The sequence below is a fragment of the Balearica regulorum genome, chromosome 1, assembly GCF_011004875.1.
Source record: "Balearica regulorum gibbericeps isolate bBalReg1 chromosome 1, bBalReg1.pri, whole genome shotgun sequence".
In the NCBI taxonomy this organism is placed as follows: Eukaryota; Metazoa; Chordata; class Aves; order Gruiformes; family Gruidae; genus Balearica; species Balearica regulorum.
The window spans coordinates 171,066,828-171,211,006 of NC_046184.1; the positions used below are offsets into that span (position 1 = coordinate 171,066,828).

General features: G+C 39.6%; 2 protein-coding genes and 1 long non-coding RNA gene across 8 annotated transcripts; 1 reads left to right on the forward strand and 2 right to left on the reverse strand.

Annotated features, from left to right (window-relative positions):
• Positions 1-15,025: 15,025 nt before the first annotated feature.
• Positions 15,026-17,094, reverse strand: LOC142600154 (T-cell activation Rho GTPase-activating protein-like). The gene is made up of 7 exons (XM_075742955.1): positions 17,037-17,094; positions 16,751-16,860; positions 16,436-16,631; positions 16,080-16,205; positions 15,741-15,796; positions 15,495-15,654; positions 15,026-15,145 (listed from the first exon to the last, which is right to left on the reverse strand). Exons 2-6 carry the CDS (start codon positions 16,801-16,803, stop codon positions 15,621-15,623), a joined length of 465 nt encoding a protein of 154 aa, XP_075599070.1. The 5' UTR covers positions 16,804-16,860; positions 17,037-17,094; the 3' UTR covers positions 15,026-15,145; positions 15,495-15,620.
• A 3,649-nt stretch (positions 17,095-20,743) lies between these two features.
• LOC142599874 (uncharacterized) lies at positions 20,744-32,507 on the reverse strand. The gene is made up of 3 exons (XR_012833277.1): positions 31,397-32,507; positions 27,675-27,861; positions 20,744-21,315 (listed from the first exon to the last, which is right to left on the reverse strand). It is a non-coding gene; the product is annotated as an uncharacterized LOC142599874 (long non-coding RNA).
• Positions 32,508-33,567: 1,060 nt separating this feature from the next.
• On the forward strand, positions 33,568-93,967 carry RBM26 (RNA binding motif protein 26). Of its 6 annotated transcripts, none has more exons than XM_075741592.1 (22): positions 33,568-34,030; positions 48,214-48,332; positions 48,895-49,031; positions 49,884-49,972; positions 50,580-50,818; positions 52,698-52,958; positions 55,066-55,305; positions 56,760-56,927; positions 57,275-57,415; positions 58,409-58,520; positions 59,328-59,487; positions 60,893-61,057; positions 63,554-63,685; positions 64,700-64,771; positions 67,915-68,043; positions 70,242-70,316; positions 70,955-71,125; positions 78,334-78,438; positions 80,979-81,188; positions 83,287-83,373; positions 86,749-86,862; positions 93,661-93,967. In XM_075741592.1, the coding sequence occupies exons 1-22, from the start codon at positions 33,960-33,962 to the stop codon at positions 93,748-93,750; spliced, it is 3,087 nt and encodes a 1,028-aa protein (XP_075597707.1). In that variant the 5' UTR covers positions 33,568-33,959; the 3' UTR covers positions 93,751-93,967. The 6 variants fall into 6 exon arrangements, with proteins under 6 accessions (XP_075597707.1, XP_075597724.1, XP_075597716.1 ...); XM_075741609.1 differs by having other exon boundaries at positions 56,760-56,900; XM_075741601.1 differs by having other exon boundaries at positions 50,580-50,791.
• The last annotated feature ends 50,212 nt before the right edge of the window (positions 93,968-144,179 follow it).

Consider the following 144,179-nt stretch of genomic DNA (forward strand, 5'->3'; position numbering starts at 1 on the left):
AGCCCCCCCGCTACCAAAACCTTGCCACGCAAAACCAACACAAGGGTAAAATCCATCCTTTTATTATGTTAGCGAAGTACAGAGAACTGAACCGGAGATTATTTTTCCCAAAGCATATAAATGTTTAATGTTCATACTGAAAAATTCCATGGTCAGTCAGACTAATGAGGATATTTCATGTATATAAGAACTACTGGAATCTTGATTCTCATTTTTTCATCTGGAAGTCTTCAAATTCAGGCTGTGCAAAGTGCTGCACATATTGATTTTGAAACTCCGAACTCCATTTGAAACTCTAATATTCAAAATGCTTGTGTGACATCAGTACCATAATCACAAAAGGATTACCTGGCAAAATAGAGAGGCATTACAAATAGGTGCATGGAATGGGTACACATTCTCATATACCCACAATATTCATTTTCTTAAATTTTTTATTTGTGCGACATCAAAAAACCAAAATTGAATATGTTGTTATAACATTATAATGGAAATTAGAAGCAACAATCACAGTCATTACCAAAATACTGTTTTTTTCTAAAAAAACTGAAACAAACAAGAATCTAGCATGATTTTTTTATTATTCATAGCCATAAAAAAAAATCTGGCTAGGCACTCCAGCTTACTGTCTAGTGAGCCTTTCCATATAAATCAGGACTGAAATCCATGTTTCTAAACATCCCTCATCTCTCAAATAGTCATAGGACTTAAAGTGATAGTGTCCTGATCAACAGTCACTTGCTATTTTATCATAGCATGTATTTTGCAGGGGAGGGATAAGCAACTGAATAGGAGTAATTGCTTCCATATTTGAGCAATGTGTGCTTTAATAGTTAAGGACATGAATCAGTTTTACTGATTCAACTTTTAATGAAAAATATAGAAGGCTTGTATGAGAGCACATTTTAATACTATTTATTTTCATTTTTGCCATTCAAGTAGGTGATTTTTCTGCATATATCCACAGAAGTACTGACTGGTTCAATTTAGTGGAAAGAGAAGCTGCAGAGTTCCATATCTAGAGATAGCTCAAATTAATCCTTGGACTGAGTTCAGTAAAAATCATGAATAAAGACAACAAAAGACTGAGCATGGGGTATTTGCTGTAAATCGTGACAGTTTTTTCCATGAACGTCTACCGGAAATACATTCAGTTATTTAACCTACTACAGTTGTAAGAAAAAATGTGAAAGAGGAAGAGAAGTCTTTGAATCCTAAATGAGTAATTGGAACGATACCAGCATGAAAAAAAGTAAACCTAGGCTAGCAAGATCTGTCCTAGGCCACGCATGGTCAAGAGTCAATATTTGAAAGAAAAAGTCTGGAGACATTACAGCAATTAATTTTGCTGAGTGATAAATATGGTTCCTGCAAAGAAAATGTGACTCTTCTGCAGAGATCTTCAGGCAAATGACTAAAGCATGTTAGTGTAGAAAGACTCCTGTGTATGGCAGATGTTCCAGTGGAGACCTTGCAACAGTGAAAGCATTAATGTTGCCAGGTAACAATAATAAAAAAGATAATTTTGAACAGTATTTACTTTCTATGACAGATCTATGATATAATACAGAAGAAGATCTTCTGACATGTAATAAAGCATGAGTATTGAGTGAAGCAGGTAGGAGGAAAATTTATACAATATAGCTCGAATGTTCTTTCAAGCAATCCTTCCTCAAGACTGATCCTGCATACATTTTCCCAAGTGTAAAATTTACATGGGAACAGTACTGTTTATGCCAGTTGTATTGAGATGTCTGAAATGTAAGCACATAGATAAGCGTTTTCAAGATTGAAGACCACAAAATAGGAAAATTCGACTTTTGAAGGAGCACGTTTTCACAAAGTGAAAAAGGAAAACAACGTTCGTGGGATGAGTATCTGAGACATAATTTTATCTACTCAGATGTTAAAGATTTGGAGGGGTTTTTATGTTTACACTTGTGTTTTAAAACAACTCTCTCCTAGCTTTATCTTTCTGTTTGTTTTCTTAATGATAAAAAGAATGGGTTCAAGCAAAAAAACCTCTGATCCCTTGCAACCTAATCCAGGATAAAATACATTCTCATTCTAGAGTTGTACACATCTGAATCCAAGTAGCATCCTAACCCTAAAGAGAGCTGAATGTGTCTTGAAAGGTACTGAGGGTTCTCAGTTCCCATTGGCAGTAGGAATGTGTATGTAAGTAGATGTTTAAAGCTAGGCAAGTACTGAAGCTGGCTGAATCTGAGACATGTAGTAGAACCACTTGTATTCTTGAAGTTAAGCACCCACTTAATTTCTGTGACATTACAGGAGTCACATCTTTTCATCCAATATTTTTCATTTAATGTATATTGTATGTACCAACAAACATGTTATTTCAGTGGATATTGTTATTTAGGAAGTTTTTTCCTTATAATAGGTTAGCAAAATAGATGCAAATTAGTCTGTAAGTTAGAGTTTTCTGTAATCGTCTAGTACAAGATTAATCTGTCAATATGTACAAAGTCTACAGTTTACAATAATCATCGAAACAAAATGTACATGTCTATGGATGAGATGCTGAAAATAAGATGGTAATCAGTCCTTATTTCTGTGCTCAGAAATCTTAACTTTGAACCCTGTTGTGAATTAGCAATGCAAACAAACTTCAAAAGAACACAGACATTCCCAAGGCTCAATCACACATGTGCCTTGGCGTGCTAATGTTTGAAGACAAAATGCACCATGTAGAAGCAAGAGTTGTGTCAGGAACACCTACACTTTCAAATGCAGTATCGCATTCTTGCTTTGAATTAGTATGAGCAAAGATGTTGTTGCTTGAATCACAAAGGAGAAGGGTACTAACATGCAAAGTGATAGAAGAAAGTGAGTCATAAGCACAGAACACTAACAAGGCATGAAAAGCCGTGGTTATAATTAAGCTAAAGACATAGTTTTGAAAAATCTAGAAATCAGAGTTGTACCGACACACTGTGGAATTTATAGACTATTTGTAATAAAAATAGCCAAGAACAGCAAGGGTGGTTCTAGCAAGCTTAACTTTGGGATATTTTTTCTGCTGTATAGGAGATCCACACATTGAAATGGCTTGAAAACTGCTGAACTTTTTCACACATATAACCTGAAGAGAGTATTCAAGGGAAAAATCAACAGTACTATCCCTATGGTAATTTATTGATGTACTTAATTGCATTGTTTGTTGCCAACATGTTATTAGTAACATAAATAAACACGGCAATGTTTTTCATGTCTACAGCTACAAAATGTATGTATAAGGAGAGTACGTCGGAGTTAATGTTGCACTGTTAAAAGGGGCAAGATTCTGTGGTAGCATGAATGTTATTTCTGTAGCCTATTTACAAATTACATGAAGAAAGGTAGTTTTAAACAATTCAATTTAGAAATCCAAATGTGTCCCTTTGCCACAAATCAGAGTCCCAGCAGAAGCATCTAAATGAGCTATTTATAATTTTGCGTGTGTCGACACAAGCCTAGAGCAGCTGGACCATTTCCTGAGGAACAGGGAGAACTGGCCCTGCGGTTTGTTCAGGAAGAAGCCACGGCTCCGTCACTGGAAGAGAGAGCCCAGGGCACAGGGCACAGCCCCATGCGAGGTGTAAGGGGACGGAGAGGGAATCAGGAAACAACATGGAGAGGATGAACAGAGAGGTGAAAAAATCCATACTCTACATGTTTATTAGTTTTACATCAATGAGGTCTTCAATAAAAAGATAAGAATTTGGGGAATACAGTCCAGATATCAGATACCTTTCTCTTGGGGCAAGTGTTGTAGCTGCTATGACGCTGTTCAAAAATAACTTCTTCCTTTCCCTCCTGGTATCCAACTAGACCCTTCAGGGAGCGCAAACACTCAGGATGAGATCCACCTGACCTAGTTTTGGACACTTAACATGTTGATAATTAGATCTGAGTTAGCTGTCTGGATTATCTTCATAGTGAAGAAACAGCAGTTTTATGGCACCACTTCTCTCAGTTAAAATAAATAGGTCAAATTAAGCACATCTTAGAAATGTTGTTAATTATAAAGGGAGCCCAAGGTGACTAACAGAGATGTAGATGATAAATGCACAGGATAATTCAGGCTGGAAGGGACCTCAGTAAGTCTCCAGTCCAACCTCCTGCTCACTGAGGTCAGACCAGGTTGCTCAGTGTTGTGTCCAGTCAAGTCTTGAACAACCCCAAGGACAGATATGGCACAACCTCTCTCGGCAGCCTGCTCCTCTGCATGAGGAAAAAAAAATCTTCCTTATATCCAGTCAGCTTCACTTTGTACCTGTTGTCTCTGGTCGTCCCACTGTGCACCACTGTGAAGAGTGTGGCTCCATCTCCTTGCTGACCTCCCTGCAGGCACTGGAGGCTGCTCTTAAGTGTCCCTGAAGCTGTCACTGCTCCAAGCTGAACAAGCCCTGGTCTGTCAGCTTCTCCTCACAGGCCAAGTGCTTCAGCCCCAGCCACCCTGGTGGCCCTCCACTGAACTCACCCCAGTTTCCTGTACTGGGGAGTCCAAAAGTGGATACAGTATTTATAGAATGATAGAATGGTTTGTGTTGGAAGGGACCTTTAAAGATCATCTAGTCCAACTCCCCCTGACGTAGGCAGGGACGTCTTCTACTAGATCAGGTTGCTCAAAGCCCCATCCAACCTGGCCTTAAACACTTCCAAGGAGGGGGCATCCACAGCTTCTCTGGGCAACCTGTTCCAGTGCCTCACCACCCTCATCATAAAAAATTTCTCCCTTCTCTTCAATCTTAATCTACCCCTCTTCAGTTTAAAACTATTGTGTCTTGTCCTGGCACTACAGACCTTGGTAAAAAGTGTCTCTCCATCTTATAAGCCCCCTTGAAGTACTGACAGGCCACAATAAGGCCTCCCTGGGGCCTTCTCTTCTCCAGGCTGAACAACCCCAACTCTCTCAGCCTGTCCTCTTAAGAGAGGTGCTCCAGCCCTCTGATTACTTTCATGCCCCTCCTCCCTCCTCATGTCGCTTAAGGGACATCATGAGCTTATCTGTGTCTGCGGCCACTGAAATCATCCGCTGCCCTCAGCAAGAGGCCCACATTTTCCTTGTTACAGTCCCAGAGTTTTCTTGTTGACCCTATAGGCCTAAAGCTAAGTATACTGAATCATAACTCTTCTTAATGACACGCGCTTTTAGGTCAAAGGCAAGTTAGGAGTTAACCATGGTATGCAGAAAAGTAGTATTGTGGATGCCTACATTACTGTAGCTTTAGTTAAGTAAGTATTTCATTACGAAGTGGAGCGCCTTTGGTGAAGTACTAAAGATATTAAAAAGAAAAAAAGAAAAAAAATACTTAGGTGTCTAAAGTCTGTCTAAAGTGAAAAAATATGTAGGTTCTGAAGTCCGGTCTTGTGATGTACTTATGAGTACTATGCACTCAGGGCCTGATGGTTTTTGGGCCTAATGTCCTGTAAAATACATGGTGCCAGTGCCAGCTCTGGTGTTTCTACATCTGCAGAGTAGATAACCTTGCACTTTCTTTAACTAAGTCAAAACAGTTATTCCATCCCTTGAACCCTTTCAACACTTAGTGAGGAGAAGCAGCAGCGGATCCTTTCCTTACAATGAGAGGGGCATAACCTGATGGTCCTTGAGGTGGGACACAAAATTGTGCGTATTTTTGCTTAATCTCATGAAAGGTAAAGATGCCATGAGAGTTCCATGGGCGTAGGAGGTTATGCAGAGCACTGGTCAGCCATCCTGCTCTGAGGGGTCTGGAACCTGTTACCTGCAGGACAGGAAGAGCTCAAGTTTACTGACCTCAGTTGGACTTAAAAATGTGTTTGAATTGAGCATGAGCTGAAGAGGCTAGCTAAGTCCAGGATAAAGGATGCATTGTAATTGCATGGCTATTTCATTTGTCTAACACATTTTGACCAACAAAGTCTAGATTTTAGGCAAACCGCTATTTCTACTGTCTTTTTTTTTTTTCTTATCTTTTTTTCTGTTTGCCCTTTACAGCCTTAATAGCATGAACCGTCACATACAATATATTTGTTCAGAGCCCATTGACATTTGGGATCTCTAGACACTTTAAAATTATAACAGTGATCAATAATATATAATGTGTATACATTTAATAAACTATTATCACTTATACTATTTGTTGTACTTTATATTACAGTTTTACAATATCCTTAAAAAAATATAAAATATTATGTCTAATTTATACCACACGTACATACCAACCTCCACAGGCTAATTTGAGATGCAAGGTTAGTCTGTTACAGCTTTTATAGGTTATAAAACATTCCAAAATGAGCTTACTTTTGAACATTTGCAGGGCAGCACTAATGCACAAAACAGACTATGAGAACCAGAAATATTCTGCATCATGTCAGCATCTGTTCTCACATCTTCAATTTTAGCATATAATGTTAAGATGAAAAGTATGCAAATCTTCACCTCTTGGAGGGCTTGGTTACACACAGTTATTAAACAAAACAGCTAGCTAATTTGCATTTAATTGAAAGTCCACTGTGTATGCTTAAAATAAAACGAGACTACAAAGCAATGCGGTTTTTCAAGCTAAAGCTGTGACCACTTGAGATTTTGCTCCTCTTGCATGATGCACAGTGATGGCTCTCGCATTGGTCAAGATCAGGTCACTTCAAAAATCACTGTAACATTTTCTCACATAAATTTGAGGAAAAAGACTGGGTGGAAATAACAATCCAGATGCTCTGCATTGCCCACCAATCAGTGTGTGCAGCAGGAAGGGGCTAAATTGTAGTGGGAAAAACAAGGGACTTGAGGGTTAAATGATGACAGGAAATGCCTCAATTCAAAAGTGTTTCTGTTCAGGATAGGACTTCAGCAGCCATTGAAGTCTTTGTGTCTATGTCCGGGCTGACCTGCTGGAGTCATGCTGTGGGATCCTGAACCCCTGATAGAACAGGCATGGAGGCAGCTGTGGCTCCCTGGTTTCTGTCTAGCCTCAGTATCTCTTTCTTTCCCTCAGAAATGAGGGTCCAGGGGTAGACAGGGATGCCAGCATGTGCCTGTGTCTCGTAGGTGCCTGTGCATCCACCCTGAGGAACGTGAAAATATCCCTGGGTTTGATAAAGTAAACATTACTGTTGCAGTCACACACTGCTCACGTAGCAAAAATGCTTTACCCAGTTTGGTCAGAGCACAGAAACTCTCCAGTACTGACACCAGTTCTGTGTGACGGGCACTTCCAGCTGGGAATGCACAACCACTGGTTGCTACCAGGGAACCTGGACCACTCAACAGCCAAGTGATGGAGAGAAGGCTGGTCTTGCAAAGCAATTGGGAAACTGAGTTCAGGTCGTCTTGTCTAACTTTGACCAAGTTCTGCTCCTCATTTGAAAAATGAGACTAATAATATTTGTATTTTTTGTTCAGCCTCTAAACTTTTCCATGGCAATCTTTCAGTATGCACTGGCATTCTGACTGACAAAGGTCTCAACGTCAGCTGGAATTTGTAGGTATTTTTTAAAAAAAATTGAAACAATCAAGGAGAAAACCAGCAATGTAGCATTTATCTATGTTGCTGGCAACAGCAGCACTGTTCCAATACTTGAGATGAAACTTTGACTAATAAAAAATAAAACCCCCTGCAATATACCATTATTATGGATGGCCTCAAGAATCCTTTCCTGATCTATTTGTCTGTCATACCATGACCCTGACCTTGGAGTTGCCTTACCACTATGGGTTTGCCTGGAGATTGCTGTACAGTGGCTGACCTTGGTTGCTGTCACAGACATGATCCCCACCCACTGATCTGACTTCCCTTGACCCCAGACCTGCCTCATCCTCATGAACATGTCCAGTGACCCAAACTACTGGCTGGCCTGGTCACTATCACCAGCTCTCCTCTTTTCTTCTTGTTTGGGAGCTGTATATTGAGCACCAGGAGATGCATATGGGTACTTTTATTATAGGTGGTGCTACAGATTTTTTTGGAAATGCTTATAAATTGTTTTGAACCAAGTAATTCTCCCTCCCCATTCAACTCTCTTCTTAAAATACATTTTATATATATATATATATTTCCCCCCCCCCCCCAATATGGCCTTGTACTTTAGTGCTTTGTGTATGCCTCGAACTATTATAAGTAGCTAATGTTTTGGATAATGTTTGAGCAGGAACATGGCTACTTTCTATGTATTTGTACAAAACCAAACACACATTTGAGGATCAATAAATAACAGAAGTATGACCTCTACCAGCTAGAAAATGCCAAAATTACAGTGAAAGACAGTATATCTGGCCAACAACTTTTTTATTGTCTAGTTACAAGAAAGCTCTTTATCTTCTCTTTGGGCTCATTATCCTTTAGAAGAACACTTTTCCAACATATATTGGATTATTTTGGCTACATATACATTGAGTTATATATAGCCCAACATAATCTTGGGCTATACCCTTGAGAAAATCACTAGAAAATTTCTGCAGGTTCTTGTAGTGTGTTTAATCCTAAAATACCACTTGTAGTGTGTTTAATCCTAAAATACTTTAATTTCACTTATTAAAATGGTTGGGGAGGGGGAGGATATTAACTGTACTCTACTTAAGTTACAGTTTAGTTAGCTTTATAGCTTTTGCCAAAGAACAATTAGGTTATCGCTTCCAAAGTTATTCTGTGCCCTTAGCTAAGACTGCCCACTGACTCCAAACACAAACTGACTTTAATGGGACCATACAAGAACTAATTTAACCCAATTAAATCTGGCTGGGCTTCAGAGCCAGCTGGTGTTTTCCTTGCATGGCACAGCTGAGAACTCCTCAGTCAGCGAAGCTGGATCTTCCTCTTGCTCCCTGTGACTGTAAATTGCATTATTATCAGTATTTTCATCCATACTATTATCCTCATCAATATTTTTTCCGATATTATTTTTATGCGTGAGTTTTGCCAAAATTCTCTGAATATCAAACTCATTTCTAGCCATCATTTTCTGATTACAGATAAATATGGAAACATATAAAGGGTCATAGCAGGCAAATAAATTATTCTTTATAGAATGTTTTCGTGTCTCTAAGTCCATGGCCTAAATTTTAAAATGTCATCAATTATTTTGAATGAGTTTTTGGGACCCTCACCTGAGTTATAAATGTGCCTGGTTTTGACAAAACACTACAATCAGAAAATACTAAGCAATCACCCTCTGAAAATCTGCCCCTTTTCAGGGATCTCTGGCAGAAAATTGAAATTTAGATACTTGAAACCACAGGTTGATATTTGAAAATGTGAGAAAAGTATAGAAGAAATCCTGTTCCTGTTGAAATTCTTCCTAAAATTGATTGACTTCTTTGGGGATAGTATTTTACAAGTTCTTAATGTAATAGTTGTTCAACAAACAAGAAACTTTGTTGCTGGTTTATTTTTTTTTTTTAAACAAGGCATAACATTAAGAATTTTAACTAGCAGAGAAGTTTCCCTTGAACATTTTCTATGCATCCTACTTCCTCCATTCAAAGCTCTGTCCTTTAGTCTGTTTACATCTTCTTCATTAGATTAAACTAATCCACATGTGTCTTAGTATGTTTATAGGAAATATCATTCCCTCATGGATACCCTTTGCTGATGACAGTAATTTCTATTTTTAGTTGAATGACATATTTACTGAGCTCTGGTACAAGTGTTTAGTTTCAGATTTGTATCACGGTCAAGGTTTCGTGGGCCAACAGATTTATGGACATATTACGATGGGCGATAACGAAGATGTCAAATACTTGTATACAAATTCAGTTTATTCGTATGTTTCCAAGATTTATATATCTAAAATCCTGCCAGCTTCACTCCTCAGAATGTGCATAGGTTTGTTTTGGTGTGTTGGTTTTTTTTTTAGTTAATCACCCTATCAAATATATGTCTATATTAAAAGAACTCAAGCAAATACCAATATTCAATTCTTTTTGCAAAACCTGACAGAGATTTAATTTAATTTCATTTGATAGCAGGCCAGCCATTACTGTGCCCAAAATATTACTAAAAATGCCTATCTAGAGTAGAAGACTGCGTGTCAGTGGATGTCCCATGTGTATCTTGGGAGAGCCCTCTAGTGGGAAAAGAGGAGGGTTCTTGGAAGAGATTTTTTTCTGTCACACCACTTAACTGAAATACACGATGGACCTATGCTGCAATATAGGGAGAGGAAAGAAAAAAGGGGCATTTTGCTAGAATAATCAAAACTTAGATGCAAAAAACAACTGCAGATGAGGCCAGGTCAGAGTGCTTTATAGAACTGTATAAAATGTGATTGTCATCTTCTCTCTGTGTGTGTCTTCATTCATCTTTTCCTAGAGGGGAAAAAAAAAACAAAACCAAAACCCAAACAAACCAAAATAGGTTTCTTAGATATGCTGCATCATTTTGGGTTTTGTTGTGGTTTCTTTTAATATCAAAATCCTGCATATGTTTAAATAAACAAGAGGTAGAAAATCCTTGTATAGTTATTGATTCTTCTAGGAAGTATTTCAGTTTCAGATTAGCCTCTGAGAAAGTTCTGTGTTCTTGCTGTATCAGCATTTAACACGAACCTTACTAAAATCCAGAAAAACTACATCCACCGCCTTCCCTTCATCCACTATGATTCATCCATTCTGATAAGCTTCACCTTCCTCAGTGGCTGCAGAAGAAAATGTAAAAATACTCTGTAAAAGATGTTAAAAGTGGGAAACCTTAATTTACTTTGTATTACTATACCAGCCATTCAGCCCTTTGAGCTCTGCTATTCAGCCAGTTCTTCACCCAGCCCACCATGTACCTGCTCATCCCACAGTTGGACAACTTGACCAGAAGGATGCTGGGAGGGACAGTGTCAAAAGCCTTACTAAAATCCAGATGAACTACATCTACTCCCTTCCCCTCATCTACTCGGCAGGTGACCTTACCATAGAAGGGTATCAAATTAATTGAACAGGAACCCATGTTGACTGTGCCTGATGATTGCATTATTCTTTAAATGCTTATCAATCGTACTCAGTATAATCTTCTCCATCATTTTTGCAGGAACTGAGGTTAGACTGAGGTGCCTAGGTGTCCCCTTACACCCTTTCTGGAAAGTCGAATAACATTTGGTAGCTTCCAGTCAGCAGGGACCTCTCCAGACTCCCAAGACCTTTGGTAGATGATTGAAAGGGCTCCTGCCATAACATCCACTAGCTCCTTCAGTACTCTGGGATGAATCCCATCAGACCCCATGGAACTGTGAACACTCAGCTGATAAAGCTGGTCCCTTACAATCTCAGTGTCCATAAATGGAGAGTTACTGTTCCTGAACTCATGGTCCTCCGACTCAGGGGATGAGGCACCCCAAAGTTTATCATAAATATGAAAGACTGAGGAAAAAAACACATTAAATGCCTCTGCCTTCATCACCATTTGTAAGGTGACCATCTTCATCAAGTACCACTCCAGTATTTTCCTTAGACATCCTCTTGTTATGAATATACTTTAAAAAGCCCTTTTTATTGTCTGACACAACACTCGCCAGTTGAAACTCTAGTTGAGCTTTGGCCTTTCATGTTTTCAACTTACACATGCAGACTACAGCTCTGAGATCTTCCTGCAAAGCCTTCCAGAGATCATACAATTTCTTCTTCCTCCTGAGCTGCAAAAGGAGTTCCTTGTTCAACCAAGCTGGTCTTCTGCCCATCTTGTTTGACTTAGGACACCATGGGATTGCCTGCTCCTGTGCTTGTAGAAGATGGTTCCTAAAAACTGACCAGATCTCAGGGACCCCTAAGCCCTCGCAGGTTCCCAGAAGACACTGCAAACTAGTTTCATCTCCATGAGTAGCTTAGCGTTTCTTCTCTTGAAATCCAGGGTAGCAACCCTGATCTTTATCTCAGTACACCAAAAATTTTAAAATCAACCATTTTGTGATCACTGTGGCCAAGAGAGCCTCCTACCATTCGCATCTCCTACGAGTCCTTCTCCATACACAAACAATAGATAAGAAGATACCTGCTGCGCCCATAAGCAATCATGGTGAGAAACAGCGGGTTAAGGAGTGACCTGCTGTGTTGGCTATGTGTTATCTGGGTGAGAAGCCAGCCTCGTGCTCCATAAGCACACGGGAAAGGGAATGTATAGCCATGAATGAGAGAGTCGGACATGAGGACAGCTGGCAGCCTTAACTCTGGCAATGGCTGCCTTGTGAGTGGTTGTCCTCATGGTGGAGTTCACGCTCTTTGGACGCAGATCTGTTGTGTTGTATTATATTGTGGCTCAGGCTGCCAAAAGCGGTGCCCTGTCTGTCCCATTGCAACTCAAGGGGCATTTTCCTCAAGCACAGCAGCTAGGCTCTGGACAGCCTCACCTCACGGTGCTTTTCACTTTGCCAGCCAGGAACAAGTTTCTATCCCTGGATTTTCATTTAGAAACCTCTTACTGAACAAGTCCTGTTGTAATGGAGTGGTGTCTCAAACAATGTGACATTGGTAGAAAGCCTTCAGAAGAAGTCTGGTGTCCTCCGGACCGCAGAGTGTGGTAGCCAGCAGCTCTGGAACTGCTGTAGCTACAAACGTCCGCAACTGAAAACCACCGCGGCTTTTAGTGTGGTTACAGAGCCTTACACTGTTCTTAGCAGGCACAAAACATACCTTTGTTTTTAATTTTCATTCATCTGGAAAAATGATCATTAGTATAATAGAATGTGTATTAGATGTTGGTGAGAAGGAAATAAATTAACACCGATATGGAAAGGATCTTTTCCTCATCACAAACCACACTAAAAGGATGAGGAACTCTGCAAAGAAAGGTAAATAAGGCCCTCCTGCAGGAAACCCCAAGGAGAAAGGTGAAAGAGCTGTAGGTCCTTATGTCACAGGACAACCGGTGACTAAGCCAAGCTATGGACACTGTCACATCACAGGCAGTCAGAGCCAGTTCAGATCAGCAACCCTCTGGATCCATGTTCTTGATGACCCGGATGTTTCAACTCTTACAAAGCTGTGGACTCAACGAGAATTAAATACCGACATGACTGTATTGGCTACAGAATGACTAGAAGGAATATGGAAGTGGAAGATACATCGAGGTCTTAGTGAGTCCTTCGAGAGGCAACGATTGTGACCCAGAGACAAGTCTGGAGCTTCTTGTCACTCAAGAGCTGAGCTCAGGGCCAATGGGAAGGTAAGGGAGATCAAAGGCATAGCAATGTAATAGAAACATTGACCAGTGGTGGCCTTCTGGACAAAAAGCAGTGCTTTTCTTTCCCTGATCTGAAGAAGTAGTAACATGCTCAGTTCTTTCCTTGTCAAGAGCTTTTCTTGGATGCAAGTGTCTCCTCAGGTCTCCTCTGAGAACAAACAAAGCTGCTGGGAGAAAAGCAAGGCTTCTACAAGTGCAGCCCTTGCATGACCTTGGTGTCTTCTTGGGCAGGTAAATATCAGAGAGAGAGAGAGCTGAAACACAGGGAAGGAGAAGGGAAGGAAAGAGGGAAGGGGAAGGGGAAGAAGGGGAAGGGAACGGAAGAGGACTCATCCAAATACTGAGACTGGCCAGATATACATTTGAGACTTTATTTCTGTAAAGAAATAGTAAGCCATTTGAGAAAGGACATAGGAAGAAGTGCTAGGAACTGCAGTTCAGTACAGTCAGAACTGCAGTTCAGACAGTCCGTACAATGTATTCCAGCAAAGGCAAGGGGAATAGGCACATAGCGGTCACTTGGTGGGATTACAACCCAATCACTCTGTCAGTACTCAGGTTTGTGTGTACAATAGCACCATCGACTCTGGTTAGTAACTGCGGACCAAATGCTGATCTGCAGTTTTCAATTAACCATCAAGGCAGGTAAATGAATGGCAGGGACATGGTAAGAAAGATGCCCACAGTAAGGTCTCAACATCTGACATTTCTCCCTTTTGAGTGCACAGGGTCTTGTGGTTTTGATTAATTTTTTTTTCCCCCCAGAAATGACTTAGGGATTTTTTTTTATTTTTTTTTCTAAAACCCCTCAGTTTTACCATAGAGCAGAGGTGCTGGCAATTTGGAGTGTAATTACTTAGGGCAGCGATTGCTGAGGCCATCAAGCAAGCCTTTGCCCGTGAAGAAAAGATGGCATTGCTTCCAAAACACTTGAGGTGCCAGCCCGGAGAGTTGCTCGCACCTGAATTTCCATGCTTTGCTGCCTCCTGCACAACCACTGCAAGACCTGCAGATCAGCCGTGCAATTCCATTCCCTGTTGTGGCTGGCACTTGCATTTTTCCTTCTGAAAGGAGCTCGACCCCAGTGGACATCAGACAGGGCTCAAGCATCAAACCAAGAGAGGCTCTTTCAGTATTTGGAGCTTTGGGAAAAGCTGGTTTCAAAACTTCGGCTATGACTGACAGAAAGGGGGGTGTTTGCCTCAGTTCAGAGAGAGCTGATCTGCTGGAGAAGCCTCAAGAAAGGAATGTTTTATGCAGCTGATCTGGAGTTATTAACCTCATGGAAACTGCCAGCTAGCCATGTTTGAGCAAGAACTGTAAGGGTACTCTGCTGTGCGCTGCAGACAAGAACTTGCCCTGACCCAAGAGCAGGAATTTTTTAAAGGTGCAGTGGCAAGGTAGGGGGATATGACCACTGTCATTCCTTCTGCTTTCTTACTACTACTGCTGAAAAGTCACTCTAACACTAGTCTTGTGAAAGAAGACACAACTCCTAGAAGCATGTGCTCAAAAAGTGTGAAATGACTACTTTCTAAATGACAAAAGCACTAAAGCAGAACACTTCTCAATGTACCTATATTGGCTTAAGGGGAGGAAAGGGAGCTAAGATGCTACATTTGGAGGTTTTACTGTAACATGTATCCAAAAAACTATAACGTGTATCCAAAAATTTGTTTCTAAAAGACACAGTAATAGAGGACTGCCAGAATCCCAGGTTATGGACTTATCAAAAGATGCGAACTCCCAAGGAAAAGGCCAGTTTTGACCTTCAATGGCTCACTGAGTGAGCCAGCAAGGCCTCCTGCGCAGGCTGGGGGGGGGGGCGGTGTCTGAGGGCGGTGCGGGGCCCTCCGGCTGAGCGGGGCACAAGCAGAAGGGCATGGGTGCCGGTCTCCTCGCCTCCGCCGAGGGGGTGCTGGGGCTGCATCGTGCCCCTCCAAGCCCAGGCGTCGCAGCTCATCCGGGGAATCCAAGCAGCAAAACCACATCGGCACCTACAAGGACAGAGTCAGAAAGCGCTGATGGAACCAGGAAGGCAGGAACGGGTGTGACTTTGCCCCCCCTTCTTTGGGAAGTCCTCTGGCACGGCAAAGAGACCCCTTCCTGGCTGTGACTCGTGTTGCTTTGGCCCCTTCTCCACATGGGCCATACCCTCAGAGCAGGGCAAGTTGAGAGAGATGTGCAGGGGCCCCTGGCCAGGCAGCGGGGCTCAGCAGGGAGCCCCCAGGGAGCCGTGATGCGGTCCTTGCCAAAAGCCGAGCAGCAGCAGCGTCTCTGTGCACCACGGAAATATTTCCTTGACTCAGAGCATTTGAAAGAGGGATGGCAGGGTCTGCTACACACCTGGGCTCCTCGTTCTTCTCGCCCTGCCTGGATTTCATCTCAGTCGCCCATCCCCGAGAGCTCCCTCTCCAACCTTCTCCTCTTCCTGCCTGGGTGCCCGTCGCTCCCCTCTTCACAGCTCAGTTTTCACTTTCTGCTGGCTTGTGAAGAGCCTGGCAACCTTTCCATTCAATAGTATTGTTAGACAGGGAAAGCTGTGAGAAACTTGCACCACTCCTGCTCTTAATCAAAGCGAGCTCATTTTACCTTCTCTCCCCAGAGGAGCTCTTCAGGTGCTGGCTTTCTGCAGCAACTGGAGGCACCTGCAGTGGAAATGTGGAAGTTACCAGCTGGCAAGGACCCACCTGCCCAGTTGCTCCCTTAGCTCTCAAAGGCAGATCCCTTGGGTGGGTTTGCTCAGCTCAGCCCAGACAGTTCTGGCGGGATCAGCGCGCAAAGCGTGACGGCCAGCCTGCACCAGCCTCACCCTGCGCTTTTGCAGGGCTGCAGGCTGGGGGATGACCTTGCTTGTCCCTGCAGCGGCGGCAGTCCCACCTTCTGAGGGGGGAGGCTTCTGTTGTCACGTTGCTTGTGGTCCTGACGTACCTCTGCTGTCTCTGCTTCCAGCCCTGGTGCCGGCGACTCCTCGGCCGATGTGCCGCCAAGCCCGGCCACCTCCTCCCCAAAGAGTTCCCCGTGGTGCTCAATGAGGAACTCCACCAGCTGTGTCACCTGCACACAGCAAACCAGTGGTTTGCACCTGGGTGGCTGAAAAGGGGACAAACAGGAGCCTTTCCCACTCCCGACCCTCGCTTCTGCGCAGAAAGCTGCAGCTGTGGGGATGCTCTTCCCGGCAGCTCCCCCACCAGCGTTTGCTGAAGAGAGGAGGCAGCCAGGCACCTCTGAACACCAAAGCTCGGCTGGACCCGCAAGGCTGGAGCCAGCTGGTAAACACGGCGTACCTGCCCCGTCACCCGCACCAGGGCGTCCAGGGGCAGCGTCTGCTCCTCGGGTGGGCTGAGCAGGTTCGGCCCCACGCAGATGGCCAGGTTGCTGGCAGTCATCCTGCTGCTGGCCGCGTTTCTGCTGATCCTCTGCAGCAGGGACAGCAGGCTCTTGAGGAGCAGGAGGTTGGCCTGGGGCAACTTGCCGGCCACCCTGAGGCAGCAGGAAGGCAACATGAAGAAAGCAGACCTTGTCATCACCGCTCTCCGGGGCTGATCTCACCCAAGCCCAGCCCAGGGAAGGCTCCCTGGCCACGCCTGGTCTCCACTTACTCCCTGAGTGCTGCCAGCTTCTCCTGCCTGCTGGTCTTCTGCAGAGCACTCATCCACTCCTCGTAGAGCTCTGCCCCAAGGAGCTTAGAGGGGATGTTCCGCAGGAAGAACTGCAACGTCAAGGGCTCCGCGTGAGGCTTGGAGCACTGCCGCCGCCAGCACAGGCAGCATCCCCGGCACTCGGGCTCCTGAGCAGGCAGCTGGCTTTCGGCTCCGCTCTCGCAGGTGCCCAGCAGCAGCATCCCCAGAGCCGGGAGCTGCCGGGCTCCAGGTCAGCAGCGTTCACCTTCAGGAGGACGGCCAGCAGGTGTGCAGGCTGGCTTGCGAGGTGGACCTCTGCTCCGCTGTCGAGGGCCTCCCTCAGCTCCCGGGAGACATGCTCCTTGACCGCCAGCCGGAAGATCCCCTCCGTGGATGGCCCGTGCTCGGCCAGGAGAGCCAGCAGGTCCTGCAGGAGGGGACAGAGGAGGACAGTGGCCGGGCTGGAGACAGGCCCTGGGCCAGGTGAACCAACCTTCCTTCCTTCCTTCCTTCCTGGGCAGGAGCCAGTGTGGCCGGCTCTGCTTTCCCCAGGGCGGGACAGAGGGGTGGCCGGAGGTGGGGGACCCCCGTGGGGAGGAGCCGGCTTTGTCCCCGAGCCCCAGCCGGGCTTCCTCTGCCGGGGACAGCGCCTCTCCGCAGGAGCCAGCGGGATGGGCACCCCCTGGCCAGGCTTGCTTACCTGGATGGGCTGGGGCAGCGTGCCGTCCTGGCTGCAGAGAGCTGCCAGGGGCCGGCCGAAGAGAGCCCCCCTGCCGCCAGAGCCCGACTGCCCGGCTGCCTCTGCAGCGGCCGAGCTCCCTCGCCGCCGTGCGAAGGGCCAGGGCAGCCCCCTCCTCCTCCTGCGGGTCCTGCCTGCTGCCAAGGACAAGAGAGCAAAGAGCCGTGGAGGAGAAGCGCCGGGCGAGCGCTCCCGGGGCCTCTGGGCGCTGTCCCCCCGCCGCTGAAAGCAAGGCAGGGGCAGAGGCAGAGGGAGGCAGGGAGAGAGGCGCCGTTTGGGAGCGAGGGGCCCCGGGGCTCAGCTCTGTCCCGCCGCAGAGCGATGGGGACGGCCGTGCCCTGCGGGAAGCGCGGCAGCAGCGCCAGTGCAGCACGAGTGGCCGCCGGGCAGAGGAGGGGAGAAGGGCCGGCCTGCCCCCGTCTTCTCCATCAGCACTCACCAGCCGAGGGGCCAAGGCCACCTTCGCTGCTGCCGGAGGGGACGGGAGGTGGCCGCTGCTCTGCACCAGCCTGCAAGAAAGGCGCTGCGCTCACCGAGCGGCCCCGCAGCAGAAAGGGCCCCCCCGGCGGGGCCTCCCCGGCCAGCTGCCTCGGCCCCCGGCCCTGCGTGCGAGGTGGGGACGGCCGAGCTGGCACCCCGAGCCGTGCGATCCGCGCGATCCGCACCTCTGCCTGGCCCTGGACCAGCCTCTGCGGGCTGCTGGCGTGCAGCGTCGTGGCCTGGGCAAGGGGAAGAGAGCAGCAGGTGAGAAGCAGCCATGCCCCTGATGCTGGGCTGGAGCAGCCTCGGGGCTGGGCAGAGCGGAGGCAGGAGGGACACTCACGGCATTGCGGCCGCTCAGCTCCTGCAGCAGGAGCTTGAGGGAGGGCAGCTGGGTCACCCGGGCTCCCTCCACTCCTTCTGGTGGCCTGTGCCAGGGGAAGGGGCAGAGAAAGAGCCCTGTGAGCGAGACCCCAGCTACCTCTCCCCAGCGCCGGAGGGGGATTTCCGTGCGCGTGGTCGGGCCACTATGCCTCGAGCATCCCTCCACCCTCCCTGGTGTGAGCATGGACCCCCAGGCCTGGGCTTACCCAAGGAGCGCGCGGAGCCAGAGGGGGACAGCCACAGAGGCAGGACGAAGGCCCGTGGGGCAGGACAGAGGCGCTGCCCAGCCCTGCCGCGGGACGGGGCAGCCAGACGCACGGGAAAGTGACGGCGCAGAAGCCGCAGGGCCAGACGAGGACGAGGGAGTTGGTGTGCCGGCCCTCCTCCTCCTCCTCCTCCTCCTCCTGGGCGGCATCCCCGGCTGCCCCCTTGCCGCCGCTCAACACCTGCAGCTGGCCCAGGGCCAGGCAGAGCTGCGGGCGCGGGGCGCTGCCCCGTCTGCAGAGAGAGAGGAGCGGCAGGGAGTGACCTGGAGGTGGCCCAGCCCGGTGGCTCCCCTCCAGCGTCCGCCTGCCACGGGCATGGCCACGGGTGCGTGCGGCGGCAGCAGGGCGCCGGGGGCCTGGGGCTGCTGCTTGGGTGTCCCTGCCCTGGGGCCAGGGCCAGGGCTTGGGAGGCAAGGCAGCCGGGCTGCGCGAGTCTTACCTGGGCTTGGCGATGACCAAGGCGTCGCCGAAGAGGAGGAGGTCCCTCTTCCTCGTCGCACGGCCCTGGCTCAGCTGCACGCGCTGGCGGAGCAGCGGCTGGGGTGATGCTGGGACAGGCGTGCACTGCTGCATGGGGTTGGGGTCGTCCCTGCAGAGCAGACGGCGTCGGGCATGAGAAAGGCGGCTGCTGCGGGGCCCGGCTGTGCCGGCGTGTCCCCGAGCCGCGGGGGGAGCCTACCTGGGGCCGCGGCAGCAGTTCACCTGGCCCATCCCGCCGAGGCCAGGAGAAGTCTTGCCTGGGACGCGCTGGTGGGGCTCAGGGCGGTGCCCAGCCGGCCCGAGCGAGGACACCAAGGGGGTCGCGGTGCCAATTGGTGCTGCCGGGCAAGAGCTGGACTGTCACCAGTGCTGCTCCGTGCACCGTCCCTGCAGGCACTGGGGCCGTTGCCGGGCCAGCGTTGGGACAACACAGCTTGGCATTCTAACCCCAACGGTTGCACTGTGGGGGGGGGAAGGGGCCCTGGGGGGCTCTCCCCAGGATGTCCGTGTCCCTCGTACCAGGGAGCCCAGAGCTGGGCACAGCGCTGCAGGCTTGGCCTCCCCGGGGCTGAGCAGAGGGGAAGGGTCACCTCCCTCCAGCTGCTGGCCATGCTTTGCCCAGCGCAGCCCAGGGCACCGCTCGCAGCCACCTTTGGGCAAGGGCACCTTGCTGGCTCCTGGTCGACTTGGTGTCCACCAGGACCCCCGGGGCCTTTTCTGCCACGCTGCTTTCCAACAGCTTTGCCAAGCTGCTTTTGGTCATGAGTAGGTTTCCACAGAACTCTATCGTTCGCTTTCTTTGTAACTCCTCGTTTTTCTCACCAACTTTGCTCTTCACAGAATGTCTGGGTAAAAGGTGGTGGTTGGCACTCTCGTTTTTACCCCAGCCTCTAAAACTTTGGGGAGTTTTGCGGGAAAATCCAAGGAGCAGAGCAGACCAGCATAGTTTATCCCAGGGGGTTTCAGGCACGTCCTGCCCACTTCCCACTCTTCCAGGGATGGTTAAGGCAGTCGGCAGAGGGAAGAAAGCCGTCCTGCTCATGCAATGCATATTTGCAAAGATGAGTGTCTCAAGAAGGACATATTGGGTGACTGAAAGGTGAGATGAAGGAGCACACATTTTACCTTTGCATCTGCCACTGGCATGTTACAGAGGTTTCTGGGCAGTGTTTAACATGGCTTTTCTATTTCGACCCCCTCCTTCCCGTCCATCCCTTGGCATGGATTATGGCTCAAAGCCAAGCATTGCCAGTGTACGCTGCAAGAGCAAGGCACCATCATGGTCAGGACGCAGACACAAGTCCAGAGCTTCTTGTCACTCAAGAGCTGAGTACAGGGCCAAAGGGAAGGTAGACGAGATGAAAGGATGATCAGGGCCTGTCTCTATGCAGGATGCCTCTTCCCTCATAGCCGGTGTGTGCCGTCGTTGACAGCTGCCCTTCTGAGGAAGACAAGACCTTGAAAGGACTTTATCTAAAGTTCCCAGGTGCCATTTAGAAAGAGGAATGTACTTTTGGTCACTCCTACAGTAATTAGATGTAGGTATACGTAGGAGAAAGCATTGTTTGAGTATGATCACAGCTTTTGCAAGCGATCAAGGGTGGCTGCTGACAGCAGAAAAGCCAGCAAGCCCTCTTCTACGGGATGCCAGTGAGGGTCAAGCTCCATTCTTTACACACAAGCTAATTTATGGGTTGGTGGCCACCTGTCCGAGTGACTTTGGACTTTTGGAAGGTCTGCTGCTGTCTTGACACTGCAGAGAAACCAAAGCACGTGCCAAAAAGCAGCCAGAGGTATTGCCAGCTTCTCAGGAGACCTTCTGGCTGAGGTGGGAAGGGCTGCTCTTGCCCTCTTAAGAGCTTCACAAGCCAACACGTGCGCTGACATTTGTCCTGCCTCCAGCCACAGCAGCAACCGACGGGTTCTGCGGCTTGAGGGGCTCCCCGTGACATCACTGCTTACGGTGACCTGAGGCAGAGAAGCGTTCTTTAACAGCCATTAAAGCTGCCTTGAGAAAATGGTTTCTCGTGCTGCCTGGCAGTTGATTTTGAAGCCTTTCCAGAGGACAGCTAGGATGAGTTCCTCACAAATTGTTGCTGTAGTAGAGGGGACAGCCTTAGCTCCTGTCGCTCTTGTGCTGTTTGCTGCTAGAAGTGCAGTGGCTGACCTGCCTGTAGTCAGTGCGATCATCTCCGCTTCAGAAGGAACAAAGCATAAACAAAAAATGGAAAAAGCAAAGTTAAGGGCTAAGCATTTATTGTACTAGAAGAACCTCGGGCTGAGCTCCATCCCCATGAATGCCTTAGCTAAGTACCCTCAAAACCTCTAACTGAAAATCCGTAAACGTATTGCTGGTGAAATGCAGCTTTTTTATGATTTGTCAGGAGGAGATGGTATGGAAAGTAGAAATTAGTGAAGGAAGGATACTTTAGTCTGCCCATCACCTAAAATTGTAGCATTGGTTCAATTTACTAATATTTTATATTGTTCTCTGGGTTGAAAATCTGTAATTGCTGGGATAGAATAGACTATTTCATTTGGAAGGGACCTACAATGATCATCTAGTCCAACTGCCTGACCAATTCAGGGCTGACCAAAAGCCAAAGCATGTTATTAAGGGCACTGTCCAAATGTCTCTTAAACATAGACAGGCTTGGAGCATCAACCACCCCTCTACAAAGACTGCTCCAGTGCTCGTCTACCCTCTTGGTAAAGAAATGGTTCCTAATGTCAAGTGTGAACCTCCCCTGATGCAGCTTTGGACCATTGCCAGCCATCCTATCACCAGATCCCAGGGAGAAGAGCTCAGCACCTCCCTCACCACGTCCCCTCCTCAGGAAGCTGCAGAGAGCAATGAGGTCGCCCCTCAGCCTCCTTTTCTCCAAACTAGACAAACGCAGAGTCCTCAGCTGCTCCTCACAGGACATGCCTTCCAGCCCTGTCACCAGCTTTGTTGCCGTCCTCTGGGCACATTCAAGGACCTTCACATCCTTCTTAAATTGTGAGGCCCAGAACTGCACACAGTACTCCAGGTGAGGCCACACCAACACTGAGTACAGTGGGATAATCCTCTCTTTTGACCAGCTGATGTTGTGTTTGATGCACCCCAGGAAGCGGTTTTCTGTCTTGACTGCCAGGGCACACTGATGGCTCACACTGAGCTGCTGTTGACCGCCACCCCCAGATCCCTTTCTGCAGGGCTGCTCTCCAGCCACCTCTCCCTCAATTTATACTTGTGTCCAGTAGTACTCCATCCCAGGTGCAGAAGCCGGCATTTGGACTTGTTAAATTTCATGCCATTGATGTTTGCCCAATGCTCCAATCTATCCAGATCCCTCTGCAAGGCCTCTTGTTCTTTGAGAGAGTTAACAGCATCTCCCAGTTTAGTATCATCAGCAAACTTAGTAGGGGTGCATTCAACTCCTGTGACCAGATCGTTGATAAAAATATTGGACAGAACTGGCCCTAGTATTGAGGAACACTGCTGGTGACTGGCCACCAGCCAGATACAGTTCCATTCACTGCAACCCTTTGTATATAAGAAGCTGGATTGTTAGTCATGGCCATCACTGTGAGACTCCGTGCTGCCTAGACCTGGGCTACTGACAATCTGTAGAGAAAAATGAACTCTGGAATAGGATCTGTTAGTCTACAGATAACGACAGACTGCTGGAGTTGGTGTCCTAAGTCCATGGCATTGGCTGGTGCTGTGCAAAGAGGGAAGGACCAGGGTTTGGTCTGTTGCAACCCATTGTGCTCCTAGGATGTTATGTCTCCATCGCATCTTTGATGACAATGACTTCCGTGCTGGCTGCCAGAATATGCACTGCCATGATCTGTTATGTTTTGAATAAAGATTGTGGCTTTCTCTCTGGTATGTTTTCTCTACAATGGCAAATTACAGGAGAATTACTGCCTGGGAGCTCAGCAGAGTATCCAGTACTTCTCAAATGGGGACCACTATTGGTGGGAGTCTTCTACCAAAGGACTGTACTGTGAGCACAGGAGTCTCAAAATGCTCACTTCTGGCCACCCAAAAAGCCTCCATCTTCCTGAGATTTAACATATTATTCTCCATATACACAGCGGCTAATGTAAACGTTCTTTGGTTACAGGGCATACCTTCACCCTTACAATTCTTAACAGGCATTTACAAATCCTTTCCCCTACTGTGGGGTTCTATGTGCTTTATTTCTGTTTGGTTTTCTTTCCTTTTTTTTTTTTCCCCTCCTTCTTCTCTGTTTCCTCTTTTTTGGTAATTGTTTAATTTTAAAATTTGGGAATTTTCCACCAAATTCAATCACTATAGCAGTAGGGCTACCCTAGGGATGAATATGCCAAATGAAAAGACTGTGGGCTGCAGTTCCATTGGCTTCAGCAGAACTATGCTAAGGTATAAACTTTTGGATTTGTGACTGTGACCGTTCTGCAGTCTCAGCTCAGGAATATGTGCTTAAAATATAATACATTCAGTAGCATATCTAGAATACAGTATCAGTAATATTTTTCCTATCTTATTTTGATGCCAAACAAAATAATTCTATTTGTGGGGTTTTCCTGAGTTAATGTCTTTGTGACCTTGAAGTTCAAACCTAGTCAATAGGATCTATAAGATTAATTTCAAATACAAATAAACATCATTAACAATCTGACCACCCACAAGCAGCTCTGCCAAGAACACTGAGTTTAGGAAGAAATTTGAAGGAACATGTATAGCATCATTAAAAAAACAGATGTTGGCATGAAAGAAAATAAGAAAAAAAGCTAGTTCCATTTAAATCTATTGCAAAATCTGCTTACACTTCTGTGAGGCCAAAACTCGCTGGTTAAGCTTCTATTCATTTACTTGGGCTGTAATATATCTCACAGGGAGTAGCACAAGGACTAAGGTTTGAAGAGTAAGTGCAGTATTTAACTATGCTTATCCAAGAGGACAAGACAAGATCATAATGCCCCATTCCCTTGCAATGTCCACTTTTGGAAAGAGTAATCCATAGATGATCTTCGGTCCTGCTCTCACAAATCTCACACAGAAGCCAGCTTAGGCAAAACCAAAGTTGGAAGAGTGAATCTTTTTTCAATATCACAAAGCCATCATACAGTTTATACCTTTGAGTTTTATTCAGGGAATTCTTAAAAAAGCTTCACAGAAGTCCTGCTACAGGAAAGCTGTGTGACTCTCCTATATCAACAGATTGAGTAATAGAAATTATTATCAGGGTGCAATAAAGCACTTTCTGATGACTTTCTCTACAAAGTCAGGAACATGTGAGTGGTATGAGAAATTGTAACAACTGAGAAATAGAAGAAATTATGACAGACGTGAGATATGAAAAGTTCTAACTGACTATTAAAAAGTTGGAGAGAATTTATGTATCCTTTGTGTCTTTAAAATAACGTTTTTAATACAAATAGATCTGAAAATTGCTGAGTAAATATATGATCTGAAGTTAGAATACAAATATAATAACATGCTTAAAGACACTTTCTAATATTAGACTGAAGCGAATCAAGCTTTTCTACAGTATTTGGATTCTGGTAAGTTTCACCTTCTTCAGTAGCTGCAGAAGAAACTGTAAAAATACTCTGAAAAGGTGTTTAAAGTTTTAAAATACTATATCAGCCATTCATAAAATTACAAACAGATTTTTTTTTTTTGCTTGATAAGAATTGATGAAAATATCCAGTTCTTAATTTTCCCTTAATTAAATCTTATTAAAAAAATCTTTAAAAAACCAGAAGGAAAAAAGTATTCTACAATACCTCCTCTAAAAATAGATTTAATGATTTTCCTCTGCGAAATAATCCACGTTGCGTCTACAGCACAACCAAGAAAAAAAACAATATCTGTGCTCCCTCTTCTGGCTCTGCAGCAGCATTGATCTAAGCAAATCCGAACCATGCTGACACCAGGGTGGAGGCTTGTGCACAACAGAGAGAACAAATATGTAAAGCACCATACTGTTTCAGCTTCCTTAAAGAGAAGAACTAAAAGTTGCTTCAAATGAAAATTACAATGGTTAAAATATATATATTTCCAAACTTCCTGAAAGTTTTTTCCAAGATTTGACAGCTGAAAAATAGAAAAATGCCTTGCACAATGGACAACACCACTTTTTCAATATTTATAACGCTGCAGTAATTTTTAATAATCCAATCAGTTATAGAAATCTTGATCTCTGTGGTGGGAAGTATGAAAACTTTAATAGTTTATCTAATAAATTGCCCACAAAGAAGATTTAAATAATCTTTTTGATGCTAAAGTGAGATCCTTTGAAATTGTCTAATTGTATACCAAATAACTCCCCCAAAACAAAGAGTAACAGGTAGTTAAAAAATAGGTAGTCTTATCCTCTCAGGAGCAATTTATTTGTGTATTTCTGTAGGAAGAACTTACACAACCAAAGTTTCGTGGCTCCACCATACATGGTTCTGTATATAGTAGTCTTTTGTGAAGAAGAAAAGATAGTGTGAACAATACAACTTTCGCCTCAAATATAACAGAAGGTATCCTTTAAAATTCTTTGACAGTGTTTCTAATATGGTCAACATGGAGCTCTTAACATCTGTAGTGCAAAGCCACCCTTGCTGGGTTAGTCACGTGGCTTGTCAGAGCAGTCTTTAATGATGGCTGGCATTCAGTTTTAAGTGGAGAGATTATTTATTTGTAATTAAAACTAAATCAGTGGTTTCAAGATAAATGGATAAAGTACATTCTGCCACTTGTGATTATTCTTTCAATTTACTACAAGTTCGATTCTGATCTTAGATAGCTGAGCCATCTCAGAAGCAAAGGAGGTTCATACTGTGACTCAGGAATGCCTTAGGTCCAGCGTGGTGTGTCCTGCAAAAACGCCGGCTCAGAAAAATAATTTCTACGCTTGTTCAATTTAATGGGAAGGTGGGCTGGGCATAAGGGGTAGCAGGAGGGGCAAATTCCTCCTATGGTTTGTGTACAACTGACATCTGAAATGGAAAGGATACTGTGTCTTCTATTTCTGCATAGGATTGGCATAGCAAAATACACTAGACAGTGCCAATTCAAAATCTGCCACTCCAGGAGTCAACAGTGCACGTGCTGTGTAATGTGGCCCAAAACTGTAGGCTTATGGCCAAAAATGGGGCAGAGCATTAGCTGGTGTATAAGACATGTAGTAGACAGAAGTTTGGAAATCACGTTTTGGATGGACCTACTTAATTACTCAGAAGCCAGCCTCTCTTCACTAGCAGTAAATCCCCCACACAGAGCACGTGCTTCATGACAACGACAGCTGAGACTGCAGCGCCGTCATCAGCGTCACAGCTACCTCCAGCCTCAGCCAGGCTCGTGGAGGCCTTGGGGCCATGGGGGTGTTGCGGCAGCCTCTGTCACAGCGGTTTGCCCAAGGGAACTGGGGAATGTGGGTGGCTGCTTACCCCATGTGCAGGCACAAATCCAGGTGCGGCTCTGCCCCATAATCATTTGCTCGCGCAGGCCAGAATGACACAGTTGGTACTCGCTGACTGCACTAAGATTTCTGGAAGATGAAGCTCTTCTGGTTGGTGTCACAGGGGCAGAGTTATGAGCTGTGTCTTTTCTTGCTCCACTGCATTTTGGGAAGGAGGTATAATTACGCCCTAGGCCCTTCCCCAGTCATCCTTTCCATAGGCACAAGCAGGGGCTAAGCTTAATTTTGCTGCCATTAGCAAAGTAGAGTTAACACAAGCTAATGAGCACGTACACAATAAGCTGTGCCACGTTAGTACAAGCTAATGAGGTTCCACAACACGAACATCTTGTAATACAAAACTGACCCATTTTATATTTTAAACTACAAGGCCATTTAGAGATACGCAGTATAGACAGCATAACGTGACTTCAGAAGTGTGATGTATGTGGTTAAATATCCACTACTGGTAACATCTCTATATTTAACAATAATAAAAACCACAGAGTTTGTAGATTTGACTTTCGACTCTTAACAACTTGCTCTGACCTTGGCTTTCAAGAAAACCTGTTAAACAGCTGTTACGTCAGTTCAAAAAAGCAATGCTCAATTCTATCACTTGCAATCTCAGGGTAAATGCTACATGCACCAGCTACAAATACTTCAAACACCTGTGGCTTTGGGACACTCTGCCAAGCTTTTCACACAATCATGGGATGGTTGAGGTCAGAAGGGACCTCTGGAAACCATCTGCTCCAACCCCCCTGCTCAAGCAGGGCCACCTACAGCGCTATTCTCCAGCTATATCACCTATCTTCTTCTGGCAGCAACAGAAGCAGAAGAGATAACACAATGTCATGGCTTAGGTCTGTTGCATAGAAAGACCGTGGTCACAGAAAGTCGTCTAATGTCCACAGCATATTTCATGATTACATTTTTGTGGTTTCAAGAGCTTAAAGACCATCTGCTCCAAGAGCTTTTACAGGCCCCAGTTTTTAAGTGGCAATGGCTCAGTTTGATTCAATTCACTATGTAGGAGTCAACAGTAAAAAAGCAAGGGACTAAACATTCAAATAAACATTGATCTTTTTGAGGCACGGTTAAGTTAAGAGTAATACGAAGCTGACCTGCTGCTCTGTTGAAGCACTAGTAGGTGTACTTATGGGGCAAGGCTGAAGTGCTTCAGCCTTCAGATGCTCAGAATTGACAGATATTTGCTGTTTGTGAAGGACAGAAGGGCAAGTCTTCACGTCTTGATCCATTCCACGACATTATCCTCAAAGCTCATATTGATGCTTCCTAAGATAAAACTCGCTGTAGAATAGACAAGAGTATCAGGAGGAATACCATTTCACCCCTTCTACACAGAGTAAAGGCAGTACATCTACAGCTGTACAGATGTTCATCTATACATATCTAAATAGCAATTAACAGCAAACCAAAACTAAATGAAAGTACAAACTAAAAATCTGAACAACATACAAAAACGTTTTTGTTCCATCAAGCCATCCTGATGCCATCCAGTTTCATCAGCCCTGCTGTTTTAGCCTGTGTTCTGATGCTAGGGGCCATGGTACACTTGACGTGGTTTCGGCCCAGCCGGCAGCTGAGCGCCACGCGCCGCTCACTCACCCCTCCCCCGGCGGGATGTGGAGGAGAACGGGAAAAACCAACGGCAAAGCCTCGAGGGTTGGGATAAGGGCAGTTTACTGGGACAGCAAGGGAGAGGGAAACAGTCAACAACAGTGCTGATAACAGATAGTAACAATGGGTGATAACAGAGAACGATTTACCGAACCAACGACCGACCGGACACTCAGCCCGTCCAGGAACCGCGCCGAAACTGCGCCGCCCCTCCCCTACCCGACTAGCCCCCTTTTGTGGTGAGCATGACGTCACATGGTATGGAATAGCCCCCGGCCAGCTTGGCTCACCTGTCCTGGCTCCTTGGGAAATTAACTCTATCCTTGCCAGAACCAGGACAACACTGCAAGGACATAGAACCCGTGATCTCCAGATCACCCGCTCAGGTACATCTGAGGCCTGCAATGCTTAAACGCTGTTTCTGGAAGATGCTAGGGGCCCCAAGTCTGGAACTGGTGGATTACATCTGCTAGGCAAAACCGGAATCACATTTAACGCTAGTAGAAAACCTACGATCAGAGATGAATGTTTAAATCCAATTGCAAATGCAATGCCATTTTCCTAAATAAAAAGATGAAACGTTAGGAGGATAGATTGAAGAACTTCGTAACGCCATAGACTAGTCTGGTAGCTTCAAAAAAATTAAACTCACTTCAAACAAACAAACAAACCAAAAAAGCCCCCACACAAACAAATAAAAAAGAATAATAATTAACCTTTTTTCTGTATGACATGAACACTGACTGCTGAAGGTAGGATAGGTTTTGCAAAAAGATAAATGTGCCCAAAAGTAATTCTCTTCTACAACTACTTTTTGTATTAAAAAAATAAAGGGACAAATCTGAGTTAAAAAGAGATTTATGGACATTTAAGAAAATGTCAGCTTTCAGGTAAAAATCTTTAACACTTAAAAATTGCAGCTTTATACATTGACAAAGATTGTTTATGAGCGCAAGTCCAATGGCTTTGGAGAGTAGTCAGCAGAAATAAAATCTCACAAATGGCAGGAAGGATTGATATCTCTGTCTTGGCTGGCAACATTCAGCTCTCACGTCAGTAGGTGAAACAATAAAAACGTGAATAAATACAACCCATTATTTTTAGACATCAAAGGTCACTAAATTGAGTTAGATAAGACTACCGCAAACTAAGCACACACCAAACCTATGAACTTCCGCAGCTGTTAGATATGAAAACATCTATACTACTCTGAAGAACTTAAGAAAGTTTTTGTAAGCCAAAAGGGCTGTTAGGAATCTGTAATTCTGATGAACGAATAAATAAGGGAATTAGATTTATATTACTTTATTAACATGAAAATTTATTTATATTTTAAGATTACTGATGTTAAAATAGAGTTTTCATATTAATCCTGATAATATTTATGTCTATTTTCAAATTTTTGAGATTTCTATTATGTAGTTACTATTAAGCGTTTGGTATCCATAGATCATATACATAATAGAGAGTATCACTATCACTTAGCAACAGAAACTGATTTTTTAAATGAGGGTGTGCAATTGTTGAAATCTAAGGATAGTGTGTTTAATTCCTCTTTTGCTGCTTTCCAATCTTTTCAAAGATTCATTTTCCTTGGTATCTTCTTCAGGGCTTTAATTCTACAGGTAGGGATGAAATTTAGGGTGTGTTTTATTTTCCCTTGGACAGTGTATTAATTTTATGTTGAATAGAAGAAACAGAAACTTATTTGTCTCATGGAAATATGACATTGTAGAAGTTAATTATTACTTTGACCCTTTGCACAGATTCTCTATTATGTTGCTTTAAATGAAACGATCTTCAGGATTTTTTAAAGTTAAACTACTGATTTCACGTGTGACTGAAGTCTGATTTAAGTAAAGACTATTCCTTATTTTGTGTTTTTAAAATTGTTATTAAGAACCTAAAGATGTTGTGTTTTAAATAGAAACCACCTTATGTATAGAAGCCATTTTATATTTCAGACAAAATTGTTTCCTCAGATCTAATAGATAGTTTTACTTCATACTCCTCTAATCCCTGCCGTGAAATGAAAATTGCATCAAAGATGCTGCAGAATACTGCAGTCACTTATGAAGGCATGGGATCTAAATCTTTATAAGGCCTTAAGATTTCAAGTCTGCAAACCCTAGAACTGGGAATGTCAGCAGCTTGTGTGTATGTATGTATGTGTGTATGTCTGCATGTATGTATTTATTTTAGTTACTCTGAATATCACCACAGAAGGGTGATAGTAGCATACTTCTATCAACACAGTACTGTTGAAAAATTACCACATTGTGCTGGTTTTGGCTGGGATAGAGTTAGTTTTCTTCATAGCAGTTCGTATGGGGCTATGTTTTGGATTTGTGCTGAAAACAGCGTTGATAACACAGGGATGTTTTAGTTACTGCTGAGCAGTGCTTACACAGAGCCAAGGCCTTTTCTGCTTCTCACACCAGGCTGGGGGTGCACAAGGAGTTGGCAGGGGACACAGCTGGGACAGCTAACCCCAACTGACCAAAGGGATATTCATAGTGTTACGCGTGATGGAGCCCTGCTTTCCTGGAGATGGCTGAACACCTGCCTGCCCATGGGAAGCAGAGAATGAATTCCTTGTTTTGCTTCGCTTGTGCATGGCGACTTTTGCTTTACCTATTGAACCGTCTTTATCTCAGCCCACGAGTTTTCTCACTTTTACTTTTCCAATTCTCTCCCTCATCCCCCCATGGGGGAGTAAGCAAATAGCTGTGTGCTGCTCAGTTGCCGGCTGGGGTTAAACTATGACACACACGCAGACAAGGCTTACCCAGTACATAAAATATATCTCTGAAAAACTTTTGCTGATCACAAATTTCATTTACTTACAGCACTGTGCTTCTGAATGGCTGGAAAGGAGGGTAGAAAATGAAATGTCAAACAGAGAAGTCGCTACCATGATTATATCCATATTTTTTATGTTGGGAAGCCTTAGAGGCTGTGTTTTCTTGCTGCCTGTTGTATACTGAAGGATCAAAGGTGGTTACAAAGATGAGTGGACTGACACAGTGCTTGCCTGAATTATTTCCACTAGACATTGGCTTTTGCAAAGGATTAAGGGCAAGATCCAAAACCAAATTTAGATTCTTAGCAGAACACCTTATTTCTATGTGCCCATCCCTTCAACGACCCATCAGAATCTCAAGCTTAGTGACCCTTTTTACATGTTCAGGGGGAGTTAACTTACAAGTTGGTGACTGTGAGCCAAAGACTTTTTTAGATGTCTACAGAACGGTCTCCAGAGAATTTGAGGCTGTGGTGATTTTCTGTCTGCAAATGGACATGCTGTTCACTCTCCACTATGCAAGGAAACCAAAGTGTATCTTGTAATTGGGAAGTCCTCACTGAAATACCACTAAGCTGGCAGTTTATTTGGTTGGCCTGCTAGACTCTCCAGTTTTCAACCAACTTTCAAGGATGATAATCAAGCCACAAATAATCATGTGCAGACAGCCATAGCCTCCTCCAGCTCTTATTTAGCTGTCTCAGATACTGGATTTCTTGGCAGTCTCTTTGCTGAGGTCAAGTGCTTCTCGGTGGCATGGAAAATTGTAAATAAGGGTCATAATTGCCAATGACCCTTGCTATGATACAGATGCAACGAAGTAAAGTTGAGCTGTTTCAAACGGGGCATCCGTGGTGGGTTCCCATGGGCAGAATGAAGCTGGATCTTGAAGGAGTTTCTATGCCAGGAGGACAGGCAGGCATCCATCCCACCTTATATCCAAACATATCTTCTTGCCTTCATCCCTGCTCTCTGGGACTCCCTCTGCTGCTATCCCGACTCCACATGACAAAGATAGGACTTCAGGATGCTCATAAATTGACAAGTCAGCCAAGACCACGGTTGCTGTCTAATCTAAGTCAATTACCTGAAGTTCCTCTCTATCTAGAGAAAACCAGGTAGGCAGCTCGAGAGTCATCCACTCTGCCCCGAGAAATGCAGAGCGAACAATTTCCTTGAAATACTTGCCTTTGTTCATCAACTGTGTAAAACACCTCACTCAGGAGCTCAGGTGAGATGCTGGTCTTTTGCAAGCCCGCCAAACTGACTGAAGTACATTCACTGTGGACATTTTCTTTCAGCGCTCAGGGCACCAGCGAAAGCAGCGGTGTACGTTAACTTTCCATGGGAAGACCCTGCACTGGTGGCACTGGTTTTCGGGGGGGGGGGGGGGGCAGTCCGTGTGCTTGCACTGTTGTTGCCTCTGGGTGTGACCGAGCAGCCATGTGGGCTCAGCTCCTCTCAGGTTCACCTTGCGGGGCCTGAACGGCCCAGGGAGCCGCCATGCGCAGGTCACTGTGTCACCGAAATCCGGGAATAAACCTCGTAACACCAATGTAGTGTTAAAAGGCAGGCATTCTTTATTGCAGCGCTGGATGCACGGGGGATAATTCCACCTAACGTGCATACCTAGCCTACGAACACGCACATATTTATATTCTCAATACACACATGGTCACAATTACATCACATAGTTACATAGTTACTTCATTATGATTGGTGTAAAACTTTCTCGCTTTGCTTTTAAAGCTATATACTTAAAGAAATTCAGAGAGCATGCCCAGTGAGGGGTGGTCATACCTTGGAGGTGGGTAGTTTTTAGCATGGAGGTGTGTTTTGGTATTATAATGAGATTATAATGAACAAAGTTCACTCAAAGGACATGATTTTGACAGAAAATGAAATATTATTTGGCTCATGTACCAACCATGCAGTTTATCAGTTCCATGGTACATACCAACCTCTCAGGTTCTCATTCCTAAAATGTTTTTCTCATTCCTTATTACTGCTAATAATCTCATCTTGATCCCATCACCATGGTTAAAAAGTTAAACACATTGGTTACAACTGTTGGCAGCCGCTGGCCCACAGCAGCGCCCCATCCCATGCAGGGCTGACATCGGGAAGACACAGGATTCCGCTGCCACCTTCCATGTTTTCAGATAATTTTTTTTATTCCTGATTTTAAAAAAAAATAAAAAAATATTTTTTCTGTCATTACAAACATTTATGGGAGTTCATGCCACGAGGGAGGGAGCACTCACTGTGCCTCCCCTTTCTGCTCCTCCAGGGCGCGTTTCCTTATTACAGCACTCTCACGACTACCCAGCAGGCAGGGGGACCGCTGTCCCCTCACGGGAGGGCGGCCACAGACCGCTCCCCCCCCCCCAGGGCCACGCCGATGGCTACCGATCGCCGCCAATGGGCACCGCCAGCAGCACCGCGTCCTCCCGCCCCGCCTCGGCCGGCCCCGCCTCCCGGCAGCCCCCGCGCGCCGCCCGTTCTCGCGAGACTCCTTATTCTCGCGACAGCGGGGCGCCGCCATCTTACCTGCTAGCTCGCTCGCTCGGTCTGGCTCTGCGGCTGAGGGGAGGGGGGGCGGTGCGTTTCGGACCCGTGCTCGGGGCTCGCCGTTCGTTGGGCCCGTCGCCCGCGCTGCCCTCCGCCCGCTGTTGAGGCGGGGGGGAACTGCGGAGCGGCCGGACCGCGCTCCCTGGCCAAGGAGCGGCGAGAGCGGGGCCCGCAGGGAGCAGCCGCCGCTCGGTTGGTTCCGCCCCCTTCGTGGCGCTGGGCCTCCGGCCCCTGCCAAGCGGCCTCTGCCGAACCGGGAGGCGGTCGCGGCCTCGGCGGGTGGGGGGAGGCGCGGCGGGAGCCGGGGTCCCGGTCGACGGGGCGGCGCGGACCCCGCCGCTGTTGTTGCTGCTACTGCTGCTGCCGGGTAGGCGGGGGGCCCGGGCCGCTCTGGATGGTGGTTAAAATGATCATAGAAAACTTCGAGGCGCTGAAATCCTGGCTCAGCAAAACCTTGGAGCCCATGTGAGTAGCCGCGACCGTTCCTCTCTATTCCGCCCCCCCACCTCCCCCCCCGAAAAAAAAAAAATAAACGTTCCCTTGGAAAAGACGGGGGTCTTAAGGGGAGGGAAACGCTATGCCGGAGAGGCCCGTGAGCACATCCCGGGAGATGCCCTCCCAGCGCCCTTTTCCCCCGGCCGCCTCCTGTGGGGGCCCTGCGCGGGGCTGCGTCGCTCCCCAGCTCTCCGGGCGCCGTCCTCGGCTGGGAGGTAGGACCGTCTTTCTCCGGAGGATGCAGCTTCCCCCCCTAGCGACCGCATTCGTCTTTCCCTTTGTAGCCCACGGTAAGCGGGAGATAATGTGTCTGCGTATGCAGCTCACTGTTGCCTGCCCTCAGCCCCCGTAGAAGCCAGGTTAATAACCACGGCCTGCCGCCCTGTCCAGTGACCTTGTCTGAGAGAGCTAGGTGCCGTTGGCACCTTTTACATGATCCTGGGATCTTCCTTGTAGCATTTTCCATAGACTCGTTGAACGTCATTCTCGGTTGTTTTGAATATTTGACGCTCTCTTGTTTTCCTCCTCCCCCTGAATCGAAATTGCATCAGTAGAGCGCTTGGGAGTAGGAGCCCCAGAGAATAATTTGCCTATTTGTGAATACTTGCTTGGTCTCTAAGCATAACATTCCTGTGAGTAATTTGGGCTCTTCTGCAAATAGTCCCTGTGTTCCTTCTCTGAATGATATTTTAGTGGAACCGAGATGTGAGCTTGGTTTTCAAGGTTTCATCTTCTGGAACTATGGTGCCCATAGACATTTTAGATCAAAGCATGCACTTTGGTTGTCATTCTGAAACACCATTTTAACATGTCTGAATTAAATTGCTGGAGCTTGATTTGAGTCAATTGAATGAGAACTTATAAATTAATTCTGGTATTAACTTTTCTTTTGAGACGTTTGGCCACTGTCGGTTTTACTCTGGTGCTGTCAAATGAGGAAAAAAAAAAAGACTATGGCTTCCATAGCCATTAGTTAAGTATATGTATGTACATGTATAGTTTGTATGGCTTATCCTGAAGTAACTTGAATAAGTTATAACATGCTGGGACATTTTTAGGAGAGCTTCACTTGTGTTTTGGAGAGGGGAGTGTAGTGGTTTTTTTTTCTATAGAGTCTACTCCAAACCACATTGAAATAGGTGAGTCTTGAATTTAATTTCAGTGGACTTTGAATTAGGCCTGCAGCACATTAGGCTGAGTGTCTTTGTATAAAAGGTTTGACCCTTAAGATTGTGGTGGAATTTTTATTTTTTTATTTGGGAAAAAAAAGCGCAACATATTCTTGTAAAGATGTAGGTTTGGGAAGGTGAATTACTCTTCCTCTTGTGTGAGTGTAAAGTAATATTAGAATAACAGAGCACGTTGGTAAGGTAATATTAGAATAACAGCACATTGTGTTCTGTGGTAATAGATCCAGTTAGTCCTGTGGTGTAGAATGCTCCTTGTTAGTCTCTGTATACTTTCTTGCATGAATATTCTGTTAATGGCAATCAGAGGTTTGATATCAGTATTTAGAGCGTGCTGGTCAAGAGGCTTGGAACAGACAATATTTCACTTCGGAAAATCTTGTCAATTCCAAAATACATGTTGGCATTTTGAAATAATAAATTGTAGACACTTCTCAGTTGGTCATCAGCTGGAGATTGATATGTTAACTTCGAACAGTTCACAAGGAGCATTTTTAAATTCTGTGAAGTTTGAAACTGGAGGCCTGCTAGTGGTGGTTACAGGAGGGCTTTCAGTTGACTTCAAAATCTCTTTATCGAGTAAATGCATTAGGATCTTTGGATTTTGCAGATCTATATCCAATATTCATTTACACAGTTTTTCTGCTCTTTCTTAAGTATTATGCATCAGGAGCTGAAGTTTTACTTTACTGGTGAATAATAAAAGTTTCCTATTCACAACATTGAAAGTATCCAAAGTTTGCCAGATACTATTTAGCTGGAGGTCAGTATGGTTCCTCAGTCTATCTCCTCAAGCTCCATTTGAGATGTGTAATAGTAACTTCTTATTCTGTTAATAAACTCAGGTTGTTCAATGTTTCTCTGTTGTAATATTGTTCTGTGATAGCTGCTAGTGATAATCAGAAGTTAAAGGGTGAAATTGGGATTTTCGGCTTTTGCGATCAGTGCAATTTTCTGCTTTTTAGCACTAAAAGGACTGACGTGTTTCTGTTAAATGTAGTGTGTGAGCAGTTCAAATGTGGTTCTCATGCTGGAAAACTATGTCGTGGAGTAGGGAATTGCTGACCTGGAGGATGTTGAGTTCTCTGAATTTTTAGCTTTGGGAGGAAACAAGCCAGCAGGGACTGTTAAATTCAACTGTCATTCAGTTTTGTGCAGAGTCCTATATAACTGCCTTATTCCAATAAATGTTGGAATTAGTGGAGAAGTGTTGTCATTCCCTAGCAGTCAAATACTCTTGGAGCTCCTGATCTCAGCTATCTGAAATGTGTGCCTACAGCCATAGCTTCTGGCTGTATGAAAATTTTAGTGTCCAGTTACTTCTTTAGAAGTTACTTCTAAAGAAGAAACTGCTAGTGGTGCAATGAGGCCTCTAAGTGCTGGTCGTCTGGAGATGTTACCGTAGCCTGAAAATAATTTTTTACTTGTCTTTTCCTTTTCATGAAACAACAAAATGTGTCAACTGTTTTTTTATCATGGCTCTTTCAGAAACCTTTAGCTGCAAGATAGGCAGCTGAATTTCCTGAGTAGACTAAGGAAGACACTGCTGTATTAGACCATTACGGAGGTGTTGTCTTGGTAGTTTTAAGGGGAGAAGTGTATTTTAAAAGATACGTAAATCTCTGTAGGTCTATATTTATGTGCTAGATATCTAGAGCTGAGTAGTTACAACATGCTTTATTTTCCAAGTTGCCTGTTTCCAAGCAGCTAGCAGTTTTTAATCAGGATGTATAGCTTGTTCCAAAGGCCATAACACGTGTGCTTCTGAAACATAATGTTGCAGAACTAGAATATAGCAATAACCATAAAGGTTGTTTCATTTTATCTTTATTTTAAAGCATTAGCAAGAATACTAACTTTTTAGTGTAATGAAACAAGTGTGTTACATAATTGTATGGACTGGACATCACTTGGTTGTTGGTTTTTCACGTGGTGTCTCTGGGAAATACTGTTTGTAGACAAGAATGTTTGGAGGAGAGGAATGATGGAGGATTTAAGTTTGAGAATTTTTTCTGTATTTGTGATGGGTTGTTGGGTTTTTTGTTTGTTTGTTTTGGACTGCTCTAATGCCTTTGGCAAAGCCTCGGTGATCCTCTATACAAACACTCCTTATCTGAGTTTGGGTCCTGTTGCAGTGAGGCAGAAACTGCAAACGCTACCATGCTGGAGCATTTACATGGTCCAGCTTTGCTTAAGGGGTAGTAGTTCTCTAGTAACTTTATATAGCTCTCCAAGGAGAGGCTGCTTTTGAAGTTTAGGAAATAACTCGTTGAGCAGCTCAGTTTGGTGTACAGAGAATTACTAAATATGCACACAGAACCATTACAGATACGTCCATGTGAATGTAGTACCAGTGTAAACAAAGTGTCAAGAGTATTTTTTTCGTGCAGTAGCTGCTCTGTATTTGACTAGAACTATCTTGTATGTTCAACTCCAGCCAGCTCTGTAAAGAAGGCGTTTGTCAACAGTTGCCTTCATTGCTTGCAGACAGCAGAGTGTTTAATTTCTGGTGTTACACACTTTTTCTTGGCCATGGCATGGCTCCTGTGTTTGAAAATAATGTTGAACTTGGAGTATAACCTTATGTCTGTCACTACTAATATCTGTACTAACATGGTCTTCACTGATCCCTATCTATTGCAATGGGTTTCTTTCCTGCAAGGTCATTGTAGATCTTGTATAAACTGTGTATATAATCCTTGCTGGAATATCAGGATCTGGCTTGGCAAAGTTCCAAGTATGAATGTGTGATTAGTTTTTTTATTATTATTATTTGTTTGAATCTCTACCTGTGGAAAAAAATCAGTCCTTTTGTACTAATGCTGCACTCACCATTTTGTGTTGTAAGACATTGTAATGTTCTCCCCCTTGCCCTAATTCTTTATAGTGGAAAATTTTCTTGTTTTTAATTACTTCATATAAAATAAATTTAATTAAAATCTTCCACTGGCCCACTGAATTTTACTTACAACTGATTAAGGCTCCCGTATCTCATTTTCTCCACTTCACTGTATTTATGTTCACGTACCAAATCAGACTTGCAAGGAAGATGAAAATATACCTAAAATAATGTTCTGTAGTATTTAGGCATACCTCATTAAAATGGAAAGATTTTTTGCATAGATTTCTGTAAATGATCATAATATTGTAACTACTTATGTCAGAGGGAACAAAATCCAAATGATTTAAAGAATATTTTGAGCATATTTGTCATTGGAATATTGTATGGCAAATAGCATGCTCTGGTATTCAGTTACGCCTTCACGGTTCAATTTTTGTTTGTCATGCTTTTCAACCTTTCTTTGTTAAAGCTCATCATGTGTTTTGGCTGTTTCGATCTTTGCTTAATTGTTAATAGGTTACTGGTTAGTTATCTTCACTTAGTTACTTAAAAAAGGTAGTGAATAAAAAAGGTTTGACAGTGGTGTAAGGAATATGCTAATAAGCCAAGATACTGAAAGAACAGAAATAAGTTAAAATTGAATACTTAGTGTTCCTTTCCACGTAAGTGTGGCACACCATCCTGCCAATAACACTCAGGGGCCCACCAGGAGTTTTCATTCTTGCTTCCCGTGAAACTTCTGAAGAAGTTCAAAAGCAATAGATGTTTCTTGTCATTTCACTTATTCTGTTAACACTTTACATTAAGCTATTTATAACTAAGATAAATAAAGCACGAGTACACATCACTGGTATGTCCCTCTCCTAACACTAGGAAGTTACTCTTCTACATCTGTTATGAAACTTGATAGTTTGTTCACTCATGGAGAGCTGCTGTATTTGAGAAATGGAGGTTGCTAACTTAGAGTACTGATACTGCTAAGTTTCTGTGTAAACATACTATGATACAATAAAAATATTGATATTATAAGGTGTAGCTGAAAGCAGAAAATAGAGGAGAAAATTATTCCTGTTAGAGGAAACCTTTCTTGTTTTTACATCAGCAGCGAAATGGAACCCCTTGGCTGCATCGCAAGTGATACAGACATTATGATGATTTTTGCTTTCTGCATTGAATGTGTGTGGGACAAGCAGCAAGATGACAGCTGTTCTGCCTCATGAGAGCTGTCTTTAATCTAGAGGTGGCATTTTAAGCTGCTGGTTACTGAGTGCAGCTGTATGAACATGTCAGATCTGGGTATCAGGATAGTTTAGAGCTATTGTAGTGACATCAGTAACTTATGTAACAGCATTGGAGGCTGTTGCGTTCCTCAATGTATTTCTAGTACTTTAAGTACTGTTAAATAGTTAATGAAAATGAGCATTATAATGAGTGTCCTTCTCACCTACAGTAGTGTCTCAAGAATGTCAGATCTTGCTGAATGCGTCTCTCATTCATTTTACTTATTGACCACTGTAACTTTTTATAGATTTTTTTGTTTTTAGTAGCAGTGCGACAGAATGGTACAACTCCCTAAATTGGACTAGCTGCTCTGCCCAATATGCAGCATACATTTTTCTGCATCCATTCATCTCTGCAAATATGAGCATGTCTCTCAGCCTTCAAACATAATCATGTCCACCTTGGTTAATGTCAAGAACTGAGCAGTATTCTAGAGAATTATAAATATTAATCTTTAGGCTACAAAACTAGACTCTGAAATTTAGGTCGAAAAATCCCAGGATCAGAGTATGACAAATAACGTGCACCTACCTGTTTTTTTCCTTTGCAGAAACGCCGTTCACTGCCTGGAGGACTTCAGACATGCTTTTGCCATTTCAATGTGTTGTGGTAGTTTAAATTTGTCAAGGAACTAGTTTCAGGACTTGCAGCACCTTTTTCTTTTGTCTGTACGTTCATTTTAAAAAATGGAAAAAAAACCCAACCCAGAACAAAACCAAACCGAAACCCCAACCCCTCATTAGCTTCTTTTACCATTTTAAAAAAGTAATGTGTGCGCACTAGCTGTGTCCAAAATGAAGTCTAGATTGAAGGTCTTGGCATTAGCTTGAAATAAAGGCAATTAAAGATAACTGAAATGAACAAGTAATGGTTTTGTTACAAGGAAACTTTACAGAAGTTTCTTTTCTGTCTTCACTTCTGCCCCTCCCCCAAGCACACTTTTTCCCCTGAGTAACTATGTTCATTTTGTGAAAACTGTCAGATTACAGTTTGACAGCTTCAGCATGGGAATGTTTTTTTGAAGATGGTAAAAAGTTTACGTACCCTATAGTTAGACACTACTTATGTATATCTCCTTTGGGAATTTGCATATGTTTACCAGACATTTTCACCAGAGGGTAGACTTTGGAATGCTAGATTTTTCTTCATAGAAATGTATTAATTAAGTTATATTGCGAAAAAGCTGAAAAAATCAAAATTATTTTCTATGTAATGGTTGACTTGCATTCTAATAATGGTAAAATTTAAGCAGCAGTTTGTTTTGTCATGCCAAAATAAAGGATTATCCTCTTGTTAAACTGATTTCTTTAGTGTTTACTACAGCACCATAGTGCCAGGTCTGCACCAAATATTGTAGATATTACTTTTTTTAAAAAATGACTAGAAATAATTACTTTTTTAAGGCTCCAGTTCAAACTGACTACTTAGCTTATTAAGAACTGATTAAATGATGAATTACAGCATGAGGAACTTCATAGCACTGGAGATGTGCATTTTTCTGAGAAGAAAATTTCTGTGTTTAGATATTTCAGACCTTTCCTCAAGCTAATTACTTAATGCTTTAAAAGGCTTCAGCTTGGTATATATATAGGATACCTAGAAAATATATCTTTACTAATTCTGTGCTTTGTCATGTTGGAAAACATTTGAGGAAGTCAGAGCGGAGTAGGATAGGAAACTTTAATAAGCTGTTTAAATATGTGATTTTTTTCACATGTAGTCTTATCAACTTCACAGCTATCACTTTTGAGCCTGCTTGCCATTTTTTAATTCCTTGCATTTCTTGCCTCTTCTTTTGGTTTAAGAATTCATCAGATTCGGGGTTTTGTTTGTTTTGTGGGGTTTGTTGTTGTTGTTGTTTAGTTTTGGTTTTATTTTCTGTTGGTGTGAGTATGGTAACAAGAGTCCTAGTGGCTTTATATTCAGGATTTACTTGGTGGAGAGTTCAGGGCCTTGTTGGGGAAGCATGCCCGAAGTTCTCAGTTGGTAGTGGAATATTTAGTCCAGCAGAGGCTTTCAGATCTGACTTCACTTTTGATACCTTTTACATTAAAAATACTCAAATAAACAGCATGGTTTGTCTTTCATTTTAATATGTATTTTTGTACTGATGCTTAAAACACATTCATAGGCACTAACCTGGCAAAATATGTCCTCAGCATACTGTATTCAAAGTTTGTGTTTATTTCTGAAGGCGCGAGGGATATTTATTGTATGCTTCTATTCAATATATTTTAAAATGGTTCTTATGCAATAATAATATACAGAGGTATTTTGCTGGTTTAGCTTATCTGCCTTGTTGAATTACTTTTATCTATTTTGGCAAAGTCTTTCTAAGTCAGTATAAGCTCTGTTGTTAATAAGGGGTTTTGTATGTGCAGCTACACCAGTAACTTTTTTTTGCAAACAACTTTAATATATGTTCTACATCCACAGAATTTGTACGTTAAGGCTGATGCTTGTAATTGCATGGTGATTATAAAAATCAAAGTGGAGTCTCAGAACATATTTAGTATTTTATATTTTAAAATATGTAAATCTGAGTATTGGAAACCGAAAGATTGAGTGGTGTTTAATGAATTGCAAAATATTCAATTAAAAATTAAAAAAGGACTGTACAGTGAAGTGAGTCTTCCTCAGCCAAATTACTTTCACCTTCTCAAACATTATTTTTTAAAAAATTATATTTAAGGCTTAAATTTACTTGTAACAACTTCAGCTTTCCTCTTCTGCTTTATTTTCTTTATTTGAAATGACTGCAAACCCAGATGGGATCAGAAACAAAGGATTTTGAAAGAGGGATTTTGAACTTTTCTGTGAGGTTTGTTGTGCTTGTATCAAGATTCAAACCTGTATCTAACAGCTGGAAATGTGTATCGTTCAGTGAACGCTAGAATGAGATACAAATTTGTGTTTAATTTTGAATGCAACTTAGACTATTTGAAATGCATAGATGGTATTCTGATTTTTCTGAATTGTCAATTAAGGAACTTTATTAATGTTATAATCTTTAGGAAGAAATTCTTTACTGTGAGAGTGGTGAGACACTGAACAGGTTGCCCAGAGAGGTTGTGGATGCCCCATCCCTGGAAGTGTTCAAGGCCAGGTTGGATGGGGCTTTGGGCAACCTGGTCTAGTGGAGGGTGTCCCTGCCCACAGCGGGGGGGTTGGAACTAGATGATCTTTGAGGTCCCTTCCAACCCAAACATATGTATGTTCTATTATCATTCTATATATACTGTATAATAAGTTCTTGTGCTACACAGTATATTTTGCTGCCATCAGCATGGGTGCCTTTCCTGCCACAACAAGCATAAAATTCAATACAGGGAGGTTTAGAAAAAAACTGATAAAGCTAGCTCAAAATGGGTGGAAAATCAATGCATGCACAACAAAGATGCAGCAAGCATATTGCATGTTATTTACACACAAAGGCTGCTATTCTGTTAGAAAATACTCTCAAACTAGAAAAAATAAGAACTTATTTATCAGAAAAACTCAAGGCTCCTATAATCCAAACCAGCAGATTTTGACTAAACCAAAGGATGGAGAATTCATAGACAACATTTCAGAATTCAGTTTGAATGAAAAAGTAGAAAGGAACTGCTTTAAAAAAAGCAGTTCTCCCCCAAACAAAGCCATTAACGATAATGTCCAGAACTCTAATAGCTTGAAAGAACATAAGTTTTCAGGCAGACCTAAACTCACAGTTCTGTGAAGTTTAAATTCCTTTTTTACTTCACGAGACCAGTTATTCCTCTCTTCCACCATTTCAGGTTTGTAGCAAATTAATTTTAGCATCACCTGGGAAAAAAACCAAAAGGGGGCAAAGCATTGTGTAAGACTCTGAAAAACAGTAAAAAAATCAGACTATAACCTTGTTAAATCTATCTAAAATACTAGCTACAGAAACAAGCATTGTCTTCACCGTAGTGTGGAGGAAACAGATCAGTTGTTTGTGTTTTTTTCCAAGTTTTGAACAGATACAGAAGAGGAGACTTATGTTTCAAGTCAGTACATAAAAAGAAGTCAGCCTTCAGCTGTGTAAAGATCATTAACAGTTTAATTTTAAAAAGTGAAAAGAAATCACATAAAATCATACTGTCAATTTACAAAAACATTTTATCCATCTCACTATACCACAAAATGCATTGTATTCATTATTGTTTAATTAGCATCGATTTGAAGTAATTTGGCTGTTAGTATTGCTTAAAAAATAGTATTTGTTGAATAGCCAAAATAAATACAGAGTTTTAATTTGAAGGCATGTAAGTTCTTCCTGTTCCGTACAGGGGAATTTCTGCACTGACATTGAATAATAGTAGGGTTCAGTATGATTATTTTGCGTTGTTCATATGTGGTTGTATCGGGTATGGAGTGATAAATCCTATGGCAGTGCCACAGGAGAAGGCGATTCTGTGTTTTGGAAATTAAAAGTACATTTATGTACATTTTTACTGAGGATATTTTCTCGAGAGTATGTTGGAGTTGGGTGGATGGATAGAAATTCTGAGGTCATTCTGGGGTGGACAATATTGCTAAGATTTCCAAAATCATCATGGGGTGGGATGGAAGAAAGCACTAATTGTTATTTTTTAAACAAGTTTTTTTTTGTTTGTTTGTTTGGGTTTTGGGTTTGTTTGTTGGTTTGGGTTTTTTTGTTACACCTTCTGGAGCCTAGGTGGCTTTCTGGACAAGATTTTCCATTTTCTGCCCAGTTCATGGAAGAGGAATTACTTTAAGCTGAATATGAGGTTGTTGTATAGTCACCACTGTAGGAGCTGGAGAATTAAAGTATGTTGCAGTAGCTAACAACCATGGCTTTTTACCTTATAGACTGATTTTTTTTTTCCCCACTAAATAATTTTGAGTGCATGTGTCATCATTTAAATCAGTTGTAGCAGATTTTGAACAGTGACAGCTGACTGTTCATATTGTCAGATGAGAGGCAAATTTGTGGAAATTGAAATAAAACAATGCAGCTTGTAATGTTTTATCTGATATTTATGGAGAATAGAAAGGAGAAGAAAAGAATTGAGGATTATCATGGGAAAAGTGTCCTCTCCCCCCCCAGATTGTTTTCCTGTTATGACTATAGATAGGTAATATGAAAATAGCACGCTAATTTTCTGAGGCATGATTCAGCTTGAAACTGGGAGAGGACTGAAAATCTTCTGTAATGACATTGAAGTTGCATTGAGGAACAGTAAAAAAAAAAAAAAAGTATTTTTGCAAATTCAAGCATTGAGAATATATGAAATGCTGATGTTAGAGCCTCCAGGGGGCTGTACTGGATGAGAACCCTTGCCGCAGCCTATGATGAACACTCTGTTCAACATCAGGCTTTCAGATAATCTTCTGGGATGATGTGCTTAGGTGCTAGCAGTGCAAAAGAGACTATGCAGTCCTACCATTCTGGCTGGTTATTTATGTGCCTGCTTCCGAGATGACTTAGTGCTTGGACAGTGTTTTCTTCTGGATAAAGAATTGTTAAATCCACACGGGGGCAAACCAGAGGTGATAGTTGAAGGAAAACATTTCTGAAGAATTTTCAGTCAGTGTTCAGTCTGTTTTTCAATTAACAGTATTTGCATTTTGTCAGTTTAGTGTGTGTGGGTTATTCTGGAGTGTAAACTGATTGTGAACTCCCATCTCCTGTATCTATGAATAATGCAGACCAATACAGAATACTGTGGTATGTCCCATAGCAGCTCAAGTTGCTTTTACAGCATGAAATTCTGCTATTGCCTGCTTTCTAGAGGATGCTGAGTTATGTTTGAAGCTTTGACCTTTAACTTCAGAGCACTCTGTGCTGGGCCCAGGCTATGCAGAGGATCTCCTGAGGATGGATGCCCACAGATCTGCTTCTTTTGCTTAGTGAATACGTTTGCATGGAGGGTGTTGCTTGCTGTGCAGGTGATAGCTTCTTTGGAGAGAGGAATTAGGTAGCGTGAGATGGTGAAGCATTTGCTTTCTTCTGCCCAGTGTCTGAAGTACATGTCACTTAAATGATCAACATCAGATGTATAATTATGCTTCAACATTAAAATGCCACTTCACTTAATGTGGAAGAGGTTGGGGACTGCAGTTTCATTCCATCATTGTGACTAGTGGACTTCTGTGCTCGAACAGTACTTGTGTGACATTCATATTCAGTGCAACTCCCCAACTGCAGTTAAATTTTACTTCTCTGTTATTTTTGCTGGAGAGAATGTACAGTTCAGATGCTTCAGTGCAATTTTTTTCCTCTTATTCACACATTGGTAGGGGTTGGAAGGGACATCTGGAGATCATCTAGTCCAACCCTCCTGCTAGAGCAGGATCACCTAGAGCAGGTTGCACAGCGTCATGTCCAGGCGGGTTTTGAATATCTCCAGAGAAGGACACTCCACAACCTCTCTGGGCAGCCTGTTCCAGTGCTCTGTCACCCTCAGAGTAAAGAAGTTTTTCCTCATGTTCTGGTGGTACTTCCCATGTTCCAGTTTGTGCTCATTGCCCCTTGTCCTGTCTCTGGGCACCACTGAAAAGAGCCTGGCCCCATCCTCTTGACATCCACCCTTTAGATATTTGTAAGTGTTGACAAGATCCCCTCTCAGTCTTCTCCAGACTAAACAGACCCAGCTCTCTCAGCCTTTCCTCATACAAGAGATGCTCTAGTCCCCTCATCATCTTTGTAGTCCTCTGTTGGACTCTCTCCAGTAGTTCCTTGTCTTTCTTGAACTGGAGAGCCCAGAACTGGAGACAGTACTCCAGATGTGGCCTCACCAGGGCAGAGCAGAGGGGGAGGATAACCTCCCTCAACCTGCTGGCTACGGTCTTCTTAATGCACCCCAGGATACCATTGGCTGCCTTGGCCACAAGGGCACACTGCTGGCTTGTGGAGAGCTTGTTGTCCTCCAGGACTCCCAAGTCCTCCTCCGCAGCACTGCTTCCCAGCAGATCAGCCCCTAACCTGTACTGGTGTGTGGGGCTGTTCTTCCCTAGGTGCAGGACCCTACACCTGCCCTTGTTGAATTTCATTAGGTTTCTCTCCACCCAACTAGTCTGTCCAGGTCTTGCCGAATGGCAGTGCAGCCTTCTGGTGTGTCAGTCACTCCTCCCATTTTAGTGTCATCACCAAACTTGTGCAGGGTACACTCTGTCTTCTCGTCCAATTCATTGATGAACATATTGAAGAAGACTGGACCCAGCACTGACCCCTGGGGCACACCACTAGCTACAGGCCTCCAACTAGACTCTGCACAGCTTATCACAACCCTCTGGGCTCTACCATTCAGCCCGTTCTCAACCCACCTCATTGACCACTCATCCAATCCGCACTTCCTAAGCTTGCTAATGAGGATGTTATGAGAGACAGTGTCAGAAGTCTTGCTGAAGTCAAGGTAGACAGTATTCACTGCTCTCCCCTCATCTACCCAGCCATTCATGCCATCACAGAAGGCTGTCAGATTGGTCAGGCATGATTTCCCCTTGGTGAATCTGTGCTGATCACTCCTGATAACCTTTTTCTCCTCCACATGTTTATTGATAATGCCCAGAGCAAGTTGTTCCATCACCTTTCCAGGGATGGAAGTGAGGCTGACTGGCCTGTAGTTTCCTGGGTCCTCCTTCCTGCCCTTTTTGAAGACTGCAGTGACACTGGCTTTCCTCCAGTCCTCAGGCACCTCTCCTGTTCTCCATGACCTTTCAAAGATGATTGAGAGCAGCCTTATTATAGTGTTTTAAAACACTAGTATTAACTTTGATCACCACCCAAACAAGGTGGCTGTCTGTATCACATCACCAGTGTGTGTGTGTGTGTGTTAAATCCTGCCTGGTTTTGTGGGGTCTGAGGTTTTCCTTTGGTTTGTGCTGAATAATGGGATTAAATGGTTTAAGAAAATGCTGCTGTTCTGCCTGATAAACCAGTCTAACTATTTCATTAGTTACTGGGTTTGAATTATGAAGTGTGAAATGGTTTTCTGCAGTATTCTTGCTTGCTTTGGCAGATTTTGCTCTGTAACACCACTACAAAGTTCATTGTAGATTACTATTCATGGAACATAATTGAATTATATCAGTTATATTAAATAATGTCCTACTTAATGTGGATATAGAGCTTACTCTGTTCTAAGTTCTTTGTTGATGTGCACAAGACCATCAGCTTTTACACTGAAGTGCTCCTTACTTAATTTTAGATTGAATTTTGATCCCCTAAATTTCACTTCATTGTCTAGTGTACCTATTAGGGAGATTTCTGTGATAAAATTGTATCAATACTTTTTCCTTAGGCTTTTGAAATCAAGATTTTTCAGTTAATCTGCTTTTTATGGTGTTCATATGTAGATAGTAATAAGATTTTTTTAAAAAGCATATTTAAGAGAGTCTCTTTGAGAGTCTGATTTTTTTAATAGCAGAGATCATGTCTGCTGTATCGCTCTATTAATTTGTAATTAGGTAGACTGACTTTCCCCATAAACAGTCACGTAGTATTACACTCAATTACTGATTCAGTCATTGGGAAATTATGGAAGTATTTGTTGTATTTGTAATTGTTTTTAAGACTATTAGGCAGTTGGAGCTGTTTAATTCTAAATAGTTCTTTCTAGTTTGCTGTGAGGTGCTCGATGGAATATTGTTTGGAAATATTCTAGGCAATTGCTTGTCTGGAAAAGAAAGATGACACTTAACAATCTTGCATATTTGGACTCTGTCTTAAAAAATACCCCTGAGTGTTTTGCAGTTACTTGGGTAGGAAAGGTTTTGGTCCTGTATATGTATTGGTCATGCCAGTTTCAGACATTAATTTCCGTAATTTAATTGCTTTTCTATTTTTTTTTTTTTTTAAATTAATCTGTTTGCAGATGTGATGCAGATCCATCTGCCCTAGCTAAATATGTTCTGGCTTTGGTAAAGAAGGATAAAAGTGAAAAGGAACTGAAGGCATTGTGTGTTGATCAGCTGGATGTATTTCTTCAGAAAGGTATGATCTATGTCATAACAATTAAGCTTGAGTGAAAAGTCTGTCTTCTTTAATTCATTCAAACACTCTTTTACCATAGAATTGTGCATTTATCTCCATATTAGCTTTGTTATTTTGATTCATTCAATTTTCATGAAGTGATTAGTTTTAAAAAAACAGATGCACAGCACAATATGTTTATATTAGGTATATGTTTTGTGTCTGTTGGTATTCCTGTAAGAAAATTACGGATGTTTAGAGTTATTGCCAGAATTAGAAATATTGGAGCTTTGCATATATTCCAGAAATATTCTTCTAATGTTTTTTTTAAGACATGTTAAATAATTCAGTGATTGAAAACATTTATGAAACATGGTCATTATTGACATGTTTCATGACTCTGCAAATGTCTTTTTTATATATAAAATTAGCAGCAGAGTATTTAAAAGTAATGCTCTTCATTGTTTTAACTTTTTGGAGAATGTTGGGTTTTGGTTTTGTTTTTTTTTTCTTAAACTTATTTTGAAAGCAAATGTTAACTGAAGTTTTGACAAATGGATATTTGTACACTCTTTCCTTTTAGAAACTCAGATATTTGTGGAAAAACTGTTTGATGCTGTGAATACAAAAAGCTATCTACCTCCACCAGAACAGCCATCTTCAGGAAGCCTGAAAGTAGAATTTTTTCAGCACCAAGAAAAAGAGACAAAAAAAGAAGAGGTAGACATTTAATTTCTTAAATTTGTATCTTTTTTCATCATTCCTGTAGTTTGCTTATGTGGTTCAACTTCATTGTGTTTATTTATTACCCAAACTTATACTACAGCATTAAAATATGTCAGAAGATTTGTGCCTAGTATGTTAGAGTACTGCTGAACGATTTTCCTAAATGTAAGTGGGTGTTTCAAAGGTAAACCAAAGTGGTTCTGACTAGGCAGACATAAAGTAGGCTATTGAGTAGTGTAGGAGTTGCAATACGACCTACATTAGTTCTTTGCTCAGGATTGCTGTTGTAGTTATGCTGCCCTTTAATTCAGCATAAATGCAGGCTGCCATTCCAAATGGCAGTCTTCATTCCTCCAGCTGCTTGATCCAGATAACATCCTTATTCTGACACAAGCGTTGATGATGTTCTTTGAGCCAGAAGAGTCGGTTTGTCCTTTTCAACAGCAGCCTAGGTTTGGCCGCATGAAAGTGTTTAACCGTGATCTGAACCAGCTAACCTGCTGATGCTGAAAATACTTTACTGTGTTGAATATTCATGTCTTTCCAGATCTGTCACTGCACCTTGGTATGGGGTTTTGTCCACCTGTAGCAAAAGCAGATATATTTTTCCATGCAGCACAATAAGGATTGCTTATTCTGCTTTATTTTCTTCCAACCCATGCTTTGAATATTCCTAGAAATAGAAATCTAATATGTTATGAAGACTCTCTAATTGCATTAGATTAAAAAATGTTGGTTTAGTTCTGTGTTATTGCTGACTTGGCTCAGCATTTTGAATTTTTTGTTTTTATTTGATTGTGCAGAAGTCTCTGTGGTAGTGTACTCATACATATACTTTAAATTCAGATAGTTAAAGAGGAAGAGCGAGAGAAAAAGTTTTCTAGAAGATTAAATCACAGTCCTCCTCAGTCAAGTTCTCGCTACAGAGATACCAGGTAATAAATTTTGCTTAACCTCTTGTATTGTGTCAGTAATCAGATGCATTTGGATTTTTACGGTGTTACTAAATTACATATTTTCTTTTTGTGTGGTGACCTAACAAGCCTAAAAATAAGACTTTTATTGCTTTTATGCATATGTAGTTAAATGGCAAGTTTATAAGTAACAGTGTAAACTATCTCTGAGTTGTGCACAGCTGTCACATTTGAGTTTTATGATTCACTTTTATGTTAGATTTATGGTTTATGTTACAACATTTACTCTGCTCACTATTGAGATCGAATTGTGATAATTTTAATTTAGAAATCTTCCCTTCAGTAACTGTTACCTTTCAGTATTTCCAGCTTGGGGAAAGTGCTGTCTTGGGCAGAAACAGAATTTTACATATGTTTTTAAATCCTATGAATGGTAAAAGTAAGATGCATAAACCAAATAAAATAATTTAAAAAGTCTTCTGAGAAGAAAGGAAGGGCCATATTTAGATTCAGTTTGTAGCTTTTCTCTAATTTTCCATTGCCATTTCTCAAGGTTTTTAATGGTAGTTAAGGTTTTAAATTATGGCTTCGTAATTCTTGTAATTAACCTACAAAATTATATTTTTAGAAGCCGTGACGAAAGGAAAAAAGATGAACGTTCTCGGAAAAGAGATTATGACCGAAATCCTCCCAGAAGAGATTCCTATAGGGATCGATATAACAGAAGAAGAGGGAGGAGCCGGAGCTACAGCAGAAGTCGAAGTAGAAGTTGGAGCAAAGAGAGATTGCGGGACCGGGATCGAGACCGGAGCAGAAGCCGGAGCAGAACACGAAGCAGAGGTACCAACAGTTGGTCTCTAAAATACGGTGAATGTTGCCTATGAAATTTAGACACTAAACTTAAATGCTATGTGCAAGATGTACGAAAATTTCCTCTATGGTTGTTGTTTCTTTGTTCAAATTTAGCTTGGTTTTCTGTGGAAATAAGGCTGATGTGATTATGTTTTCAGTACTTGTTTTCCCCTCTTTCCCTTCATTCTCCTCTAATACGTTTGACTGTGTTGGCCACTTTTAAGCAATGTTGTAAGAGAGGCAGAAAAATCCGAGTTAATTGCATTTCACTAGGTTTTAGGAAACTGAGAATCTGGTTTGGGAAGATACAGATATTAATACCCATCTACAGAGCGTGTCTACGGAAGTAGAACTGGCAGAAATTACCTGTTTGGCAGCAGATGACTTGTGAAGCAGAACAGTACGGCTCTGTTCTTTTTGTCTTGTCCCCTCCTTGGTGTCATAGGGAGGGGCTGAAATTATTACAGTAAATATTTGCATTTGCACACGTATCCATAGGACTTAAGGCTTCAGTACAGTAGCTTTTTTGAATTAAACTTCTTTAAAACCAAAGCTGTTCATTCAGCTGAAAAGAATGTTTTTTTCCCCAATACTGTTAAATAAATTGGAAAAGAGCATTGAGAGTAATTTTATATCTTTAGTTTGTCTCAAACAATGTAGAGGTAAAAATAGTCTGGTTTAAATCTCCTGTATATTATTTTTCTGTCTGTAGAATGGGCCTTGGTAACTCAGCCTTAAAAGTAGGAATGCAGAGTTCTTGAAAATATGCAAGCACATATTTTCCAAAAAACTTCTGAAAGAGGAAGTTAAATAGCATGCAGCACTTTAACTAAAAGATTACAGTGTGATTAAATCTTTAAATTAAGGATCATTTTACATAAACTGCAATGGGAATATCTTATAGGCAATATCTTACAGTGAAAGCTTTGTTTCTTTTTCTAAGCATATTAAGAAAAGCCTGTTTTATCCACACTTATCTGCCATCTTTAAGACATTTTTATTAATGTTCCTTTAGTGTCGAGTTATTTGAGCCTGCCAATTTAGCTCATGACAGAGCTTTTCTGTCTTAATCTGGATACTTACTGTTTATTTGATGGTAATATTAGAAAATTAAGAGAATAGTTTTTACATATTCAGAATAAAAGGTCATGTTATTGCTGTATCTGCCTAGGAGTGTTCCACACTTGTCAAGCACTATTATTTCTCCAGTCACTACAAACCTTTGCATGTGATAAATATATGCATTTAAATGCAGATAAAATGAAGTTAAATCACATGAAGATAAAACAATAACAATGTCCTGAAACATTGAAGATATGTAACTTTTATAGTATTTTCAAGTGACAGTTACCTTTTTCTTGCCTATTGCTTCCCTTTATTCAGAATAACTTTCCATCTGACATCCTTAAAATATATGCATCACGACAGCAGATGTACTCTGCTTGAAGTTAAATAGAGTTTCTGCTTTACTGAAGGTATAGCTGCTATTAAAATACTTCAGTGGCTGAATACATACTTCTAAGATTATTATTTTTCTGATTAAAACTTTGGAACGTAGAATCACAGAATAGCTGAGGTTGGAACAGACCTCTGAAGGTCATGTAGTCCAACACTCCTCCTCAAAGCAGATAAACTGGAGCAGGTTACTCAGGACCCTATCCAATTGGGTTATAATAACTACAAAGTTGGAGCCTCTACAGGCACTCGAGGCAACCCTAGAATATTTAATATATTAACCCATAGAATGTTTCAATTATTTTTATATTTTGAGTTGAATTGATGCAGAATAAAGATACTTAAACAGGTTAGTGGCTACTTCTGGTGAAAATGTGCAGAAAGAATCATGCAATATAACTCTTTTTTTTTCTTTTTTCTTTTTTTTTTTTTAATACAGAGAGGGATTTGGGGAAGCCAAAATATGATATGGATAGAACAGATCCATTAGAGAACAATTATACTCCAGTTTCTTCTGTGACAAATATTTCGTCCGGCCACTACCCTGTCCCTACACTGAGCAGCACTATTACTGTTATTGCTCCTGCTCATCATGGAAATAACACTACTGAAAGCTGGTCAGAGTTCCATGAAGAGCAGCTGGACCACAACTCCTATGGAAGACCTCCGCTGCCAAAGAAACGCTGTAGAGATTATGATGGTAAGTCTGTATTTTTTTTTTAATTGTTCCCTGCAGCTGTGATTGGCCCCTTTCTGGAAAGATTGAGGTGATTTTCCTTTCTTTTAAATTTCCCTCTAAAGTTTGTTCTGAGGAATTTTTTTGTTGCGTACCACAATGATGATTTTAAGATCTAGGCCAGTTTACTCTGATTAGAATAGAAATTATTTTCAAGTAAAGAAAGTGGGAGGCTGAGCTCTCAAGCATTGGCAGAGTTATACTTGTGAAGAATAGCTTTGCCAGTATACGTCATGGCAATACCGTGGAGCAAGTAGGGTTGTGAAAGTGTAGTTTTGTTTTGAGGTTTTCTTCTGATGCAAGCTGAGCTGCAGAGCGTTGTGTCATGGTCTCCCAGCTCTACAGGTTTTTTTTAGAAAGGAACAAAACATGCAGGCTAGTATACTTTCAAAATAACATCTCCAGACATGACACTGGGACTTTCTCTTTAACAGCCTGTCTTCTATAGCAGCTTATTATTTCCAATTTCTGAGTATGAAGCAAATGGTAACGTGTTTTAAAACTGTGATACAGTTTTCCTCAAATTTTTACTGGTTTTTTTTTTTGTTCCCCCTACGTTTCTATTACTAAAATCTCTCAGTAGATGTCTCTTCCGTTTGCTTTTCTTGTGGCTGTTTGTCTTCTAAATTTATAAGCTCATCTCTCTCTTCAGTGGCTAGCTGATTCCAACATACTGCTCTTCCTGTCTGCACTTTCATATTTTCTTCTTGACCCTCTGCAGAACTTTTTTTTTTCCTTAACGTTTCAATGTATATGTTCTATAACTCTTTCTGAAGATGAGGTAATACAGACTACCTTTCAGCATCATGTGTTGTGGAAGTGGACACTCAGCTTTCTTCCTATTTCACCAGAAGATGTTTTGAGCTTTCCCCCCATAATGCATTATATTGAATTGTGGGTTTGTTGTGTTTTGTTTGTTTATTGGAGGGGTTTTTTGGGGTTTTTTTTGTTTATTGGTTGGGGTTTTTTTGGGGGGGAGCTGTTGCTAAACAGATGATCATAGAATCATATAATGGTTTGGGTTGGCAAGGTCCTTTAAAGGTCATCTGGTCTAACCCCCCTGCAATGAGCAGGGACATCTACAACTAGATCAGGTTGCTCAGAGCCCCATCCAACCTGACCTTGAATGTTTCCAGGGATGGGGCATATACCACATCTCTGCACAACCTGTTCCATTGTGTCACCACCCTCATTGTAAAAAAATTTCTTCCTTACATATGGTCTTAATCTACCCTCTTTTAGCTTAAAGACGTTACCCCTCATCCTGTCGCTCCCTGCCCTTGTAAACAGTCCCTCTCCAGCTTTCTTATAAGCCCCCTTCAGGTATTGGAAAGCTGCAATAAGGTCTCCCTGGAGCCTTCTCTTCTCCAGGCTGAACAATCCCAACTCTCTCAGCCTGCCTTCATACCAGCCCTGATCATTTTTGTGGCCCTTCTCTGGACCCTCTCCAATGTTTTATTTGCATGTAAAAGAAAAGAAGTGAATGCATATTCACTTTTATTTATATGTGTTTATTTCATACTTACATATGTATGTATATGTATGCATATACAATACATATGTAAGTAACACAATTTTTTTCTCTTACATAATCGCATTAAACTATAGCAAAATACTCTTAATTCTTCCTGAAATAATTGTAAAAGAGAAAAAACAATGGTAGTGAGTTTTGTCAGTTGAATTTTCTAATATTAACTTCTAACTTTTAACAGGGATTTCTCAGTGCCAGTATCTCCGCTTTTTACTTAGAAACACTGGTTTTATTAATGCGATGACACCTAGATTTCATTCTTTGCTTTCAGTTTTACAATTCAGTGCAGAACTAATTCTTGAAGAAAAATCTAACTCCTACATTTGTTCTGCTAGAATGTCGCTGCAATCTTTCTGTGTGCTGACTGTTAAACAGCTAATTTCATTTTCTTAATATAAATTTTGGCTGGTGTGTGAAGCTCTTAATTTACAAACTGCTGCATTACACATAGAATGTGTCATATCTACTCTGAATCAAACTACAGCTGTTGAATACTAACAACAATTACAACATTTTCTTTTTTTTTTTTTGATGTTTCAGAAAAGGGTTTCTGTATGAGAGGAGACATGTGCCCTTTTGATCACGGAAGCGATCCAGTAGTGGTAGAAGATGTGAATCTTCCTGGCATTCTGCCTTTTCCAGCACAACCCCCTGTTGTTGAAGGACCACCTCCTCCTGGACTTCCTCCCCCTCCACCAATTCTGAGTCCTCCTCCTGTTAACCTTAGACCTCCAGTACCACCACCAGGCCCCTTACCACCTAGCCTTCCACCTGTAACAGGTAATTAAAAAAGATTAAACCACCATTTTTTAGTAGAAAAGCCTGGATGTTAACTTGGGTTGTGTGCAGTGCAAAAAACTGTTTTAAGAATGCCAACTACATTTTAGAAAGTTGTACTATGCTCTGCTATAGCCTGGCGTACCCCAAAATGCTTGGGTTTTATGGTAATTGTTGCAAAGTTGATTGTTGTAACAGTTGAATGTTAAATGTGAATTTTGAATATGGAACAATATTTTAATTGTGTTTAAGCAAAAGCATGGCATGGCAAAACTCAATTCCTTGATTTTTGTAGGAGAAGTTTTCCAAAACTGACTGCTTTTAGAGAAGAAGGGAAAATCCTGGAAACAACAGATATTTGGCATTTCAGTTGTAATACTAAAATTAAATAGAATTCATGACCACATCAAATTTACATCTGAAAATATGTCGTTTGTGATTAATTTTGAAACTAAACTTGTAAAGTAACTAAGAAAGAAAATTATCCAGCTTGTTTACTCTTTCATTGGAAAGTACTTTGGCTCAAGCGCTAAAAATTACATGAAGACTTGTGTGCCTGGCTGTCATTTATAAAATAGCAGTTTAGTATTCAGTTCCCTTGTGTGGTTTAAAAACTGTTATGTTAGTTTTATGTGATTATTCCTCTCTCTCCTTTTTTTATTAACTTAGATGTCCCACTTGGTAAAATTATGCAAGAATAATTGATATTTGATATTGCTTGAAAGTTTCTTAAACTGTTTTCATTTCTGGTTGATAGTATATTTAAATAAAAACTGAACTTCTTTATTTCACTTAGTATAGAGTAACTGTATTGCTGGGGTGATCTGTTCTGCCTCATGCTATTTCCAGATCTGTGTGTAAAGTCCGGATATGTGACTTTGTATTTATTCCAAAATGTAGTTTTGCCAATGATTAAATTGAAGGTCTGGCTTGAGTGCTCAGCTTTGAAAATGTTATGTTACATGTTGTAAAAAAAGTCAAACCAACCAAAAAACCCCCTCAGTTTCAAGAAGGATCCCTTTGACTTTTTACTAGTTGTAGGTTTCTTCTTGGGTGTTTGGAAGAATAATTTCAATCAAGTCATCATAGAATATTTTTGTTGTATGCTATTACAGAATAGAGTTGGTTTCTCTGAGGAGGTTTTATAGAGCTTTAAAGATCTTCTGTTGGTGAAGATAAATACTAGGTTGGCAATTTTTGCTTATAGAAAGAAGGTGTTTGGAGAAAAGTTAAACTATTCAGATGTTTTTCTCTGTATTCTGAGTTCTGAGTCATTTGCTGGTGGGGATGGTTTCATAGGAATGAATGGTATAGCATCATGTCTGTATACATGCCTTCTCACCCTCTGTTTTTTAAATAGCCTTAAAAACATTTCAGATCAGTTTCCTTATGAGTTGAGTGTAATGTAAGTCTAGTGGACAATAAGTTAATGCAGTGTTTTCCTTTGTTTTTGACAGGACCACCCCCTCCCCTTCCCCCATTGCAGCCTGCTGGCATGGATGCTCCCCCAAACTCAGCAACTAGCTCAGTTCCTACTGTTGTTACAACGGGTATTCATCACCAGCCGCCTCCTGCTCCACCCTCTCTTTTTACAGCAGGTGTAGTACTGAGGCTTTGCCCACAAGGTTTGCTAAATAGAATAACATTGATTCATATTATATTGTACTTTTTAGAGATTATAATTTCATAGTTTGGGAGAATAAGTTTGTTTCATTTAAACTGTAACAGTAACTTAACACTTTTTTTCTAACTTAGTTCAGGACAGAAGTAAAATTTGCATATAAAATGTGAATCTTGACTATGGAATAGTATTTTCACTGTGTTTAAGCAGAAAACTTGGCATGGCGTTTTTATCACGATAGCTTTTATACAAGTCTTTCATTGTAACTGCATTTTGTAATTAAATGAATATTTTAAACCTTAGGGGTTTTAACTGCAATTTATTTTAATTAGACAATTTCTTTGTTACCAGAAACGTATGACACAGATGGCTATAATCCAGAAGCTCCAAGTATAACAAATACTTCAAGACCTATGTATAGACATAGAGTACATGCCCAAAGACCAAATTTGATAGGACTCACATCAGGTGATATGGATCTACCACCCAGAGGTATGCTTTCAAACTTCATAGTTTAGCTAGTTTTCTTACATTAATGCAGATTGAGACAGTTGTCAGAGAATTTAATACTGGAAAACGTATTTTTTAAAATCTTATGGAATTAAAAGAAGTTTAATTGAATAAGGAATTATGCTCATGGTTGCTTTGCATGCACTTTTTCACAGGTAAAATGAAACCTCTTGCCAGACTATTGCACAGTTTACACTTGGCTGTGATAACCGGTCACTTTGTAGCTCTTTTGTACAGAAAAAACATTAATGTTTCTGTAACAGACTCTTAGGATGATTTTTGCTGCAGAGAGGAGCGAGTCATTTTTATCTGGTAGTAGACAGTTATGTGTGACTAATCTTAACCTCACAGTTCCCATGGTCCTGAGAAGAAGCAGCAGCATACAAAATGAGAAAGGAAGAGGGATAAACCCACTTTATTTAATGTGGGTTTGGTTGCATTTGTGTGTTTCTGTTTGGTGTATTTTTACGGAGGAGTCCCCCAATATGATTCCTATTCTTCAGCAAGAGCCACTCCTCTCCCACCCCATCCCTAAATCTTGCTCCTAGGTGTTAGTGCTCTGGAGTACTGTACATTTCCTATCATGATCGTTTTAGTGCATGCCATCTAATAGTAGAATGGAGGTGCTAGCAGAAATGGTGTGAACCTCAGAGTATTGTATGGGTCAGTGTGAATCAGTGAGTGCAGTCATGTTGAGGCAGATGCCTTCTGTCACACCTCTTTTGTTTTCCTTATGTATGATGTTACTGTGACAAAATGAAAGCTATTAGCTATTTTGATCTGTCACAGCATCTGTTGATAGTTAAGAAGAAAAGTCTGTGACCAAGATCTGATCCAGTTTGAACAAGGATCATAGTAATTTCAAAATAAACAATTGTATTTTTCAATGCAAATTCAATGTGAGCAAAATACCTTTTTACAATCAAATACAGAGAAAATACAAAAATATTGTAAAATTTTTTCATCTGTTTACAGAAAAACCTCCTAATAAAAGTAGTATGAGAATAGTGGTAGATGCTGAATCCAGGAAAAGAACAATTGGTGCAGGGGATGGTGGAGTTCCTGCAAAGAAGACTTGGTTTGACAAGTGAGTGATCATTAACACGAGGTTGGCTTAATAGTTACATTTCCATGGAGCTCTTTTCTGTAATCTGAAACCTGTATAAATCTATATAAATTGCAGGGAAGTTAATCTGTGAATAAGCTGACTGTACTAAAACAAATCACACTATAGAGTGATCTATGTTTGGCTGTCTTCTCTCGAAGGCAGTATAGAGATAGCTGCAGTTGCTGTGGAGGATACCAAGATCTACTCCCTAAAAGCTGAAATGATCTAAGAAACAGAGAATCTGCAGTGTGATGATTGTTAGGGATGACTGATTTTAGTTTTAAAATGAGAATTGTATCATTGCTATTTTGGATCGAGTTGCCAGGTATGTTACTGACAGAAAATATAGGGTGCAGTGCTTAGTGTCCAAATATACCTGGGGTGACAGAAGGTTGGAAGAGATTTTAAGAGGTTGCAGGGATTGAGGAGAGCCTTGAAAGTAATAGTTAATTGAAACATTAGTGGGGAAGTTCTGTGGAATAGCTGAGAAATAGCTTTTGGAAAGAAGCAATGTGGACATCAGGACTTACTGCCACAAGCAAATTATTATGAATTATCTTGCAGATTTATGTGCTGGGATATGCTGAGAGTATTGTTGGGGAAAGCTGCAGATATAGGGGCCTGTGCACTGTTCTCTTCTACGCTTTTCTAAAATGAGTTAAAAAAAGGTCTGCAGATGTTTCTCTCTGTGTGTCATACACACATGCTCCAATTTAAGCGTATACAATTTAACATGGTGTTTGCTAGCTTGCTATGGATTTCTGGCTTGATTTTTATTTGTTGCAGGCAAAATTTTAACAGAACAAATAGTCCAGGTTTCCAGAAGAAGGTGCAGTTTGGAAATGAAAATACGAAACTTGAATTGAGGAAGGTTCCCCCAGAACTTAACAATATCAGCAAACTTAATGAGCACTTCAGTAAGTTTGGAAACTTAGTCAACTTGCAGGTAAGAGTCAACAAAGGAAGGCAGTATGCTTTGACTTAACGATAGAGGTAGTTGCTAAAAGGAGAATGCCAGTTCTTTTTTAACTGGTTCCCTGAAACTCTTCTCATTATTTTCCTAACTTGTTTCTTAAACATGATCTCATTGTTTTTAATGGAATTGCCATTGAAGAAGCAGAAATGCAATGTTCTAGTCTTCTTTTAAGATTTTGAACAAATGTTTTCCTCACAGATAAGACTTTTAAGATACACTGTTTAAAACATTGAAAATTCATTGGAAGTGGGTTTTCCTTCACCCTTTTTCTCAAGCTTGGATCTGATACAATAAACCTTCTGTATTTTTTGAGATGAATTGTGGATAGAAAAAGCCTATATTTCTCATCCAGAAAGCAGTCCCTGTGATACAATTGCTTTGTAGTCCCATGGTAGTGCCGGTTTATCCCTTGTAATTACTTTGTGGTGTATCTGAGGGACCCACATTTACAAACAGAAATAAGCAAACTATTGGAGAAAGATAGGAAAGACATGCAAGGGAACTAAGGCCTAACCTAGGTTGTAGGCTGTATGCATAATGTCACTATTTCATATCCAAGCTACTCAGTCTGATCTTTCTTCATGTTTCATTATCAACCACATGGTTCAGATGCTAGCTGGTGTTTTAATGTATGTTTTCTTGTTTGCACTGAGAGATTGAACAAAGAGATGTAATAGAATATTTTTGTGCGTACTGATACAGTACAGTATAAAGCTTCTGTGCCTGTCTGAACACTGAGGGAATTTAAATCTCTTAATAGCTCTTAAATATTTCTTAAGCCTTTCCATAGTTAACCTAAGAATATAGGTTTATTAGCATGCAGTATGATGCAATAAGGCAGTAAAATTGTGAGTAGATGTGTGTAGAGAGACAGGCAGATAGGTATTGCAAGCTATGCTCTTCTTCTAAAGGGTATGTACAATTTTGTTCTTTGAAGGTGTCTAAAACAATATGTTAACGCTCAAAGGAGTAAAACTAAAATGAACGTTGTCGTCTAGCTCTGATACTAGATTGGATATTTATTAACTGCCCCCTGTATTTTTGTAGCAGTTTTCTTCAGTGATCCTTCCTTGTGTCTTCCAGCTACTCATATTTACAATTAGAAATACTGCTTGACTGTTTAGGTATTTTACTTCAGTTTGGTTTGGGTTTTTTAACTATTCTTAAAGTTTATGAGCTTAATATTAGCAATCTCAAGATTGCTTCTTGACACCAGGCTTTTCAAACAATTGTGAACAGGAAGTATTTATCTGCTGACTCATGTTGGGTTTAAACTGTAAGCTTCTGAGCCTTGAAGCTAGTGATTTTATGGTAATTGACACACAAATGAAAATCCTTCATGCAGTAAGTTTTGTTCTTCTGTTTTAAATCTTAGGTTGCATATCAAGGTGATCCAGAAGGTGCCCTTATTCAGTTTGCCACACATGAGGAAGCAAAGAAAGCTATATCAAGTACAGAAGCAGTATTAAATAATCGTTTTATTAAAGTTTATTGGCATCGAGAAGGCAGTGCACCGCAAATCCAAACCACCACACAGAAGGTAGAGGATCTAAGTCTGTTCTGTCTAGAATGTTACATAAAATACAATCTTTTAAGTATTTTAAAAAATGTTTACAGAAAGCGAACTAAGTACTTTTGAAATAACGAATACTTCATGTAATTATTTTCCAAAAGTTACTCTTTAATTGTAGTTTTTTTGACCTCAGAAACAAGGTTGAAGAGTTGACTAGCAGGATAAGACTGAAGGTATTTAAAGAAAGCCCATCTGTGACTTACAGAGAATTCCACTCTGTTGTCACGTGAAGCAAAATTTGATGCTACTGTTTGCTGAATAACATCTATTTGCTTTAACTAGTATAGTTTTGTTTTGTTTTTTAAATGAGTTGTTAGAGTTGCTGCTCTAAGTTTTGAATTCCTTCTTTCTGTGAATGGTGTACGTCCTCGTCATTCCAAATCAATGACCCAGCTTTCCATAGCAATCCTGCTATAGGGCATTTTAGGTTTCCTTTCTCTCCTTTTGTAACAAATGCCCTGCTTTTTATCTACAAAAATGCAGTTTGGATGACACTTATCTCGCAGTTATCATCCTTTAGATTTGAGTTTGGATTCAAATTTACAAATACCCTTGATGCTTGATCTCAAGTAGTGCTACTCAAAATGGTATTTATTTTCTAAGGTTGATCTGCATCTGATCAGCCAGAAGAGGGCAGTGGAGTATGTAATTTGCATTCACACACTCATTACCTCTCTTGAAAAGGATAGCTTGAATAGTTATTGACATAATTTTCTGATTATGCTATTCAGCTTGGAGTATTAACTGTGTATTTCCAAACAAATTTAAATCAATTTTAAATAGTGTTATGGGTTTTAGTGCTGTTACTAGCTTCCCAGCACGTCATCTTTGGCAAGTTAACTTTGGTGGTTTGAGCATGAATTCCCCTTGGTAACAGGTGACAATATTAAGGGTTCCTGCTTCACAAAGGACAGCTTTTCATCATGTGTCAGGAAACTACAATTTGAAGTCTGTTACGGGCCATCGGGGGCACACAGTGACAAGAAAAATTTAAACAGGAAATTAAAATCTTAAGTGCAATGCTTTCATCTTCCTCAATGCCAAGATATAACAATTATCAAATTGTTGAGACAGTAAACAGGTATTTTTAATTCATAAGCCTTTCATGAGCATGAATATTTACTTCCCTTTTCATTGAAATTAATATTTGATATCATATCTACAGGTAGTTTGAAACCACTGTTCTTACAGTACTTCACATACTACAAGTATTTGAATTTTTGTCAAGATTTCTGGTGTATTAATTACAGCTGAATTAATGTCACCTGTATTTGTAATGGTTTCCAGCCAGATTTTTTCTGTCAGGCACTAAAGACAGACTTTTGAAATTTTTTTTAAATGTAGAATCAGTTGACTTTTAAGTTGCCCTTTCGGTAGTATCTGGTTTTGCATGATTTCTTGACCATTGCTGTTTCCTCAGCAGGATTACTTTGGAAAATTGTTACTGTGGAAATTCTGAAAGGAGTGGAAGTACTTAGTAAAGATGGTGGGAGTTAACCATAATAAATCATCGAATAAAAAGCTTGTGCTAGGAAGCAGAAATACTGTGCTCTCCTCATCTGTGGTAGATAAAACAAGATGTACCTGGCTTAAAAGGCAGCACAGGAGACTTAGGTTAGATATTAAGAAACATTTTCTAATGCTAAAGGATGCTGAAACACTTTTGCCTAGAGAGGTGATAGGACCTCTTTCACTGGAAATCTGTAAGAACCAGATAGATAGATACTGTCAGTAATGGCTTAGGTATAGTTGACTTTGCCCTGGCGTGGAGGAATGGTTTAGGTGACCTCCTGAGGGTCATAAATGTGACAGGAAGCTTGCTTGGAAGCATATTTTTTTGGTCTTAAATGTTTTTGTCAAAGAAAAAAAGGCAAGGTGTTAGCTGTCAAGGCATATCCATGGTAAGTTCAAAGATTAGCTGCTCTGTTTTCTTTTTCCTAAGTGCCATGATGGCCTGTCTCCCTATCCTTTCTTTTTCTCTTTTGTCCAAGTTAAACACATAGGAGATAAAAAGTGACATATTGCTGTAAAAAGTGAGAGTCTTTATGATGCAAGTTTGTATTCTGCCTTTCTGTAACTAAGTGGTTGATGATGAAAGATTCCTTTCACAAATCAGAAAACTGCTTATTACTTTTTGTTCAGTTCTAACAGGTGGAAATTAAGATAGTCTAAGTAGACATGATTAATAGAAGTAGACTGGAGTCATTTGATCACTTCTATGAGCTACAAGTGCAAAATAGATGTTATTGCTGTATACACGACACAAATAGTACAACCTGAATCTCACGAAGTGTTTATTTTGGCCATCAGGTGAAAAGGCTGTTGACTGATAGAAAGGAAGAATTGTAAATCTAAATACCATTGCAGGAATTTCATTGCGTATTTATTGAACTACATATATGTAGCAGCCTTTTGTTACTAATATTATGATGTGCTTTTTTTTGGGGTGGGGCGGTGTTGCAGGTGATACAACCCTTAGTTCAGCAACCTAGTTTACCAGTAGTGAAACAATCAGTCAAGGAGCGATTAGGTCCGGTACCTGCAAGTAATATTGAACCTGCAGAAGCACAGAGTGCCAATACAGAAGTCACTCAGGTATGTATAATAGTCAAAAAAATCAGTTGCACTTTTTTTTTTCTGTGATAGGTTCCTAAGTGTGTGAATGTATCCATTACAGTTACTCATATAATCTAAGTACACATTTAATACTTACAAGTCCGTGTAATTTGAGAGCGATGCTTTGATAATGTTTTCCTCAGTGCAGTGATATTTGGCTTTCTTAACCAAGCATGGTACTTAATTTTTAGTATCATAGCTTTTTACTTAGTTTAAAAAAAACAACATAAGACTGAAAATATTTCAGTAATGTTGTGTTAAATTGCACTTTCCAGATTTCAAAATAAAGTTGGTTTCTATCCAAAGAACTAAAACCTATCCTTTTTCAAATATTTTATCTGTTAATCTAAAACAATTAGAGGCTGATGATCAGCATCTAAAGTGTTTTCAGTATCATCCTTAATACAAGGAAGAGTGTAACCACAGTACCAATATGAATAATGACAGAATCTGGCATGTTACTCTCATTAGAAATAGTCTTTAGTTTTTTATTATGTTAGAAGTATCTCATTATTAGCACTGTGCTGCTACTTTAGCTTTACTTCTGAAAAGGAAGACCACCACACTTCAGAAAACAATTTTAGTTTAAATTCGAGCAACAACTTTCTGCAATTGATGCCTGCAAATATCAGATTCTAGACCACAAAATCTGAAGTGTATTTAAAAGGACCTGTGTAGATAATCCTCTGCCAAGTGGTACGTCATGGACTTCTTGCAAAAAATATGTGGTATAATGTTTGATTCCAAATTTGGCTTTATCTTTGTCTTCTCCAATCTACTTACAGATGTATATTAACTGTAAAATCAAATATTTAAAATTCATTTTATCAACTGCTTTAACATTATTTTTCTTGTATTGTTGCTCAAAAGGCTATGGTTTTATTAGTTAAATATGTTTTTTTCTAAATTCTAACATTTGGAATTACACAGGAAACAGTGAAATATTCATAAGGTAAAATATATTTGAACTATAAATATGTTTTGCTTTCTTAGAACGTGACTAAATTATCTGTGAAGGATAGACTGGGTTTTGTGTCAAAGCCAGTTACTCCAACAACTGAAAAGGTAAGAGAATGTCTCATACTGTCTTCCTCTCACACTTAATTTCAGTAGAATTAATTTTATTATAAAACCCCTTGTGTCAATATTACGTTTGTTTCATAACTATGTCTAAAGTTATTAGAGGTTAGTTTTATGAAGTATAACATATTGAAACTCAGCAGATGGCTAAATGATTGTAAGAAGAATAAAACATGGTAGGACAGAAGCTGCTGTTGTGTGGTTTTTGTTTTAATATAGTAAATTCCATTTATTCAGTGCTGAAAATAACTAGATGTGTTCCAGCATCCTGAGTTGTTAAAAGAACAGAGAAATAAATTTTAAAAATAAATAATTTTTGACACTACATATGAATCTACAGAAGGCCTTTCTATAAAAACATTTTTGGGCTTTTGTGTCCCTTAAAAGGTGATCCTGTAAACATTTACCCACTTATTTGGTCTTACAATTTGCAGTACTTGTGAAAAGATAAAAGTGGAAATTAATCGGTATAGAAAGGACAAAGAGAGGTAAGGTGGAAAAGGTGCATCTGAATGGTGGTTATGAGTTACGTATTTTGCTGAGTGGTTGCAATTTTCAGAACATGGAGTTGTTGATGTATTTACTTTAGTAGCAAAGTTGGTGATGAATGTTTCCAGATCTATTTAGCACCTTAGGGGACAGGCTTCCCCACTGCTTATCACGTTCATTTGAGAAGACTTTTGGCAGAAAGGCAGTAAGTTTTACTTGGTAACAAGATTCCTTTGCCTATGTGTGTATCTTTTCTATTGGGAATTGGCTTGCCCTGAAATAAATGAAGCATCCGCTGCATTTCCTCGCCCCTCCTTACAGTATGGCAGGTAATGCATTTAATGGAATCTAGCTAAAGTAAAATTCACTCCAATGATACTATGCTGTACTTAGCATACAAAGGTAACAGTACTTAATGTTGAGTTTTAGTTGCAGAGGATGTCTTTTCGACTCACTTCAAGCTGAGCAGTCTACCTAAATGCACTGGTCTTGGCTTCTTGCCTATATTTTGGTTTGATTAGTTGCATTCTTGTTGCCCTAAATTAGTTGCAGATAAATATCTTACTGTGTATTCCTGAACTACATTTTACATACATACTATATACTTATTTTAGAAACAGGAAGTCTGCTTCAGTTTGAGTGAAAAAGTTTGAGTTTTTTTTTCTCATTCTGTAAGAGTTGAGTTATCCTGAAACACTTTTCTTCATAGAGTAAATTAATGCTAAAATAGTTTTTCCCCTTCTTGTCTTACAGTACAGACTGATTTTGATTAGCTGCTGGGCTGTTCAGTGGGCTGGTTGTGAAGTGCTGTTTCCTTTGGCATTTTTAGTAGGGTTCTGAAACTTGATTTGACCTGGTTTTGCCTACTACTGTCCCTTTACAAGGAAATACCTTGCTTAGTTTGCAGTGACAATGTTCTGTAACCATTAGAAATTAAAAGAATGACAGCTGTCAAAAAACATAGATAGCATGTCCTAGACATTTGGGGTTTTTTGCTGCTGAGTGCAGGGTTTAACAATAACTTTCTAGTAAGAAAGTAGGTAGCTATGCTTCCCAAAGAGCAGGAGGAAAAGGAGGTGGAACAGTCATTGTGAGGCCTTTTAAGACCTGTACAGGGACTTGCAATTTAGGAACTGGAGAAAAGATTCATGGTATTCCTTCTCTTGAATAGTATTAAGAGATTTAGAAGACATTAATGTGTTGCTTCTTGCTGTTCTGTATTAGTTGATGCAGGTACATCTGCTGTGGCATCTCACCTTAAATTAAGAGACGAGGAAGCATGGTTTACTCTACCAGGAAGACAGTTCAGGGCAAAAGGAGCGTGTCAATATTTTTGTCCTCTGTTTGTGATGTAGCCTGTCCTAAAGCCACTTTGTCATGGGAACTATATGATTGGGATGTCCATATATTAATGTGCTTTAATAAGTAAAAAAAAATTTCCTTAATCTCCTTTTTTTTGGCCTGCTTAGAGTATTTTCTATCATTTTTTATAATACCCATAACATGCTTTTGGGGTTTTTTTTGTTTCTTCTCCTCTCTGCACTGGTTACTCTAGAAAATAATATACTGCGCTAAGAAATAGTATAAATAGCACAATGAAGTGAAAAACTTTTATATGAAGCATTGCTGTTGTAAATTCTTTTGATCTCTTGATCTTTTCTGTCTTTCTAATGTTTCTTGGCTGTCTCTTTTTTTCCTTCTGTTGGTGGGCATTGCGTCTATTTTATGGAGTGCATGGTGACCAATAGACTCTGCATGCACCTTTTAATTTTCCACTATATATATAAAGTATTTTTGAACAACTGGAAGTGATACCATTTGCGTAATTGCTGTGATTTGCTAACAAGGAGGACAAGATCATGCCTATATTATGTCTAGCAGTTAGCCATGGATTTTTCAATACTAACATGGCCAAAATGTCCTTTAAGAAACGTGATAAGAAAGCAGAACAGTCCAAACCTTCAGGTATTGTGGAGATGCACATAGTATACTTTAGAGAGGTTGTAAAGCAGACAACTGTGTTCTCAATAAGCATAGACAAATTTTCATACCTCATTACAAATGTAGGAAAGAGAACAGAGACACATAGGAGTCTCTTCCTTTGCCGTATGATGTTGAAGACTTCCCTGTACGAGTTAACTTCTTGATTGTGCAAGCTCAGCTTTGCACAAACTGCATATGAAAAAGAACTATTGTCTCTACTTTGGACCTTAATCTCTAAAATTATGTTGAATTTTTGCTTGGAAAATTCATGCAGCCATGAAAAATTGTATTTTATTTAAACTTCAAAACGGAAAAGAAAAACTTCAATTATTCTTGGGAAAATCTCAGTCTTCTGTTTCTTTAGTAATGCTCAGATATGTAAAATTTTATATATTTGAAACATGGAAGTACATATGAAATCTCAATGGAAAGGATTTATAGTCTGATGTTTATAGTTCTTAAATATCTGATGTGATGCTGTCTCTTTAAAAATTGTTGAACTTCAGCAACTCCAAATACAATTGTTACACCAAATTTTTATATTCCATATCATCAAAACAGACAAAAGAAAAGACGCTTATATATTTTAAGCACTCATGTTTTTTAAAAAAACCCTGAAATTCACTGGCAAAAAATAAAATGATTTCCTTCTATAGGTTTTATCCACTTCTACTGGCTTGACAAAAACTGTGTACAACCCTGCTGCTTTGAAGGCAGCACAGAAATCTTTGCCTGTTGTTTCCACTTCCGTGCTAGACTCTAATGAAGCACAGAAGAAAAAACAGGTAAATTAAATACGCTTCTTTATGAAATTGACCTAGGTTGGGAACTTGTGACCACTAGAGATAGTGCACTAGGTATGTTCATCTCAGGAGCATAGATGAAACTAGTTATGAGATTAAATTCACTACAATGGTTTCTTTTCAAAGAACAAGAAAATTCAGCATTGTTTTGTTATTTTTCCAGTGTATGTTCAGGCAGTGTAAGCAGGTTTAAAACTCTCTAGAAGTTCAAAACATGAAACACTTTTTCCTTGAAGCAGAATCTCTATGTTGAGGCATGAATTGTCCGTTGTGAGTGAGAAGGGAGTATGGTATAGTCACTATTCTTCTCTCTTAAGCCTTTTTGGAACTGGCCTTTATTCTCAGTGTATTTTGTACTCACGACCAAAATTGTTTCTTCAGTGAGAGAACTGAGAACTGTATGACTCTGCATTTTATTGTTTCCAAACTATAGTTCTCCTGCAATCATTTTTATTTTTTGCATAGTACTAGGTATTGTCTTTTTTTTTTTTTAATGTTAGGAAATGCAACAAAAATGCATTTGTCTGTGAATAAGTCACTTAGTTGTAGTTTAGATTGCTCAGAATTTTCAAAAGAGCCCAGTAAAGCTCCTTTTTCAGGTTTATTCTTATAATTTAGAAATATTCTTATCATTTAGGAGTACTAAATATAGGACAATGTTTACCTTACTGGTTTCAAACCACAAATTAAGAGTTCAATACTGAGTTGGATTCAAACATAAGTACTGAAAGCAGTATAAGTATTAAACAAAGATTTTAGCCTATTAGTAAACTTCTATCACTAATGTCTAATATAATTTGAAATAGCAGTTTGTAGCTGCATGTCAGTTGTGGCATTGGTCCAGACTTTAAGGAAATCGCTTCTGATTTTGGGATTTCATTTCGTATTTGTCCCCTAAAACATGTTTTTCATAATTAGAGCCTTTACCTTTTGAGTTAAGATGCTGAGTGCCTGTGAAATGGCAAAAAACTCATAATATAATTACTGACTTACCATAGTAGTTGTAGGGGTTTTTTTGAGAGAAGGCACTGGAGACGTGCTAAGCGATTGGCTCTTTTTCATGTGCTCTTGTGGTCTTTCCTGTATTCGGAGATTTCTTTTACAATATACTAGTACTTTTGTGGAAAAACATGATTTTGTGGGACTCACTCCCTTCTTTCTTCCTGTCTCCCTAGTTTTTCTTAGCATTCATCCCCTTGTCTTATCTTCCCTTTCCCTTCCAAAAAATGATTGCACACTGTATTGCAAAATTAACATTTCATGCAGCAGAATTTGTCATTATTTGGGAAGACATACAGAAACCTGACTACTATTTCTTTTTTTATGGCTGTTGTACATTTACGCTCTTTGTATAAGGTAATGTACTTGCAGTCTGATCCCAGTTGACTGGTTATCTAGAGGTGCAAAATCATCTTCTGCCTCTCCTCTTTTATCACATTAAATTATGTTGATATCAAAGCTCTTAATTGTTTTCTGCAAGTATCCTGCTAAGTCCCAGTACTTCTACTGGGAGCAAGAAGCAATTGCTTTCTCTCAAGCAGCGTTAATGGGAGCTGAGCACAGCAACTGTGGCATCTCCTCCTGCTTCTCCTTCTGAGTGCGGGATATCACAAATTTATCAGTTTCAATTTATTTTGATTTGCCCATTGCAATGTCAAGATTCTTTTTTTAGCAGATTGACTGGTAGTACTTGTCACTTCCAAGTTATAGTAGTCAGACACAAGAGAGATGATTTTCTTTGGGTAACACTTTAATTTTAGAAAACAGAATGTATTTTCTTTCTGCTCGTAACTGTACTGGAGAATGTGTTTTAATTAATGGACTTGATTTACAGTTGCTTTCAAGATACTGTCCTTGCATGTTTAAACTCTTGTATGTTGTACGTCTTGTATTATGTATTATATTGCCTTTCAGCAGATTTGTGTAAGGGGCTACTTTATACATAAGTAATAATGAAGTCTTCCCAGTACTGATCTAAGAAAGATCATTAGATCCTTCACTAATTTGGTGATGCATTATTTTCCAAAACATAATTTGAAATATTTTCTATTAGTACCTTGAGTTTTTGTTACTAATTTTTTTCCATTATTATAAGTTGTGTAGCTGTTATATATAGTATATTCTTCTTCTGGCATTAGTTTTCAAAATCTAGAAACTTTCTGTAATTTTTATGCTTCTAGGAAGCATTACGACTTCAACAAGATGTGAGAAAAAAGAAGCAAGAAATCTTAGAGAAGCACATTGAAACACAAAAGGTAAAATGTTAGCATTAAAGAAAGTCATCAATTCAGTCGTAAAATACTAGTTCATTTCTCTAAAATATTTCAGAATTTGTAAGCATGAGCTACAAAACTGACTTATAAAAGAAGCTTTTCCTTGGAATGATATTATCACATTATTTTAAGTTTAGAGTTTTATTCTAATTTGTCTTGTTAGTTAACTTAAAAAACTACAAGCATATGCAATTCATGTGCAATTTTAGATAAAATTGCCTAAATTGGGTGCAACATACAAATGTTTTTCAAGAGAAGTAAAAACCTGAGAGTTCTGCTTGACAAGAGCAGGAGAGATCGATGTACAAAAGTATGCATGTCTGCACTCAGGCTTAGGAGGAGGAAAAGGCCAAAATGTCATTTAAGTTGAATAAAAAATTTTGTTGAGCAAATCTGTCCAATTGAAATGGAGATAGTAGATGTTCATTAGCAAATGAATTAGAGGTTCGGACAGATTTTAATTTAATATAAGCTGTTAAAAGCCCTGTATGTTGAGTTTGAAGATCACAGCAAAAGAAGTGCAGTGTTGTGCTTTTTCATTAGTTGTAATGAGTACTGGAAAACAGATCTGTAATAGTAATTGTGAAATAAAAAGGTTTACTTATTTTTAAATTGGACAGATGCTGATTTCAAAGCTGGAGAAGAATAAAGCCATGAAGTCAGAAGACAAAGCAGAAATCATGAAAACATTGGAAATTTTGACTAATAGCATTACCAAGTTAAAGGATGAATTAAAAGGTGTATCACCAGGAGGAGGGGCTCCTTTAAAAAGCATGAAAACTAAGACTCAGGTACTCACATTTTGGTCAGCTTTTTAATAAGATGAATTCACATGCTAATGTCAGCAGAATAAAAATATGCAGCCACATCAGCAGTATTTAGAACCGTACTGGTTTAATTTTGAAGTGTTCTTTGAAGTGAGATTGGGTTTGCCCCCTTTTTAAAGGAACATAGTTAATTGTAAAACCATGCTGTTGTCTAAAAGGTTTATCCTCTGTTACACAGATCCTACATAATCTGGGAAAAATACCAAACCCAAACAACAAAAAAACCAAACCAAGCCAAAAATCTTATAATTATTTCTTCTTTTGCCTTATCCAGTCTTTTGTGTATAGTTTATTGCTTCCTTAAATTTTTAATAGGAATCATGAAAATAGTATTTGTTGTGCAAAAGGATCATCATTATGCAACACAGATATCTTCTGGTCAGGTCCAATACACAAAACATACTGGTTCATGAAACTAGTTGACTACTGTACTGGTACATAATTTTCTGGGGGTTTTTATGTCACTGAAATTTTTCAATATATTAAGCTTTTTAGGTGATGATGCTAGTCAGTTTTCCTTTGATCTATCTACCCATGTTTGGGTTGTACCTGTGAGAGGACTTTCCCTCCTTTGCTCTCATTCTTGTTAGTATATGGCTATAACCAGTTTCCCAGCTGCCTAATGATGCAATTATATTACCTTTTCAAAGTGCAGTATTTTGCTTTTTATAGAATTATTTGTTCCTAAACAGGGTCACAAGGTAATTAAGAGTTAAGTGAGACTTTGAGAAATAACATTTTAAGAAATCAGTGTGGTTTTTTAAATACGTTACAAGTGAGGAAGTGCATGCTAATAAAAGAGCAGGGTTTTGTACAGTGTATTTTCCAGTAGAAGACAAAAAGTTTTGATCTTTTCTTGCTGTTTTCATTCAGTTCTTAAATCTTCAGAATGCTTAGTTTTCTAATGCTTAGGATTCTGTTTTAAAAAGCTGGTGTAACATTACAACCCAGATTTAATTTAGATGGATCATTAGTTTTTCAGTTTGAAACAGCATTTCTACTGCTTTATTTTATGTAGAAATATATACATTAAAAGTAACTGCCATTTAAATTATAGTGATGTACAGTTTTGAAAAGAAGTACCAAAAAGAAATACTGAAATAACCTGTGTGTACTGACTGTAGCTTCTTATGTCGTTTGTCAGTCAGAAAAAAAGTTGAAGTAGCATGTTTTTATCCTGAAAGTTGACATAGATTATAATTTCTGGAAGTCACTTTATACCTGTTAAAACATCTTCAGTTGCAGTGGAGTACTCTATTCTGTGTTTTAGGGGGAGAACTAACAGTAATAGAAAAAAAAAATGTCCCAGAATTCAGATACTGCTATAATAAGATTAAATTCCTCTTTTTTTAGAGATGAGAGAAGAGGGGGTTTTTATGTTTTTGAAAGAGAGAGACATTGGCGAGAAAATTGTTTCTGAGAGGTCTAAAGGAACCTACTCTACCTGTAGAGTGAATTTGAACTATAAAGTCTTAGAAATTGGCAATATTTTCAAAGTTGCATTTGATAAAGCCTCATGTTTTTGAGAAATGCTCTTCTGTTGGTGGTGTACAGTGCTTCATAAATTTGAACAGGAAGAATAGTCTGTAACAGTTTTAATCCAAGAATAACGATTGATTGTGGGTTTTGTCACATGCAAGGGAAAGAACCCAGCTCCATAGAAATGAAGAAGCAAGTTGCTTGGTAAATTCTTGACTAGAAAATCATAAATTCAGTGTTTTAACCCACAACAGTTATTTTACCCTGAGAGTGGTCTGATAAACTCTCAGAGCAGACAAGAAAATAGTCCGATAACACAAAATTGCTCAAAATGATTGAGATTGGAAGGGATCTCTGGGAATCGTCTTGTTCCATCACCAGGTGCCACTAAGAAGAGTCTGGATGTCTTCTTTACTCATCTACACTGTGTGTTTATACACCTGGTGTCACATAAAGGGTACAAGCGATATGTGGCTGATGGAGGCCCTCCCATTGAGTCGTGAGGTTCAGAAAGGACCCCTTTGCTTTCTAAACTCCTTCTCAGAGAGGAGCCTAGGTGTGGCTAGATTCAGTCCTAGTCCCAGATGTGGTCAGTAGTTTATGTCTAAAGGATTATATATAGCCACATATCAGAGTCAATGTTTGCCTGTCAGAGCCCCCTAAAGGACTGTCACTGAGTTGAAACAGAAAGTTTATTAAAACAACAGATACAGAGTCAGAATTGCCATTGATAAATGCACTTACTGCAATAGTGCTAATGTACGATTATAATGCTAGCAAAATACTATCCTGGGTATTCTTCGCCAAAAAGGTGAAGTCGCAATGCTTACCAAGAAGGCATCCATGTCTTGGGTGGAGGAAAAGGAGTACAGCCCGTCAACTGCCTCTTCGGGGTCTTCAGTCTCTGCTCTTCCCACCCCCACGGGGGTGACTTCCTCAATATCCTTTATACCCCAATCTTAGCTGTTCCCCTCCCTGGGGTGATGTTTAACGTGATTTGGATGGAGAGTCAAGTACTATAGTCACGTATATTTAGCGTGTACTTCTTTAAGCTCGTTATCATATTTAGGGTTATCAACTTTAATATTCATTTCATGGATAATGAAGCAAAAGGTCTCACTCTGGGCACGGTGGCCTTCAAGATTCTGTGTAGAAACCATCTGTTTATTCCGCATTCTTTAGCCAAAACAGGGCTGCCTTGCCACCATGAGACTCCCTCCTTTGGCTGCTTCTCATACCAACTTTGTGGATCTCCATCCACAATGTTTGCATAAGAGATAAGTGGACACCAGTGGTTTTAACCTCTTATGTGCAATTCTCACACATGGATAAGGTCCTATGTCCCCCCTCCCCTTTTCATCCAGAAGTCAAACAGTCGCAGCTCTGTCAGCCTCTGCTCATATAGTAGATGCTCCAGTCCCTAAATCATCTTCGTAGCTTTTTGCCGGACTCTCTCCAGTGCGTCTCCCTTGTGCTGGGCAGCCTGGAACTGGACACAGCACTCCATATGTGGCCTTGCCACTGCAGAGTAGAGGAGAAGGATCACCTCCCTTGACCTGCTGGTGGCAGTGTTCCTGGTGCAGCCCATGAGGCTGTTCGCCGCCTTTGCCGCAAGGACACACTGCTTACCCGTGTTCAACTTCTGTGCTACCAGGATGCCTCAGGTCCTCTTCAGCTGGGCAGCCCCCAACCTGGTGGCTGGGGTTATTCTTTCCTAGGTGCAGGACTTGGCATTTCCCATTGTTGAAATGCAGGAGGTTCCTTCTGCCCCATTTCTCCAGCATATCACGATCCTTCTGAATGAAACCTCAACCAACTGGTATAGCAGCCACTCCTCCGAATTTTGTATTGTCCGCAAACTTGCTGAGGTCACACTCTGTCTTACCATCCAGGTCACTAATGAAGATGTTATAAACAGTGACTGCTAGGGTACACCACTAGTGACTGGTCTCCAGCTAGACCTTCTGCCACTGATCAGAATCCTTTGAACCCAGCAATTCAGCCAGTTTTCAGTCAATCTTGCTGTCTACCTATGTAATCAGCACTTCATCCTTTTGGCTGTGAGGATGTTGTGTTGAAAGCCTTACTGAACTCAAGATAGACAACTTCCACTACTCTGCTCTTGTCCACCAAGCCAGTCATGTCATTGTAGATGGCTGTTAAGGTCAAGCATGATTTCTCCTTCCCTTTTCCCAATCACCTTCTTGTTCTTAGTATGCTTGGAAATGTTTTCCAGATTATTTACTCCTTCGTCCTCCCTGGGATTGTGATGAGGGTGACTAGCATGTAGTTCTCCTGATCTCCTTATCCTTCTTGAAGATTGGAGTGACATTCACTTTATATCAGTCTCAAGGAACCGCCCCCAAATGCCATGACCTTCCAAAGATAATTTAGATTGGCTTTGCAATGACATCAGCAGGCTCTCTCAGTACTTATGGTTGCATCCTGTTGGGTCCCAGGTATTTTTGTATGTCCAGTTTGTTTGAGTATTTCCTAACTTGATTCTCTTCCAACAGAGAGAACCTTGTTTCAGGCTTTTCCACTGGTCTCAGGATCTGGGACTGCTGAAGGCAGGCCTTTCCAGTAAAGGCTAAGGTGTAAGAGGTATTGAGTACCTCAGCTGCTCCTGTGTCCTTTATTGCTAGGTCCCCTTCCACATTCAGTCGTCAGCCCGTGTTTTTCACAGCACAGTATTCCTCTTGCTGCTCATAGACCTGCAGAAGCCTTTCTTCTTGTTCCTCACCCCCCCTTGCCAGATTCAATTCTAGGTAGACTTTGGCTTTCCAAACCAGTGCCCACATGCTCAGACAGTTTCTCTATACTCCTTCTGTGATCTGATCCAGCTTCCACCTCTTGTATACCTTGTTTTTGTGTTTAAGTTGTTAGGAGCTCCTTGTTCATCCAGGTAGGCCTTCTGTCACCTTTGCTCTAATTCCTACACACTCTGGAACTTGGAGGATGTGATTCTTGAAAATCATCTTGCCTTTCCAGCAGATATCCAAGCCCAACAGGAGGCTTCTTCCAATTGTCTGAGGAAGGCCTCATCTACTTCTTTTACCTGATCAGGCAGTGTAACACCCACTGCAACGTCACCCATGTTGGTCTGCCATCTTAATCCTGACTCAAACTTTTGACTGGCTCATCATCTGTCCCCAGTAGAGCTCCGTGCATTCCTACTGCAGTCACGTAAAGGGCAACTCCTGCTCATTGTCATCGTGGCTCGTCCTTCTGTGAGAGACCACGTCCGTCCACTGCAGCACTCTAGTCGTGTGAGTTTTCCTACAATGTTACTGTAGTCTCAGTGAGACTGTAGCCCTGTAACTACACACAGATATCTTAATTTCTCCTCCTCGTTTTGCATGTTGTGTGCATTACTGTACAGGCTCTTCAGAGAGGCACTGATTTCCCAGAAAAGAGATGAGATTTTCCCCTGTGATACTGTTCTGTAGGCCCTCCCTCATTTATGTGTATTGGTGTGTGTATGTTTGAGATGGTCCCCCTTCAACCCAGTTTTGTTGATCTTGAGATTTCTTCTGCCCACATCACCCTTTGCTTGGCAACCTGGTCCACCACTTCCTTGTCTGATTGTTGTTTTTACTTAGTAAAGTGAGGTGATATGCTAATTTCAATTACAGTTTTAATGAAATTTTTAATTTGGTTTTCCATTTCCTTTGTAATATGGAAAGTGAAGAAACATTTTAGGCAAACCCATTTCATAACAGACAAAATAACCAAACTGTAGAAAAGTTGATTTTATTGATAGCTTTCCTCTCAGATTGTGCATTATCTGTGAGCATTGTTTTGTTAACATTTGAAAGAGAGAAAACAATCAGTCCCATTTGACCTTTGCAAAAGTGAGGAATTAACAGAGCCTTCAGTTAAAATTTACAACTTTGACAACTTTCTGAAAGACTTTGCTCTAGGTTCCTTTGCATTTTCTTAGTGTTTAAAACCTGGGCAGCTCAGAAGAAACTTCAAACTTGAAGAGATGAGGCCCATGTGAGTGTGTCATTATCTTTACTTATTTTTGTCTTGTTCCAGTTCATGCAGATTACAAAATACTCTCCCACTCTGAGTATAGAAACCTTTGCTGCCTCTTGGTGTATCTTGAAGGAGGTGTTTTCTTCTTGAGACCTGGCACAGCTTTGTAAAAGAGAAGTCTTCATTAAGAGCACTAGAAATAAAATTCAAAATCTAGAGACTTTCTTTACGACTTCAGTGTCACTGGCTGCTTTGTGAGTTCTAACTGCTGGTCATTATTAAACTTCAGAAGTGGTTGTATTGCAATGTCATTGATGTGTTGCAACACAGTGGGATTTGAGAGAAACACTGTTTCCAATTTTGAAAACCATTTTACAGGAGATAATGGATTCTTTTCTGTGGTTGCTGTAGATAATCAGAAAATGGGGCTGAAAGGGGTTCAGGTTGAAGTTGCCAGTTGAATAATCCAGCTCTTTTTCTTTTAAAGCTTCCAGGAAAAAACAAAGAAACAAAAAAACCCCTTCTTTATCATTCAGTGGTGATGCTTGGTTTCCAACTGTCACAACTGCGAAACCTTCATCTCTTGACAACCAGCCTTTGAATACATTACATGCTGTGGTTTTGAATCAACGGTGTAAATGTAAAACTGTTTCACAATCATCTATAATTTTATCCTTCATTTGTGATGTCACTGGAACATTTGGCTGCTGTCTTTTCCATTAAAAAACAAACAAACAAAAACCACCAAAAAAACCCCAAACCCAGAATAAGAGAAAAAAGAAAGCTTCCAATTTGGAACAGAACTTCAAATAAAATTTTCATGGTCACGTGAAACCCTTTCCTGCACCCGTACCCAGCACCTGCACCTCAGTGTTTGCAGTGAACATGCCTAAATTTGGGTTCAGAGACACCTTTCAGTTTCATACATATTTTTGAACTTTCTAATAATTTTTTTTATTACTGTGTGCTGGAAGGCAACTCCGGGTGCATCAGAGACCAACCTTTTGTTAGCAGAGGTCTTGTTACTGTGTTTTTTCTGCTGTGGTGTGAACAGAACTACCATTTGTGCTTTTTGCATTATGGAATTATGCTGAACTTAGATGCTTTTTCTCATTACTGATTATAGATTTTGTATTCATTCATAATTTTACTGCTTTTTTTTTTTTGGTAGAATCTCTTTTTATCTCATCATCACTACCATATAATGTTGCATTTCTATTTTGTGTATCTCTAGTTTAGAAAAACTTCCACTGGCTTTGGCTGTGTGGTAGTCTAAAAGGTTTGACATCACCAAGCTCAGAAACATACTACTACATGTTGAAGTTTTATCTTGCCAAGAAAGCTCCTAAGCTTGTGCTTGGGGTTTTTTTGAAGGTGGAAAGCTAGCATAGTAAGCACAGTATACCTGCAAAGTTACAGCTGTGATCTGAATTAATAAGCCAGAACTTTAAGTGTAAAAATGCACTACAGCTTCTAGTTTACAAATTCCCTTTCCTTAGAGTTTCTAGGAATCTGTTTTCCAGATAGAGGTGCTGTGGCAGACTTCTACCTTACCTGGAGGCCAGTGCTGGCCAATCTTTAAGTGGCTGTGTATTTCCAAAACAGCCTGCTGATAGGAGTGTAGCAATAGATTCTTGGTTTTTTTCAGAAAATTGTTTCCTCAGTAGAGAATGTGAATTGTGGAACTAATAATTTACCTAACAATTTCTTAGATGCAGAAAGAGTTACTAGATACTGAACTGGATTTATACAAGAAGATGCAAGCTGGGGAGGAAGTTACTGAATTAAGACGAAAATATACAGAGCTACAGCTGGAAGTATGTTTGTCTCTTCTTTTGTAGCAATTAACTTTTAATCAAATATTTTCATATATGTTTATTAGCTTGTGTATTGTATCATAACCTATTTTCTCCAGAGTGCAATATTAAGTTGCATGTAGATAGAGGCATTTGGCAATAATATTTTAAAAACATCAGTTTCTGAATTCCACTGAGGTAGAGAAATACAGTCTTGTCTTTAATTTTGATTGCTAATCTGTTTAAACTCTGTAACTATTTAGATGACATCAATTTTTATAGATTTGCAGTAGTAATACTTCCTTGGGAGCATGAAGTGTTTTTAAATGTTTGCTTGTAGGTGGTGGTGGTGGTTTTGATACAGAAGAGTTAAAAAACGCTGCTTTGATCTTTTATTCTTAAGTATTAGCGTCCTCTTAATGAGACTAACCAAAAAGGTTGAAGTGCCAAAAGTAATATTATTACAGCATTGGTTTCAAGAGAAGGAGGACTTACCAAAAGCAAATGCAATGTTTCAAGAAGTGTTCAATGTATAGAAACATGCTTTCTCTTAAGTACTTGCTTTTTAAAAAAATGCAGAAGGCTGTGCAAGATTCTTCATGTCTGTGTCTTATTTTGAGAAATTCGGAGTGCTGTGGGTGCTCTTCTCTGTTATATTGCATTGTCTTGCCTATATGATTGTGTAATATCTACTTAATTGCATGATAATCTTATCTCTTTTTACTGTTAAGCAGGCTGCTGTGTCGCTTAAATCCCTCTTGTCTTAATGAAGTTTGGTCATGTCTTATGTATAACTGCATATGAACACAGTGCACATACGTACGGCTAAGTTGCATTAAAATCTTATTTTAAAACTAAGTTGTTATGCAGCTTTGGTAGTTGTGAAAATAGGTTTGTTAGTAAGCCAAACCAATTGAATAGAGAGGGCATAAAAGCTTGTGTTAACAATATATATTTTGATGGTGAATAATATTGTGTAGGTGTACTGAAAGCTTATTTATAAATCATACATTTTAGAAATTACATGAATTGAATGATCTGTAAAATAGCAGTAGAAAAGTAGATGCTCATTCAAGATAAAGTTATACTGTAGTTGAGTGGTAATCCTACTCCATCTCTCATTGAGTCTGTCTGTATTTCAAGTTGGGAAAAAAAAAATTGTAGCTCTTAATGGAGAATCATCTTTGCTAGTAAAATGAATATTCTGAGGCCTTTAGAAAATACTGATCAAAGTAGATGGAGAAAAACAGGGTTATTAGTAAAGCACACCAGTATGTTTCAAGGAACAGCATGAAATGCATCCCTTGTATAATTTAATAGAGGGATAGGGTTTTTTTCCCCTTGGTGTTTGTTTGATTCTTCAGTTTTCTTACAAATTCTTTAGAAAAACTTTTATTCGCACATTGCCCTTGTGAGTTTAACTCCCACAATATTCATGTGTTGCTTCTGTGGCTCATAACCTGCTGTTCTGTTCCAAGCGGCCCTGATTTTACCCTGAGAAAACCTGAACAGTATGCACCTTGATTGTTGAGTCAGCATAATCTTTAACTTTCTGGAGTATTAATTTAACAATTTAAAAATGTGTTTTTTAAAAAACCCCGCAGCATTCTCTTTACAAGAAATAAAACCTGAATTATATACTAATTGTAAAATTATCTGAATAATTTCATGAATAAAGCCATTACAGGTTGATCTCCTCATGCGTGATATCACTAGCATCTATTAAAGCAGTGCTATCAGTATTTGAGTTGTAAACACTGTAGGATACGTTAAAAATATTGTTATGGTGATTTCATTTAACATTCCATTCCTACATTGGATCTATTTGGATTTTAAAAGATTTTTTTTCTTGTTATAAACATTGAAATTAAATCCTTGAAAGTGTTTTTTTGAAACTTAAAACAACTTTTGTGAATTACTTTTTAAATGGCTGTCAGAGATACTGTCATTGGCCTTTTGACTTTTCTTGGAGAGTGCACGCCAGTTCAGTAGAAGGGTTACACAGGTATTGTTAGAATGGAAAGTAATGAGTACGGAGAGCCAATTTTTTAGCGAATACTTTGTCCTTGGAGGTGCTTGTTGGAGCCTCTGTTTCATACCTCACAATTCTGTGGCCAAAAGCTATTATGCTGAATTAATTCTAGTCAGAATAAAAATCCTGGCTGGGCTTTCAGAGACAAGAGATAAAAAAACCAAACAAAGTAGTTAGTCACCATATCAAGAAAATTTGTTAATGAAATTTCAGATGTTGTACTGCAGTTCATGTGTCCTATGAGGAATTTTCCTCACAGATAAGGGCTCTTTTGATATCTGTTTTTAATAACCTGGTTCTTTTTTCCTATTTCCATCCTATTTTTGATCTGGTAATAGTTAACAGTATTAGCTTTTTAATGTTATTAACATGTTCACCTTTTGTTATTTTAAGACCTGTAAGCTGCTCTTTCTGAGGCTTGCTTGGGGATGTGTTTTTAGGAAACATCAGAATATGTGTTTGTTAATTTTGTCTAAATATTTAGATTATGAATTTTAATACATCAATATGTTATGTATAAACATCTTAGGCTGCCAAACGAGGGATTCTTTCTTCAGTTCGTGGTAGAGGGGTTCATGCAAGAGGTCGGGGTGCATCACGTAGCAGAGGTAGAGGAATACGAGGCCGGGGTAGAGGCAGAGGAGTTCCTGTGCATGCAGTTTTGGATCATCGACCTAGGGCATTAGAAATCTCTGCATTTACAGAAAGTGATAGAGAAGATCTTCTTCCTCATTTTGCGGTATGTGGCAATTTCACTTTTTCTATTCTTTGGATGACATTGTTCTATTGAATGACTTGTTTTCTCTTGATTCAATTCATCTGGAAATACTATTTAGGAATGAATCTTTAACATGATACACCTGTTGATGGAAAAAAGAGGATAACATCAGAAAATGGTAACACAGAGAAATGACACCATTGATTCAACTAGTTATAACTGCAACCACATAGCATTTACAAAGCTTGTGTTTTTTCCTAATAAAAAAGGAAATTGAGAATATGAAGTAATGACTTACAATATTTATTTGGTCAGGACATATAGTTACAAATTTTTAGGTATAGAATGATAAAATAACTGAAGGGATGGTGAGAACAGAGACTGATTCAGTGCCAAACTTTTGGTACTCGAAGTCTGTTTATCTTTATTGAAGTATCTTAACAGTGCTTTTGCCTAACTTTCTGAATTTAAGAATGAAGGTGACAATTGCGCAACTATATGCAGATCTTGGCAAGGCATCCAAAGGTTTCTGTCTATTCATCTCTAAGTTTAAGAAGTCAGAGCTTTTTCTACATTTTTTCTGGTTTTACTCTAAGAAATGATAAATTGACATACAGAATTTTTAGCAAATTTTTATGTGCAAATATAGTAAAGTGAGAAATCAACATAAATTTATAAAAACCCATAACAAAAAACCCCACCATTATTACACTGGGTTTTTTTTTAAGGTGTCGTGTTTCCAGGCACTATATATATATACACACACACACCCCCTATACATAAATGTACATATATATTTTGTTCCCCTTAAATACAATGCATCATACCTATATAGGGGAACAAAAAGGGAACTTTCATACCCATAAAGGTACAAAATTACTTCCTATAGAGATGAATGACAGACTGAACATTTATACGTACTTATACATATGTGTGTGTGTATTTAAGGGGAACAAAAGTACTTTCTATAGAGTTTATGATTGAACATTTAAGCAATGACTTTACAAATTTTCATTGTAAAACTAAGAACATAAAACTTCAAAATGAAGCAATTCAATCCACTTGGTCAACCATAGGATGTTTCTGAGTCGAGTTCAATGATGAGTATAATTAAAAACCTTCTTTTTAATCTATAGCAGGATACTGTGATTTAGTCTACCTCATGAATATTGCTAAAGTAAATTTTGCTGGTCCCCTTTTGTATTTTTTATTTCATTATGTACTTAACTTAGATAGTTATGTAAAGTATATAAAAATGAAGACAGACAATCTGCCACTGTTAAAAGCTGGCTGTGTGGTGTCAGTTTATGGTCATAAATTTGCTCAGAACTTAGCATTTTCTTATATTTTGGTTTTATTGTAGGGAGCATGAAACTTACTATCTTTAACAAACAAAAATATTAACCAAAAAAAGCTTAGTGTCAACAAATACAATTCTATTCTCAGTGTTAGTTGTGTAACACTGAGAAGAAATGTTAGTTATTTCATTTTGCAGGCTATGCATTTGCTGTCTTTAAACTTGCTCCAAATTCCATGGAAATGCACTGAGCTGTATGTCTGTTTCTGTGATATGATATCACAGCTGTCTGTGCATCAGCAGTGCACTCCACCTGTACAGATATGTTGGGTATTGCAGCTTACCGTGATGGCAGCATTAAAAATAGCAATACCATAGAGACTTTTACAGGAATAGATGTGTCAGGTTCTTAAGATGCTGAAATCAAGTTAAGTTTTGAAACTTTTTCTACAGTCTCTGTGTCTAATAAATCTTTTTATGGAAGAATTTCATAATAGACTAATGGAATCATCTCAAGACCCCTTGTTTCTGATTAAGAGAGAAGTATTGAAGCTGAACCACCTCTTTTTCTGTCATAATTTTACTTCATACCTGTATGCTTAAAATCAGGAAATCCAGAGACCACAGAATTTCTGTGTTTTAGCAATGCAAGTAAAAGTAACGGTATTCCTTGCAAAGCCAAGTATTCTGATTGGCATTAAGGCTGTGAAAGGTACACTATTCTAATTTTGTATGATTTTTGAGGGCATTTGATTTAGGACAGCAGTTTTAGAGCTGGAGAACTATTTCACTAAGCTTTTTTTCTTATTTGTTTATTAAAAGCAATATGGTGAAATTGAAGATTGCCAGATAGACGACTCTTCTCTCCATGCGGTGATTACCTTTAAGACAAGAGCAGAAGCTGAAGCTGTGAGTATAGTCTTTGTTGAAAATATTCTGCAACATTCAGCTACTTTGTAGTTGCATTATACTTGTATATTTCATTAAACTTAATACTGTGAATTATTTTAAAACATTTTAAAAGAAGTCTGACACAGAAGTTTAATTCTAGATTAAACAAATCTGTTAGAAGAGCATATGACTGAAATCCTTAGGAAATGAGGATCTTTATAGCAAACTCAGGTACAGGATATAAGAGAGAAATTACAAGAATCACTTGGGAATTAATAGCTGGATGTCTTGGTTTATTTAATTGTCAGTTGTTTTCACCTGAAGACTTGGTACTCTCACATTCAGCCTGAAATCTCACTGACATCCTGCAGAGTGAGCCTATATGTTTTGTTTGGGATCAGTTGGATTTACCTTTGCCTGAAAAGCTGTGATAATGTAAATGTGATTTGATGTGATGGGATTTTCTTTTTTATCTTCTTTTTTTTATTTCCTTTTTTAGCATGTTGCTTAGAAATGTAGGAAATGACAGAAGTATAGAATTGTAGAAGTAGCTTTTAGAGACTAAAATCCAGAGTTGAGGTATGCTGTAATACTGCATCCTTACATATGGATCATTAGCACTTTATATGTTTGGCTCAGTGGGACTCCTGCCTTATTTAGTCCATGCTGTAGGCAGTATGTGAACCTGTGCAAAATAACGACCACAGTTGTTCTGCAAATGAATTTGTTTTCTTTAAAATCCTTGCATCACTGTTGGAAAGGAGTATCCTGAAAATAATAGGGACTCCAGAAAGAATGGATTCATACACGGTATGGTTGTATGGAAAGTTTTCATTTTGTATTTATATTTTGCATAAGGTTTTTGATTTTGCACAAAACTTATCTGTGGAGTTTACTTGAACACAATTTTCATACCTGGCCAGACTCTTCTATTTTTGTATGCTTTATCTTGAGACACTAGTGACCTGATTGACAGAAATACTGATATTTACAATACAAATTAAGCCATTGACAATTGTTTTGAACACTTACAGTATCATTATGGTTACATATTTCGAGAAACAATTTGATGCATGTGCCAGAGATGTTTTGCGGAACCATAAAAATTTTGTTTGTGAAGCTCTTAGATCCAGCAATAATGAGCACTAACTGTAAGGGGATTGTAATTATTCTGTAAAAAAAGAAGTGTAATTAATGTTACATAGTCATATGCTGACTGATAGGGAAAAACAGTACTGTACAACTGTATTGAAGGAACACAGTTCAACAGTGAACAAAAGTTCTGTGGAGAATAAGAAATACCTGGTTGCAGATAAAAGCTATCTAATCGGTATACTTACAAGTGAACTGAATTAAGGTTGGAATTTTAGTTTTAGTGCTTCCTGACATAGCGTACTTTGTTTTGCAACTTCATATTCTTTGACGTTGTCGTTTACATAAGAAATATTCTCAGTATTGAGAGGAACTTCTGCTTTCCTGAAAATAAAAATAGGTAACCTAGAACAATAATCTGGTTTTTTGGACTGTCCGAATAAAGTCTTTACTTCTGCCAGGTGGAGTATGATTCACAACAAGGACCTTGAAAGTATCTTACTACAGTTACTTCTTTATCAGCAAAATACAGTTTTTACTGTTATAATTTGTTTTGCCTAAAAATTGGCATGGAGAATCATTTCAGCCTTAGCTGAATTTCTGTACCCAAGAAGCTAGTAATATTTTAGACTCAAACATAGAAATGTAGAAATAGGAAGCACCTGAAAAAGAAGATAGTGCAGAGAACGAAGAAAGGTGGGCAGGGAGGAGAAGATAGATATGTTTGGTGGAAAGGTCGAGGTCAACATTATATACTTCTTTTATTTATTTTTTCTTTTTTTTTCTGTCTTTTTATTTACCATGCATTTCATTGCATTTGAAAAGCAGTATGTCTTTTCTAGATCACTCTCAAATAGAATAGGTGGAGTTTTCAAGCTGTATTCAAGGTGAAGTTCAGAATATGCTCCAGAAAGTGGGGATATTTCAGCTGGATGAGGGTTCATGATTCATATGCGAGATGTCCACGTTCTAGTTAGCGTTAAAACTTTTAATTGTTGAATAACTTTGCGTCTAATTGTAACTTCATTTTTTAATTAGAATTTTATGAAAACTGTGTTTGATCAAATACAGTAAAATCTGTATTTTCCTTAAGATATTCTTATATATTAAATGTATTTCTACTGGAATTTCTGTGTTTACTACTAAAGCAGACTTTAAGACTGGCAATTGGAGAAGTTGTAGAGGGTAATCATTAAAAACTTCTGTTGAGGCCAATTGTGATGTAAATGCAGCTAATATTTTACCTTCCTAAATAAAAATAGGCCTAAGCTTTATGACCATATATGTTCTAGCCTGGAAGGAACAGGAGGATTCCCTGTTGTAAAATGTTGCATTTTTATGTAGTAGTAATTTCTTCCAAAGATTACAAGTTGTTTCTGGACCTAAATGTCACGTATAAGTACTTTTAAAAATTCTAGTTGTGTGACATTGTGATGAGACCATGGACAAAAAGCTCCTGAGCTGCATTTTAATAAGCATAGAATCTTTTAAATTTATCATAAATTTATATGTACAGATTTAAAATTTATACCTGGGGACTTTAATATCACAGAATTCATGTTCAGATGTCATTTAACATGTAATTGTTTCTACATTTCACATTATGCTGTGCTTTCAGATTGTACTATAAATCTTTTGTGACCATGACGGTTATTTCGGAATGTTGCTAACGCTGATTTATGCTCATTCATGTTACTTTAATTTGAACATACTATTTCCAAAGCAGCCACTTAATGCAGCTGGTACTTAGAAAGGTATGAATATCCCATAAGTTAAAAATTTTCACATTTCAATTACAACGGCTTTACAGGAAGTGGAACATTTTCTAGTAGATTAAGTTGTAATCACAGAGGGGCTTTTTTAGTTGTTTGGTTTGTTTGGGTTTTTTTAAATATATTAAATCATTTGTATTCGTGGGATGGTTTTCTTCTTACAGTAAGTCATGCATTAACAGTTTTGGATCCGTCTTTGAAAGGTGAAGAACCCATGAAGATAATATTAAAAACCAGGAAGGTGTTGGTTGAGCATGTTACCCATATCACCAAATGCTTTATGGTTTTCAAAGCTTATTTTCTTCTGAATATATTTTGATCATTTTCCTGAAAGGATGTGTAAATTCTGTGTGCAGTGAATGAAGTTTTGATTTAACCTATTAACAGTAATTCAGTATGAACATATTACAGCTTGTATTTTCTTTTGAAAAACCAGGCTGTTGGTTTATTTCTGGCAGTTAAGTATTACTGAAGTTAATTTTTCTCCTGACAAAGAATTATATAGCTAAAACTTTTAAACTTGTTTTAGGCTGCAATTCATGGATCTCGTTTTAAAGGACAAGAGTTAAAGTTGGCATGGAACAAGCCTGTTGCTAGTATGTCAGCTGTTGAAACAGAAGAAGCTGAACCTGATGAAGAAGAAGTAAGCTTACTTTTTTCTTTTTTGTTGTTTTTTTTTTTTTTAAGATGAAATAATGTAGCTTTTTCAAAAGAAAGTGATCTGTTGATTCATACTTCTATTTTTAAATCTATCTCATGTTTTGATGTCAGAAATTGGATTTATTTATAAATACATTTCGTGTTTTGTAGGCTGTTGAAAGTCCAGGTACTTTACTTTTCCTTGCAGAAATGTTTCATTTCTTACACAGCAAAAAATACTAGACCATATATCTGGAAAATAGGAGGGGCTGGTTTGAACTTGCATGAGAGAGATTGAGGATTTTGTCCAAAACATGGAGTTTTGTACCATCTACTTTAGGCACTAATTTCTTAGAGGATCAAATTTCAGATTCTGATTTTCCTTTGTAGAGACATGTGGCTTGGAGGATATAGGTAAAGGAGTAATTTAGAGCATTTACTAAGTTCATTCAGACATCTGAAGTACCCTTGTTGAATGTTAGCCTTGATCGTGGTGCATGAAAGATATTAAAGCCTTGTCCCAATAACCTTAATTTGTTAATGTAGGAATAGTGGGGCAACATCTCTTGATGTATTTCACTCATTACACTCAAAATACTGATGTTCGTGAATTCTGAAAAATAAATTCCATTGGGGAAGAAGTCAAGCAATCTTTTTCCTAATTAATTTACTGTCAGTTAACTGTATATACATAATTGTCATAGGATAGCTGAAGTAGAAGTACGCTTTGACGTACTCAGTGGTAGTATTTTGTCTGTACCTTTTCCGTATGATATTTTTGCAGACCTACCATAGAAGCAACTTCACAAGATTGTTTTGGTATAACCAAATTCAGTTAGTTTTTTTGCATTTTAAGAAAGCCAGTTTGTTTGCTTTCTGTCTCCAAAAATGCTAATTTCTTTTTAGCATGTCAGCTGAAGACAGTTAGAGTAGACTAACTCCACCACTGTGTATTCATATTAGGCATTCTGACTTACTAAATATTACTTTCCTTGTATATGTAAACCTCAGGTATTGTCAGATAGTAATGAGCTGTGAGTGAACAAGAAGCTACGTTGGGGAGTCTTCCGAGCATCTTAGATTTGTCACTTCTTCCTAGGGATGTATTGCCCATGAAGATGAACAGCAATGTTTGTTGCTGCAAGGAGTCTATCTCATGGAGAGGTCTCATTGGGTAACTACTTCACTGAGACCACTCCATTTTGCCTAGTGAAGGAAAGGCGTGGAGGGATATGCAAACACTTCAGTGGAGTAAATGAAGGAAAGTACAGATTCACTGGTAGGTGAACTACAGTGAGATTCATCTTTTAACCCCACCTGAAGACACTGAGTGTAGGAGGGAACCTCTGGGGTATAGCTAGTGGTGGAAAGGGAATGAGGATAGCAACAAGCTACATGGGCTGGCTGCCCTGGCAAAGGGAAAGGACAGATTTACAAAGGCCTTGGGCCTAGATGCTTGACGACATCTTGTCAGCTGAGAAGTGTTTGTGATGGCAGGTTGCATGTATTTTACGTGATGGTTGTTCTCCTTAACAGGGAGTCACCAGGTATGGAAAGGAAGCTCAGGGAAAAGACTGCATGAGACTGTTTTCTGTAATTCATAAATTGATGGATTCATGTAGAACATTACAGATTTTCAGAATTTAAGTAAAAAGAGGGATTAAACGGGGCTTTTTGTTATTAAGAAATAATTATTTGAATGTTTAGCTTTATTGTAGATTTTTTTTATGACCATTTATTTTCTCACACTTTTCTTGAGATTTGATTTTGTTCAGTAGTTTAACTGGTTTTATTTGTCTCTGGATCCCACCTGGAGTACTGCATCCAGCTCCGGAGTCCCCAGTACAAGAAAGACATGGAGCTGTTGGAGTGAGTCCAGAGGAGGGACACGAAGATGATTGGAGGGCTGGAGCACCTCTCCTATGAGGACAGGCTGAGAGAGTTGGGGTTGTTCAGCCTGAAGAAGACAAGGCTCTGGGCAGACCTTATAGCTCCCTTCCAGGGAAACCTTGTAGCAGCCTTCCAACACCTGAAGGGGCCTACAAGAAAGCTGGAGAGGGTCTTTTTATCAGGGAGTGTAGTGACAGGACAAGGGGTAATGGGTTTAAGCTGAAGGAGGGTCGATTTAGATTAGATGCGAGAAAGAAAGAAATTCTTCCCTGTTAGAGTGGTGAGGCACTGGAACAGGTTGCCCAGAGAGGCTGTGGTTGCACTCTCCCTGGAAATGTTGAAGGCCGGGTTGGATGGGGCTTTGGGCAACCTGTTCTAGTGGAGGATGTCCCTGCCCATGGCAGGGGAGTTGGAACTAGATGATCTTTGAGGTCCCTTCCAACCCAAACCATTCTATGATTCTACGACTGTTTCTGCAGTCATTCCTTGGCTAATTATTCTTGCAGAAAATGTATAGGAGTTGATCTTGGATCAAAAACGCTAGCTGTTCATGCTTTTGCATGCTTGCTGAAATCTTTGCAATAGCAACTGTGTAATAGAAAAATATCAGTTTACCTACTTTTTAATAGTGTTACTAGATTCTTACTTGGCCCGATATTTACAGACTTTTTTTTTTATTTAACCTGACTGATGTACTTACCTCTGACCCTTTCCCATTTTCAAAACAAGCCAAGTACATGTAGTTCTCCTATCTTCTTTGTAAAATGAGATTGGATTTTATTTAAATTTTCTACAACTGAATTAGTCCTCCTAAGCTTCACCAAATTTCTTTAAACGAGGGATTTCAATAATCCTTGAGAAATTTTGCATTTAAATGTCATTCTTTCTGTGGGCTTTGGATTGCTTCTAGCATTTAATTAAGTTAGTATTTGAAGTATAATGTTGCTATCCCCAAGTCCCAGATGGATGAATTCAAGAACTTCATGTGCTGAAGTTCAACCAATTGCATAAAAGAAAATTCATGTAGTTTTATTGTTTAAAATTTGGTACTTATGCATGATTAGGTTGGAGGTGGGGTAGGTTCTTATAGTCAGTGGCCTGAATTTCAGTCAGACCTTCTTTATGCATCTAAAATGTCTTGAGTTTCTATATGCCCACAATTCATAGAATCATAGAATCCTTTAGGTTGGAAAAGACCTTTAAGATCATCAAGTCCAACCATTTAACTTAGCACTGCCAAGTCCACCACTAAACCATATCCCTAAGCACCACATCTACACATGTTTTAAATACCTCCAGGGATGTCGACACAACCACTGCCTTGGGAAGCCTGTGCCAGTGATTGACAACCCTTTCACTGAAGAAAGTTGTCCTAATACCCAATCTAAATGTCCCCTGGCACAACTTGAGGCCCTTTCCTCTCAACCTGTCGCTTGTTGCTTGGGAGAAGAGACCCAACACCCATCTGGCTACAACCTCCTTTCAGGTAGTTGTAGAGAGTGATAAGGTCTCCCCTCAGCCTCCTTTTCTCCAGGCTAAACAACCCCAGTTCCCTCAGCCACTGCTCCTCCTAAGACTTGTGCTCTAGACCCTTCACCAGCTTTCTTACCCTTCTCTGGACACGCTGCAGCACCTCAACGTCTTTCTTGTCGTGAGGGACCCAAAACTGAACACAGGACTTGAGGTGTGGCCTCGGCAGTGCTGAGTACAGGGGGACAATCACTTCCCTCATCTGCTGGCCACAATATTTCTGATACAAGCCAGGAAGCTGTTGGCCTTCTTGGCCACCTGGGCACACTGCTGGCTCATATTCAGTCGGCTGTCGACCAACAGCCCTGGTTTCTTTTCTGCTGGTCTGCTTTCCAGCCACTCTTCCCCAAGCCTGTAGCAGCGTTGCCTGGGGTTGTTGTGACCCGTGTGCAGGACCTGGCACTGCGCCTTGTTGAAGTTCATACAGTTGGCCTCAGCCCATCAATCCAGCCTGTCCAGATCCCTCTGTAGAACCTTCCTACACTTATGCAGGTCATCGCTCCTGCCCAACTTGGTGTCATCTGCAAACTTACTGAGGGTGCACTCAATCCCCCCGTCTGGATCATTAAGGGATCGTTGGGAAAAACCACTTGTGACTGGCTGCCAACTGGATTTAACTCTATTCACCACAACTCTTTGGGCCCGGCTATCCAGCCAGTTTTTTACCCAGCGAAGCTTACACCCATCCCAGCCCTGAGCAGCCAGTTTCTCCAGGAGAATGCTGTGGGAAATGGTGTCAAAGGCTTTACTGAAGTCCATGTAGACAACATCTGTGGCCTTTCCCTCATCCACTAAGCAGGTCACATCTGCTCCATAACCTTCCCTGGCACCAACTTCAGACTGACAGGCCTGTAGTTCCCTGGATCCTCCTTCTGGCTCTTCTTGTAGATGGGTGTCACACTGGGTAACCTCCAGTCAACTGGGACCTCCCCGGTTAGCCAGGACTGCTGATAAATGATGGAAAGTGGCTTGGTGAGCACTTCCACCAGCTCCCTTGGTACCCTTGGGTGGATCCCATCTGCCCCCATAGACTTGTGTGTGTCTAAGTGGTACAGCAGGTCACTAACCATTTCCCCATGGATTATGGGAGCTTCATTCATCCAACTCGGGGGGCTGGAGGACAGCTGGTCTTATTAAAGATTGAGGCAAACGTGGCATTAGGTACCTCAGCCTTTTCCTCATCCTTTGTCACTGTTTTCCCCCCCACATCCAATAAAAGATGGGGATTCTCCTTAGTCCTCCTTTTGTTGCCAATGTATTTATAGAAACATTTCATATGTTTACAATAGCTGCTGTACAATGAAGTTAAATAAGTAGCATGACCAGTCAGTCACCAAGGCGAGCAGCTCCCGTGCCGGCACGATCCGTGACGGAGCGCTCTAGCACTCATCAAAAGGTTTCCTTCATTTTTCCATGGCTAAACTACCATTTTAGTTTAGCTAAGGAACACTGTACTAAAGAGGGATAGCTGGCAAAGACTTGTGTGACATTCTTAATAATGAAACAGGGCTCCTAGTCTGCTTATGAAAATATGAGGTAGGTCTTTTGGACTTGGATGCTATAGAAAATCTCTGGTGAGTAGCCACTTAATAATAAAAACACCTAATCTTCCTAGATGCCTTACAGTTCCACACCTGGGCACCTGACAAAAGAGTTCACTCTACTGAATCAACAAGAGGTGTCTAGGCGGAGTAGAAGACATGTAATTAAAGATAAGCTTTTAATCACCTGTGGTTTGCAGTTTGGGGAAACTCCTGATTCAGTAGTGTAGTAGCTTCGTAGTTGAAAGCCCTTGATAGGTGTTTATTTTAGGAATTTGTCTGGTTTCTTTGGAATCTGAATCGCATCTATAATATCCTGCAGCAGGGAATGTTACTGTTCAACTATGTCTACCAAGAATAAGTATCTTTATATGGCACCTACCACCTGCATATTTAATTTTGGTGTTCTGCTCTTGCATCAAAAAGAAAACCATAATTCTCTCTTCACTTTTTCTGAGACATGGACTCCTGTCGTACTTCCCCTCAGTTACTTTCTCTCCAGGCCAGAGTGTCCCTACAGTTGTTCCCCTGTATGGAAGTTGTTCCAGGCTTTTTGATCATCCATACTGTCTGCCACTCAGCCTTGTGCACCTTAGAAGTCTGCATTGTGTGCTGCCCAAGACTCCTCATTTTTGACAACACTGTTGTATTTTAGCCTGCTGGACATCTAAACACCAGGGGAAGAGGCTAAGTCCACAGAAAGTTTCTATGTTTTGGTCTGGCTCAGAGTACCCAAGCATATACATTGCCAAACAGGGCAGGTGTTGACAGTGCTGCTTTTTAAAATGCACTTTCCATAGGCAAAACTAATGAAGATAGTAGTTTCTGCCTCTTGTAAAACAGCCTCCTGGAAAGAGAGAAGGCTTAGTTCTAGGCTTTCTTCAGCCTAGAGCCTCACATCTCTCCAGAAGGCTCCCTAACTTCACAAATCAACCTTCACACCTCCTGTTGAATTTGGAAATTCTGTAGCAAAAAAACTACAATTACTGGGACAAGAAGAATAAGCAAGGAAGACCGTAACTGTTACTTAACAGCTGGGAGACTTTGCTAGGGGAGGTCATCCCTGTGTTCAGTCCTTTCTTAGTGCAGAAATTGCTTTAATAGGTGCAATTGTCAAAAAAGTTCTGAGACGGGATGGTTTATATATACACCCCTGTGTCTATATGTGGACAAAAATTAAAACAACTCACTGTTTATCTTTCTGGTTTTGTAACTTTGCCTCTCTGAAGCCTCTAATTGTTGACCTGAAATGTTCAAGGGTTTGTGAAGTCTGTCGAGTTACTATGTTGTTACTGAAAGCAATTGAAAATACATTAATATATTTTATCTAAATTTCTGTAAATACCTGTCTCCCTGCCCTGATCTTTTAAATCTTAATATTGGTTTTAAGCTTAATGAAGCTGTCAAAATGTCTCAGATTCAACCTTTTTAATACTGTGGCACGTGTGGACTAAACTCTTGGATGAAAACAGGCGTAGTTATTCTGAACATGCAAACACTAACATTAGTTTTCAGTGTAGCATTGTAGAAGTTTCATGGGAACATTGTAGTTTCGGCATGAATGATATGCTGAAGAATCAGAAGAGCTATTTATGTATGAGGTGCATGTGTCCTGGCCATTTTGAAGTCTACTGAAAAGGGAAAAAAATGTGTTCTGTTTGCCTTTTATTAATATATATATAAAATACATATACATGCAGTATACTTTTTGGAAAGCATTACTATTTACAATTAAAAAAATCAACGTTCTTTATTAAATCGCAAGTATCAGGGATTTGTATTTTGCCTTTTACATCAGAAAATGTTAAAGATCAACAGGGTATCATGTTTTTCTCTTGAAGTTTCAGGAAGAATCTTTGGTGGATGACTCGCTCCTTCAAGATGATGATGAAGAGGAGGAGGATAATGAATCTCGTTCATGGAGAAGATGATTCAACTGATCAATGACAATGCTAGAACTGCACCTGTGTTGCATTAGTATTACCTAATGTACTTCTGCATCTTTGTATTAAAAGGGGTTTTGTGATGAAGTTGGATTCGGATATAGACTAAAAAGCAGCTGGTCGGTTATACGTTTTGAGAGATTGATGTTTGAGTTACATTTCAGTAAATGATTGCTAAAGACATCATACTAGGAACATATGCAATGTTTTTATTACATAGTTCTACAGAAAGTTACAGAATTCTTTGGGTTCTTTGTAATTTACCGAATTGGTCAAACACAAATGACCAAAAGTTGTTATAACATAGATAATTTTTGTTCTATTCCAGATACGGAATGAAAATTTGCATTTAAAATCTTTGTGAATGTTTTCAGAAATTAATAGATAACAGTACTAAACCGAAGTCTCTGAAGTTATGTATTCATAATATTGCATAGTAGTATGCTTAGGCTTTACTATGTACTAGCCTTTTGTTGGATTTGTGTACGTATTTTACCTATGGGTTTTAATGATAAAGTGTATGACTGCTTTGCATATAAGTCCTTATGACTTTAAGATGTTAAAAAATAAAGAAATGGAATGGTCTTAAAAAAAAAAAAAAGAAAAAAGAAAAAAAAAAAGCAATAACCAAAAAAGCTAAGGCAATGGTCCTTCATGATGAAAAAAAAAAAAGAAAAAAAAAAGAAAAGAAAAAAGACCGTTCCAAATGGCAACCCCCACCCCCATATTCACAAAAGGAGCTCTAATCACTATCACTTATACTAATATAGTATTGAATATAAAAAACCTCGATGTAATGATGTTTCATTTATATTAACACACAGGTAGGTATACTCTGTTTCATAAAAGCTTTTGGATGTCGTCTTAATTTAAACTGATTTAAGACAAATGAGAAATAGAATAATATTCCAACAGTAAGGAATTTATTCTGTATCCCTGCACTGTGCAACTGTAGAAGAAGATTCGATCCCACAAAAATATATGCAGTACTGAAATGTAATTTAGAAAAATACATTAGGTGGAGTGGAATATTTGGTAGGTATTGTTCTAAAAACTTTGACTACACACACTAATGCCTTTTTTTTTTATTCCTGTGTATCTATGATTACATTTTTCCATTTCAAAAGTAATACTTGGCAGATACTAAGTTCACACTATAGGGTATATTCATCATTTAAAAATGTACCTACTCCACAGAAATACTTAATTGGCTCTTTCTAACAGGGCATTCTGTTCTGTGAGGTCTGAAGTTTCTCCTTTTAGGAAGGGGAACTGCCTGATCCTTCGCAGTAAAGGACGTCTTTCACCAGAAAGATTTGTTTTTATTTCCATTTTCAAAAGAAAATACATTTGTTAAGTATTAGAGTTGTGGGGTTTATTTTATTTTTGTTACCCCATCAACTCATTAATGAGTGCAGAATAAAACCACTATCTTGTTTATCAAATAGATGCAGGGGATAGTACTTCAGTTAACAGTCTATTTTCTGTAGGCCATATTTTTGGTTTTTTTGGGGGGTGGGTGGGAGAGAACTGCTATAACACATATGTCTGCCTTTTTTAATTCCGAAATAGGAATGGAGGAAAGTAGTAGTAACAGTAGTATCCTGGAAAGAGGAGCTCTGGCTGTAGAATTTTTGTTCTGTGCTTTTCAGTTACTTGAGGACGTTTTGAGACCTGGAACCTGTTTTGGGTTTTTGTGGGGTTTTGTGGTCTTTGTTTTTTGTTTGTTTATGGGTTTTTTGTTCCTGTGCCCTTATATGTATGCATATCTTGTTGCAAAAATATGCACTTAAAATTTTTGTATAGTCTTAGTTTCACATTGAAATTTTACAATTGACTGCCATGCTTGTTACAGTAAGTTCTAAATCTTGCTATAAGGAATTGTACTTGGGAAATTGATTTCCTTTTACACTGAATTTCAGGCAAAATAAAATATTTTAAGAATGTTTTTATCCAGTGCTCTGAAGGAGCTGGTTTAGATCACTGAAAGAAATACAAGCTTTTCTACTTTTTAAAATAATCTAGTACATCTGATTGACAGTCCGGGAGGTGGAAGTGTTCTGTGTGTTGCCTTACGGAATAGGTACAGCACAGGCAAGGACTGTGCATGCTGCGTTAAGGTGGTGGCGTGGCATGCTTTGTCTGTCTGGTGCTCAAACCTGCCATTTCACTGCAGTTGATCAACACAAGCTAATGACAACTCATTGTGTTCTTTACATAGATTCTTCTTATGAATCATCTGAAATAGCTGTATTGTGTAATTTTAAAATCAGTATTGCAAGTTTGCCTGCTTGTTTTGAATTCAGCCTGGTAATGCATCCATGCAAGATTAATTTCTTAGTAACTGTTTGCACCCTGGTCTACCTGTAAGGGAATGAAACTTAAAATTCTTTTTACCACTTTCCCTCCCCCAAACTTCCCATCAACGAAATGTGTCAGGGAATTCTCACTGGCATGTATCTTGTCCCCTGCTGTTTCTATGTGACACTGAATGATTGAAAACCACCTGGATCAGAATGGCTTTGTTTACTCTCATTTTAAGAAACCGAGATGTTTCAGTCAAAACTAATCTGTGTGCCATTCAGTATAAGAGAACGGTGTCCCGGTTGCAGTCTAAATGGATTCTGTTTGGATTTCCGTCATTATCAAATGACTTTCTTGATTTGATTTCTTTTTTGGCTTGCTCTGTCCTTGCATTCCTTGTCTAGCTCTGCTCTCTCTTTCCTTTTTTGCTACTACCTTAGCCAATTCCTGTCTTTTCAGTTCAGTCAGATCCTTATTAGCATAGCCTTCAGTGAAATCTGCTGTCACCTGGAGCAGCATCCTTCCTTGTTTGAACCAACAAACCAAGCATCCTGCTTTCATTCCCTTCTTTACTTAGTTGATTCTTCTGAATGCATTCCCAAGTATGCCTCCACTGTGATTAGCTAAATCATTGTATTTTTTTAACAGTTCTGCAAATGGATTTTCCTAGTCTGAAGCACTGTGAGCGAGGTTACCTTGATTTTCCCCAGGCAGCTTTTCAAAATTTCTATGGAAAAAAAGGTAAACATTAAAGAAGGTATTTTCTTTTCCAGGTAGATGCCAAAGGCCTTGAGTAAGATGTGATCTGACATGTAGTTCGATGACAGTATTTTAGTAAACCACATGTGGTTGAACTATAAAAAATACTTTAAGTAATGGGACTCAGTAATTCAGAATATATTACAGTCTCTCTGCAAAACAGTAAAGTAACAAGAACACCTCTTTGAAGCATTACTTACGGCCAGTGCTATTTGTATTTTTTCTTCTCTTAAAACTCACTTATTTTAAATCAGAAAACCCACAGAAGAAATACAAGTTAGTTATTAGCGAAACACAAGTGTATAGGACTTATTTTACAAACAAGTCTAAGCAGGTCTATTTCTTAAATAGAAAAAGCACCTACTGAAAAGTATTTGTATAATTTCAGGCACTTAAAATAGGTTTCTGTTCTAAACCACACTCTAAAAACAGGCTATTCTTTAACTAGAAAAGGAATAAAAAATTACTATCCAGATAAGGATCTGAGAACAGTGTAGTGTGATTGTACCTAATTAATGCATCCGATTTTGTGGTTGACCATCTACTCTGAAGAGGTCCCCAAACCAACTAAGCTTACTATTCTTGTCAGCACTTGGATAACTTTTAAAAACTGTACATTTATTTGAGGATTTTTTTTAGATGGAATGGACACCTTGTAATTACCAGTTATCTCATGAGCATAAAAGAGCACAAAAAGATGCACAAGAACTTGGTTTTGACTCAATGAAATGTTTTTGAATGTTCCTTTATTTTTTTTAAACTAATCCCTGAACTAGTAGGTCTCACCAAAAGTAGATGGAGACAGTAGAGGATTTTTTTTTTTCCCTTTCATCAGTCATACAGTGCTGTTGTACCAATACACAAACTAGCATAAAGGGGCATAGAACTTCAATGAAGCACCTCATTTACTGTAATTCAACATTGTTGCAAATAAAGAAGATACAGTCAGATTTAATCCTACACCACTTTAATTACAATTAGTAAATTAAGTTACAATTAACAAGATAGAGCAACTGGAATAAATAGCAGAAATTTGAGGGGTTTGTGGGGAAAAAAATAAGTGTGAAAATCACAATTTTGATTGTTCTTCGTCGTTTTATTTAGAGTGGAGCTGTTTCTTACTCTTCTGGTGTTACAGCACTTAATTACTTAAATGAACCTGTTAAGTCAGACAAACTAGAAGGCCTTGATCAAGATTTAAAAAAAAAAAAATCACCTTTTTCAGTTGAGCCGATATAGCTGTAAAATGATCCTTGGTGAAAATGAACTCTTAGTTTTTGTGGACTCATGTAGACCTTTATAAACATAGACCTTTATAAACACACTAGTGTGCTTGTCACAGTTGCCTGAATACTGTAGTTTTATAAAATAATTATTTTTTTTACTGTAATATGTCTCTGCATGTTTTATTCTGAACTATGTTTTAAATCTGTAGCCATCAAAAATACTTGCAACAAAGAGACTTCAATGATTTCAATCTTTTATTTAAATTCTCTTTAGATCTAATTGGAACGCTAATGAGAGGGATTTCAAGAACATACTGCACAAGAAATATCTCTTTTTTTCCTAATTGATTACTATTTGTAAAATCCTTCTATATGTGTTAATTCTAAAGCCTATCTGAATGTTGATACTTTGTCTATGTTAATTTCTTTTTTCTTCTTACAGTAAACTTGTAATCCTGAGACCAGTCGATGTCTTTGAAAATCATCTCATCTGACCCTGTGGTATTTTATAATAATTTAGATGTTACACTTTGAATTCTTGGAATTCCAAGATCCTTCCTGCTTTATTAGCACAGCAGACTAATTCAGTTTCTCACCTTTCTCTGGCAAAGACTGGAATACTGCATTCAGCAAATCTGCCTGTGCTAGTTGATAAGCTGGATTTTAGTATTTTCCTGTCAGCAACTGGGAGAAAAAAAATTTGAGGCATGTACTCTTCAAAATTCTGTTTTCTGAGAAACATCTGCAGTAGTAATTTTTTTTTATTTTGACCTTTGGTATGCAGAGAGGGTAAAATAATCTTTTTTTACCCTTTTACACTATTTTACTCCTCTATGTTGCAGTTTCACATGAGATTTTTGGACAGTAATTTGATTGGTAAGTTAGATCTTTTAATATCACCAGGCATATACTTTTCTTTAAAAAGGAAGAGGGGAAAAAGAAGCGAACTAGTATTTACAGTCCTTCTTGACAAGCTATGGAGATTATTTGAAATCAGAAATGTTATTTACAGGCCTCAAAATTCGAACAATGTGGATGACCATTATTTCCCAGTTGCTAAAGAATGCCTTCTGCTTCTTAGGCTTTATGTTCTTTTAAATGTAAAGGAAAAAAAGAAACACTAACTTCTGCCAAAATGTTTTCCTAATGATCTGCAGCTAGACAGAAAATCTCAGCTTTAAGGCATACTAACTCTTCTCTCTATACAATAATTTGCTCTCTAGGGAAATGAGAAAAGTTTCTTAGATTTTAAAGGTCATAATTTATTCTTCATCTTGCATGGAGTTTTGTGCAACAAAGATGTTTGAGCCAAAATGTTTCCTCCTTGTAGAGAAAACAAAGACTTCACAAAAACATATGTTGATCTATGCATGTAAAAATCTATATACTTTTGCCAAAATCGTGTGCATGTTGCTAATGCATATGTGGTGTAGGTGAAATCTACAGAGGCACAGCAACGCCTTTAGGGTACAAGAACTATCTTTTCACAGAGCTTCAAGCTCTGCAGGACTTTGCTGCATAAAAGCTGAGAGAAGTGTCCTTTCCATTAAAGTACCTTTTTTTTTTAACATGATGAAATGTTCTTCCTCACACTTGCAAACTGTCCTTTCTCTGCTTAAAAAAAAATAGGTAGTTCTGATGTGAGGGTTTTTTTTCCTTGCGATAAAGCCCTGTATTTTCTCTTTCGACTGCTAGAGGGCACTATGGCTACACAAGTGGAACAATAACTGGAAGTAATTTGCTCCCAATTCAACACTTCTGTGATATTTTTCCTCTTTCAGTTCTCATACTAATATTTGCATTTCTTGCAGAAATCTGTATACATCTCTACCATGTCAGCAGAAATTCTGTTTGTGTGAACTGAAACAAAGTATCTCTCTTTGGATTTAGGTACCAATGATAAAATGTGACTCCAGGTATTTAAATCTGAATAAAACAGAAGAACATTTCTGTGTTGCAAGAAGCATAAATCCATCTCCTTTTCTGCTCTGGGAGTTGAATTAGTTTTTGATAGTTTACAGTTGGAGTTGTAGAAAACTTTGGATAGCTACATACTGTTTGTCAAAGCTTTTCCTAAAAATTAATCTTTTAAGCACGTGTTTATGCTCTAGAACAGGGGATATGCAGTGAATGGAAAGCTAAAAGTTATTGCTGGAAAGTGGGGGGGGGGGGGGGCAGCAATGGCAGACAATACATTTTTATATAAACTACAAAAGAAATTGCCAGCCTAACATGGTATGAAGAAAGTTCACCACTGTGGCCAGTTATCTTTGCTTTATGGTAAACTCATGTTAAATACATCAAAGAATTACTACCATAGCTCCACCAGCTGGTGTAGTGTAACTACACAAAACAATTTTTCAACTACGACATGGAATACTTGTTCATCCTGGTACTTCTGATGTACTGTCTGTTACTGTCTTGCCCGAGTGCATTGGGAACCTACTGGTGACCCATGGGTCACTACACTTGGAACTCTGCACAATGTCCGTGCATACAAATCACGTTTAGGCCAGCAACATGACTCATTCCATGTTACTTTCTTTTCCATTTCAGTCATTAGTGTGATATCAGAACGTGCTGAAGTATCGCAATTTTGTTATGCTCCTCCTAACTCACAAATTCAGCTCTATGGGGATTATATATATATGCTTTTTTTTTTTTTCCTTGCAAGATGGCAGCTGTATCATCACCTGTGGACAGACATCGTAAAACGCTGGAAAACTTCCATGAAGTCAGTATCTTTGAGTTCACTTAAAGATGGAAACCTTCCCTGCCAGAAGTGATTGTGAGAAGATAAATTCTTGTTGAAAAAAATACTATTTTTTTAATCACAATTATCTCTTTACATTCAGATCTATTAGATGATTAACATTTACTCACTGCTGCTCTCAGAGAGGTATTAGATAATGTTTAAAATGATATACCCCCCATGTGCTATTTCTACCAGTTTGGTAGCAAATAAAAGAGATATGCTATCTTCATATGTATTTTGATACAATTTTTAATTATATTTTTCCATCTACATTCTCTGTGGTAATATTTTACTTTAGAAAACAGGGAAGAGTGCTAGGATACTATTTATTTATTTATTTGCAAAGTTATACAATCTTAGCCTTTCTCATTGCTGCTGTTTTCAAAACTCCACCATAGGCTGTACCGTCCTTCATGTATAAGACAAAAAAAGTGTAAGGTTATGTAGAATTGCAAGTTTTACCAAGAACACAAAAATAGAAATGCCCAGTAAGCAGCGAGTGAGCAGGTTTAGAAAACTTTGCTGCAGTATAGAATTGTGCAGTACAGATGTTCACAAAGGTGGATTTTCTATACCTGAGCAACTGAAACCTTGACTGGCTTTCAAACAAGTTCTTACAGCGAAGGGAAATGTTACCTGCTCATACCTGAAAACTTTGCTTCCGTGCATCGTCCCAGTGATTGAAGGGGCCTGGGTAAGGAACCGTAACTGCTTGTCTACTGGAACAGCTTTTAAATGGGTTAATCTTTCTACAGAGAGAATAGAAAACTTCTTTTGCAGCTATATCCAGGAGTACTTATTCAGTATCTTTTCAGGGATGGGGAGGAGGAATCTGTCTACTTTTAAAATACTAAGTCAATAATTGGTGAATATTATTTTCCAGTATTCAAGGATCTGAACAATGGGGATCCTACAAGCTACTTCTGTTGGGTTGTTTGTTTTTTGGGGGTTTTTTTTTTTTTGGTTTTTTGGGGTTTTTTTCCCTGTGGTAAAATTTCATCAGTTAGTTTGCAAAACTACCTTTTGGAATCCAAAAAAGGCATTTTCTGATTTTGAGAGTCTGGAACTCTTTGTTCTCAGAAGCAACATCCTGTACATAATGTATTTAGATATATTATTGTGATGTGCCCAAATTTATGTGTGGGAGTATTCTGTTACTGAAAAATGTGAGATTAAAGAGCAAAGAGCAACAGTAGTAGCCTTTATAGTTAACGCACACAGTGCTGGTCAGCAGACTTACTGCCTGATCTGAATTACAAAATAATTCTTCTATTAGAAATTATCTAAGGATATTGGCAGTATAGAGGAATGAAAGTGAGCACTTTTTTCTGTCGATACATAGTGAAAAATTAAGGAACAGAAGTCACCATTAGACCTTGCTAATTTTTAAGAGGTTAATGCTGTCTGTATTTGCCATTTTGTATTGGTGAACTTCCCACAATATTATTTGTATGTCTTCACTAAATTTCTGGTTTGATAACTTTAATATTAAAATAATTTAAAATATATTACTTTCTTCTGTTTCTGTGTTGAACTATCTCTAAACATACTTTCAAGGGAATTTCAAATAAGTGCTATTTCTTTTCCATCCTCATTTACTGTAGTGCTTCCTGTACTGAAAATACTGATGTGTTTGCTCTTGTTCCGGCCCTTCTCTGCGAATTTACTATATATTAAATTTTTTGAAGACAGCTTGCCAGGAAAATACTGAAGAAATAGCTTTGTATTAGGAGAATAAGTTCTAGAAACTGAAATCTGAAATAATAAAAAGATTAACCAGTAACAGTCGCTTCACTGCCATTTTTAAGGTGGCAGTATATCATGCTACAATACTATCTGTAGATAAGCTTTTGTTAAACTTTTAAAGTAATTTGAGTAGGTAATTACTAGTGTTTTAGTAGTCTAAAGCAGGATTGATGGCAGCTTGATTGGCTGTAGCAGTTACTAAAGTTCACATTTTATGACCTCCTTAAAAATATTAATTTAGAAGCTTATGAATTACTCTCTGGAGTCACCCTGAATTAACAAATACTGAGCTATCTTTTAGCTTTTGAATCTTTTTGTTAAATAATTTCTGCACACTACTGAACTTTATAGTGTTTTTAAAGAACTCATTTTCTAGATAGAGCAGGAGTAACTCTTTCATGGCCAGTACAGAGTTGCGCAAAATGTTCTCATAAATAGTCTTGTTCCGTGCCAGCATTAAAGATGACACTGGCTGGTCACTCCTGTCCATCCTTTGTGCTTGGCAGAGCAGTTATTTTTGTGATAATGTAGTAGTTGAGGAGCTGGGCTATGCTTTTAAAAATGAGGTAGTCCAACTGAATTACCTTCCTCATCTACTTCAGGAGGTGGCTGAAAAGACATTAGTGTTTGGGGGATGCCAGGGCAGGAGTGAGGACCTGGGATCAGTAGAGCTCTTCATCCCACAGGTCTGGTTCAACCGGAGCTACTTCCATTAGAAGCACTGGCACTGCTGTGATGTTCTCAGTGTCGTTCATGGTTTAACCCTGCAGGCAGCAAAAACAACCATGCACGGTGGGGTGGGGGAGAGAATAGAAAAGAAAATGGTGAAACCTGTGAGTTGAGATGAAGACAATTTAATAGGACAGAAAAGAAAGAGACTAATAATAATAATGATAAAAGAATATACAAAACAAGTGATGCACAGCACAATTTCTCACCATCCAGAGCTGATGTTCAGCTAGTTCCTGAGCCACGCCGCCTCCCAGCCAACCCCCCCAGTTACATACTGAGCATGGTGTCGTATGGTATGGAGTATCCCTTTGGTCGGTTTGGGTCAGCTGTCCTGGCTGTGTCCTCTCCCAGCTTCTTGGGTGCCCCCCACTTTCTTGTTGGCAGGGCAGTATGAGAAGCTGGAAAGTCCTTGACTGCTTGGCAACAACTAAAAACGTCAGTGTGTTATCAACATTTTTCTCATCCTAAATCCAAACCACAGCACTACACCAGCTGTCAGAAAGAAAATTAACTATCCCAGCCCAAACCAGGACACTCATGTGTGTTTGGCTTCAGTTCTTGGTTTTCCTTTTCTCTTCCTCCAATTTACAGGAGCCAGGACAAAACATTTAACAAAGCATTTAGTGAGCAAAATGTGGAAGCTGAAGCACTTCCACAGAAGATCAGGAGAGCAACTGAGAACAGAAGCATCCATCGCACTTGCACAAACTCCTCAGAAACACAAGGCATGCTGTGGTTGAACAGTGACCTGCTAAATTGAAAGCTGCATGGTCCTGCGTTTGAGCTGACCCTCTGTACCCCTTTGGAGGTCAGTAAGAAGGTAGTCTTAATAGTCTTATCACCAGGGTCTTTACTGTGGGAGCTCTGGCTCCTTTTGGCGTATCCCTCGGTGGTTCTGATGGGTTGCGGGGGTAAGGCGTTCTCAGATGAGTTAAGGATCGCGTCCAAAGGAGATATGAGAAGCCTTGGAAGGATTTTGTCAGACCTTTTGGATCCTCGCTTAGCTTATTGTGAGTATAGCAGTTTTGTGTCAAAGGCTGTGTGATTCATGCGTCAGTGCAGTGCTAATGCAGCAGCAGCAAGCTACCTAGGAGATGCTTACTCCTCCGCATCACCGTTGTGCCACGGGGCCACAGTGCCTGCATTTTTGCTTCCTAGGAGAACTCAGGTTTGCCAGCTGGGTAAAACAGCTCTTGAGGCTAGGCTGCAGCAGAAAGAGGTCATTGCCTTTAATGGATCTGTGTAGAAAAGCTAAACCATTGGAGGGGAACATAGACAATTCCGATGGCGTTCTGATCCCACATCCAGTCAGGGAACCAAACAGGTGGGAAGAGAGTGGAAGGAGTACAGGGATGTACCATGTGCTATAGGAATTGTGGTTAGGATAGACAGCATCGAAGCTGGTTTTGTTGAAGTTTGTTGGGTGTTGGTGAAGTAAACTACCAGTATTAAATTGTTCAAAGGAGGTGCTGAGGCAGGTGGAAACTGAAGTTTCAAGTTTTGGGCCAAACAATTGGTTATGTGCGTGTTTCCTTTCCTGCAGTCCACCCACTGTCTGCCACACCTGTGGGCAGCCCAGTTTGTTGCAGAAGAGAAAAGACCTCCTTTAAAAGTATTCGGGAAATACCGCTAAATCCATGGAAGTGGGCAAGGAAATACTGATTCTCTGCCTTGTGCTTTCACAGAGGCTGCCATCTGGAATTTTAAAATAGCATCCAAGATACCTAAGAGCTTATAGAAACCTTACTTTAATGGTTCCTTCTGAATGCCTTTAGGGATCACAGAATTCAGTGTTCCTTATTATTAATCCCTATGCAGTATGTTGTGTCATCAGTCAGTTGCTGTTTTGAAAGACTACTGTCCTTTTCCATCAAACAGTGTTTGTGTGTTCAAGCCTGTTTGTCCAAGTTAGGTCAGCTTAAAAAGGTCAGGTAATGGATCTTTGCTCTTACTTAAACTGTTTGACCCTGTTGCCTGAATGAGCAAGTTAGGAAGCAGTTACATGAGCAACTTAGCATGCAGATCATAATTTCCACAGAGAAAATGAATGATGATGAGCTATTGTATAGGAATATAGGATCCCCTGGTCATCAGGACTACAGAATAAGCTGGAAGGTACGGGTCTAAACTCTTACAGTTTCATTAACAGGAGCTTGTGTTAATTGAACCTTTAGAACTTTTGCAGTGCAAAGCAATTCAGTGCCTAACTCCTTTCAGATATCTCTCCAGCTGTCCAAAGAATCAATGGTCCTGTCATGCCTTTCTTTCTTTGAACAGATTGGGAACTCATCCAAATATTTGAAGTGTTAGGAGCCATACCAAGCACTGTCTTATCTGAGCGAGGTTGTGTATGCTTTGATGACTGCTTTTTAAAATAGGTAATCAAAAACATTCAAAATGAAAATATTAATATGAAAGGAAAGGTAGATTGTAATCTTACATCTTTGTTGAAGTCCAAAAATCACAATGAAAAGTAATATTCTACTTTTATCTCCATGGATCCACTTGTCAATTTAAAGAGTTCTCAAAGGTGACAGTAGCACATATTCAAATCTCTAAAATGTACCCAAATACCATATATACTGTTACTTGCAAAAATAGGCATTGCCTTTTGAAGAACTCAGTAGTTTGTTTCCTTCTAAATGTCCAAACAAAAAATGAGTAGTCTTTTCTAGCCACTCTGTTTAGTAGTATTTAGTGGTTATGGGAATAATGTGTTAGGAACCCTCAGCATGAATTCTGTAATTTTGGTTACCAAGATAATGAAATTTAAAATGATGTGGGTATCTCATCTCAAGTCCTTTTGAATTTTACACCAAATGTTTATGGGACAAAGGACAAACAGTTGCATACAACTTGCACTTCTACCCCAACAATCGAATGGTGACAAAAGCCCATCGATGTTCTTGCAACACCAACTGCTCCTGCCTGTAGCACCTTGCCTGAAGATTTTGCAAGGTGGTGGACTGTGGTGGCTTCCAAATGCCTTGATGTCACGCAGTCATGCTGTGGTTTAGTCTGCTGCCTATCCGGCACTATCGCATTTCAGCATGTCTTTGTTGCTTTTACTTTTCGCAGAACTCACTGGAGACATAGCTTATTTCAGTGTCTTGTTCCCTGTCTGAATGTTGGGACTCAGCCTCTTAGTCTACATCAATACTAGTAAATTAAACATGGCTGGGACTGTTCTCTGATGCTGAGGCCAACTGGCATGGAACAACTCTCATACACACTATTAGGCTTCAAAACAGGACAATCACATCCACAATTTCTGCTGGGAACAGTCTGTAGCTTGGGATAGCAGATCCTGGTCTCCGCTGTGCTAAGGCCTAAGAATAAAGTTCCAGTGCCTATGATACATGCTGGACCCGTTTGTTTTACTAATTCAGATGTCCGAGTTGTGCAGTATCTTTAAATGCCAAGCTTTGTCCAACAGCAGCAGGTAATGGGGTCTGGTTCCACTGGTGGACGGAGGCGCCTGGAGGAAGTTCTGTTCTTTGGAAAGGCAGCGACAACTGACAACACTTTGCTGCAAGGAAGCCATCGTCTCTACTGATAAATGTCACTAGCTAAAAGAGAGAAAGTGTACTTTTAAAAAACCCAAATCCTAGTACTTTTGCTAACATGCAAATAAATGGCAATTAGCAATCAAAAATTTATAGACTATAGTAACTACTGGATTTAATGAGAAGTGTAAAATACACAATGGTTTTGTGAGATGTAGAGTTAGAAGAAACCTTATTAAAGAAAATGAATAAAAATCCTAAAGTTCAAATACACAGAGGCCATTATATTCGAACTTTCCTATCACTAGTAAGGTTCGGAGGTTTCTTGAACTATCCATTAAGTATTATCAGCCATCTTAAAAATTAACCTAGCAATAATGAAATGCTGTAATCACTATAATCAAAGGGGCAAGCTGTGATACTTTACTAGCAAGCTTTACCTATAGAATTGCAGTTTCCTATAAACTGGCAAAGGGGGAGCTATACACAGATAATTCATCCTTTAGCCTTTCATATGTAAGTATGCTTTCTAGCACAATACATCACCTTAATTATTATACCTTCTGCAGCAGGATAGAATTCTCTGACCAGGTATTTTTTATTGCCGAATTACTTGCACATACATTGTGAAAATATTTTCTGTGCCCATACATGTATTTCATCAGCTACGCTCCGATCTGTCAAAGTAGGGTGAATGCTTTAATTGCTTAATCAGCTTTCCAGGTCTCCTATGCAGGCACAAAAACACCACAGTGACTTGTATAGTTAGGTGGTGGTGCATAAGCGATTATTAGAGGTAGTTTTCCGAACTTTTGTATTCTCGCAGGCGACAAGCATGCTGGATTTAGTGAGATTATAAGCACGGTTATTTACTAGCAGAAGCTGATGTTTTTCTCCCCTCTATTTTTACATCTGAGGATAAAGTACAATTTATGTTCTGGGCATCATCTTGTGGAAGTTCTAAATCACTTCATGAGGCTTTCAGCCTGGCTTATGTCATTTATCCCTCAGCACTCAGTCCATTTAATCCGGGCCTCTCAGCTGTACAGACCTAGCTCCTGTTGTGAGTGATCGGCCTGCTTGAGTGCTCCCAGCTTCTCCTGTCACATCACATTTGCATAAAAGAGGACGGATAACCAAATTTGAGCACACAAATGAAAATGCTAAGCGCTGAACCTGTCACAGTTGTTGTTCAACTAATTGTGAAAAATTTGATTTGCTGGCTTTTCACTGTTTATCATGTGGACCCCCTTCTCAAATTTGCCTTGGCTTCTGCTTCTGTACATGTAGCTTTTAAACTCTCTACACAAGCAGCCCACCCTGGGGATTACTTACCTCTCCTACCAGCTTTTAATGTTGGCTCATCTACTTGACTAAATTAGGCCACCATGGCAAACAAACACATAATTAAAAACCTGGGAAAGACAACTGCAGTTGCACTTCTTAAATTGATTTTGCAGTCTATTACTGGTATATGCCTTTGCGTTTTGCCGTTTTATCTTGTCCTCCTATAAACCCTGAAAATGTCTTTGCTTTTGATTATATATAGGGGGAACATATATTATTTCAAAAGGAAGACTAAGATTTTCTTCTCAAAAGGGAACAGTAAATAAAAACACATTCTTATTTCTGGGTACTTCGTGGCAGCCTATTACAGAGGTTCTGTATTCATTAGAAATTAAGACCCACTTTTGAACTGGCATTGAAAGCTCATGGATTGTATTGTTCAAAGTATTGTGATTTTTCAAAATTCTGGGTTTTAACTTTCCAAATGTACTTACGACTGGTGTCATGCTTCTATTTCAGATCACCTCCTATCTGTATAATTTACACATCACTTCTTCTAATACGTACCAAAAGGTCACCAATTAAAACAGTTGAATGTCATGTTGCTTTTTTTGTGAGGGGAGAGGAGGTTCAGCCAAACAATTATCTATACAAATATGCAAAATAATTCATCTACATACCCAAATCATCCATCCCTTTGGTATCAATGCTGGTTATACTCAGAATGCTGATAACTATCATCATTTGAGAACGTGGATGATAACGTGGACATAGTGGATACAAATATACAAAGACCATTAAAAGCATCTGAAAACAACCTGGTAAGAAAAGCTGGTATTTAGACATAAACAAATAATTAATATTTTTCTGCCAGTGCTAAAATATCAAAATAATTGCTTTCAAATGAAGAAGAAAACTTGTCAGCAGATATGACTGAAATATTGTTTAAAAGTAAAATTGAAACCACTTTCCTTAAAAAGCTAATTTCATTTCATTCTGTTGGTGAAAGGGGAAAAGTCCCTGAAGTGACCTTCATGTCAAGTGCAGTTCACTGATAACAGTGGTAGTAATGTGGCATAATTCCTTTCATAAACTGATCAAGACCTATCTTAAAACTGTAGGATATTTTCATCTGTTTCTCTGGTAAGGTTGTAAACAAAAAAAGTGTTTTTTTCCTGATTATTAAGAACTGTATAATTTTTAGCCTAAACTGATTTACGTCCAGGTTACCTATGGTTAGCTATCCTTTGTTTTAAATAGCTTTTCTTGTCCATGATGTTTTTCCTTTATACGTTCATGAACAGCTGTCATGTTGTCTCTGCTTTCGTTTTACTAGACTAAACAGGCTGAACTGTTAAAGGGCTTTGACAGTCAAACTCTGATGTATTTAACTGCGGCAATGTAAGATACTAACGTTCACAGCTCAGTGTGTTGGACATCACTGTCTTTTTTTTCCCATTAAATTTTACTCTTTTCCTCATTTTTACTATTGAATGCTACTGTTAAAAATGCAGCTGGAGAAATAACTCATGCTGGACTCTATACTCACTACATTTTGTTTGTGATCACTAGAATACTATCAGTTTCCTTTTTGACATCCTTCCTTCATATCATACTACTTTTTCTTCTACATTAAAAGTTTTCCAAAATTGTCCTCCTTTCCTGTCCTCTTGCTCGAGTTTGCCAATGAATTATGTTAAGTATGCAAATCATATTTACAAAATAAAGTATTTGGAAAAGAGGGATACAGATGTGTTTGGAAGCGACTATTCATTAGTATGTCAAGCCCACAGCATCAAATGGAGGAGCAATGGAAATTTGAGAAATTAGTTAGCTAAAAAAAAATTTTAAAAAAAAATTTAAAAAAATCTGTACTTGACAAACTACAACTATATTGTCAACAGTTTTGATTCTGAAAATCTGAAGTAGCAGCTCTTGGTCCAGACCAAAGACTCTTCAACAAGATGTTCCATAGTGAATCTAATATTCCCTCCCAGTTTTTCCCACTTGCAAAATACATCCCGATAGCTGAAATGTCCTGAGATATCTTTGTGATCAAAGAGGCAGAAGATTTCTCTACTCATGAGAACAGAAACCATTTTCAAAACCCATTTTCTTCATGTAAAGAGAGCAATAAAAATTTCCTTAGTTACCCTGTTCTTCAGCAGTGGGGTTAATATCCATTGATAAACTGTTATCTCTTCTTACCATGCAATGGTTTGATCTGGAAATCTCATAGATATGTTAAAGCTGGTAGAACAGAATTAAATATTTAGGCTCATACATCATATCGGTCTTAGGAAGATCTATGTTTATGGATAAGATTCAATCCTCTGCTTTTTCTCAGATTTTAACGAGAAAACAAGACATGAATTTCTTGCTTTGTTTCTACGATAACCATATCAGAATGTGGAAATTTTATTGTTCAATCCTGGATTTTTTTCATTCATTTAAAAAAAAAAATAAAATCCCCATCCCTTGTTTTTACTTCCTTTGCTTCTCTCTGAACTTAATTATGTATTTTGTTAGATTTTTTCTGAAATAGTGCAAGAAAAGGAGAATGGGAGAGAATAACTACAATGGCCACAAAATAAATAATCAGCTCTTAGGGTAAGTTTTGCAGTCAAAATATTTGTTACAGTAGAACTTAAATGGAAGTTTCTGAAAAGGGAAATTAGATTTTAAACTTTCTTCAGTAGGTTTATCTGTTTCCTAAGTAAATGTGAACACCTGATTTATAATTTCAGAAACTACATTGCAAAATTTCCTCAGGTTTTGTATACTTCAAGATCCTTATCCATAAAATGTTTTGCTAGGCAAGTCAGACGAACAGAACTGAGCGAGGGCAAGAAATGTGTTTAAAATTTTGAACAAGTATTAATGGAAAATGTTTTGCCATATTCCCTCAGCTCTAATAAAATGTACACTTTCCATTTATCCTTCAACTAGATATCTATTGATGTTTGATTAAAAACAATCTCCCCTGCTTCTGTAAGTACCTTCGCGTAATTCATGGGGATTTTCTCATTTTCCCAGGTCCGCTTGGGTAAATAAAGGTTTCTCCTTAGCTCAATCTCTTAGGTTGGATGTTAGAATAAACAAACTTCCATTAACTTGGTTTTTGTTTTGCTTTAGATTGCAAGTAACTTCATCAGCATGTAAGAGAGACAACTGCTCCATCTCTCCCTATATATTCTATTATACAAATCTGACCCCCTTCCCATGAGCTTAGCTCTTGACTATAGCTAAATGCAAAAGAATAAGCACAGACAGAAAGATTAGCAGGTTACACATACACATCTCCGTGGTCTGTGGGTATACACAAAGAAAAAGATATGTTAAATTGCTTGCTCTTTTTATATAAGAAAAGAAAATGTATTTACCCGGTGGGTAAAATGTGTGTTGACCTACTGTATTACAGTATAAGCATGAACAAGGTTACTTTTTCCCCCTTTCTGCTAAATAATAAGGCAACTCATGCTGAGGGTGCACTTAAACTATACCTATAACTCTTGGAAATTCATAGATCGTAAGGCCAAATGGGACCATTATGATCATCTTGCCTGACCTCCTCTATAGCACAAGCCATAGGGTTTCGACAACATAACAGTATTTGTAATTTCATATGCATTAGAGTGCTATTTATAGGATATATATTGTATTGAAATGGCAGAATATTCATTGCTCTGAAATTCTGCTAGATAATTTTACTACTGTAGTGGCACCTACAGCATTCTCAGTTGATACATATTAATAATAAAAAAATTCAAACAGAATTTCAAGTAATTTGCTAAAATTGTGACTACTTCTAATAAAACTGCTTGGGACAACAGCTGCAAAACCATATGTTTAATATATAAATAGAGTTGATAGAAAATAATCCAAATAATTTATTACTTACCAAGTACTGTAGAACCTGAAGTCTAATTAGGAAAAGAAAAATTATGACCAACTGGTCCATTTCACTAACTGGAGTATTTGAACAAGAATAGAGAAAAGTAAAACAAAATTTGCATACCTTTCCCAAGGCTTACTCTTGTCCTGTGCTAATGTTCTTTTTCCTTTGGGCTGATAGCAAGAGCTATGGTGCTGGATTTTCATTTTCATGGAACCATTGCTACAAATGGGAGCTGATTTTAAATGGTGACTTAGGGCAGAAGCAGACATCTGCGCTGTTGCACACGTAAAGCAAACTGAACTGCATCCCCTGCCTTGCTTTGTAAAACTATCACCCTTTCCTTAGACGAGGAATTGTATTTAAAATTAATATTTCCCTTAAAAAAAAAATCATTAGTCCTCAACTTTCCTACCTCTCTGAAAAACAGAAAATGTTCTCTGCGTTTTCTATAGAAGCCACTAATGAAATGTACTACACCGAACAGTCCTAAAGGTCCCAATCAAACCAAACCAGCTTCACTGCTCAAATCTTGGAAACAGACAATATGCCTGATTTTTAAAGATAAGAATCCAGATATCGCCCATGTTTGTATTTGCTCCTGGGAAGGGAGCAATAAAAGGGCAATTAGCATTTCTACTGATCATTGGTTAAAATGATTTAATCTGCCTTTTTAGCAAAGTAATAAAGATCCTTGAAGTAATTACATCATTTTGTTAAATGCTAAGAATGATGAGACGAAACAGCATGGATATCATTGGTCAAAGTTGTTTATCTGTGCATATTAAAAGCTTTTAAACATGATCTTGTAGCAAAGCCTATGCTATTCGATCAGTCCCTTCTTCCAGTCTTCTCTAAAATCACACAAATTTAAAGACACATACTTACAGGATCAGCTATACCTTAAAAAAGCAGACAGAAAACTAAATATATCACTTAACAGAAACTTTCAGGGATTAGCTATCAGTAAAATAACCTGATTTTGTAAAATCTGACATGCTTTGTTCAGAGACTCCCCCTGCTACACAGAAGCTTTGACAAACTCTTGTAGCAAGTGCAGGAGGAGGGCTGTGTCTCGAGGTTTGCATTTTGATCCATTCACTAGTAAATTCTCCGAGAGCCTAGATAATTACAACATTTAGCTAAAAAAGGTTAGTTTAAAAGCAATTTTTAAAGATATTTCAATGGAGGGAAAGAGAGCAGGGATGAAGAGACCAATTAACCAATTTTTCTTGGCCTTTCTCTCACACGCAGACACATTCTGTACAAACCCCTGTTTTGATGTATTATTTTAATTAATCCCGGTCTTTTGATTTCTGCAAAAAGAAGGTTAGCAAATGTAACAATGCTCGAGAGTTTCTTTATCGTAAAAGACACATAATTTCAAGCATTTAATAAGGTAGATTTATTCTGGGTAGTTTAGTTTGCACATTCACTCAAACAGCCCTCCCCAAAGACTGCATTAAAAATGTGATTAGTTAGCTGCCATCAATAACACAAAATAGGAAAACACTCTCTGAAGGGACAGCTTTGTGGAGGGCACTGCACAGTGTGTAGTAAAAATATATGGCCTAATAAGTTTACATTTGCAGGCTCATTTGTTAAAACTCTTGAATTTCTAATTTGTGTCGGAAAGATAAATGGATGGGGCCTCAGTAAAGTGTGAGATTAATACTGATGGATGGGGATTCAGATTTTTGCTAGCCTCTTACTTCTGTACAACCCAGTAGGCAGTTTATGGGGAAAACCAAATGTAAATAAAAAAAGAGGACATTATTTACCTTGGTCAAGGCCAATTACCAGTGATATTGTTCTTTTCAACTTTATTGTTTGGATGTAAATTATCCTTATCTAATTATTGTTTAATGCATTTTGGTAATCAAGCCCTTACAAAGTGTAATTAGATGCTAAAAAGGACAGGCACCCGATGGTTACTTTGAAACACTGCAAATAGTCAAATGGTAGAAATGGAGACCACTGGGACCTTTAGGGGTGTAGGGTGGAAGAATAATAATAATAAAACGTATTATATAATAAAAACTATCTTATACCTGAATCAAAATACTCGCATAAAATGAAAATGAGCTGAGGTTAATATGAATAATAAAATAAGCGGGGTCTGCATACGCTGTACACAGCTGATTTCGACAGCCTGCCTTCCACATGCAGTGCCAGAGCAACGCTACCGGGGTGCTGTAAAGAGGCAGACGATGGAGCTGGCAGTGGTATTTCTTAGCCCTCTGGCAGAAGGTACCTCTGAACTTGGATGAACTTTGCCAACTTAGAGAAAAAAAAGTTCTTGCGTTCTAATGAAGTAAGTCGCCAGATATCTTTTCAAACTAAAATACGAACACAGACGTGGCAGAAAGGCATTAGTAAAGGAATAAAAAACTGGACACTTCAACATGAACGAACAAAAAAAAAGATCGCCGCTGTTATCCTTCCATGTGTACAGTACTTTTAGATCGAAGCTGATCCAGAAGTCTTCAATATTTGTAAAACCACACGTGTTCAAATGTCAGTGCAGGTTCGTAGGGGTTGCCGAATCTGGCAGGCCCATGGAGGCGAGGCTGCCACAGCTCCAGGCACCCAGCTCCCACCAGTGGCGAGGCTGGGGATGTATTCCCATGGGCATGTGCACAAATGCATGTATACAGTACATGCGTATAAATACACGTATCTGTCCGGCCACACACAGGCAGGCACACGGGAACACTCATGGCTTTATCTTGTTCTGCTCTCTGGCTGAATGGGATGAAGGCCTATTTGTGGGGAAAACATAGATAAATATGCAGTGTGGATGTCTCCAGCAACTGAGCTCTGACTCACAGCCTGTCTGGTAACTGCCCCTGGATCCTCTTGTGTGCCTCACACACACCCACACGCAGGTCTGTCAGCCATCCCCCAAGCCCCGAGATCTCTCCAGCAGTTGGATGGGACTCTCCTGGTGTTTCCAGCAGCCAGCTCTTCCCATGCTTTTACCCTCAGACACCCTCTGGCTCCTGGACCACTTTGCCTACTCACCAGCTGCTTCCTCCCCTGCACACCCTACAGTAGGTCCTGTGCAATCCCAAAACATTCTTCCCTTGCACCCAGTCACATGTCCCATGCTCCTAGGCAGTGACCCCCCTCAATCTAAAAGATGTTCTGGATAGCTGCTCACCTCAACTCGTGGTGACGGGTTTCACTCCTGGGGCTGACATCTCTCCTGTGATGGGCCTGGAAGTCTCTGGGCAGGGTTTTAGTTGGGGTACCCCTCTTGCCATTGCTCATCTGTGTGCCTTTGTCTGTGTGGAGATGAGGTTTTGATCACATAACCCAACACGGAGTAATATCTTGATGAGCTACATGCTTAATGAATTTGAACAGCCATCTTTAAGAAAGCAGGCAGAGATAGAGCCAGGGTTTGTAGGGAAAACCATTGTTGTGGAAAAAAAGGGAGAGTATCAAAATTATCTGTTTAAGCAGCTGCAACTTAAAATGTGTTTGCAGTCAGAAAAGTGATTTACATCTATTTTTCTTTTACAGATGTGTAATAGAATGGAGGTTTTCTTGACTTCATATCCTTCCTCCAACACCAGTGGCATTTCATTATTTTTCAATTTGCATTGCAAAATAAATATAATTATAAAACTTGAAGGTGCTTCTTTAGCTTCAGCATCATCTATTGCGATTTAAGTTGAATTATTACTGTAGCAACTTCAACCTGTAACCTTAATCCACAGATACATAGTTCAGTGCTCTGTGAACCAGAAGAATCAAATCCCAGGTCCAGCTTGCTTGCTTTCATTAAGGGAAGGAGTTCATTTTCTTCAGAGCAGCTTGTCTGGTGCTGTGGTTTAGATTTGTGACCAAAACAGTGTTGATAACTCACTGATATTTTAGCCGTTGCTGAACAGTGCTTCCACAGCTTCAAAGCCTTCTCTCTTTCTCACTGTGCCCCCCTCACCACAACCCCACCAGTGAGCAGGCTGGGGGTGGGCAAGAGGTTGGGAGGGGACACAGCTGGGACAGCTGACCCCACCTGACCAGAGGGGTATTTAACACACTGTGTGATGTTGTGTTCAGCAATAAAACTGGGGGAGTAGTCTTTATAAGGTTGCTCAGAGACTGGCTGGCCATCGGTCTGCTGCTGGGAGGTGATGAATAATTGCCTTTGCATCACTTGTTTTGTTTTGTTTTTCTTCACTTATTAAACTGTCTTTATCTTGACCCATGGGTTTTCTCTAGTTTTTGCTCTCCCAGTTCTCTCCCCCATCCCACTGCAGGGTAAGTGACCGAGCAGGTGGTGGGTGCTTAGTTGCACCATAATAGATATGTCAATATGTTGCCAAAATAAAAATAAAACTGGAAAATATGTCCTAAATGGACAAATGTAAGTGGTTCTTAGTTTTTTTAAAAAAAAAAAAAAAAAAAAAAAAGTGGAGTAGTGACTTGACACACCCTACATAAAGAGAAAACTCTTCAAACTCTGTGGGAAAATTTTAACAAAGGTAAATCTTAACAAGGGTAATTTAGATGATGATTCACTGTTATTTGATATTATTAAATTAAGATTTTGTATCTTCTTAAAAACAATGCTTAGCCAATTCTCTGTTGAGTGAACATCCATATGCATGCTCCACTCTTGCACACAAGCATTTTCAGCTCCTGTGCTTGGAGTTTTGGAACAACCTACCTGTCTGTGTATTTTGCACTGTAGACCTAAAAGGGCAGGATTCATCTTCTTCCTGTGACTCTTTTCTAAACTCTGTGCTGTAATTCAACCATAAATTACTGCACACAATGCAGAAACTACTGAGTGAAGTTCTTGGCTTTTACTACCTTTGCAAAATCTGAATCTATTAAAATAGATATTTACGTCTCAGATACTCGGATTGTAACTGAAGAAAACTGGCAGCTGTTGTTATTATGCAAGTTTAGCTCTAGTTTCTGTACGACTCATGCACTGGTATGAGTATATGTTTAAATGCATGTGTATTTGAAAAGGTCACAGAAGAATCATGATGTTAATGTCAGAACAGCCCTTTTGTTGTGAATAAAGCTATTACCTTATTTTTAACTGACTGCAGCTCTACGTTCTGGCTAGATAAAAGATCCATTTGTATTACAGAAGCTCACGGCTTGAAATTTGAATTTCATCACTGAAAGCAATTACAGCATCAGTGCAGTCTCTGCACGTAATCCCTCATTTAGTAATTTAATTAAAAACAAGTAGTACCATGAGCACCAGAACTAATGAAGCTTAGTTTCCAACAGAACTGTGTCACATGGTTGATTGACTTTATACTGAAGCTTCAGTGTGAGTTCCTCCTCTGCTTCCATCATTTTAGAAAATGTCTAACTTCTAGTTCAAAATCATTTAGCATTTTGTATCTATCTCCACTGCTGTTGACATAGTTTGGAGTTGCAAGAAGGAAACAAGTTTGGTTGGAGCAGTCATGGCAAGAAAAGGCTTCTCAGAAAGAACTGGGCACCCAAAAACCCGACAGCAGTCATGTTTCAGCATAACTGGTTGCTTATGATGGAGAAACAGTGTATTTGTGGACTAACTGTGCAAAATTTGGGACACGGCTGACAAAGAATAAGGAAACAGTAGCAGGGAAATTCACAGACCAAAGCACACTATTATACTTACATTTCTATAAAAGCAAATGACAAATCTAGTGTATTTCTTCCTTTATTTCTGCCCCTTATTAAGTTTTGAGGTTTTTTTCTTCCTATATTGGAAAGAACAGGTAGGAGAGGAAAAAGTTCAACAGGCTGCAAACAAGGGAAATTTAAGAAGTGTTCAAACTGCCTCATTGCAAATCTGAGTCGGCAGACCCTTGACATCGACTATGTGCTATGCCCAATTCCTAGCTTTTTAATGTGAAAATGATGCACCCACTAGCACATTCTGTTATGAATAAAATTAAATGCCTTCATTTCCTCTGTTGAGCAGTCAATATCTGTAATTTCTCAGAGGCTGGGAGATAATAACCAAACAGGTTGAGCTTGCATCACTGTAGGCCATTCAGCTTGAGGTTCCTCCTGCAGAACGACTGAGGTGGAACATGAGTAATAAGCAATGCCAGTGTAATAGCACAGTTCATTTCAGATGCTCTTCTGACTAGAGCAAAAGTTCAGCGAAGGTTTTTCTTAACTACGATGATGGTTGGGTTTCTGCGCCGCACCCAGATGGTACATCAGGTGACGCTGCGATGAAAAAGCCTGCGCTTTGCAGGATCGATACAGAGCCAGCGGTGAATGGATTGAAAGTTGGACAGTTGCTCTTAATAAAAATTGTCAAAATTGAGGGTGTAACAAGTAAGACAAAAGAGACATAGACTTAGCATGGGTCTCCATGGGTCAAGCTTGCAAAAGGGAATGCATCCATCAAATACAGCAAAGGGGAAAGTTTCTGAGAGTTAAGTTGTACAAGGTACTGAATGCAAGTTTTCAGTGCAATGTTTTGGCCACATTTGAAACGCACCTACCTGTCACATACACATTGCACATGTATTCAAACCAGAGACACCATACCACAGCTTATAGGATGTGATGTGGCAGCTGGTATAGTGTGCTTGATTCTGGTGTTTCCACTCCTGAAGGACATTAGGAAAAAAGAGGTAGCTTAACACACCTTTGCCTGTTTATATACCAGATCTTTCTGAAAACCAGCCATTCGATCCATGATGGAGAAATTGCTGGTATCAAGGGCTGCTGGAACAAAATAATGTGAATATCTGCTAGTGGGAAAAAAGTAAAAACACTGTAGATTAGAAACACAAGAAGTGACAACAGCTCAAAATTAAGTGTAAAACAGATATCAATTTAAACCTTACATTTAGAGAGAAAACTGTTAGTGGGTTTTTGTTTGATTTAAATCTAGTACTAATGAATCTTTTATTCTAGACACTTGAGATAATGGTTACTAATTACAGAGTTTTATTTGGAGATGCCTCCAAAAATGTTTCCCTTTGTAGTCTCTTGAGACAATTGCTTCTGGTAAACTTTTATTGATGATAGCACTTTGGGACCAGAACTACACATCCACTAAGTCTATTGTTTTGTAATGTAATTATGACTCTTGAAAAAACAATTGAAATTATGTTCACATTGATACCCACGTTCAGAAAGACATACATTTGAGTCCATGTATTTTCAATAAAGGATAGGGGCACATCTTTAACATTATACAGGGATTTTAACACTTTTGGATTTCCCCAAGATTTAAACAGATTCTTGCATGCTTTTTTGGTAAGAGCCTTAATATAAGCTTTCTTTCTAGCACTAACAATATCACAAATGTTGCATTTTCAATCTATTAACCACATTTCATAATAAGTTTTAGTGATGGTGAATGCATGTTTTGAGATCTGACAAGGCAGAATTCTGTATCCCTCATTCCGTATACAGCATTCTAGTCTTGCTTGCATGGTTTTTAGAAATTGTTTATTAAAATGAATTCTCTACCTTTTCTGTGTGTGACTGATCAAAAATTTAGTTCTTCAGATTAGCTTGCAAGAAACAAATTGTATTTTGTATTACATCATTTTAAAATTCCCTAAACTATCTATAACAGCAAGCTGTTTAAATGGGATACCAGAGATAAAGAGGATCTGGTTTTCTGTGAAATAAAATAGTTAATATTGTTATGAATTATTTCTACACCACTTTATTCAATGAAACCCCAGTGCACCAAGACATTCAAGTGTGGAAAAAAATATCCACCCTATCCTTACAATTTAGATGAAGTCATATATATAAAATTCACCACACACCAGGCTATGTCAAGTGTGAGTTTATAATTAATCATTTTTTCCCAAGTCAACAGAAAACTATTTACAAAAATCAAATTATTCAGAAATAAAACCACTGTCTTCCTTGTGGGTTTTTTTGTTTGGTTTTTGTTTTTGTTGGCATCCACTGTTTGCAGTGACAGAGTGAAATGTTTTCACAACCTTCTCTAGGTGTCACCCATACTGAAAGTTTCAGCTCTGTTAGCACTTTTAAGTACTCCACTCTTCCACTCTTATAGTCCCGTATAATTTTAGTTCTGTTTTCTCCCATGCACTGTTCAGCACTCACTTGGGGTCGAGGAGCTCAGCTGTTTAGTACTGTACACCAGGAGCCTCCGCAGTAAAACCAGCAACAACCACAGCCTTTCAAGAAATTGCAATCAGTGGAAACTTTCACGTAATGCCACTGCAATTTGCAAGAAGTAACAGTTTCTACAGAGCCTGTAAGTCAGGCTGCGTATTCCCAGAGTTCATTAGTTTCCTAGCTACCTCTGTACACAGAACTGGTGAGTACGTATGCCGTATCTATAGAGACCTCTGGCTGCAGAAGCTCAACTCTTTGGTGAAGGCTAAGTATGGCTTGAGGAGACTTGCTTTAGGCTCTTGCTTTGAAAGTGCATCACCACACGTAGCTTCAGAGTTGCATCAGAAATGAGTGATGAGGGGCTGTAGGTTGATGAGCTTCAGACACAGAAGGGGCAGGAGGGGGCAGGTACCTTTGGCTTTCCTGCATGCCTGGATGGCATGTTAGATAAAATGTGGTTTTCCTTCTCAAAAGTTAAACCGATTAAGTAGCAGAACGGAGGCTGGTTACATTGTTCTTCATGAATTTTATGCAGAACAGGTATAAGTTCTGTAATGAATCCATGTGCGATTGCTTTCAACTTTTCTCCAAGCGGATGACATTCCTGTGTATGTTCATCCACATTTGCAGCTCAGATGGATCACTGCGTTTGACATTTCAAAGACTAAAAATGATCTAAAAAATAAACACACTGCAATAATTTTGAAGGCTGATCAGCCTTTTAATGTGGTGTCAGTTGACTGTTATTTTGTAAATTAGGCAGCGATTTGATTCTTTATCAATTTTTAGTGGTGTTTAACATCACCTAACTCATGAAGAAGGCAGCATCAGTAGCCTGAAACGTAATGAAGCTTTTATCTACTTGAGAAACAATGACAAGTCTTTTAAAAAATTTGGGATGACTTAAGTACTCATGAAAGAGATGCTGATGGCATTAGCTAACACAGATACCATGCCAGCGTGCCTTGTGAGCTTCCAGGCACAGCTGTGACAAGTCCCCTCCATCTGCCGGCAGCAGCTTTAGTAAGGGGCAACTGCTCGAGCAATGAGTCTTGTGGAAACGGGGGAATTCAAACCGAAAAGGTGATACTGATAGAGAGTTCCCCTGGATTTGGGATGGACTTATTTCCTTTTCTTCATTAATGGAAAGTGCACTTCCAACACACTTAACAGGGTGGTTTCAGTAGAAGGGAACTCCTTAAGTCCCAGTTTTGAAGACTGAGTATAGTTTTATTAGTGTGACTCAGCCATTGTTACTGGTAGTCAGAATTGAAGCAGATGATTTTTTCTTTTGAGGCTTTACACAATGTAATAGAATTTTTAAAGGATTTTTTTTTAGGTTTTGGAGGGGTTCTAGATCCTAATACAAAACCATGTGAGGCATCATGCAGTAGATATATTTACAGAAAAAAGTTTGCCCAGAAAGGGCATCCAGATGCCATTACTAAAACTGATAAGACGTTCTAAAGACTTCTGCAGAAGACCCTCTCTCACAGAGATATCAAGTGCTTCAGTCCAGGCTACCCTGGCACTTCTGTTGATTACTTCTAAGTGATTTTGTCAGTGGCAGAACCAACTTCATGCAGAGCTTTCAGCACAATACATTAGTAGAGAAATTGCTGTCAACATATTTTTCTTTCCAGTCTTGCTTTCTTGGATGTAAAGACTGTGTGTTGAATTAATTTAATTTACCATTAAATTTATTGTTTAAATTACTTGACCATCGGAGAACTGTTTTGTGGGAGGCAGACGGGTCTGCGGTAGTGTGGAAACAATCTGGGTTGCCTGAATTGATTATAATTTAAAACAGAAAAGGTGGTTTTGAGGTCTCTGGAATGGACAAGCAAATAGAATATGGATTTGATTAGAAATATAGTGCACAGTCTACTCTGCATGTAAGTTATAGGTGATGATGTGGTCGATTATTCTGCAGTAAAATGGTTAATGCCAGCCATCACCAAGTGAGTTAGCTTTTCTAAAAAGCAAGTTGATAATCCTCCTTATTTTTACAATATTATCCTAGAAATGAGAAGTTTAAACCCTTCATGCTTGTGCCGTCAAAATGGTTTAATGGCCTCTCTTTCAGCTTTTGAGTTCTACTTTAAGACAGAAAAGTCTTATATGAGTTCTTACCATACTGGGTAGCAGCCATCTGAACGAGACAACTGAACCAAAACAGGTTTTCTGAACCAAAAACTTCCCATGTATTTGATGGAGACGTTTAGGTGTATTTAGGACATGATACAAAAAAGGAAGGCACTGGCCTCTCTTACACCCATGTCAACCCAGAGCAATTCTGCTGAGATCTGTCAGGGAGGAGCAGGAGGAGGCAACTCTATGCAGGTCAGTAACTCCTGGACTTTTGGTCTGGATTGGCAGTGATTGCCAATTCTAATCCAGCCTGTGTAATGATACAGCTACTTTGAGGGTGCAATGCTGGGGCAATGTTTGCACATTGTGTGTACAATTCTTAAAAGCGCTAGCAAATAGTCTCAAATGTAGTTTCTTTTTAAAATGGTGAAATAATTACCTGCGAGTAGTGAATATTAGGAAGTATATGAGCAGCAAATAATTTACTACTGGCATTATGTAATAATTATCTCTAGATGAAATTGCAAGACTGCAGTGTTTTTAGAGCCCAGTTGTGACCCATAAAATATGGGTTAAAACCTCACATACCACTACTTGCTTTTGCAATTATTACTGCAAATGGTAGGAAAGTACAAAGCAATCACCAGGAGAAGAGATCTTTTAACTACTACCATTTCTAAAATTAATAAAAGAGATAGAAGGACTTGCCCAAAAACATGATACCTACCTCATTTTATTCACCAGTGAGACAACATAAATGTAAGCTGTAGTAGTAGCAGCAATCTCTCTTTCCAAATCAATATCTCCTTCTGTCTAAACAATAAGGAAAAGATTCTTCATCTTTACTTCTCTATAATAATATAAGAGACAAAAAGACAGGGTCTAAACTCACATTTAGAATGGAAATTAGAAGACCAAAGTAAGGTCCCAAAGAAGGACCAAAACAGGGTAACAGTGCCTTCTAGAAGTGTATCAGGGTAAATTCTGTAGGAAAAAAAAAAAAAAAAAGAACTAAGCATCAGCCTTGTCATAAAATAAGTTTAGCTCATATAAATGTACACAAGAGATGACAATAATTTCTTCTACACATTAGAGCAATAAAAAGAAAGCTTTCCCACATGAAAAATGGGGGCAACCTCCCCAAAGGAACAGTTTTAATGTGGAGCTTGTCAAATTCATGACAAAGACAAAGTGTGCTACCCCATCACTCTTGGTAATACTGAACTGGATTGAAAAATCAAGAAGACCCTATTAGTTCAACATTTTCATAATGAAAATAGATTTTGTTTGTTTGTTTGTTTTTGGTTTTTTGTGACTAAACTGAGATGAGTATTTTTGTCTCGTGCTCAGGACAATAATTACAAACAGGAAATCCTACATCAGTAGCAGTCCCTACAAGGGATTTTTATGATCTTGGAAAACTCACACGTGGTAAAACCCAGAGAACATAGTTTGGGAGTCAAGATAGGATCAAGACAAAATATAGGAGCTCAATTCTTCTGCCCTATTTCTGAGGCGAATTTTTACTGGATTCAGTAAGATTCAGACAACCTCTCTCTCTAGACATCAGGCCCACAATCAACTTTAAATACAAGATGGACCAGAAGCAAAGCATGAGAGAGACATGTCTGAAACGATGAAGAGAATGTGTAAATATACAAGTAAAAGACTTTAATCTAAGAGGCACATTGACTTCAACTAGTAATAGCCTCACAGCCTCTGATGACTGGAAACAAAAGATTATCACCAAACTATTTATGTAGAAACCAAAGCAAACCCAGGCAAAACCAAACCAACCTCCCCCCTCACCCCCCGCCCAACACACCTAATATAGAGTGAAAATAAACAAGCTGGTTTATGGCAGATGTCTACTCCTTCACGGAAACGAAGTGCAGCTTCTCTTGCCGTACTGCATTCCTATCACTAAGTGGCAGTATGTTAAAGTACATATCCAGACAGCACCACGAACAAGAACTTGCAAAGGCCGTTCGTCTTTCCCATAACCTAAAATGGCTACATGCCAACATCATGTCTTTCACCGACTGCACAGAAAACTACTGACCTGTTGATTTGAGGAAAAGTTTCGCATGTCACCACCTTTTGAGTTCAAAAGTAGTTAGAAGAAACTGGCTATATAGCTTAACAACTTTGCAAATGGTTTCATGCTTCTTTCTTTTCCCTCTAAGTCCTTCCCTGTAAGTTAGAATAAGTTTTGATACAAAGACCTGTATTTTGGGTATCCAGATCAACCCCTTGGTTTTAATGTTCCTGTGATAGTTTGACCTCTTACAAGAAATTCTGGGAGAGAATTGACAGAAAGAACCAAAACAGTAGAAGCATTGGCATTAGTTCTTGGAAGTAACTATACCATCTATTGAGCTTAGTGGAAGTGTGTTTTGTGATAGGATCCCAAGTTACTCATGAGGATGAGCCAGGCAGACTCACTGGAGACCTACTAAATTTCTGTAGCAGTTGCTGCAGAAGGGTCTTGTGCTAACCTTCATGAAAAAGGTTATCTCCTCTAGGCTCCCATGAAAACATATGCCTTCAGCACACAACCACTATTTTTATGGTAAAGTGTATAGGGATAGGTACAAGCAGAGTGGCATAGTATGATTTATTTTTTTCAGAAATGCATCTGATCAAATCACCTAACGAAGGCGCCCAGTTGTCACTGAAATATCCTGGAGTTCTCTGCAGTTTCTCATTTGATCCTATCTCTCACTCCTTTCTTTAAACCTCTTTCTTTGGTTTGAGACATAGCTCAAAGGAAGAAAGCACTTTTGTTATATAGTCCAGTGTAACAAGCAAGTTTGGCAGAGCAACACCCATCTGCAGCAGCAGATACCAGAAACAGTGGATATGGTGCCTTCAAGGAGGAATTTTGCCAGGCAATGAAGAAGAGGGAAGCAGAAAGGAGAAGGAAGTGGAATGCCACAGCTGTGTTTGAGCCATTGAAGAAGCATGAGTTGGCATCTCAGGCATGTCACCTGCAGCACCACGCATGCTTTACAAAGACCCACATTGGGGTAAACCTGGCCAAAACACTCACATTACAATATGCACTATCTATAGTGTCATTAATCACTCCATTACTCTTCAAAACATGAAAGGAGTGATAATACCTGTTTAAACTATGTAGAAAAAAAAAGGGAGATGTCATGAGGGATCCCTTGTCTCTGACACTGTCGTGATACAAGTGCAATGAAAACACGACTTCACTGTCCATTCACTGTGGTCCTTGACTGTTCGTCCTCTAAAGAGAATTTGTGATACCTCATGTTTTAAAAATTACCTGCCAGTGGTAATTTGCTAGCATTTTTTAACTTTTCCTATCCATAGCTTCAGCAGGATAGGAAAAACTCCCAATTAAGCTTTCTGAATAAAATATAAACGTTTAAAAGCAACTCTACTCAAGCACTGCTGAAACCTGAAACAGTACACACAAGAGAAAACTGCTGCTCTCTGTTTGCAAGCTAAAGTGCCAGTTGGCTGATCATGGTTTGCATTGAGGAGAGAGGGAGGGAGCCTGGGATGGATAACAGGGGCTTAATAGTCACCTTCTTCCACCTGCAATGCCTTTTCAGCTTTCCCTGTCTGACCTGGCTCTCACAGGAAGAATAATGTTTAGGATCTCTCTAAAAGTTTCAACGAGTCCCACAGCTATCAGGCACAGATTCCCACAGACGCTATGTTTTCCTCCACACTCACTTGGGGAAAGGTAAGGAAGGGAAATGGAGAAGATCCTTTTCGCAGAAATAATGCTGTTTTGTCCATCTGGGTTGGGGGACACAGGGACCCTGCAGCATGCCCTTGTATGAAACCTCTATGGCAGGAAGGCATCCCGATCCCCCAGAGACTCCAACTGCTCCAACGTGGCATGGGAGAAAGGAAAAACTCTATAACTCTGCATCCATAGTTGAGGTACTTCTGTTCTTCCTTGGGGAACATTTTGGTTTTTTTGTTCTTGGGTTGGTTGTAGGGTTTGTTTGTGGTTTTTGTTTGTGGGGTTTTTTGGGTTTTTTTTAGATTTAGATGTCATTTTTCCACTGAAGTTTTGGAACGGGCTGAGAACTACAAAGTCTGTAATACCAAGGTAGTCTTGCAAATACTTTGGGAGAAAAAAAGCCTGGAAGTGTTACAATAGATAGTTAATTTCCAGAATTCTTGATTTATTACAATCTTATTGATAGTCTTTAAACAATTCAACTCTCAAACTTTCAGATCAACAAAAGACCAACATAATTATTTTCTTCAGCCTGAAATGTTTTAATTTGTCTGGATTCCTGAGGATGTGAGGCTTACATGATAGTGCTTTGTGATCATCTATGTATGTATACGTTGTCACACATGTATGAATATGTATCTGTCATTCTCACCTTAATAATTTCAAATGTGTTATCCAATTTTAACTCCATTTGATAAGGTGCTACATTTTTATGAGTATTGTAGAAGTCAGTGGTTATAGAAATAGTTACAAGTTCCTGTTCCTGCCCCAGAGGAGAGAAAGGTTGCTAGGCAAGCACGGACATGGCAAACGTTTCACATGGGAGGAGAGCCTAAAGAAGTGAATTTATAATAAATGAGGTATCATCTCTTATGCTGATGGAAAATCTACCTCTTTTTGGAACTGCCAGAAAGCCAATAGGTTAGTTCTCTGAGAAACCAGTCTTAGCTGTAAAGGTATCCTGAGACCTTTTTGTCTTTTGTGGACATGGCTCTTTCCCATGTAGACCACCTTGAATGTTACTTGGGTTTGGCTTCCTTTTTGGATGAGTAAGATGTCCTTTAACATAGAAAAAAAATCCCACTAGCCATCTTGAAGGGCTCACTTCTTCCATATTCCCCTAAAACCCCGTCTTTCATGCCAGTTGGACTCCCAGATGAACTTCTCCCTCAACAGGCTTACTGATCTGCCAAATGGTAGCATCAAAGAATAATAGTTCCTGCCGGAGGTCTTCCAGTTTGGAGCTCTGCCTCCCACTTTAATTTTGTTTTTACCCATAGCATTAGTTTAAACACGCTTCCTAGATATAAATGTTTCCACGCTCTGTGTCTGCATGAACACCATGACTAAAATGTTGACTATATTTCCCCATGGCCACACCTCAGCAGAGAGCAGCTGATGCTTCACACCAGGGCGTTCTTGAATGCAGAAAGAAGCCTCGTGGTACTAAAATAAATAGTTTATTTGGGGAATAAGGGACAGTCTCTGATCACAGATCTCTGGCTAAAAGGTTTCAGTATGCTGTCTTGAGAGAGAAATTGTCTTCCCTTGTAATTCTGACATTTCTTCTAGTCCACATGCTGTTCTTTCCTTCGAACAGTTGACCTTTTCTCTTCCCATTCACCTCTCTACTTAACAAGTCTCTCTCCCTCCCTCTCGCTACCAAAGGATGTGCTGCCACTTGGTGAACCGCTCGCCATCAAAGCTGCGCGTGATTTAGGGAGGTCTGATTTCCAGCTCCAGGAGGTCAGCGCAGACCCATTCAATATTCTTCAGATACCAAGCTGGCTCACTCTCCTGCATGGAGCTGGCAGAGAGATGTTCCCTCCCTCTCCTCTTCATTTTATGTGCACATTAAAAGTATCCATGACCAAATCAAAAATTGTGCAGCTGTTTCAATAGCTGCAAAACTGCTTAGAACGGGGAGCCCAGAGTATAGAGAAAGAGACCTTTGTGAATTGAACACTCTCTGAACTAACTTGTTTGTGAAAACCCATGTATAATTAAAGCCTCTCTTGTTAGTGAATGAAGCCATACTTAAATACACACAATGTATATCTTTATTTCCAGCTCAAATCTTTTTTGGGACATTTTCCAGCAATGTGTATTATGTGGCTTCAGCAACTGCAGTGCATCATCATCATCATCATTCAAACAGTGGAGCTCCCTGCTACATTATGAGCATCTTTCCCCTAAAATACTTTTTGATGTACTACAGTATAGCCAGTCTAGACCTGAACTGCATAATAAATGGATGCTATGATTCCTCTAATGGCAAGGTCCTTTCCCCCACTGCAAATGGAGATGTAATTCAGATGCACACTATCTCACCCTTTGCATGCTGAGAGGCAAAATAAACAGCAACATCCATTTGTCTTTTTCCATTTCCCTTACCAAAAAGTCAACTTCCAAAGAAAATGTTTACCAAAACATTTCCCTGAACAATCTGAATAATATTTTAATGGACCACTTACTTAGTTAGTATCTAATTAAATTTTGCATCATGAAGAGCATATTCAAATCACTACGGTATTGTGAATAAGGATTCAATAAAAAATACAGGATAAAAGAAATCTGCAAAATAACCACCATTAAACTAATGAGTAAAAATTCAGCAGCTATAATAAAATCCACCAGAGAACAAATAAACTGCAAACAACCATATTACCAAACAATATTAGTCAGTTTTCATCTTGTTCCCTCATGCACCCCTGCACAGAACAGCAAAAAAAGAAATACTCAGAGGAGAATATTTTGACGGAAGTAAGGCCCAAACACACATACACAGAGAGATGCAGTAAACACTAGCAGCTGCATGGCTTAAGGTATCAAATAGTATGAAATCTCTTAATTAAAAAATGAATTAATTCTTGTGAGTATATTTCTCTCGACAGAGCACATTTACGCTTCTGCAGAATGCAATTCTTAACACATTTTAAAAATAAGCTCTCTGACAGTTATACATGTAATATAAGGGCATAATATTAAGAACAAGGAAGCAAGCGATGTCTTCCTTTTTCCCTTGAACTTGGGCTTATCACACCCCACCTGGATCCTATAAATATTTTCCTAAAGGTTGCTTGGTTTCTGCACTGCTCCACGACCCAGTTCGGCAATACACATCCATAATACTAAGCTTGAGCTGCTTCACTGAAATCAATACTCGCGTGCCTAAGTGCTTGGCTATAAAAGGGACGGGATGGCTATAAGGCCGTTGCCCTGTCACTCCGTATAGAGTGATTTCCTTGCTGTGCAGTATAACTCTGTAAATGTAATCTGTTCAGTATACCAAATAAATATCTCTATTGGAACATTCCACCTAGGGCTTATTTGTGACATGTGGGAATGTTATTTATTAGAAAATTTAAACATTATTGCAGCCAATTAGAAAAGAACTTTTTATTACATGCAGCCTTTGCTGCTGCCAGTGCCCCACGTCCTCCTCCCTGACACCACCGTTATATACTGGTTCACTTAAAAGCTGCGGTGAGCAAGTGTGCCCAGCTCTGCAAAGCCATTCTGTAACCTGAACTCCAGCCCCGTCGGTAGCTTGACAAAAAAAAAAAAAAGTCAAGCAGGCATGAACACAAGTATTTGCAGGATACAAATTTCTACAGATTCATAAATTAAGAGTTCAACCAGAATAAGAGAGGGGTTCATTCCTCTAAGCTTTTGTTCCAACTAAGGACATTTTTCTGGAAGAGTAACCTGTCCTCCATATTGCTAGGTTTTGGATCACTTTCCAGGCTACTTCCTCTTGGCCCATGTTCGGGCAAAATTCAGAATACAGATATTGGAAACCTCTCCATGTACATTGGTTGGCTACAACAGTATTTCCTGAAGAATTATGTTCTTATGTTGCTGTTTGTCTGAGCTTTCTTTAACTGTCTGCTCCTTGAAGAGATAGGGAAGGCTGCCAAGTTGTGAATACCTTGTTGTAAATTACCTAAAAGAACTGCAGATCAATCCTACAATTTAAATATACAGAACATATATTTTGTTTTGCATATCTAACTTTTAATCTCCAAAGTATATAAAAAAAAGTGAATTTACATGGTGGGTTTCTTAGAAAACTTTTCAAAATTGAGTCATTTGGATGAACACTTGACCTAAAGAAGATTATTTTCATACCATCTTCACACATGCTTATAGTCTCCTCTGAAGGCGTATTTTAATAGCAAAATGTAAACTGCTTGGACTCCAGCTATCAGCCCACAAAATCAAAAGTTATTAGGGGGTGAACTTGTGTATATTTGAATCCCAGGCTCTACCTGCAGATCTTGTAGAAGCAGAGTGTTGAAAACAGTCTGCTTAACACAGACACTTAACTTTGCCTGAAACCTCAGTATGAGTGACTTATTCTTACAGCCACAGACACTTCATTTCCCAGTAAAGTCAAAGGAATGGTGGAAACACTTTCAAAGGATCCCAAAGGAAATAACCTTAAATTTATCTAAATTTGGATCTAATGTTCTGCTTTTTGAGACCTTGAAAGATGTCCACTGCTTTCCGCTGAGGAAACAGTGGACCTAACTGTTTCAATGGACTGGAAACACCTACCTAACTTAAGAGGACTGCTTTGCCCTGCACCTTAAAATTAAGTCAAGTCTAGGTTAATCCTGCCTCAGGATCCGAGCTAAGCATTGAGCAGTTTGCTCCTGCTCGTTGTTGAAATCTCTGTCCTCTGTGTTTGATGCTGACCAAGGGGTCAAATTTAGTCTGGGGAGGTAGGAAAAGGTTTAATATGGATACACCCTGTGGTGGGTTGACCCTGGCTGGGGGCCAGGTGCCCACCAGAGCCGCTCTATCACTCCCCTCCTTCACTAGACAGGGGAGAAAAAGTACAATGAAAAGCTTATGGGTCAAGATAAGGACAGGGAGAGATCACTCACTAATTATCATCACGAGAAAAACAGACTGAACTTAGAGAGGGAATTCATCTAACTTATTACCAAGCAAAACAGAGTAGAAGAATGAGAAATAAAACCAAATCTTAAAACACCTCCCCCCACCCCTCCCATCTTCCCAGGCTCAACTTCAGTCCCGGCTTCAACCTCCGCCCCCATCAGCGGCACAGGGGGACGGGGAGTGGGGGTTACGGTCAGTTCATCACACGGTGTTTCTGCCGCTTCTTCATCCTCAGGGGGAGGACTCCTCTCATTGTTCCCCCGCTCCAGCATGGAGTCCCTCTCATGGGAAACAGTTCTTCATGAACTTCTCCAACGTGAGTCCCTTCCACAGGGTGCAGACCTTCAGGACCAGACTGCTCCAGCGTGGGTCCCCCACGGGGTCACAAGTCCTGCCAGCAAACCTGCTCTGGCGTGGGCTCCCCTCTCCACGGGTCCACAGGTCCTGCCAGGAGCTTGCTCCAGCATGGGCTTCCCATGGGGTCACAGCCTCCTTCACGTGCTTCCACCTGCTCTGGCGTGGGGTCCTCCACGGGCTGCAGGGGGACAGCCTGCTTCACCATGGTCTTCGCCACGGGCTGCAGGGGGATCTCTGCTCCGGCGTCTGGAGCACCTCCTGCCCCTCCTTCTGCACTGACCTTGGTGTCTGCAGAGTTTCTTACATCTTCGCACTTCTCTCTCCGGCTGCAAAAGTTTCCCCCAACTGCTTTTTTTTTCTTCTTAACTATGTTATCACAGAGGCGCTGATTGGCTTGGCCTTGGCCAGCGGGGGGTCCGTCTTGGAGCCAGCTGGCATTGGCTCTGTCAGACACAGGGGAAGCTTCTAGCAGCTTCTCACAGAAGCCACCCCTGTAGCCCCCCCACTACCAAAACCTTGCCATGCAAACCCAACACATTCCACCCTTCACCTCTGTGAATCACATATTTAAGAATTATCATTAAAATATACATTCAACACAAAAACTTCACAAACACTAATCACATTGACGAGGAAAAAGAAAAAATAATTCCCCACACCAAAATCAAAACAACACTACCACAACACCAAACAAGAGTGGACAACCTACACACAAAATCTACCTCTAACCCCTTCACCACTATTTCACTCTCAAGCTACGTTCAGTCCATGTTTTGCCCGTTGTTACCTCTTCCAATTACTATCCTTATCTCAATTTTCTCATGCCCCACGTTGGGCGCCAAAAAGGACTGTGGTGGGTTGACCCTGGCTGGGGGCCAGGTGCCCACCAGAGCCGCTCTATCATCACTCCCCTCTTCAGTAAGGCAGGGAGGGGAGAAAGGAAGATGGAAAAACAACCCCAAACTCGTGGGTCGAGATAAAGGCAGTTTAATGTAGCTAAAGCAAAAAGCCGCATGCGGAAGCAAAGCAAAAAGCAAAGATTATTCTCTACTTCCCATCAGCAGGCGATGTCCGGCCACTTCCTGGGAAGTAGGGCTTCAGTATGCGTGCCCCTTCCTCCGGAAGACAAACATTTTAAAAAAAAACAATGAATGCCCCCGCCCTGTTCCTCCCCCTATTCTCAATTTCTTATTGCTGAGTAGACGTCATATGGTATGGAATATCCCTTTGGTCAGTTTGGGTCAGCTGTCCTGGCTGTGTCCCCTCCCAAGATCTTGCCCACCCCCAGCCTGCTGCTGGGGAAAAAGAAATGTTGGAAAGACAGCCTTGATGTGTGCTGGCACTGCTCAGTAGTAGCCAAAACACTGGTGTGTTATCAACAGTTTGCTAGCTACCAATACACAGCACAGCACCATAAGGGCTGCTGTGGGGAGAATTAACTCCATCTCAGCCAGACCCAACACAACCCAGACTGATTGATCACATCTGCTTGTTTGCAAGGCTAAAAATATGTACATTAATTTGTTCAGCAACAATTCTTCTTGAGAATATAGAACAGGATATACTGCATAGAACAGAAAGACATTCTAACTAAAAGTGTTTTCTGTTGGTGACAACCTTAACAGGAAAAGGAAAATAAACATAGCTCAAAACATATAAATGTATGCCATAAAATACATATAAATAGACATATATATATACACACACACTTCTATAAAATAAAAGAATGAAGAATGAATGCTCATCTTTCCCAAATTCTGAATTCATGCTACCTTTATTTTGCATGTGTTTTCTTTAGGGGGGTGTGTGTATATATATATATATATATATAAAAGCATTATTTAACTTAAATTTAGCTGAGAGTTTTGCAATTGAATTTCCTAATTTCATTTTCTGTGAAACATACTATATTAATATGAATCACAATTGTGCTATATTTTTTATAATATGTCTGCATATCTCTGAAACCACTCCCCAGCTGTGCTGAGCAAGGGCAGAGGCAATGTTATAAACCTTTGTATACTATTTTTCATTAATTATTTTTCAGACACGTAGGTCTCATTCTTCAAGCATTCTCCTGACCTGTCAACGTTGGGGGAAACAAGGGTCAAGAAAGAGAGGAGAGCTCATGAACTTTGCTAGGATACTGTGCTGGTTTTGGCTGAGATGATAGAGTTAATTTTCTTCATAGTAGCTAGTATGGGGCTGTGTTTTGGATTTGTGCTGAAAACAGCGTGGATAACCCAGGGATGTTTTAGTTACTGCTGAGCAGTGCTTACACAGAGCCAAGGCCTTTTCTGCTTCTCACACCACCCCATCAGCAAGGAGGCTGGGGGTGCACAAGGAGTTGGGAGGGGACACAGCCGGGACAGCTGACCCCAACTGACCAAAGTGATATTCCGTACCATATGACGTCATGCTCAGCATATAAAGCTGGTGGAAGAAGAAGGAAGAGGGGGATGTTCAGAGTGATGGTGTTTGTCTTCCCAAGTAACTGTTACATGTGATGGAGCCCTGCTTTCCTGGAGATGGCTGAACACCTGCCTGTCCATGGGAAGTGGTGAATGAATTCCTTGTTTTGCTTTGCTTGTCCACACATCTTTTGCTTTACCTATTAAACTGTCTTCATCTCAACCCACGAGTTTTCTCACTTTTACCCTTCCAATTCTCTCCCCCATCCCACCATGGCGGGGGGAGTGAGTGAGTGGCTGTGTGGTGCTTAGCTGCCAGCTGGGGCCAAACCATGACAGATATATTGGCAGACAAGATGTTCCTTCTTTACTTAGTAACCTGACATTTAGGACATGCCAGGATACAGGAACCCTAGGTTCAACTCACTCTTCTGTGTGATGATATTTGGCTATCAGTCTCCCATTGCCCTGGGGACTGGCTTGACAACGCAATGGTACAAGGTTTTTAGTTTCTCTTAAGATGCAGTTTCCTTTTGTATAACTATTAAATATTAATGTGAGAAGGGGCTGGTGTCCAGATCTCTCACACTCTGGATGCATGCCCTAATCAATAGGTTAGCATAAAAAAAGGACAATGACTCTTTCTGCAAATCTCATGTCTTTGTTTTTCTCCTGGGCTCCTAATATTGAGGTATTTCATTGTACTCACCATAAAATTGAGTTCTTACACGTCTTTAATGGAAAACTTAAATTAAACTTCAAACTTAGTTTAATCTAAACTTTTATTCCTGTCACCACAAAGAGCCTCTCCTCACCTCGTACCTCAAATCAGGGCCAACTCAAGACTAGAGAGTAGATGCAAACAGAATGGGAAATGAGGGGTAGTGGCATAAAAGAAGCTGCTGTGAAGAGTTCCTGCCCAGACTTATGTCTGCATGCATGATATTTCCTAATTAAAAAGTAGAGTTCCTATCATCTCTGCCACTCATAGTAAGGGAAAGGTTACACTGCCATTGACTTAATGGGAACTGACACGAGTAGGGATTACTATCGCCATCAGAAGAGTGAAGCATCCTTTGATGAGCTCTACAAACAACCTTGGTTGAATACTCCTCTCAACTAAACTCCATTCCCAGGTGAAGCAGGCTGATATATATTTCTATGCCAACATGGCTGTTCCACTTTTGCTCTAACTTTCAAAAAAACCCCATTTACTCTTCAGGCCAAAAATCAAGCACAAATAGTATCTGCCTACAAATTGGTGGAAAGAGTTCTGGACAACAGTAAAAGAAAGGGCTAGAACTGCAACCAGGTTTTAAAAATCACTGTAATAACCACCTATGTCTACAGCAAAACACTAGGAAATGAATATGCTTAAAAGGCAGGTGTATATGATATTTTCATGTGAAAACAACTTAAAAATTAGGACCTTGAATTCTCTCTCTCTCAAGAACTTTCTCCCTGTTAGGCCTTATGGTACACTAGTACAAGACGGCACACTGCCAAACAATGGAAGTTATTTATAATTAAATAAGTAAATAACTGTCCTTAAACAATTTTGCAGTGATTGCATTTAGCTACCTTTGCCATTATCATGTTAGATTTTGTATATATATGTATAGAACAAGACTGTTATGTTAGTATTCCTGGTTCATTACTTTAATCATTTGCTGCTCCACCCCTGTTATGTTTTATGCATTCAACTGGAGAAATTTTCCATGAGGTATGTCCTTGGGCATATCACCCATCTTCACTGGATATTAATCTCTGCAAATTCTGCCCCCCCCCCGCAAAAAAAAAAAAAAAAAAAAAAAAGACATCGTGATAAGTGCAATATTGACTATGGAGTCATATTCTTATATGAAATCTGAAATTGTCAAAAGCAAAGGGCAACAAGATTTCTTTAATTGAAATTGTCCTTACCGTATAGCCACTAATAGAGACATTGCACTGTCTCTAATTAGATTTTTATGATAAAAGCTGTTGAGAGGGGGGTGTCAGATATTCCAATAGGGTTTCAAAGTTCTTATTACAACCTCACAAACTCGTAAAGAGTATATATCACTTTTTGTGGACTGAATGGACATGTTTTGTTTAGGAGAAAAGAACGCACAGAAGAAGAAGAAAACAAAATAACGTGGAGGAAGAAACCACTATGGTGGAGAGTGTACTGAGCCTGCGACACTATACCTGGGATGCCAAGGGTAACAGACCATTAACAGAAAGTAAAGGTGAAAATACAGATGTGGGAGGCATTCCTGGGGAAGACGAAATCATGTGAGATGGTACAACCAGTGGTGAGACAGGATTGGCAAATATATGTAATTTGATGAAAGCAACAAGCAAAAGCAGGAATGAGTAAAAGAGAGGTGAAGAAGAAACATCAGAGTAACACAAAAAAGGAAGCAAAAGAGGGAGAGTGGTACAATCTGAGTATTACAACAAGAGATGAATCTTTGGGCATGTAATGACAGAAGTTTTGCAGGGGTGGGGGAGAGGAGGAACTGGAAGGGATGTGAAATGGAGAAGGTGATTTAAGGACACTGGTGCTTCTGCATCGCACCTGCAGAAGAGCAAGGCTCTCTGAAACAGTCTTGCAATGATTTCTCTGGAACCATTTTTTTATACAAGTATGACACAGTCACCTCCAGTGTCATTCCTCTTCTTCTGGTAAGGCAGAGAGGAGAAAGCAGGATCATTAGGAGATGCAAGAATGCATGGGACAAAGTTTGAAGGTCCCAGTGGAAGTGTAGGACTGGATATCTGGGTCACTGGAGCCATTTGACATCCTCTTAAATGGGTGAGAATACTGTAGAATTGGCTCAAATACTTCTGTTTATTTTATGCCTTTGGGAGGGAAACAGGATTTTGAGGCTTTCAGATTTAAATGCATCAACTCCATGTGAAATCTTTTCCCCATTTTGGGTAAAGCTGTGGCCAATATCTTTAAGCACTGAGTGGCTCCTTCCTCATCCAGTCTGTCCACAACAGCCACAGAGTCCAATACAGCAGCAGAAATCCTGTATCACTTCAACACAGAAATCAGCAAGAAAGGTGTTTGGGTTTTTTCTGCCCTTGCCCAGGTTTTGAAGGCTTAAGATGTTTTCATCCCTGACTGAAGACATTTTGGCTATTGGTGGACTTCTCCAAGTTATATAAAATTTAACTTGCAATGTAAATTGTCATAATATATGAACAGTGGCCAAACTGAAAGGTCAAAATCATTTTTGCTCGATACAATTTTTTTAGGTCATTTATACGGGCTGCTTGCTCAGAAGGGTGTTTCCCTGGGAGGACAGAAAATGTAGTGGGTGTGCATGAGCTCCTACATATTCTCTCATTACAGGAAAGAGGAAGAAACTTAATTTTAATGTGCACTAACACAAAAATGTGCTTTTTGCTTCCACTTACAATTACAACATATTGTAATTACTATGATGCAAAATCCTAGTGAAGACAACGAAGAGAGGTTGCCATTTTCACAGACTGGCAATATGGCAGACTTGGGAATATGACTGGTTTATCTCAATCTTCTATAAGACCTGAGAAGCTCTTATCCCCAAAAAGTCATATTTTATGTAACACAAAATAAAAATATACATTTTCCTAGAGCTGAAAATAATTTAACTTGTGATAACCCATTATGGATCTGCACAGCTTCACACAGAAGAAAAGAGCGCTAATAATTTGGTTCTCCACTTGGAACATTTTCTGTCCTAGTCACAGAAGAGAGCTAGTACCACTTAGTAAGCAAATTTTTATTAAGCGCAATTGCTGGGAATGTTTACCCTGCATTTTTGAAAATGTACTGATTTCCATCCACAATAAACCCCATTTTATGCTATATATGCCCACCTAATGTATTTTTGTAGCCCAGATGATGTGTACATGCTTTGCAGTATGTAATTTAAAATATTCTTGCTACAATGGTGGGAAGAAGGCCTTAATTACAGAAGGACCCCTTCAGTGCTAGAGTTCAGGTGGTGTTTCATTGTTCATTTAAAGAAGGGATTCATCTAGTGACTGCTGTAGAAGGGAAACTAAAATACTGAGCTGCTTGGAAAAAAAATTGAACCACCTACAAACTGGTATTTACTTTTGTGAAAAAAATTTCTGTCAATTTCCAAAGAAACATACTGATGAGTCAGAACAAAGTTTTATTTTAAAATGGCTCTCTAAAAAATTGAACACTTTGCATCAGAATATTTTCACTCTAAAATTATTTTAATATGAAATCTCACAGGAAAAAAAAAAAAAATCATCCATCACACTAAGTCACTGAATTATTGTCTACTGGCTAAAAGCTAATACATCTTCCTTCCCAGCCACCCCAGTGGTTAAAGATAACTTTTCTGCTCTTCTTTGTAAGTGATGGCAGTGCTGGACAGTGATTTTTCCAGCAGCATTTTCAAGAACAACGGTTATAATTACACAGCTTTGGACCTATCCTCACCATTTTGCATCATTTTGTAACAAGACAACTTGCATAGAGCCTTCTTTCCTCCTTTTAGTATGCCCACAGTGAAAAAAGAGAGGTTTGGTGGTTTGATAAGCCCAAGTTATCACTGATTTAGTCAGCATTCACAGTGGTGTTATAGTGCTCTATTACTGTCTTTAAGAATGATAACAACATGGTGATAGCAGAGATCTCAGTGCAGAAGGAGAAACCCAGAATCTCAAGTGTGCTCATACAGGTCAGGCAAAGTGGAGTCAGTCATGGCTTCTCTACTCCTGCTACTCCTGCTGACAAGATTAAAGCTAGCATGAGTAGCTACTGCTTATTCCTGCGGCAATTACACCTTCGTTTACTGTACAAGGAGACACCTAAAGGCTCTAACTTAAAAAATAATTACTTCTGCAATTCATAGTAACCAAAGTGATGAGCTCATGCGTCAAGGTGAATTATCTGCAAAGCCAAAAAAAAAAAAAAAAAAAAGCCAACATAATATAATTAGTAATAATAGTATAAAATTGGAAATAATAATGTGAAGGACATTTAAAACAAGGCTAGAACAGGCAGTAAAAATTGCTTAAACAAACTGCTACCATCTGTTCTACTTCATGAATTCGCTGGGTTGGGACCCACTGTGTCTATTACAACCCTAAAACTGATAAAGTAATAATAATGTACTCCAAATCAAATGAATATTTATAAAAAATTAAGGGAATCAAAACTATTGAGACACAAATAACAACTTAGAAGCTGAGAATATGTTTGATTTTGCACAGAAATTGATCCCTTTTGGAACAGATTAGAAGCTTATAGGTGAGATGATCTTTACAATACTTACAGTGTGCATACTTTGAGAAAAGAAAGAATTTTTAAGAATTTTTATGATTTATTAGTTACTTTTTAAACACTGTAATGAAAATGTATCTAGTGAGCTCTTTTGTGAGTTTTATCAATCTTTGTTACAAATGATTAGATTTTTTAGAATAACATACATGCTTCACGTGTTCTATAATTAAATGAATTCCATTAGTTAAATGAAATTTTGTACATAAATTGAATTTGAGAAATTATGAGTCAATTGTAATGAAACAGTTATTAATAACTACTGTATTAAGTGGTTACAATCACCAGATTCAGGTAACTGAAAAGAGAATCTTTTGATTCAGTAAAATATTGTCTTCCCTTGTAATTAACCTAGATGGAATTGTTTTGCTAGAGTGAGTCAGTAGCATGAGACAGACTCAACTTGTTTGCCCACCTGGCTCTGCTCTTTAAAAGACCTGCTTACAGGACTATTAGCACGTTAAAGACTCCCCTTTGGGGTCCCAGGTTGTTCTTCCTCAGAAAGAAACACAGCTGGGTGAAAGTAGAAAGAACCAAAAGAGGTCAACATGAAAAAAATAGAGGTTTTTCAGCCTAGCTCTTTCTAACAGTACTGGTTTTGCAACACTGTCTCCCAGAACAAAGGGTGTGGTGAAAAATGAAGCCTAGAGGGAGCTGATTTGGCTGATTTGCACCGATGTGGTGTCACAACTACTTTTTAACTGGCCAATATAGTCCAGATACTCTGTTGAGGAGATTTGGAGGTCCAAAATTATCCTCTAAGGCACCGCTTGTTTCCAAGACCACTGGTTCTCAAGCTAGTGTGAGGTGTCATTTTTGTTATGATCTCAGAGAAAAATTCAATTGCAGGAGAGGGGCTTGCAACCAGAAATTGCAGCTGGACCTGCAAGAAGAATTGAAACCACTGGGCAATGATTTCAGAAACGGCTTCCTTTTACACTGTAGGGCATCTCTCACTCGCATTGTCAGTGTCACTATCTCACTGTGCTCCTTGGGTTTTCATCCTCATTGAACCTGTTTAACTGTATACTTGTCCTCTGTATTTAGGAAAGGCACTCTAGAAGTTTTCCTTCCATTTATTTTTCACTGCCTTCCCCACAGTTCCCACAATCTTACATTCACCTTTATAACCACAGTCTACTTTATTGTCAAGATTAAAAATGGTCTGTAGAGGGCTATCTGGTGAAAGGTTGGCACCTTCCCCTCTTCCCTGCATCCCCAAATGCACAGACATCAGTGTGGTGAGAGAAAGGTCCCTCCCTACAGCCAAAAGCCCATACAGACCCTCAGCAGAGGCCCTGGCTCAAAGGCATCAACAGTTCAGATGGGAAAGGAGGAACTTATTTAGCCTTTTGCTCACTAATCTTGATCAAGTCAGTAACAATCTCTTCTTCCCTCAGAAAGGGAGTGACTTTGGGGCTACCCTGAAGAGCCTTTGATTGCTGTGGAAACTCCCTGAGCAATTTTTGACCCCTGGTTGTAATCCACTGACTGCAGCAGGCAGGTTTGCAGGGAAAAGGAAACTCACTAGTTATTTATTTATTTCCAAACTTAAAGGGCAGGTTTGCTTTTAGATTTTACTTCCTGGAAGGAAAGGGTCCTTGTTGCATTAGCAAGTTTTGCAGCGTTGAAAGCCCTCGCAGGGATAGCAGTGGTACCCGAGCGGAGGGAACCTGCGCATCCGTATCTCCCTCCTGTTGCTGCCGCAGCCAGGCGTGCACTGATTTATTCAAATTACAGCAGACTATCAGCAGTGAGCCACTAATGGGATAATTTACGTCTCCCTTCATTCATCTGATGTTTATAGCAGGAGCGGGCAATGAGACAATGCAGTGAAAATGAAAAGAAAAAAAAAAAAGAAAAGAAAAGCAGAGGAGAAGCAGGAAAGAAAATAAAAAGTGAAATTGTGACTGAGGAACAGACTGACTCCTCTAGTATATGTACCAAACTTCTGGTATATTTGCTGGGCTTTTGAGAGTAACAGAATGAATGGTATGTAGTTCCTAATGCAAACATCGTTCGGAGGCTGTTCGTTTTCATATTTAGTCATATCACAGCAAAGCTAAGGGGGTGTCAATCACGCTTGGTACATCTGACTGGGAGAGCGCTCCCTTCACAGCTGCATCTGGCAGAATACACTCCTTATTTATTATATTTTTAGTAAGGCATGCTATCTTGTTCACGTGTGAGAAACTGTAATGCATCTTTCACATTTAAAGTGCCCTCTGAAGCTTTCTGCCTTGCAACCTCCTGCCTACTTTCACTGTTACCACTAAATTTTTTATATTGTCTTGAGCATCTCTGAAAGAATTGCAAATACCAGATAGAACATGATTAATTTAGCACTGTCGTCTCCTACAATATAGTGTACAGCCGTCCATCCTCTTCAGCACGGCTACATCTTATCTCGGCTCTTAGTGAAAAACTAAATTAAGGCAAAGGCTGAAGTCACTCATGTGTGCTACTTTTAAAATTAATTTTTGCTGACAGCACCACAGAGTCGAAAGCATGTAGTTGCATTATGAAAGCCAGAACAGAGATTAAAATATATGTGTATTTTTGTTATTCCAGGAAAGAGAGTCTTTTGCTCCTTCTACATTAGTCATTTTCCCAAAGGAGTCTACATTCTTCCTTATTTGGGGAGTAAAAGTTGAAACATCAGTCTCCTTTCCATTTGCTAAGGATTTCTGCTTCTTATTGCATTTAACTCCTTATGTTGGCTATCTTCTTTATAAGATGCGAGTGAAGTTTTATGATGGGCAATTTGGGTGAGGGAGATGAAGGACAATTTGGAGACACTAACATTTTTCACAGTGTGTCTCATTTTCAACAAATGATTTGAGACTCATCCTCTTCAGTTTCTAAAAGCCTAAAATGGTTGTTCCATGCACTTGAAACAATTGTCCACCCTAAAATTTACTTTTATTTTAACTTTAAAACTTGTAAAATGTTCAGAATTAAAACAAACTATTTTTTTTTAACCAAACTTTATATTTTTTCAATTTTTTTTTTACTATCTGGGAATACAATACTTCTCTCCTAGCTTGACCTATAGCAATCTTTCATTGTAGTTTTTAAAACTGTGGCAAATCCCTCATCAAGCTTGTTTTCTTCTTCTCTCCTTGGTATTATCAGGAGCCACTTTTCACCTCTGTGATGCAGAGGTGAAACTGAAGGAAGAATAGCAGGGAAATTAATGTGTTTTGTAGGCTTGAGCTGCTTCCCCAAACCTATATATCGCTGTTCAAGCTGGTACGAAGCGCAACAGAGGCGGGCTCTGCCACTTCCTTGTTTACTGCTCTCTGAAGTGGGGTGAACTACGTTCACTATTTTCCAGATTACCAGCGAGGTTTCGTTGATGCTTCTGAATCAGATCAAAGACGAAGAGAATAGGGACAAGCTCAGCAGCAGCCTTGCTCATCCAGCATTCCCTTTTAACGCGACTAACGTTAGGCAATGGTCTGGCTTTTCTCGCAGTGACCATACTTACAACAAGCCTTTGCAACAACTCTGAAGCGTGTCTCTTCCAGGACGCCACAGCGAAAACAGGCCCTTTGAAAACATGTTTGAAAGCAGGGAGTGATGTGCCATCAAGCTGAGCTCCTCACAATGCGTGTATCAAAGGGAGCAGTTAGAACAGCGAGAAGACAGTGTTGTGATGCCTTAACATAACTGCATGGAGTCCCCATGCTGCAATTGCACTTGTCAAGGGACATTAAAAATTGTATCCAGAGGTAGCCCGCTCTATGAGAGTCTATGTGTGACTCTATTTCAGAAAAGGACAGTAATACTTCTTTAGGAAAAAGTAAGGAGTCAGAATGATTTTGATGAATAATAACAATGTTCTATATAAGATCTAGAAAACTATCTAGATTTTTTTTAGCAGGAAAAAAATATCTAAGGTTTATAACGGATCACAAACTAAACATGACAGAAAATATCACACTTTTAGAAAGGCACATTTCACAATGTGATATACCAATAGGAGCATAGCTTTCAAGACACACGAATACATCCTTCTGGTCTCAACAGCCTTGACAAGGTGTCCACTGTAAACTTTGTCCTGTTCTGAGTACAGTATTTCAAGACAGATGTGGGCTAAAGCAAGAAGTCCAGTGAGTTACAAAAATGATGAGAGATTTAGAAAGCTTTTTGGCTTTTATAGCTGGGATTGCTTAGTCTAAAGAACAGTAGTTGAAGTGGGAATATGATACAAATTTCAAGCACCTAAATTTTATTCTCAAAAATTTATTTCAAAGAGTGGAAGAACCCCACCTTTTTCACATACATGTGACCAGGAAAAGAAGGAATGCACTAAAATTAGAAAAAATAGATTCATGCTGGATAACAGAAGAAACTTTTAACAGTCAGAGATTTTGAAGCACTGCGGTAGTCTGTGTGCATCAGTTAAGGGCTATTTCTCATTGCAGAGCATGGTAGAGAAAAAATGATCAGGAGTGATGTGAACAGAGCTCACCCTGTACTGCAACAGTACAATGGACAGGATAAACTCTCTAGGACCTTTTCCTACCTATTTTTTATTATGTTAACACCAATCCATGAGACAGACTGTGAAAATTAGGTGTTAGATTTTAATATCATTTGGTGCCTCTTCCAATAGGTGCATGAACAGGTCAAATGTGATTGGAAAAATTCTACTGACAGAAAGCTTATAATGGTATTTTGGATGAGATTCTTTCGCATCTTGTTCTAAAATGTACAATAGATTATGTCCCTGCCTCTAATGGATAAAAACATTTTCCATGGATAATGGATAGATGAAAAAACTTCCCCAGTAAAGGAAGTTTTTGCCATGTATTTGAACCATAAGACATTATGTAGCACATGCAGAGGAGAATAGATCAGTAACAAAGGCCTCCATTTTTAAGGAAGCTTTCAACAAAGAATGCAGGTAGCTTGAAGCAACCAAGAGACTAAAAGCCCTGTTTTGGTAAAGTGCTTTTCTGGTAGATGCCCATCCCTGCACAGCCACTTGGCTTCTGCTGAAGTCCATGCGTGGCTGTCTTCCAGACCCAGACATAAAGGAAAGGAACAACTCAGGCCAGAATTACTAGGGATAAAACCTTGCATGGTGTAAGTATGCAGAAGAGGTGCACGACTCACGTGTTGATCTCTGTGACAAGTGAATACACAGAAATCAAAACATAAGAGAGAAGAACATTTTAAAAGAAGCCTGAAATTTTTACTAATTAACCTTTGGGAATTCCCTGAATGACACTTCCTTTTTGAGAGCTAAGATCTCAGTGGAAGACCGAAAACACTGACTGCAGAGAAAGCTCACTGAAATGAACAGTACATCAGAACTCTG

Bases quoted from the DNA above. Each gene is read 5' to 3' on its own strand.
- LOC142600154 (XM_075742955.1), bottom strand. From the start codon at position 16,803: ATGAGTGCTCTGCAGAAGACCAGCAGGCAGGAGAAGCTGGCAGCACTC. The intron at 16,206-16,435 runs GTACGCCGTGTT...TGCTGTGTGCAG, and splicing joins TGGTGCGGGTGACGGGGCAG to GTGACACAGCTGGTGGAGTT. The intron at 15,655-15,740 runs GTAAAATGAGCT...TTGAATGGAAAG, and splicing joins AGCTCCTCTGGGGAGAGAAG to GTTGCCAGGCTCTTCACAAG.
- RBM26 (XM_075741592.1), top strand. From the start codon at position 33,960: ATGGTGGTTAAAATGATCATAGAAAACTTCGAGGCGCTGAAATCCTGG. The intron at 34,031-48,213 runs GTGAGTAGCCGC...ATCTGTTTGCAG, and splicing joins AGCAAAACCTTGGAGCCCAT to ATGTGATGCAGATCCATCTG. The intron at 56,928-57,274 runs GTTTGCTAAATA...CTTTGTTACCAG, and splicing joins ACTGAGGCTTTGCCCACAAG to AAACGTATGACACAGATGGC.